General features: G+C 37.7%; 12 protein-coding genes, 1 long non-coding RNA gene and 1 pseudogene across 18 annotated transcripts; 8 read left to right on the top strand and 6 right to left on the bottom strand.

Annotated features, from left to right (window-relative positions):
- Positions 1-5974: 5974 nt before the first annotated feature.
- On the top strand, positions 5975-6469 carry LOC121808767 (probable transcription factor At2g20613). The gene has a single exon (XM_042209348.1). It carries the CDS (start codon positions 5975-5977, stop codon positions 6467-6469), a length of 495 nt encoding a protein of 164 aa, XP_042065282.1.
- Positions 6470-15046: 8577 nt separating this feature from the next.
- LOC121806539 (transcription factor bHLH112-like) lies at positions 15047-16894 on the top strand. 2 transcript variants are annotated; one of them, XM_042206618.1, is made up of 7 exons: positions 15047-15346; positions 15430-15727; positions 15806-15883; positions 16000-16065; positions 16160-16225; positions 16314-16364; positions 16438-16894. In XM_042206618.1, the coding sequence occupies exons 1-7, from the start codon at positions 15135-15137 to the stop codon at positions 16570-16572; spliced, it is 906 nt and encodes a 301-aa protein (XP_042062552.1). In that variant the 5' UTR covers positions 15047-15134; the 3' UTR covers positions 16573-16894. The 2 variants fall into 2 exon arrangements, with proteins under 2 accessions (XP_042062552.1, XP_042062553.1); XM_042206619.1 differs by having other exon boundaries at positions 15048-15346; positions 16441-16894.
- Positions 16895-19206: 2312 nt separating this feature from the next.
- LOC121808766 lies at positions 19207-28328 on the bottom strand. The gene is made up of 15 exons (XM_042209346.1): positions 26630-28328; positions 26413-26511; positions 25691-25842; positions 25304-25514; positions 24998-25235; positions 24767-24920; positions 24407-24695; positions 23448-23458; positions 21680-23015; positions 21462-21560; positions 20766-20917; positions 20354-20564; positions 20015-20255; positions 19774-19927; positions 19207-19702 (listed from the first exon to the last, which is right to left on the bottom strand). The coding sequence occupies exons 1-15, from the start codon at positions 27921-27923 to the stop codon at positions 19394-19396; spliced, it is 4950 nt and encodes a 1649-aa protein (XP_042065280.1). The 5' UTR covers positions 27924-28328; the 3' UTR covers positions 19207-19393.
- A 145-nt stretch (positions 28329-28473) lies between these two features.
- LOC121808389 (calcium-binding protein KRP1-like) lies at positions 28474-29121 on the bottom strand. Its single transcript, XM_042208855.1, has one exon. The coding sequence runs from the start codon at positions 28942-28944 to the stop codon at positions 28576-28578; it is 369 nt and encodes a 122-aa protein (XP_042064789.1). The 5' UTR covers positions 28945-29121; the 3' UTR covers positions 28474-28575.
- An 8724-nt stretch (positions 29122-37845) lies between these two features.
- LOC121808765 (bidirectional sugar transporter N3-like) lies at positions 37846-39497 on the bottom strand. The gene is made up of 7 exons (XM_042209345.1): positions 39487-39497; positions 39256-39320; positions 39114-39150; positions 38806-39016; positions 38540-38701; positions 38259-38378; positions 37846-38115 (listed from the first exon to the last, which is right to left on the bottom strand). The coding sequence occupies exons 1-7, from the start codon at positions 39495-39497 to the stop codon at positions 37846-37848; spliced, it is 876 nt and encodes a 291-aa protein (XP_042065279.1).
- A 9116-nt stretch (positions 39498-48613) lies between these two features.
- On the top strand, positions 48614-51696 carry LOC121809487 (probable protein S-acyltransferase 7). The gene is made up of 6 exons (XM_042210138.1): positions 48614-48853; positions 48959-49132; positions 49640-49822; positions 50374-50664; positions 50829-51062; positions 51189-51696. Exons 2-6 carry the CDS (start codon positions 49058-49060, stop codon positions 51513-51515), a joined length of 1110 nt encoding a protein of 369 aa, XP_042066072.1. The 5' UTR covers positions 48614-48853; positions 48959-49057; the 3' UTR covers positions 51516-51696.
- A 2912-nt stretch (positions 51697-54608) lies between these two features.
- On the top strand, positions 54609-58333 carry LOC121809848 (ubiquitin-conjugating enzyme E2 27-like). Of its 2 annotated transcripts, XM_042210671.1 has the most exons (6): positions 54609-54683; positions 54765-55114; positions 55586-55634; positions 57277-57436; positions 57591-57680; positions 57941-58333. In XM_042210671.1, the coding sequence occupies exons 2-6, from the start codon at positions 54934-54936 to the stop codon at positions 58046-58048; spliced, it is 588 nt and encodes a 195-aa protein (XP_042066605.1). In that variant the 5' UTR covers positions 54609-54683; positions 54765-54933; the 3' UTR covers positions 58049-58333. The 2 variants fall into 2 exon arrangements, with proteins under 2 accessions (XP_042066605.1, XP_042066604.1); XM_042210670.1 differs by lacking the exon at positions 54609-54683 and having other exon boundaries at positions 54704-55114.
- A 6101-nt stretch (positions 58334-64434) lies between these two features.
- Positions 64435-70141, top strand: LOC121807869 (protein FAM214A-like). Of its 3 annotated transcripts, none has more exons than XM_042208213.1 (7): positions 64435-64636; positions 65175-66823; positions 66923-67174; positions 67601-67681; positions 68019-68118; positions 68272-68480; positions 69881-70141. In XM_042208213.1, the coding sequence occupies exons 3-7, from the start codon at positions 67154-67156 to the stop codon at positions 69935-69937; spliced, it is 468 nt and encodes a 155-aa protein (XP_042064147.1). In that variant the 5' UTR covers positions 64435-64636; positions 65175-66823; positions 66923-67153; the 3' UTR covers positions 69938-70141. The 3 variants fall into 3 exon arrangements, with proteins under 3 accessions (XP_042064147.1, XP_042064149.1, XP_042064148.1); XM_042208214.1 differs by lacking the exon at positions 64435-64636 and adding an exon at positions 64668-65041; XM_042208215.1 differs by lacking the exon at positions 67601-67681 and having other exon boundaries at positions 64441-64636.
- A 117-nt stretch (positions 70142-70258) lies between these two features.
- Positions 70259-71721, top strand: LOC121807870 (CASP-like protein 1F2). The gene is made up of 3 exons (XM_042208216.1): positions 70259-71157; positions 71234-71357; positions 71459-71721. Exons 1-3 carry the CDS (start codon positions 70976-70978, stop codon positions 71684-71686), a joined length of 534 nt encoding a protein of 177 aa, XP_042064150.1. The 5' UTR covers positions 70259-70975; the 3' UTR covers positions 71687-71721.
- Positions 71722-72375: 654 nt separating this feature from the next.
- On the bottom strand, positions 72376-74682 carry LOC121807423 (transcription factor bHLH137-like). The gene is made up of 8 exons (XM_042207648.1): positions 74467-74682; positions 74255-74383; positions 74059-74124; positions 73879-73947; positions 73695-73784; positions 73476-73598; positions 72924-73037; positions 72376-72823 (listed from the first exon to the last, which is right to left on the bottom strand). Exons 1-7 carry the CDS (start codon positions 74626-74628, stop codon positions 72939-72941), a joined length of 738 nt encoding a protein of 245 aa, XP_042063582.1. The 5' UTR covers positions 74629-74682; the 3' UTR covers positions 72376-72823; positions 72924-72938.
- Positions 74683-80751: 6069 nt separating this feature from the next.
- Positions 80752-82582, bottom strand: LOC121806508 (mitochondrial phosphate carrier protein 2, mitochondrial-like). The gene is made up of 6 exons (XM_042206566.1): positions 82179-82582; positions 81714-82075; positions 81600-81643; positions 81300-81514; positions 81086-81210; positions 80752-81005 (listed from the first exon to the last, which is right to left on the bottom strand). The coding sequence occupies exons 1-6, from the start codon at positions 82428-82430 to the stop codon at positions 80963-80965; spliced, it is 1041 nt and encodes a 346-aa protein (XP_042062500.1). The 5' UTR covers positions 82431-82582; the 3' UTR covers positions 80752-80962.
- A 19356-nt stretch (positions 82583-101938) lies between these two features.
- Positions 101939-115244, top strand: LOC121808108 (protein transport protein Sec24-like At4g32640). 2 transcript variants are annotated; one of them, XM_042208469.1, is made up of 26 exons: positions 101939-102131; positions 102212-102274; positions 102383-103263; positions 105480-105683; positions 105846-105920; positions 106034-106132; positions 106410-106521; positions 106953-107080; positions 108101-108220; positions 108851-108928; positions 109169-109246; positions 109412-109504; positions 109716-109770; positions 109873-109949; positions 110675-110746; positions 110856-110939; positions 111114-111233; positions 111344-111412; positions 111834-111911; positions 112071-112209; positions 112435-112599; positions 113312-113457; positions 113541-113720; positions 114050-114138; positions 114236-114267; positions 114753-115244. In XM_042208469.1, the coding sequence occupies exons 3-26, from the start codon at positions 102430-102432 to the stop codon at positions 114857-114859; spliced, it is 3234 nt and encodes a 1077-aa protein (XP_042064403.1). In that variant the 5' UTR covers positions 101939-102131; positions 102212-102274; positions 102383-102429; the 3' UTR covers positions 114860-115244. The 2 variants fall into 2 exon arrangements, with proteins under 2 accessions (XP_042064403.1, XP_042064402.1); XM_042208468.1 differs by having other exon boundaries at positions 108848-108928.
- Positions 115245-117236: 1992 nt separating this feature from the next.
- LOC121808109 lies at positions 117237-120263 on the bottom strand. Its single transcript, XR_006052115.1, has 3 exons — positions 120225-120263; positions 119326-119390; positions 117237-117703 (listed from the first exon to the last, which is right to left on the bottom strand). It is a non-coding gene; the product is annotated as an uncharacterized LOC121808109 (long non-coding RNA).
- A 3029-nt stretch (positions 120264-123292) lies between these two features.
- On the top strand, positions 123293-133453 carry LOC121808764 (annotated as a pseudogene).
- The last annotated feature ends 9071 nt before the right edge of the window (positions 133454-142524 follow it).

Below are 142524 nucleotides of genomic sequence, written 5' to 3'. Positions count from 1 at the left end.
AACGCTCCCATATATATATATATATATATATATATATATATATATATATATATATATATATATATGGATGTATTCATTTCCTTTTCCTATATTTCCTCCTTTTTCCTTCTTAATATCAGCCATTAGATTAGAGAAATGGACGGTCAAGATCAACATTGGGTAATTAATCCCGTGTTGCATTATTTGTCCTATTTTGTGCATTATGTGGGTACAATAGTAATCTAATAATGGCTGGAAACCGCTACGAATAATGCACCACATGGTCACGAGTAATGCATATAATTGCCTATATAATGCACAATATGTGAACTGCAATGCATACGAACAAGATGTGCTGTGTTATGATGTTTGACACACGTTTCTTGTTTCCCCTAAGGGTTTAATAAGCTTAGGGGCTAGGGTATAGTACGTAGACATGTATGTAATCTTCACATGGTAACGAGTAAAGGATATAATTGACTATATAATGCACAATTTGTGAACTGCAATGCATACGAACAAGATGTGCTGTGTTATGATGTTTGACACACGTTTTTTGTTTCCCCTAAGGCTTTAATAAGCTTAGGGGCTAGGGTATAGTACGTACGCATTAATAACAAATTATAAAACGATACGAATAATTCACCAAATTGTCACGAGTAATGGATGTTATTAACTATATAATGCACAATATGTGAACTGCAATGCATACGAATAAGATGTACCATGTTATGATGTTTGACACACGTTTCTTGTTTCCCCTAAGGGTTTAATAAGCTTAGGGGCTAGGGTATAGTACGTAGACATTACTAAATGCACCTATGTAATCTTCAATCCGTTGATTAACCCATATACACAATACCTCTAATAATGCATAATATACTGAGATAATGACAATTAACAGCTACATAATGCACTACCTAAACCAAATAATGCACATACGTATATTCCAATAACAACAATTTGTTAGTAATGTCTACGTACTATACCCTAGCCCCTAAGCTTATTAAACCCTTAGGGGAAACAAGAAACGTGTGTCAAACATCATAACATGGTACATCTTATTCGTATGCATTGCAGTTCACATATTGTGCATTATATAGTTAATAACATCCATTACTCGTGACAATTTGGTGAATTATTCGTATCGTTTTATAATTTGTTATTAATGCGTACGTACTATACCCTAGCCCCTAAGCTTATTAAACCCTTAGGGGAAACAAGAAACGTGTGTCAAACATCATAACACAGCACATCTTGTTCGTATGCATTGCAGTTCACAAATTGTGCATTATATAGTCAATTATATCCATTACTCGTTACCATGTGAAGATTACATACGTGTCTACGTACTATACCCTAGCCCCTAAGCTTATTAAACCCTTAGGGGAAACAAGAAACGTGTGTCCAAACATCATAACATGGTACATCTTATTCGTATGCATTGCAGTTCACATATTGTGCATTATATAGTCAATTATATGCATTACTCGTGACCATGTGGTGCATTATTCGCAGATACCAAAATGTGGCAGTTACTTTTCCGTCAAATGTCAATAATAACCCTGTAATGCATACAACCACCTTCTATAATGCAACACGGAACCAGTTTTATAGAATCAATTTGATCCGTTGATGCCTTAGATCTAACGCGTAATATTAAGAAGGAAAAAGGATCTAAGATGTGAAAAGGAGAATAACGCTCCCCTATATATATATATATATATATATATATATAATATTTGGATAAGAATTCTTAAGTTAGTTCCGAATGAGAATGCAAATTACAATTAGTTAACAAATCTTTGAGATGCATACATTGGAGTACCATTTGCGTTGAAAAATGTAAAAAATGAATAATACAAACTAATAGATGTAAGTATCATTTTCCCCATGTTTCTGTCAACACTTTGGATTGTTATAAACATCACTCGTCTAAGAATAGACATGGAAGACGAAAGCGATAAAGACACTAATGATATAAGAGAGTTGGCAATTTACCATAGTTTAATAAACTTTTATTAATCCCCATCCATCACAACATGGAGATACTATCTAGTGTACTTTCAGCATACGTTCAAGTTAGGGTTTGTCAGTGAAACATTTGCTTTTAGGCACATGATTTTATGTATTGTTGTTTTGTGAGTTATTGAAAAGATAATAAAGTAAGATAAAGAAAATAGTAGTGATGATTTTATTTCCATTTTAGGAAATGATTCATTTTTTGTGGGACAACCCCAAAAGGAAAACGTTTCATTTTTTATGGGACGAGGGAATATATATTTCGATCAATACATGGGTCCCCTATACTTGTCACATGTCTGCACAAGGGAACACTAGTTTATAGTAAAATTAATGAATTAAAACGATGTGCAGAAAGATGGGAGCAAGAGCAATGACAGAGTAAGGATAGGTCCCTCACTCTGCAAAATCATAAAACTATTATTCTCAACTAGTAATAGATAAAAAGATAGTGTAGTAAAGTCATGGTGCATGAAAATTCCATGCAATGCTCACAGTAGTGCTTCTTGCTTCTCCAATCTCAAATCCAATAATCAGTCTAAAATATTTAGCAATGAAGATTCAACTGAATGGTTTTGATTATGATTATGATTATGATTATGTAATGAGACAAGGAGGAAACTCAGAAGCGGACAAGTGTGGAGTACAAGCTGGGAGATAGGGAGCGTTAAATGCGTGTGACATATGATTGAACAAGTCATGAAGTAACTATCGATGTTAAAAGGGGCAGCTTGTGATGTTACAATCATATATAAGTTGTCAACCATGTGCAGTTTTAACCTGACCAACAACGACCCTCAACACACACTCAAGCTTCCATTCATCAACTAAATTATATCCACCAACACACTCTTAAATATCTACTCAGAATCATGGCTAAAAGGATTGATTCAATTAATAGATGTGAATATATGAAGTCCACGCAGTTGATGATTATACCACAAAGGCGCTGTCCCAATTTAATCAATTGCAACTGAAACATAATTACTAATCATTTTTCTGAGATGGACCTTGGGCTATAAACACTATTGCAAATGGGCTTTGATTTTCAAGCCCAAATTGCAATCATTTTAGCTCTAGTATTTAAATCCATGTTCCTCCGCTAGTGAAATTAACCGAGCACGAGATATTTGATGTTCTAGCTTAACGATTAATTGAAATGCGTCAATAATCAGACAAAAAATGCAAGAGGCCTTAGGGATAAAAATAGCACTCTATTTGATTTACAATTAGTCGGCTAAACCCGGCCACGAGGCCCAAACCTAGACAACATCCTCCAACTTGAAATCGGCGTGAATTTAACACAAACTCATGCCATGACTATAATTCACAACCCATTTTGTCAAGTAAGCATTGTTATAACAAAAACAACCTTTGTAATTAGAGATACCAATGCAGTCTAAACTCTAAAGTATGCGAGATGACCCGAATAATTCATTAATTTTAGGCAGGCCCATTTGATGTATTTTGAAAGTAGTGAACTCGACGAGCATTCAGTAAGCCCAATTAACATAGGGCCCACTATAGGTACATAAAGCTAGTTGGAAGTGTGAACAATAAATAAAAAGATAATGAGGCCCAAGGCCCACCTGGGGCCACCCACATACTTTTTGTGTACAGTCTCTTTACTGAATACTACTCCCTCCGTCCCGGACTACTTACACTTATTTCCTTTTTGGGCGTCCCAAGTTATTTGCACTCTTTCCATTTTTAGTAAATATTATCACCTACAGCCGCAATTGTTGACTTTGCTATACACTCATTCCTTAATCTCCGTGCCGAAAAGGAAATGTGCGAGTAGTCCGCGACGGAGGGAGTACAACTCAAATGGAACTATTCATACTTGAGGCACTCGATTGTTTTTCACGATATTGTGTCTGCACATAAAATGTGTGAATGATTCAAAAATGACATCATGCTTCGACCATTGTAAACCTTAAAATAATTGATGGTTCAACAACTGAGTACTACTGTTTCTTGAGATGATCTGTTTTAGTGCTTGTATACATTTAAACTATAAATATCGATAAAATAATTGCACAAATCACTTGTATACATTTTGAAATAAATAATCGATGTACTGTTCTCTCTCCTCCATCCCACAAAAATATGTCTTCTTTCTTTTTTTTAATCTGTTCCACAAGAATATACACTTTCTTCACTCAAATGAAGTGAGACTCATTCTCCACTAATAATATAATATTAATTACTTTTTCTCTATCTCTTTTACTTTACTAATTTTACGTTAAAATCCGTATCGAACCCAAAGTGTATATTCTTTGGGGACGGAGGAGGCGTATTATATTACGTTGTTGTAACTCACTTCATGATTTGTTAACAGGTTGAGCATATGAAAGTTTACCAAGCAGATTTGAATATATCTAACGGCCAGGAAAATTTTGTATAAAGGGGCTCAAAAATGGTTTTCACAACAACATTTATGTTAGCTAATTAAACGATAGTAGAATCAAAATCGTAATATTTTTATTCGGTTGATTACAAATGTTGTAAAATTGATATTCTCTCCCTAGTTACTTTGTTTTATGAAGTGAAACGGAAAATTATTTTTGGAGTCGTTTTTATGATGTTTACTACTACTATAAACTCTGATATTGAATTAAAATCGTATATTTACAAGAGAATTAAAATAAATCGTAGTTAAACAAACGCTAACGCCAATATATCAAGGATGACTACAAGCGTACTTTCGCAGTTGTAGATTTGTATTACAACTGTACTATAATAATATTATTATAATTAAAGAAGTTTGCTCCTCAATAGAATTTTTAAGAACCGATCAAATAAACATATCACGAAGCTTCAAATAAGTTTTTCAAAGGAAAAGATCGATGTAATGATGAATCAATTTTATTTGCATGTTCATCATTTAATTATCAATTTTTATTTTCTAAAACTGTGATACGTGCATATCTATATGAATATCCCAATATCTTTATTAATTAGTTTATTAGTGATTTGTCATATCTTTTCCATATATGTTTAGGATATTTTCTTGTTCCTTAAGTTAGGGTATTTAGTATTATAAATAAGTGTCATTGTTATTCCTTTCAAAGAACGAATTTATGAATTTACGTTTCTTTCTGTTTTATTTTACGCATTTTGTTTAAGCTTGAGTTGTCGACGGGATTCCGCCTCCCGGGACTTCTCTTTTATCTCTTTTATCGTCTCTGGCATCTTGATAAGGGAACTACCCTTATCAATTGGTGTTTTTATCTTCGATCTAATGGCAGAAGTCAATCTTCGTTCATTGTGGGAGATATCTCAAGCATATGAAGGCTTGAAATGGAATTCAACAGCAGCAACGTCGGAGAATATTCTTGCTAGGCTCGCCCGGCTCGAGACCCGATTGGTTGAGCATGATCGCAGGGTAGCAGCAACGCACTCTCCGCTCCGGCCCGAACCTGATCCACCCGACAAACCCTGGCTGTACACCGCCGCACAGCCACCTCACGCGCCCTACCAGCCAATGCCGGAGTCATACCACTGCTATCCCTCGCCATCGGTGACGAATTTGCAGACGACACAAGCCAAGCCGTCTCTCACAATTCTCTTACCCTTATCAATTGGTGCTTTCATCTTCGATCTCATGGCAGAAGTCAATCTTCGTTCATTGTGGGAGATATCGCAAGCATATGAAGGCTTGCAATGGAATTCAACAGCACCAACATGGGAGAATATTCTTGCTAGGCTTGCTCGGCTCGAGACCCGATTGGTTGAGCATGAGCGCAGGGTAGCAGCAACGCACTCTCCGCTCCGGCCCGAACCTGATCCACCCGACAAACCCTGGCTGTACACCGCCGCACAGCCACCTCACGCGCCCTACCAGCCAATGCCGGAGTCATACCACTGCTATCCCTCGCCATCGGTGGCGAATTTGCGGACGACACAAGCCAAGCCGTCTCTCACAATTCTCTCACCCCCGCAAACCATACTTTCTCTCTGTGAAACATAAATGGCTAAAAACCGGGAACCCGTGAACCCAGTTGAGGAATCCGAATCAGATTCCAGCAAGGAAGGAAGCTCCTTCGGGGAGGAATCCGACGTCGATCTTGACCCCACCCCTCCCCAAAATAAGCCACAGCCTCAGATTCCCGCCGCCAAACCCTCGCCGTTGTTGCCTCACCCTTCCTCCGACGACGAAGACAACTCCGGATCTGAAACGGAGTCTGAATCCGACGCTCCAGAAGTCAGGCCACTCACCGCGAAGCTAGTCGAAGAGACTCCGAAATCAAACAGGAAGGCCAAATCCAAGCCCGCCGCGGACACGGCCAGTAAGGATGCAAAGAAGCCAAAGAAGAGCCCTGCCGCCGAGTCGGAGAAGGCGGAGAAAAATTCGAATATGTTCCATAGGCTGTGGAGCGAGGAGGACGAGATCGTGATTTTGGAAGGGGTGATAGAGTTCCAGAACAAGTTCAACGTTGATCCGTTGGCGAATCTGGATGATTAAGGGAGACGTTCCGCTGTTCGTTGTGCGTTTGATCCAGGAGGAGACGTCTGTCAACAATTTTTGGCTTTCAACTCTCGTTGTTGCGTCGTGATTTCCACCTTGAGGCCAAGGTGGATTTCAACCGTGAGGGAGTTGATACGTGCATATCTATATGAATATCCCAATATCTTTATTAATTAGTTTATTAGTGATTTGTCATATCTTTTCCATATATGTTTAGGATATTTTCTTGTTCCTTAAGTTAGAGTATTTAGTATTATAAATAAGTGTCATTGTTATTCCTTTCAAAGAACGAATTTATGAATTTACGTTTCTTTATGTTTTATTTTACGCATTTTGTTTAAGCTTCAGTTGTCGACGGGATTCCGCCTCCCGGGACTTCTCTTTTATCTCTTTTATCGTCTCTGGCATCTTGATAAGGAAATTACCCTTATCAAACTGGCCATTTGGAGTACGGTCTCAATGATTGATTTCTTAAAATGCGTGACATTATGTTCGTCGTTTATTTGCAAGAATGATCAATTTTTTGTTTAATTGAGGTGGGGTTGGATATAGTCCCATAGTCCCATACTTATATTTTACATTTGGAGAAGAATGATGAAATGTTTTGCTCGACAGCACGAGCCCAAATACTTTTAGTAAGTGCTCGTTACCGAAATTTAACTCACCAACGTTTTTTTTAAAGTGATGACGCTAATTAAATAAAATTGTACTGTATTAACCTTAAATTGTAAAATATTTTATTAATCTCCCAACATTTCGAACTATAAGGCCATCAACAATGGGGCGGACGATAGCGCGCCCAATTGCATCGGGCGCGCTATCGTCCACCCGTGTGGCACCGCGGACGACGGACGATGCGTCATCCGCGCCCGACGCTTAGTTCGCGGACGATAGGGCATCGTCCGCGTCATCGTCCGCCCACTGTAGGCGACGCAGATGATGCAACGCGTTTTGTTTTTTTTTTTAATTCGAAAATTTTGTTATATATATACCCTAGCTTCACTTTTCATTTGTACCTTTTCGATTAACTTTTAAACTTTCAAATTACGCTATAAAATGGATTCCGGTGGATACTCAAGTCCTAGTAGCCCGTTGTTTGGAGATGGCGCACGGTGGCCGGGTACACAACCTGGCGAATATCGGTCGTTCGACGCCAACACGCAGTACGATCCGGACTTCAGTACGGATTGTACGGTCTCTTTGACATGGAGCCGTCTCAACTCGCCCTACCGCCGCTTCCCGTCGCGCCGTCGCCGCCGCCGCCGCCAGAAAGAAGCGGACCAAGCACCTGGCGCACAAGTTGCCACCTCCGACAACTTGTGAAGAGTACGCCCCCGGTCGTACGAACTACCAGCCGGATGAAACCCTCGTCTTGGCGAGGTGTTGGGTGGATATATCGGAGGACCTGATATTCGCGAACAACCAGAAGCAGCTCGTTTACTGGGAGCGCATCGCCGAGCGCTACAATGAGGCGAAGCCGCCGAGCGCGTACAAGCGCCAACGAGAGCAGTTGCGCAAGCACTGAGATCAGGTGAAGAAGCAAGTCAACCTGTTCGCGGCGGAGTACGAGAAGTGCTCGAGGGATCAGGGAAGCGGCGAGAGCTTGAGCGACGTGCGCGATAGAGCGTTGTTGTCGTACCAGTCCATGTAAGGCGATTTCAAACATTTCAACATCTGGGCGCTCTTGAGGGACAGGCAGAAGTTCCAAGGCGGGATTCTGCTCACCGGTGCGGCGAAGAGGACGAAGACCACCGACACTAGTGGTTACACGATCAGCGAAAGCGGAACTCATCCGGTGGAGCTCAACCAGACGTGCACGGAGGAATAAAGTTCCGGCACACCGATGTCCTCCCAGCGGCGTCCCATAGGCGTCAAGGCTGCGTAGAACAAGGCGAAGGCGACATCCTCCTCGGTCGCCGCCCCCCCCCCGACCCCGACGACGATCCAGGTGACACTTGCCTACGCGGATTTGGCAACTGCCTCGATGGCGCGGACGTTGTTGGATACGCACAACGCCCTTATGAAGTGTACGGATCCGGCCCAAGCCAAGCGCCTCCAGAGGTTGAGCGATGAGTTGAGCCGGAAGTTGAAACTTTTGTAGGATAGTCATTTTTTTTAATTTCTAACTCGTATAACTTTTTTTTTAAAACCAATGAATTTTTTGCCATTCTTTTAGTTAATCGTTGTGTTTTTTTAATAAGTTTGCATTTATATATTTGAAAACATTTAAATTAAATAACAAAACAATTGTAAAATGTTTAGGGCGCCCCACTGCAGGTGGAAGGACAGAAGGATAAAATGCTGACGTGGCGGTACATAGGGAGGGCTTTAGGGCGCGCCTTAGGGCGTCCCATTGTGGATGGCCTAACACGAATTTGGATCCGAGATCTCAGAGCCCATGTAACATCAAACCTTAAAATTGTAGCATGATGACTAATTATGGTACATTGTTTTCCGAGTAATTTCCAAGAAAAGAAACGACATGATTAGCTTATGCATTTTTCTGTGGCGTTAATTTCGCATATTTAATTACGCGCATTGCATTGACTTGGTTAGACCAAAATATCTTAACATCTCATGCGCTTCTATTATTGTGTGTTATTTATTTTTGTTTTTATTAGGGCCAGGTGGGCATTGGGACTCATTAACTAATGAGATTATTTAGTAGGAGAGTATTGACTATGACTAATTATTATATAACTATCGATAAATATAATATAAATTTATGAAATACAATCATGAAAATTGTATATGACTAGTAATTTAAAAATTCATCATGGTTGTTGCCCACTGATAATGTCATTAATTGCATTAAAAATTATCCTTAACGATTTTTTGTTTGTAGTGGTTGCTCATTCATCCTGATTTTTCATTGCACTACTTTAGTGGATTTGGCTCGTGCATTGGTGCGTGTCTATGTTTGTAAGTGTTGCCACCTAATTTGATGTTTGTTGTGGATTGTGTTTGTCCCGTTTATTCATTTTGCTCGCCCTTTATTTATGGGTTTTGAGCATTGTATTTCATCGAAAAAGAAAACGTAAATTATGAGATGGATTTCGTCACATCTGTGTGTATGCTACATTTCATACCGTTATATTATGACTTTTGCAAGATGGAGAACGAATTTTAAAAGATAAATAAAATACAAATGTCAGTTTTAAATCTCATTTCAGAAAATGGCGACAATTAATGAAATGAAGAAATCAAAGGTCTGAAATAGTCCTAAGGCTAGATTATTATAGTAAGTACTTCAAATGATATTATCTTTTAGTTTAAAAACAATACTACCCCATATATTGCTAGTATTTTTTTGAGAGATCATAAACTAAAATACCATACAAAATTTAGGGATCAATAGGATCATGTATTTAATGTGCAAGTGTACGTAACAGCTAATTTTGAACAAAATTAATTTCCTTCAAGCATGAAATTAACCTCATGATCACAGATTAGTAGTCAATCGTTACGCGATTATTAATATTTGACGAGATTGAACATGTGAAAGGGGAAAAGAATGTCAAGGAGATCAATGTGTCACATCGTTGAGTCATAAACACCCATATTGACTAATATCAACAAGAATTATTAGCTTGCATTAGAGCATTCACAACCGCGCTCTTGCCAACGAGCACGGTTGTGGGCTCGGCCCCACTTTTTCTGCCTGCTCTTAGGCAAGAGCACAATATCACAGCCGTGCTCTTTCGCAAGGACGAGCACAAGGGTCCCACCATTCCATTATTTAATTTAAATAAAAATATTTCCACAAAATTAAAATACATTAAACATACCCGGAATAATATTACAAAATACATTAAAAATTAAAAATTACATAATTAAAATCTTAAAAAATAAAAATTACATAATTAAAATCCTAAAAATTAAAAGTTACATAATTAAACTCCTAAAAATTTAAAATTTCATAATTAAATTCATAAAATTAAAAAACCCACTACTCGTGGCCGAATTTCGCCCACATGTGTTTGATTAGGTCTTCTTGTAGCTCAACGTGGGTTCGGGTATCGCGCATTGTGTGTCTTGTTTCGATCCTCTCACCCACCGTCGTATGCACACCTCGGCGTGGGGGAGACCTTCCGGCTTCATCCTCATCGTAAAAGCTAGTCGCCATAGGTCATTCGTCGACTATAATCATGTTGTGTAAGATAATACACGTGTACATGATGTCGGCGATATTTTTCACGTACCACAGCCGAGACGGGGCCTTCACAATGTTGAATCGAGCTTGAAGGACCCCAAAAGCTCTTTCGACATCTTTCCGCGCGGACTCTTGAAGCTGCGCAAAAAGAACCAGTCTCGGGTCTTGCGGGTTGCTGAGCGTCTTCACGAAAGTCGACCACCTTGGTAGGGGTGGCAAATCGTGCGTGTCGGGTCGTTATCGTGTCGACACGATAACGACACGACACGATAACAATAAACACGAACACGACCCGTTAAAAAAAACCCCAAACACAAACACGAACACGACCCGCTACCCCTCAGACACGAACACGACACAAATCCAATAACGACACGAACCACTTCTGGTCAACACGACACGATAACAACACGTACATAAGATGACACAAAAACGACTCGATAACAACACGACCTGATAACAGTTAAACCTATTAAAAACATCCAATTGCTAATTAAAAAATCTGATCTAAACATTAAAACATCAATAATTTCTTAGTAACAAAATCCAACAAAAATCCAACAAAATCAAACAAAAATTCAACAAAAATGAAAATAATAAGAATTAATAATATTATTTCTTAACGGATAACACGAACCCGACAAGAACACGACACGAAATTTTCGTGTCCTTAACGGGTCGACCCGATAAGGACGCGAACCCAATAAGCTCTGACCCAAACCCATTAATTTCGTGCCGGTTAGTGTCGTGTTATCGTGTCATGTCAAAAATTGTCAGCCCTACACCTTGGGTAGATACCATCGGTGAGATAGTAACCCATGTGGTATACATTTCCGTTGACGGTGAAGTCGATCGCCGGTGCTACACCATTCAACACATTATTGAAGAGGGGTGAAGAATAGAGCACGTTCAAGTCGTTGTTGGATTCGGCAACACCGAAATATGCATGCCAAATCCATAGGCGGTAGTCGGCGACCGCTTCAAGGATAAGTGTTGGGCTGCCGCCTTTGTGGCCGCTTAAGTGTTGCCCCCTCCAAGCAGCCGGGCAATTCTTCCACCTCCAATGCATGCAGTCAATGCTGCCAAGCATACCGGGAAAGCCATGGACTGATTCGTGAAGACGAAGCAACTGATGGCAATCATCGGTGGTGGGTGCTCGAAGGAATTCATCACCGAAAGCTGTACGAACGCCCTCGCAAAAAATTTTAAGACAAAGGATTCCAGTGGACTCACCGACATGCAAATACTCATCGAAGAGGTCGGCCGTTTGCCCAGTACCGAGTTGTCAGATGGCACACGTACACTTCTGCAAAGCCGAGAGACTTTGCCGACCGACTGCATCTGGACCTGTTTGGAAGAATTCAACACGGGCGGACAATGTGTTGACAATACGCATAAACAAACATTTTGACATGCGAAAACCGCGCCTAAAGTAATCTTCCGGAAACCTCGGCGGGTCGGCAAAAAATAGTCGGCAACGAGCCTTTCGTGGGCTCCCTCCCGGTCACGATGGATGTAGCGGCGAGTTGATCTAGTTGGTTGAGGAGGAGGGGCGGGGGTATTCGCTGCGACATATGCTTCATAAGCGGCACAATGTTGTTCGTAGTATTCTTATTCTTCGCGCTCCGCTTCCGCAATGAGATGGGTGAAATCCATTTGAGGTTTTGAGTGAGAGATGAAGGTGTAGATAAGTTGTATGAAAAATATGAATGAGAGATAAATGAGAGATGATTTGATGTGACAAATGGATGATGAATGTGTGTATTTATAGATGATTTTGGGGAAAATAAAAAAATACAGAAAAACGGGCGAAAAAAACGGCCATTTTTTGGGATTAGGATTTTTTTTACTTTTTTGGTATTATTTTCGTTTTTTTTTTTAAAAAATAAAAAAATAATTTTCCAACGGATATGCCGTTGGCCAATTACACACTGTCACGTCGCCTGCTAGCTGGCACGGACGTGCTCGATGCATCGAGCAGCGCCGTGCCAGCGGCAAGAGCGCAGCGGCGGACAGCGGTGCTGCGCCGCTGGCACGGACGGACGGACGAGCGCCTGCTCTCCGTTGTGCATGCTCTTATGCTCAATCTTGACTTTTGGTAAAAGTCAGCTTCTGATCTCTTTTTCTAGTTTTTCTTAAATGTGGGATATTTCATATAGATTAGTACAGTCTTACTAATATTTTTTATAATTTCCACATTGAGGGACAGGGTTGGTCATGTAGTAGGAACCATTTATACTTAATGAAATTAGGAACACGCTCACTTTACATATTAATTCTTATTTTTATTTTTATATTATATCTGCTTTGCTTATATATGTATACACGCTTATTTTTACAATAATAATAATCTTAAATTATAAAATTAAGATCAATAGTATTCCAAATTTATTCTTGATTAGTTTCTTTAGGAAAATTGGTAACTATTTGGTCGCTCGAGACTTATATTATTAAAATAGTTAATTGTTAAGTATCAAGAATTATGAAAATCATAAGCTGTTGAGATAATTTATTAAATTGAAGAAAATTCGAATTATTTCTCCTGAATTTGTTCATGCTAAACTCTCGTCTCTAATGTATTTATGGGGATGAAATTAAATCGCAATTGAAAGAGGGGCACTCCGCCCGCACGCGCAGCTTCCGCGTGGATCCCACTCGTTGACTTGTTTTGTTTGTTGAAAATGAGGGTCAAAACAGGATTGACGGCAGGCAACACCCTATGTTTAAAACAGTACATAGAACGTCTGTTTGTACATTACTCCCTCCGTCCCAAGAAAGATGACTAATTCCTTGGGCGGTACGAGATTTTATGCACATTTATTTTATGTGTAAATGGAGAGAGTGAAGTAAGAGGAAATAAAGTAGAAATAGAATTTTCAATTTTAGTAATAGATCATCTTGGTTAGGACAAATCAAGAAAAATGAATCATCTTTAGTGGGACGGAGGAAGTACAACTATTGGAAATTATGAATTCAAAATAATTATGGCAATTTCAATAAGTACTAATGTGAAGAGGCATATTGACTATTGCCACATCCTTTACCATTAACCAAAAAAAAATAAACATTAATAGATTTCTAGCTATATATATTTGCAGAAAATAGCTAGATTGGCAACTGATTTAAAACAAGAAAGAATTGATTATCAAAGACTAATAGTATTAGAAACAAGTAGTCATGGTACATTTTTACTTTAGTCCCTATATATTGGCATTGCAATGATATGAATACAAATAATTAGAAGGGGGGTGAATATATTGTGCTAAGCAGACCAATAAACTGACATACATCCATTACGTCTGGATAATGGAAGCATGGTCCTATATAAAGTAAGTATATTTAATGACAAAATTGAAACTCTTTCCGTTCTCAATTTTATGTCTCCACACAAACACTTGTTGATGACTGTCGTCACCATCTTCAGCCTTCACCTGTGTTTGTGTGTTTGAGAGAGAGAAGAAAATGATGGCTTTTGTGAAATTGAATCTGGTGGTATTATTAGTCACTGATATTGACTCCACCACTAGTACTGTGGAAATTCCCTTTAATTTCTTACTCAATAGTACTAAGGATTACTAAATGACAAGAAATGCTTATATAGTTTGTGTGTGTATAAAATAGTGTGATATGGTAACTATACATGATAACATCATCAGAATGGAAGTAATCCCTTGAAAAAAAGTTTAGAAGGTGGAACTAATACAGAAAAATTATCGAACAATAGATTGAAAATGGAGTAATGAATTAATTGTAGTGAGAATTCTGCTGTGTAATTACCGAGTCTATTTTCCAAAAGAATTTTGAGCACATTAATTTATAGTAGTACTTTTAATTGCCTCAACCTCTGAATTCTAAAAAAATTGTATTATTTTAGTTTACGTACTAAGCATGACCTTAATGTTTACGTATTTTACAAATTTACGGAATCATCATATAATTATTACTTAAAAATGATAATATTATGGGTCATGTTAAAATGCATATACTATCCAATTCACAATTAAGACCTGCACCATTAAATCTTAAAACGAGTGGATGACATTAAAGCTCACGTATTTATCAACAAAAAAGTAAAATAGCCAATCTGTTATAACATAATAATTTTCACAGTTTTTTATATTAACGTAGGGTATTACAAATATCATTACCCTATTATAATCTTAAATATTTGTAGTAATTATAAGTGTATATAAATCTTAGTGATATTTGTGTTTAATGTGTATCATATTAATACGATAATGACTTGATATGCACAAATTCTGTTGAATGACAGTATTAATTAATATTTAAAAAATACAGTACACTGTATGATTGACTAGAAGGGAAATTGTGTTGAAGATGACCTACTTAGATAAAAAGTCAACCACGATATCTACTAGCTATGTAGTATTTATTGAAATTGATACATGTATAAATAGCATGATGCGGTGTGATTTCGGTTTATCATTCAAAAGTGTGTTGAAGCATAAGCGACTTTGGTTGAGAAAAAAAATAGAAAAGTAAAAAGTGATGGCAGATGAGTTCCAGGCAGGAAACGGAAGCTGGTGGGATACCCCAAGAATCAGCAGCACCTCGACCACTTTAAATGCCATCGCAAGCTACGGCTGGCCGTCGGAGATGGCGGACAGGGACTCCGCCACCACCGCAGACGATCAATCTGTCAGAATGGAAAGTAATTTGCAAATGATGGGATTAGGCCTCGATTGGAACCAAGCTCTATTGTAAGCCTTTCACTCTTTTCATTAATTATATTCAATTCACAGGAATATTACTAGTATTTATTTATGGTTTGATTGAAAACTAGAGATGAAAAAGGGGAAAGGTTTCAGCCACACTTTAGTTCCAACGACAGCAGCAGCAGCAGCAGCATCACATCGCAGAGTTTAAGCACCTCTTTTCAGGTGGACTCCAGCGCTGCCTACGCCCTCTTGTTATCTGAAAATCAGCACCACTCTACCTACCAAAACCCAACCATATCCAATTATCCATATCCGCCGCAGCCTGGCAGTGTCGCTCCCTTCCAGAACGCGTCGACCGCCATGACATCGAGCTTTTTCCCGCCCTTACAAAATCAGATTCCAGCCTTGGATGCCAAACCACAGGTATTTCTATATCTTTTCTTAGCAAATTAGGGTTTGTTACCTTTTCTTCGCATCATCAAGTCCGGTTATGTGAATCAGGGCAAGGACCAAACGAAGAAAAACAGCACGAACAAAAGGGCGCGAAGCGAAACACCATCGCCTTTTCCAGCTTTTAAGGTATGCATATAGCTTGAGCTTTTGCTTTTCATTTGGTAAAGATGAATCTCTGAAATTCAGCTTTTCTTTAGTTTTCATTATTGAGATGAGAATGAGATTAATGATTTGTGGATTAGGCGAGGAAAGAGAACATGGGAGACAGAATAACGGCACTTCAACAATTGGTCTCGCCTTTTGGAAAGGTAAAACTCTTCATCTCTAATCTCTTCAACTAAATATCAAACATATAATTTCCTTTTCTCTTCTCTTCTTAATGGAGTATTAAACAATTTTCAGACCGATACCGCTTCCGTGCTCTCTGAAGCGATTGACTACATCAAATTTCTCCACGAACAAGTCACTGTAAGCCTCCTTCACCAATCACACCTTCATTTCAAGTACTAATTTCTAAATAAACTGAAATATTCTTATACGGAGTATGAAATATCAGGCCTTAAGTGCACCCTACATGAAAAATGGTGCTCCCATGCAGAATCATCAGGTACATAAAATCTCGAATAATCTTCATTCATACCATGATTCAAACTTAGAACATTTTATTAAAATTGTTATAGCAGAATAATCCTGAAAAATCGAAAGATCTTAGAAGCCGAGGGCTATGTCTGGTGCCTGTTTCGACCACTTTTCCGGTGACGCACGAAACATCAGTCGACTTTTGGACTCCTACATTTGGTGGTACATTCAGATAAGCAAGCAGCATCTCACTCTAATCAAACTCCATGCTAATATCTAAGTAGCAGCTCACAGGTAGATGAGAGATGACAGAGAAGCAAATGCAGAGACACAAAGACTACATGAAAAAGTATACTTTTTGGCCAAACTGATGCAGCTTTGGCAAAAGATTAGTTTGCTAGCTAGGGAACAAACTGTACGCAGAATATGTTAATTATATATAACCCCTGTAATAATTGAAGAATTATGATTAAAAGTGTTGGTTAGAAATGATAGTTCATGATCATGAATTAGAGTATCAAAGTTTTGTTGGTTGTAGCAAAAAATGAGCAGAAAAGGGAAAGGATAACAATGTTAAGGAGCTAGCTTTTGGAGGTGGTGAGAAAGAGCTGGCAGTGTTAAATTTCTAAACAGGATTGAAAAGGAATAATTGAATTCTAGAAGGGGGATTGGGAGTTCATTTGATCGAAAATATGACTTTTAATAATGTTTATATGTTTGGAATAATATTATGAGTGGGAAGTCAGAAGGGAATGTGGGGCCTATGTGCCAATGGACATTAATTGGCAACCCTCCTTTTTAGGGTTTATTATAAATTAAATGTTTGAAAATTATTTGTTCCTTATATGATGCTCATCATACATATCCACCGCCTATTTAAAAATTAGTTACATAATATATCTAGTAATTATTAGTAATAGATAATGTTGAGGTTAATAATTAGTAAAATAGCGAGTTCCTGTTGATTTGTACATGAGGCGGCCGGCTAATGATCATACATATCAAGAGAATGCATTTCGTGTACTTGTAAAATGTTAATTAAAGTTTGATATACTCCATGATTATGTTCCAATTATAAATATATCCATTTTTGTTCATCCAAAATATAAAAATGGTAATTTTATTCTAGGTTAAGAAAAAAAGATGAATTTAGTGAACACGAGAAAATGGAAAACTATGAGTATTTTCAAAACGAAAAAGAAAGGAACAATGAACCATTTCTACAGTAGTGAAGAAGTAAAATGTCAACATATATAGCACAGTATGTTTTGTATATTAATTTTCGTACTACTCATGTAATAGTGTCTCCCACTAATTTGATTGGTACAAATTAGTGTGCAAGTCAAGTAAAACATATGAATAGGAAACCCAATATCAATGACGGCAACATCACATATCAAATGGAGGTGTTTTATAACTTATAAGTATTTAATTACAAATTCTTTACATTTTTAGAATTTGCAAGATTACAATTGAATTAATTACCTACCTCATTGGTATGTTGTTTTGACGCATCTTAGACACCAATTATTTAGGATGAAACGGATAATTTAAATTATAACCAAAATGCTGGAAAGGGACATGATCATTTTCAGTAGTTATTATAGTTCTCTTCTTTTCTTTTCTGCAATAATAACTCATAAACACACGAACATTATTAGAATAGATGCAGTGATACTGCACATAGCCCTGATTCAAGTATCTGGATTATATTCTGAGGTGTAGAAATAATAGCTTTCCTTAGAAGCATATACGAACCATATTTGCTTTGTTCATTCTCCACAAAAGTTTATCTAAACATGAATAAATTCTTGTCCTACACGTGCGTCATGCTCACGTATCTCCTGTTTCGTCTCTCTAAACCTTTGACATCTTAATGGCATGACTCATCACTAAAATTAATCAAAATTTTTAATGTGTAACTAATAAAGTAATTGAGTGTGTTAAAATTTACTCCCTACGTCCAATAGAAATAGACACTTTAGGATAGACACGAGTTTTAATACAACATAATAATAATAAAGTAAAAGAAAAGAAAAAAATAGTTGAAATACTAGTGTTAGTGGATGGTGGGACTAGATTCTTCGCGGTACTGAGTTATGGAAAAATTTCTATAAATGAATATAGACTATTTATGTGGGACGTATGTAATAGAAAATACTCCCTCCGTCCCACAAAGATTGTCTCACTTTAACCGACCACGGCTTTTAAGAAATGTAATGAAAAGTGAGTTGAAAAAGTTAGTGGAATGTGAGTCTTACTTTTAGTTTTATAATAAAATGTGAGTAGGAATGAGTTAGTGGAATATGAGGTCCACTACAAAAAATGGTAAAAAGTTAAATGAGACAAATTTTGTGGATGGACGGGAATGGAAAAATGGGACAATCTTTGAGGGACAGAGAGAGTAATGTCTATTTCTATAGGACGAATGGAGTATTGTGTTAAGTAAACATGTGGAGTAGAGCAAGAAATACAATGGCATTCTCACCAAATAAAGATGTAGAATCTTTGGAAATCAACGGCAATGGTGGCAATGCATATCTGTTGCTGAAAAGCCTGCTGCAGTTCAAGCTGGGAAGGGCGTCTTGAGCCATCGCCAGCATAAGTTCCAGCTCCTGTAGTAAACTTCATATCCTCCTTATCAACAAATGCTAACATTAACAAGCAAAAGCCAACTATCACTCAGAATGCACCAAAAAGTCATCCACTGAAAACACACAGACACATTGATTTTAAGATATCTGGAATATGTTTACTACATTGAAAAAAAATTCCAAACCTGATATACGAAGACAAGAAATGACTGAAACTGATGTCACTTAATACCATAACAACAGTATGTTTATTTCAGTCATGCATCACACCAAAGGTTTCTGCCATAAACACGCTAAACCTTAACTAAAACTTTTATGGGTCATGTCATGTACATCCAAGAATGAAATATATTCCATTAACAAGAACATAAGGTACTAGGATTAGCAGATTCAAGTTGCCTACAAAACAATGTACCGATCACATCTATGGCCTAAAAGAAATAACCAAGCTCTACGAATAAACTCAACGACCCTCCATCATTGTGATGGTTATATCATTGACCGAATGTGATGCTGACGCATTCGTGGAGGACGACGAGCATGCACTTGGAATTACATCTATGAGAAAAGCAGGCTCCTTCGGCTGGGGTAGCGTACTCTCTCCATTCAACATCAGCACCACCGTCGACATATTTGGTCTATCATCTGGATTCTGCTGGATGCACAGGAGACCTACATGGATGCACCGCATCACCTCATGTTTAACGAGCGCATCATCCAACAGAGGACCAATCACTTCCAGCGCCCTGCCTTCTCTCCACATTTGCCATACCTACCCAGACAAAATGCCTTTAGAAAATGAAGAAGATGAAATAATTCTTCCTTATCCTTCAACTTGCTTACATATCCTATTAGATTGCTGTGCTTATGTGGATTGTCCAATCTCGTAGTGTTCTTTTTTCCACTCACAATCTCCAAGAGCAGAATCCCAAAACTAAAGACATCAGATTTCACCGAGAACAAACCATATAAGGCGTATTCTGGTGCCATATAGCCACTGCAGGAAACCATTCACATTATAAAATGATGATGAAACCATAGAATATAAATCAAATCTTACTATGCTATAAGTTGAATTACATACTATGTACCAACTATTCTTTTGGTTTTGGCTTGATTTAGATCTCCACCAAAAGGTCTAGCCATCCCGAAGTCAGAAATCTTCGGGTTCAGTGCATCATCTAGTAATACATTACTAGCCTTGAGATCTCTATGGATGATTCTCAATCTCGAATCCTGGTGAAGGTAAAGAAGACCCCGAGCAATGCCACATATGATGTTGAAACGCTGGGACCAATCTAATAGTGAGGGCCCTCTTGATTGATCTGATAGTTTAGAATCAAGTCAATGCAATAATCTTTGTATATAACAGACTGTGTGCAAACTAAACTACAAGGCAACGGCAGAAATATATTATACGAACCAAAGATAGATGAGTCCAAACTTCCGTTGCACATGTATTCATAGATCAATATTTTCTCGTCCTCTTCAATGCAGCAAGCAAGAAGCCTCACAAGATTTCTGTGCTGAAGTTTAGCAATCAGTTTTACTTCGTTTTTGAACTCGTTTAGCCCTTGTCCTGAACTCTTAGAAAGCCTTTTTACAGCAATATCTTTCCCATCCATCAGTACACCCTGAAAGTTGGACTAGTAAGTGGGCAAGTGGATTCAATTCCGGTACACATTCACTCCCTTATCCTCCATTATTAGTTTAAGTATCAAAATACAATTTCCGACTGACTACAAATTCCAAATATAAGGACTCTCTTATCTCTTCTCCATATTATTTGAGTTGTATATTTATCAAGAAAACATAAATTATGGTAAGATCATCACCTTGTAAACGGGTCCAAATCCACCTTCACCAAGCTGATTGTCCACTGAGAAATCTCCAGTGGCCTGGGCTACTGTGGCCAAGTCAAGTAAGGGTAGGCCCAGATCTTCTCTTTCAGCAACAGCACCGCGACCAACTTGACCTTCATTTTTCTCTGCGGATGTTGGAAGAATTTATTAAATAATAATCTCTCTGGTACTTGAAGACTCATTTACAGTGCGATCATAACAAATGCATATAACAGTAACAAATGTCAGAACATCAGTAACAAAAATGAACGAATCAGATTTTTTATTTGAAATGATGTTTGTTACTTTCTAAATGTCATGACAGTGCTTTGAAGCCAAAGCTTAAGAAACTATTTATTCTCCAAGTAAATCAGAACCAGTTATGTCTTTACTACTGCTGCTGCTGCTGCTGTGCATCAACTAAAAGTACATTAACTTATATTCTGGATTTCATATTTTCTCAACTTTATTTGAATATCAGAACATTCTAGCATTTGCCAAAAATATGTTAAGCCAACAGAGAATATTGTAGCGATTTCTTGAACAGGTTTAGGAGACTTAGGTTGCTGGTATTGTGATCAATATATAGTCTAGACATGAAGAAAAAAGTCAAGCAAAGTCAGAAAGAGAATATGGCAAATGAATACTTTCTGAGGCTCAGAGAAGACAGAAATTTATCAGTGCATTTACCTTTTCCTTTCATCCTTCCTCTCAAAAGATAGCAAGTAAGAAGAAGCAATACACATATAGGAACCACAACCACAGATATTACCAGCCGCAACCTGTTTGCTGCCAAAAGTATTTGATATTGATCAGCACTACAGAAAATATATACCCTCACGGAGCATGGTTTGTAGACATGGCCAAGTCGTAGCACTATACTACTGTTACTGTTATGAAAAACACACCTTGCTTTGAAGATGGCACCCGCATATGGAGATCCTGCCCACCATCGGAAAGCTTTCTAATATCAATTAGATCTCCAAACCAAAGGACACATCCGTTCCCTCGTCCACTAATATCCGAGTTTGAGTAAGCCATACAAGAGCAATTCTTCAAGCATGTCTCCTTGCATTTTCTCAGATTCATGCTTCCATTTACCCATGTATGTGTAGTATCTGGAAGTTTCACACCCGAAATTCTGATGAAATCATGCTTTCTTGCGCAGTCTAAAGGCTCCTCTCGGATGCATCCTTGTGACCAGTCCATAGAATTCCAGCTACTGCCAAACTTCGGCTTGAAACCATCTAAACATTGGCAAGGAGGTGAGTCGCTAATGACACACAATCCATTAGCACCACATAAACTGTAAGTGTCACAGTGGTCACGTGGTACTGAAGAATACAGCTTCCAAGACATCTCTGTTTCAACCCATACATACCGCTGGCGAGCCATGGCGGTCTCATTCACAACAAGCCTTGTAATCACAGATGTATTCAGGAGTTGAAAGGCATAGTAAACCTCTTCCTTGTTAGATACAAACTTGAACTCGTAAACAGGATTCTTTTTCATTGCAAGAGCACCACTAAATCTCAGGCCATTCCATGGACCCCCTCGGTAAAACACTCTGGTGCCTTTATACATCACTAACTGTGGATACGCATCAAGTTCCACACCACTGCTAAATTCTCCAGGAGCCGGATCATCAGAACTCTTCCACGCAATAATACGCCTGTTAAGACGAGTTCTCAAGTCCCATCCTAACTTCATACCTGGCATCATTGTATCAGATGGATAATCAAAACTCTGCCACAAGTAATTATTTGCACTATCATCTTTCGTATCTCTTACAACAAGATTTCCAAGATCAAGAAGTTGCAACAATGGATCCTGAGCCATCCTTGCCAAACTTGCCGACCAAACCACAACATTAGATCTATTCGAAAGTACAAGACCGCTTGTGTTATTGATTACCAATAAGCCAGACGAATCTTTAATAGGGTTTTGCCTATTCGCAACCCAAAAAACAGTTCTAACAGGAATATTCTTGTACCAAATACCCAAGTACCTGTCCTTGGAACGACCTGGACTGAAAAACCCCAGCTCGAATTTTCCTCCATTCGATACCAGCGTCTCACCATCTCTAAGAGACTGCAATGCTTTCATACCATCAGTGAGAGCATAAACGTTCAACCACAAACAAGCTATACACAAACGAAGATACAAAGTCAAAAGATTATTCATGGATTCTGATATTTCCTTATATCTGCTAAGAATTTGGGGGGGCAAGTATCTTTCGAAGCTCTACAAGGACATATAGAAGATAGAAAGAAACAGTGACTCAAAAAGATTATAAATATATGGTCAGGAAAGATTATAAAGATAGAAAGAAACAGTGACTCAAACAAGCTATAACCATTTAGAAGATGATGCTGACATTTTGAGGCCCTTCCTCTCAGAAGATTCCTGTGTGGTCAGGAATTCCAGTCTGAGTGAAAAAGTGCAATACAAATCAACTTCTGCGTAGTTACCGAAAAGAATAAAATTTTAGCCACTTGTTATTTACATATTCATAAGAACCTTTTATGTTAGTGCAACATGACACCTTTACAAAATTCAGCAATTAATTACAGCTAGTTCTTCACTTTCATCCTTTGGTCTTCACAATAAAAAAAACTCATGGTAACTTCCTAAATGGAGTATTAAACAAGTCTCAGTGTCAAATGTTACATCTACCAAGCTAAGACCTAAGTAAGAAAACTCAAAATCATTCATAATCAGCTGTTCACAAATTATAGTGTAAACTAACAAAAGAAGATAGTGTATGTAGTTATGCAGTGTATAATCTCAAACGTCAAAGAATCTTTTAGTAATTTAATCTGTATGTTTCTCTGTAAATGGGAATAATCTCCACTGCCTACTTGATAAAGAATTGGCAAAACTATAAAGAATTGGAAAACAAAATCACTACAAACAAAAGTTGAAATCTTGGAAACCCCCCTCCTATAGAAGAGAGATTGATCCATCAACTCTGGGCTCAATCTGAACATCAAGACACAAAACTCCATGCGATGCAAAGCGCCATCTCCGTCGAAATCCCCTTCTTTGAGGATGCTGTTAAGATCATCATCCGACAATTCCTGGAGCCACAAAAAAAGCAGAATTCTTCTTGATTTGTCAAATTTCGGTCGGGACTTGCACAATGTAAACTTTGGTCCCTATGACGATGCAAATTCTTGAGATTTTCCTTTTATGAAAAATGGACGAGAATGTGTTCGACAAAAGGAGTGAGTGGAATTAACAAACTTTAGTTTGTTACATACTATATCCAACCTTACAGATAAAAATACGAAACATAGAAAGTAGTACTACTAATATAGAAGACAGGAGATGACTGAAGCTCATGTCACTAAATAGTAAATACCATAACAGAGCAGTATATATGTTTATTTCAGTCACACATCAAAGGTTTCTTACCTAAAAACTCTAAACCTGAACTAACATGTCATGTACATCCAAGAATGAAATATTTATACATGAATGGACTAGAATTAGCAGATTCAAGTACTGTTAAGAATCATCCGATGTGCTGACACAACTTTAAACATATCTCAATTGACAATGCCTATATTTGCCTACAAAACCATCTTACGGCCGAAAAGAGATAACCAAGCTCTACCAATCAGCTCAACGACCCTCCATCATGGTGATGGTAATATCATTGACCGAATGTGATGCATTCGACGAACATGCTTCAGTTTGAATCACATCTATGAGAAAAGCAGGCTCCTTCGGCTGGGGTAGCATACTCTCTCCATTCAACATTAGCACCACTGTCGCAATATTTGGTCTATCATCTGGATTCTGTTGGATGCACAGGAGACCTACATGGATGCACCGCATCACCTCATGTTTAACGAGCGCATCATCCAACAGAGGACCAATCACTTCCAGCGTCCTGCCTTCTCTCCACATTTGCCATACCTAGCCAGAGAAAATGCCTTGAGAAAATGAAGAAGATGAAATAATCTTTGCTTATCCTTCAAGTTGCTTACATATCCGATTAGATTGCTGTGGTTATGTGGATTGTCCAATCTCGTGGTGTTCTTTTTTCCACTCACAATCTCCAAGAGTAGAATGCCAAAACTAAAAACATCAGATTTCACCGAGAACAAACCATATAAGGCGTATTCTGGTGCCATATAGCCACTGCAGGAAACAATTCACATAATAAAATGATGATGAAACCATAGAAAATCTTACATGTTGCAAGTTCAGTTACATACTATGTACCGACTATTCTTCTGGTGTTGGCTTGACTTTGATCACCGCCAAAAGGTCTAGCCATCCCGAAGTCAGAAATCTTCGGGTTCAAAGCATCATCTAGTAATACATTACTAGCCTTGAGATCTCTGTGGATAATTCTCAATCTTGAATCCTGGTGAAGGTAAAGAAGACCCCGAGCAATGCCACATATGATGTTGAAACACTGGGACCAACCTAATCGTGACCCTCTTGATTGATCTGATAATTTAGAATCAAGTTAATGCAATAATCTTTTAAAATAACAGACAAGGCTATATTACACGAACCATATATAGATGAGTCCAAACTTCCGTTGCGCATGTATTCATAAATCAATATTTTCTCATCCTCTTCAATGCAGCAAGCAAGAAGCCTCACAAGATTTCTGTGCTGAAGTTTAGCTATCAGTTTCACTTCATTTTTGAACTCGTTTAGCCCTTGTCCAGAACTCTTAGAAAGCCTTTTAACAGCAATATTTTGCCCATCCATCAGTACACCCTGAAAGTTGGACTAGTAAGTTCAATCCCTTATCCTCCATTATTAGTTAAGTATCAAAACACTGACTAGACACAAATTCTTAGTACAAGGACTTGTATCTCTTACTCCATATTATTTGAATTGTATATGTTACCCTATATTTATCAAGAGAACAGAAATCATTGTAAGATCATCACCTTGTAAACCGGTCCAAACCCACCTTCACCAAGCTGATTGTCCACTGAGAAATCTCTAGTGGCCCGGGCTACTGTGGCCAAGTCAAGTAAGGGTAGGCCCAGATCTTCTCTTTCAGCAACAGCACCGGGACCAACTTGTCCTTCATTTTTGTCTGCAGAAAGTGGAAGAATTTATTAAATAATAATCTCCTTCGTATTTGAAGACTCATTCATTTGCTGGACACGAGAGATGTAAATTGGTTACAGTGCGATCATAACGAATGCATATAACAGTAACAAATGAGAGAACATCATTAACAAAAATGAAAGAATCTGATTTTTTATTTGAAATTATGTTTGATGCTTTCTAAATGTCATGAAATTGTTTGAAAGCCAAAGCTTAAGAAATCATTTATTCTCAGAGTGAATCAGAATCAATTATGTCATTTCCACTGATGCTGTTGTGCAGGAACTAATTGTTATGAAACCAAAAGTGCATTAACTTATATCCAGGATTTCATCTTTCCCAACTTTCTAAGAATATCAGAACATTCTAGCATGTGCCAAAAAATGTAAGCTAGCAGAGAATATTGTAGTGATTTCTTGAACGGGTCTTGTTGATATTATGATCAATATATAGTCTAGACATGAAGAAATAATTAAAGTAAAGTTAGAAAGAGAAAAAGGCAAATGAACTTTTTCTGACGCTCAAAGAATACAGTAACTTATGATCAGTTATTTACCTTTTCCTTTCATCCTTCCTCTGAGAAGATAGCAAATGAGAAGAAGCAATACACATATAGGAACCACAACCACAGATATTACCAGCCGTGACCTGTTTGCTGTCAAAGAATTTTATCTTGATCAGCACTACAACAAAAATATATCTACATGGAGCATGGTTTGGAGACAGGGCCAAGTCGGAGCTCTATACTAGTGATACTGTTATGAAAAACACACCTTGCTTCGAAGATGGCACCCGTATATAGAAATCCTGCCCACCATCGAAAAACATTCTAATATCAATTAGATCTCCAAACCAAAGGACACATCCGTTCCCTCGTCCACTAATATCCGAGTTTGAGTAAGCCATACAAGAGCAATTCTTCAAGCATGTCTCCTTGCATTTTCTCAGATTCATGCTTCCATTTACCCATGTATGTGTAGTATCTGGAAGTTTCACACCCGAAATTCTGATGAAATCATGCTTTCTTGCGCAGTCTAAAGGCTCCTCTCGGATGCATCCTTGTGACCAGTCCATAGAATTCCAGCTACTGTCAAACTTTGGCTTGAAACCTTCTAAACATTGGCAAACAGGTGAGTCACTGATGACGCACAATCCATTAGCACCACATAAACTGTAAGTGTCACAGTAGTCACGTGGTACTGAAGAATATAGCTTCCAAGACATCTCTGTTTCAACCCATACATACCGCTGGCGAGCCATGGCTGTCTGATTCAAAACAAGCCTTGTAATCACTGATGTATTCAGGAGTCGATAGACATAGTAAACCTCCTCCTTGTTAGATACAAAATTGAACTCAAAAACAGGATTCTTTTTCAATTCAGGAGCACCACTAAATCCCAGACCATTCCATGGACCCCCTCGGAAAAACTTTCTGGTGCCTCTATTCATCGTTAACTCTGGATATGCATCAAGTTCCACACCACTGCTTAATTCTCCAGGACCCGGATCATCAGAACTCTTCCATGATATTATACGCCTATTAAGACGAGTTCTCAAGTCCCATCCTAACTTCATACCTGGGAGCAATGTATCAGATGGATAATCAAAACTCTGCCACAAGTAATTATCAGCATTTTCATCTCTCATATCTCTTACAACAAGATTTCCATGATCAAGAAGTTGCAACAATGGATCCTGAGCCATCCTTGCCGAACTTATTGACCAAACCACAGCATTAGATCTATTTGAAAGTACAAGACCGCTTGTGTTATTGATCACCAATAAGCCAGACCAATCTTTAATGGGGTTTTGCCTATTTGCAACCCAAACAACTGTTGTAACAGGAATATTCTTGTACCAAATACCCAAGTACCTGTCCTTGGAACGACCTGGACTGAAAAACCCCAGCTCGAATTTTCCTCCATTCGATACCAGCGTCTCACCATCTCTAAGAGACTGCGATGCTTCCATATCATCAGTGAGAGCATAAACGTTCAACCACAAACAAGCTATACACAAACGAAGATACAAAGACATAAGATTATTCATGGAATCTGATATTTCCATATATCTGCTAAGAATTTGGGGGTGCAAGTATCGTTCGGAGCTCTACCAGGACATATAGATGATAGAAAGAAACAATGACTCAAAAAGATCACAAATACATAACCATTTAAAAGATGATGCTGACATTTGGAGGCCCTTACTATCAGAAGTTTCCTATGTGGTCAAGACTTCCAGTCTAAGAGAAAAAGTCCAATACAAATCAACTTCTGCGTAGTTACAGAAAAGAATAAAATTTTAGCCACCTGTAATTTCCATAAAATGTGCAAATTCATAAGAAAACGACCTTTTTATGTTAGTCTAACATGACACCTTTAAAAAATTCAGCAATTAATTACAGCTAGTTCTTCACTTTCATCCTTTGGTCTTCACAATAAAAAAAAAACTCATGGTAACTTCCTAAATGGTGTATTAAACTAGTCTCAGTGTCAAAAATTACATCCACCAAGCTAAGACCTAAGTAAGAGAACTCAAAATCATTCAGAATTAGTTGTTCACAAATTACAGTGTACACTAACAAAAGAAGATAGTGTATGTAGTTATGCAGTGTATATATCTCAAACGTCAATGAATCTTTAAATTTATTCAGTCTGTTTCTCTATAAACGGGAATAATCACCACTGGCTACTTCACAAAGAATTGGAAAACAAAATGATTACAAAGAAAAGTTGAAATCTTGGAAACCCTCCTCCTGTAGAAGAGCTTCTTCCAACAAAAGCTGAGATGGGTCCATCAGCTCTGGGCTCAATCTGAACATCAAGACACAAAACTCCATCAGATTCAGAGCGCCGTCTCCGTCGAAATCCCCTTCTTTGAGCATACTGTAAAGATCATCATCCGACAATTCCTGGAGCCCCAAAAAAGCAGAATTCTTCTTCAAACTGTCAAATGTGATGACCCCCTTCTCAGAGTCCATCAATAACCGGAAACCGTTACACAATTCGGCAAGCAATCCGTCGCCGCCTAGCTTCTCAGCCATGAGCGGGAAGAAATCTTGGAAATTTGGATGCTGGATCGACGGCATTGAAGTGAAAGTGTTTGTTTGGAATGAAGATTAGTTGGTAAATTGCGATGATGGTTTGAGAAGAGGGGGAGAGCGGAGTTAATATATGAGGAGGGAAAGGGGGTTTCGTAGAAGAAGTAGAAGGGGCGGCCGCGGGAGTAGGACAGCTAGTTGACAGTAGTTTGGCTACAGAATTACGAAGAAAGGGTCAAATGGAGGAGAATTGTAAATTTCTCTGTCGGCCGACCTATTTTGTACACAATTCTAACGCGGTGTAATGTTTTATGTTTCAATTTTCTTTCCCATTTAAATTTGCATAAAACGCCATAAACTATGTCGTTCGTCCTTAAACTTAGGAATTAAAAGCCCCATAATTAAAAAAACAAAAAAAAAAACAAGAGCTTTAGAAGCAAGTGGATATAATCTGGTTTACCTAAGCTTTTTTTTGTTATCGAATATTAGTAGCTACGGAGATGAAATATTACGCTGATACATTGAATTTTGCAATTATGTGTGGCAATTCGTTGACACTACTCAAAAATCTCTATACTCGTCCTTTTCATGTTGTTTGGTGGTGATTTCTTTTTCAGTTTCTAGAAATGCTACATGATGAGGCCGCGAATTTCTGATGCTTGTAAATGCTGGTAGAGAATAAAGATCACGACACAATGAATTTACGTGGTTCGATTTACTAAAGTAAATCTACGTCCACGGGAAGAAAAGAGGGCAGAGTTGTATTGCTTGATCTGGGATTACAGCTTACAATACACACTTGCTATATAATCTATTCTGTCTCTAGAGAACGAAAGAGTGAGAGTGCTTTTCCGTCAGATCTAAGTTCTATTTATATATTGAACTGAGATTGTGGCTTGCATCACCACCCTAAGTCGTGGAGGTCATGGAGGTCATGAGATCCTGCGTGGCCACTAACTAGGCAGTGGCTTACATCATCAGTAATTATGTCGTGGATGTCGTGGAGGTCATGAGATCTTGCGTGGCCACTAACTAGGCAGTGGCTTACATCATCAGTAATTATGTCGTGGATGTCGTGGAGGTCATGAGATCCTGCGTGGCCACTAACTAGGCAGTGGCTTACATCATCAGTAATTATGTCGTGGATGTCGTGGATGTCATGCATGAGTCCGCTATCTCCCAGTTCGGTCGAATACTGAGACCGAACTGCTGAATTATTGCCGAGTAGCTTTTGCCGATCTGAGAGTAGAGCTTGATGCCGACCTGAGAGCAGAGTTTGATTGGTTGGCTTTTACCGAGCTGTAGGCTGGGGCCGAACTCTTTGGTCGTGCCGGACTGATACTCTTTAGTCATGCCGAACTGATACTCTTCCTTGGGCTTTAGGCTGATGGGCTTTACTGTTGTTGGGCTTGTTTAGTACGTACTCCATCACTACCCCCCCCGGAAAGCGAAGTGAATTACTTCGGCGAAGCGAGTCACTTCGGCATTCTGGATAAAGGTACGGGGTAAGTTGATGTTTGTCTTTGGTCTGATGAAACAAACATCTTTGACCGGACTCGTCTTTGGTCTGATGAAATAAACATCTTTGACCGGACTCGTCTTTGGTCTGATGAAATAAACATCTTTGACCGGACTCGTCTTTGGTCTGATGAAATAAACATCTTTGACCGGACTCGTCTTTGGTCGGATGAAATAAACATCTTTGACCGGACTCGTCTTTGGTCGGATGAAATAAACATCTTTGACCGGACTCGTCTTTGGTCGGATGAAATAAACATCTTTGACCGGACTCGTCTTTGGTCGGATGAAATAAACATCTTTGACCGGACTCGTCTTTGGTCTGATGAAATAAACATCTTTGACCGGACTCGTCTTTGGTCTGATGAAATAAACATCTTTGACCGGACTCGTCTTTGGTCGGATGAAATAAACATCTTTGACCGGACTCGTCTTTGGTCGGATGAAATAAACATCTTTGACCGGACTCGTCTTTGGTCTGATGAAATAAACATCTTTGACCGGACTCGTCTTTGGTCTGATGAAATAAACATCTTTGACCGGACTCGTCTTTGGTCTGATGAAATAAACATCTTTGACCGGACTCGGTCGTCCTAATTCGGCGAGGTTTATCGCGGGGATCGGACTTTCCCTTATTGCAGTTCGTTTCAGACGAAGTGCTTATTTCTTAAGCCGAATTGTGGTCTTGTATCTTCCTGAGAAGCTTGGACTCACAATCGTTGGCTTATTGCAGTTCGTTTCAGACGAAGTGCTTGTTAAGCTGAATTGTGGTCTTGTATCCTCCTTGGAAGCTTGGACTCACAGTCGTAGGCTTGTTGCAGTTCGTTTCAGACGGACTGCTTGTTAAGCTGAATTGTGGTCTTGTATCCTCCTTAGAAGCTTGGACTCACAATCGTTGGCTTATTGCAGCTCGTTTCAGACGAACTGCTTGTTTAAGCTGAATTGTGGTCTTGTATCTTCTTTAGAAGCTTTGACTTCACAATCGTTGGCTTATTGCAGCTCGTTTCAGACGAACTGCTTGTTTAAGCTGAATTGTGGTCTTGTATCTTCTGTAGAAGCTTTGACTCACAATCGTTAGCTTGTTGCAGCTCGTTTCAGACGAACTGCTTGTTTAAGCTGAATTGTGGTCTTGTATCTTCTGTAGAAGCTTTGACTCACAATCGTTAGCTTGTTGCAGCTCGTTTCAGACGAACTGCTTGTTTAAGCTGAATTGTGGTCTTGTATCTTCTGTAGAAGCTTTGACTCACAATCATTAGCTTGTTGCAGCTCGTTTCAGACGAACTGACATCTCTTCGGTACGGAGGAGATGGAGTTCTCCTGTGGTTCCGGTACCGAGGAGGAACAGGAACATGTCGGGGTTGAGGATTCTTCTTTCCGGAAGACACGGCACTACTGCGGTAGTGACTTTCATGTCTGGAGGAGGAAGGAGAATCCACCCTTTTCGTCTTCGGCTCTTGGCTCTTTTGCAGGAAGGCTAAGAACTCATCCTGCTTCTCAGCCAAGAACAGCTTGACAGCCTCATTCAAATCAGGCTGCTGGGAAGACTCGGTGTGTGGACCTTTTGAGCGGCTTGTTCCTTCTCCGTGAGAACTGGAAGTAGATTTTTCACGAGGCTGCTTTCCAGGCCTATGGGCTGCTGGATTAGCTTCCTCATGGTTATCACGGACGGAGGCACGGGTGTTATGTGATCTGGTATGCATTTTTTTGGTAGAAGAGGATCAAAAACTCGCTTTATCACAAATTTGGTTCTCTGTTTCCCACAGACGGCGCCAGTGATGAGGCCGCGAATTTCTGATGCTTGTAAATGCTGGTAGAGAATAAAGATCACGACACAATGAATTTACGTGGTTCGATTTACTAAAGTAAATCTACGTCCACGGGAAGAAAAGAGGGCAGAGTTGTATTGCTTGATCTGGGATTACAGCTTACAATACACACTTGCTATATAATCTATTCTGTCTCTAGAGAACGAAAGAGTGAGAGTGCTTTTCCGTCAGATCTAAGTTCTATTTATATATTGAACTGAGATTGTGGCTTGCATCACCACCCTAAGTCGTGGAGGTCATGGAGGTCATGAGATCCTGCGTGGCCACTAACTAGGCAGTGGCTTACATCATCAGTAATTATGTCGTGGATGTCGTGGAGGTCATGAGATCCTGCGTGGCCACTAACTAGGCAGTGGCTTACATCATCAGTAATTATGTCGTGGATGTCGTGGAGGTCATGAGATCCTGCGTGGCCACTAACTAGGCAGTGGCTTACATCATCAGTAATTATGTCGTGGATGTCGTGGATGTCATGCATGAGTCCGCTATCTCCCAGTTCGGTCGAATACTGAGACCGAACTGCTGAATTATTGCCGAGTAGCTTTTGCCGATCTGAGAGTAGAGCTTGATGCCGACCTGAGAGCAGAGTTTGATTGGTTGGCTTTTACCGAGCTGTAGGCTGGGGCCGAACTCTTTGGTCGTGCCGGACTGATACTCTTTAGTCATGCCGAACTGATACTCTTCCTTGGGCTTTAGGCTGATGGGCTTTACTGCTGTTGGGCTTGTTTAGTACGTACTCCATCACTACACGTATTATTTGCTTTAATTAGTCTTTTAAATCATTGTGGCCATTATAAATCCAAAAAATCAGGGATATTTAGAAATTAATCAATCTCTCATCTTTTTATTGAATTACGTACATTAATTATATGCATGTGATGATTTTGATACTGTGCATGACAATAAGAGCATCCTTAACGCCCCGGCCCGCGGCCCCGCGCTATGGAGGTGATGAATTTGCGGCCCAGGCCGGTCCCGGGGACTCAGTCGTGGCCCAGGGACGCGCCCGGGGTCCGGCCTGCATGCGTTAAACTTGCCGTGCCCCACGAGATGAGTCCCGGCCCGGCGTTGGATGTCTTCCGGGCCGGGCAGCAAGTCCCCAACATTTGATTTTTTTTCGTTTTATTGCCTTTATATTAAAATCCAATTCTATTTAGGATTGTATCACATGTCACATATGTGAGACATAAAACTTACGCGGGAAACACCAAGAAGGAGACGATGTTGCCCGCAGATTGAGATTTAGATGCAAGTAAAGAAGTAAATTAAGAAGATATTATAATTAAACATCGACATTAGATTAGGTCATTAAAGTTGTTAATAAATTGACGTCCACCCTCAATCATGGGCCTAAAAAGAGATTAACTTTTTATTTTCAAAAAAAGTACATTGCATTTATGCATCGTTTATGTTACTAATACTACTATAAAACAGAAAAGGGATAAATCTATAATAAATATGCATGAGAACTAAAGCCATGCATGTTGTGTAAAATAAAGTATTATGCTCTAAACAAAGTTATGCTTGATTGAAATTGATGATAGCCAATTTTCCATGCACACACGCGATCAGATTTCGTTCTCTTTTTTTTTCCGAAACACACTATAGAAACTTACGTAAAATTAATAAACAATAAAAACTCGAAAATTTTACCAAGTACACCAAATGCAAGAGACCATTGTCCAGAGAAAACGGCCATATCGCTCTAGTAAATTTAGAGATTGAAATAATTTATACTCTATCTCAGTTGTTGTGACAAAAACTGATTAGGTGTGTGCCTATTTATTCAGAAAAGAAAGGGGCACTTTTGCAATAATGGGAATTAAATGGGCACTTTTGCAGCATATGGTAACCTTTTTTATGTCTAAGATATTATATTTTGCAGATGAGAGCACAGTAGTCATATTTCAACGGATGCAATTTGCAATCTTTAGTTTCTGGAACTGTTTAAGGGGTTTTATTTGGGGTGACTTCCAATCATGCAATAATAGTACTATTAGATAATTGCCTAACAAAATTACACACACGGTCTAATTTTGTAGTATGATTTTTAAGAAAAATAATTAGTTAATTAAGTAAGCGAAAAACTTTAATGATTATGATTTATGAATTAGTAATACGGAGTACTTGTCATGAGAAGTAGGAGAGAGATAAAAGAATCAAGTTAAGCAACAATTTGTTGGCCAAAATTATGTTTAATTTGAGTAAAATATAGTATATCCGAATCTCTAAGAATAATCCTGATAATTGATGTAAATGAGTTTGTACGTTAAGAATAAAATTAATAACACTTTTGTTTATTAATTAAGCATAAATGTATGCATTAAAATGGTATGTTTGCGCCGTGTGGATAATAAATTTAGCTAATTATGTAAACAAGCGGAAAAAACAGTTTTTGGAATGAAAAAGCTTCAACCTTATAACTTTGCAAATTAAAGAGATACATTATTATTGATGCATAGTTTGATAGCTTTAAGGAAAAAAGTTCAATAAGCACATAATTATTGAGGGAGGCAAACAAAAAGGAATTCAAACTTTATGAAATGTTATGTTAACATTTATCTCAATGTATGCATGGAACAAATAGCCTATTATATTTAATGCCACTTGTAATCAATTACAGAATGGGACCAACTATTTCAGCCCTATTTTTGAAGATATGAAGAGATGAAATAAAATGAAGATATGATTTAGTAGCTTATCTTGTCTTGGTGGTTTATGTCATGCTTGGACAGCTCTCTTTCCAAAATGAAAATGCTGTTCTCTTGCGGCTTGATTGATTTATAAATTTCCAATCATCTCTCCTTTTCTAAATTTTGTGGTTATTTTTAATTCCTAATTCATGATTCTACCGTGAAATAATAATTAAAATGAATGTATTATATGTGCAGAGAAAAGGGGCTCTCGACTTTATATTTCTTTTTCTTTTCCTGCTTTATAATATGGGCTGTGTTAAAAGTGTTTGATCAAATTCAATCGTGCCAAACTCTATTCCAAAGATGCCCTTAATTTGTATGGTGGCTTAGAAAAGAATACAACTATGTGCTGGTTACAATTAAATGCTGGTAATAAGTGGAAACTAATATTTTCTCATATCACTACATATACATGATGATTTACGACAAGGGATAACTTCAGTTTCAATAAGTTGACGTATAAGAAAAAATAACTGAAATGGTTATGGATATTTTTTAACACAGCAAACAATACTAATTTGTGTTTCTAAATGTACAGTCAACACTTTTAAAAAATGCCTTTATTTTTTGTGTCACAACTAAAATTAGGGGACGCAAATGAAATCATACTAAAAAGCCAAAAAAAAAAGGATAATTTGTTCTCAATTTAGAGAAGATTTCGTTTGCGAACTAAATAATGGATGATGGAGTAATTTTGAATTTTAGAATTTAACATTAAAAAATGCATAGTAATATTCGTTAGGCTTAAAATAAAAACACCGTATGAAACAAAAGGGGGGAAATAATACCGACGGCGAATCCCTCGGTATGCCGTCGTTAATCACCAAGGGATTCCCTTCCGTCGGTAAATCTCGGTTTTTTTAGTGTTTGTTGGACAATCTGAAATAGCAAAATGTGACTATTTTTCATGGACAATGGATTTTTTTTTTTAAGTAATAGATAGCTACGTGTGATTTATATGATCTATTTGCATAACAAAGGAAATACTAATACAATCGCATGACAGTGAATATAGATTAGGAAGACATAGATAATATAATACATTGATATAATGCATACTACTATAAGATTGGGGATATTCTGGTAAATACATTTGGTTTCATGTCAGTGCATGATTGTGGTATAAAATCCTAAATAAAATTTAGTAATAAATTAATGTTATAACGAATCGTGCATACTGAATCAATATGCGTATCTTAAACTTTTAAAAATGATTGCAAAATATTTTTTCTTATATAGAGATATTTGTCGTGTGACCTGCATGCATGGTTAAGTGCTCTTAACCATGCATACAATTCTAGCGGATAAACATATGGAGTGTAATATGTATTTTACTTATTACTGAAATTAAATTTTTAATTTATCTAAATGATATTAAATTATTTTTTATGTATATGTTTAACTCGATCCTACAATTGAATTCTGAAATTTTATAATGATTAATGATGTATTACTAGATTTTGTGACATGCTTTATCCGTCCCTAATAAATAGACATATACACATTTTAAGATAAAATTGATAAATTATGATAGAAAATGGAAATAGTAATAATGGATCAGTGTTCTGATGGGAAACTTTCTAAGAAGAAAATTTTACCAATCATTTGTTAACCCAGACCGGTCCGGTTGGGCTAGGATTTAGCATTTCGGCCTTCTCCTTTGTTTGGGCTTATTGAATTATGCTAAAGCCCAAGTTCTAGTATAATTGGTCAGCCTTGCTTTAAAACGCTAGTGTACTCAAATAAATTACCTGGGCTAGTATTAAATTAAATGTTAGGCTTAAATTAATTAAGAGTGTTGGACTCGAATATAATGACATCTCCGTAGTTAAATCTCTGGATTTAATTAAATAATTAATTCCAGTATCTCTAGTTTACACATGTATTTTTTTTTCTTTACTAATTTTCATGATTATTTTACAAAAATCATAAAGTACTGATCTTTAAGATCACAAATGTATTGACTGAAGTATTGATTTTCACTCACGTTCCGATAAATATTTACCCATAGATATACGAATCTTTCTAATTCAAAATTATAAGGTGATGATCTTTGAAATCAAAGAACTTTCATAAATGGGTTTAGATGTCTAGAAAATGATCTAAATAAAATGTTAAAATTTTAATGATTGATAGTTATGTCTAGAAAAAGAAATACTACATATTCCCTACGTCCACCAGAAATAGCCTTGCCATCTTAGAATTCCCAAAAAATATTCTCAATTTTAAAAATGAAAAGTTTCCCTCATACTTTAATCACTTTTTCTTCTCTCTTTCATACCTTACCCCTTTTTTCTTCCCCCCCCCCTCTTTTACTTTACCCACATTTTCTCTTTCTTTCTCTTTTTCTACTAGTACCCCTCCGTCTCAGATAGATTGTCTCAGTTCATTTTTTGCACTCGTTTTGCAAAAATAATAATAAATAGGTAAAGTTGAAAGATAGTAAAATAAGAGAAAGAATAATGTAGTTAAGACTATTCTCTATATTATTCTCTCTTTTACTTTACTCTCTCTCTACTTTAACTATTTATTATTATTATTGCAAAACGAGTGTGAAAAATGAAATGAGACAATATTTCTAGGACGGAGGGAGTATTATTTTACTAGTTTCTCATTAAAAGTATCAAGTAAAAATTACTCTAGCTTGCATATCCCATTCTCGTATGTGTAGCATATATAGTTCAATCACATGCAAGTTCTGCCAAAGAGTCCTACTCTTATTTATTAGATTTACAACAAAATTTACAAAACGTCAGATGAAAAAGAAACATGAGATATTTTACATCAGCAAAATTTATCCAACACCTTCAAAGCATTAAGGCCCCATCACTATACCTTGATTTATACTTATTCATGAAAAAGGGCCGTCATCACCTTTAACCATGTGATATTAGCAATTTTAGTTTTTATTAATTAGGTTGATCGTGAGAATCCACAGTGCTTTGTTGGGCATCCACAACGCTTTCACCATCATTTTCGACTGAGACTGTAACAGTAATATCCAAATCTTTAATAGGTGGAGAGCAAACAGGGTGTATCTGCTCACAATTCGACGTCGTTTCAGGCTTTATAGCAGTTGGAAGTTTGTTCTCTTCGGCATGATCTATCTTGCTGTTCTTGTAAATACAATATAGAATTATTTGGAGTAGTCCAAATATAAATCCCACCGTGTTAGGAACCTAGAAAAGAAATCAATCGAGAAGATTAAAATTACAAGTGCAGAAATTTATGACAAAAACTTTAATTTATAAATTAGGCTGTTTAATCAAACTTATAACCTTTTTTTATTAGTATCTTTCTAGATAATAAATCAAGAACTTACCGCAATGTAGATGTCCTTGAGCAGTAAACCATAGAAAAACCACATCACAGCGTTGAGTAGAAGAGCTAATGAGAGTGAGATTGGCATGAACTCTACACTTTTTGTTCGAATAACTTGCTTCTGCATGCCCAAATTAAAATAGATGAGTGAAAAGGAGAATAAAATAACAGATTTTAAAAGACTAATGTTTGCCAAAAAATTATTTAAAAAAAAATCATTTAGCTAGGGACGTTTCGGAAAGGAATGCTTGTACTTATACATCGATGATATTGTTAAGTTACCATGATGGTTAGAGGCGCGATATACACACTTGCTGACAATGTTACGGATATCCATCCGAGAACCTCAACTCGCTGAGGTCCTTCTAGGAAAAAGAGTGTAAACAATAGGATCGAGCCGAACCCAATAATATCAAGAACCAGACTTAGTTTGATGGCCCTTAACTGCAAAAACAACATCGAATTAATATTTATAAATAGTACTAGTACTAGTACTACTTTGAGTTGAACAGAGGGAGTATTGATTAATGACGACTCCTACTACTTACCCGAGCATGTTTGGATGCATAAATGATATAAATGGAGATGTATATAGTCTCGATGAAACAGCCAATGGAATTGATGGTGATGAGAAGAGTCTCATTTGATTTGAGAGTTGCATAATAGATCCATAGCATACTGCTAAGTAATGCAACCACGTATGGCACGCATTCAAACCCTTCGGTTGATTTCTTCTTCACAATTCTATGGAATGTTGGGCTGTCACAACATTAATTAAATTCATTTCAAATAAAACATGGAGTACTACTATATGTAGACTAGATTTCACGTAACACATAGTAGATAATTAACTTACGCTGGGGATAGATACACCAAAAATGAAACTATGTTGCCTGCAAAATCAAGAAATTGTGATCAACATGAAATCATGGGTACTTACTCATCATTTTAAGTTGGTAGATATGCAAATTAGAAATTCAGATTTTAGTTATAGTCACCTAAGATCCCAAAGACGAATATAATTGGAGTTTGCATGGTGAAAAGATCAACCTTCTCTCTCTCCCTTTCTCACTATGTATATATATATGTATATAGTAGCATACAACAATGATTTAGGAGAAAGAAAGTACTTGAGTTACAAAATTTTTATGAAGATTTGATGGTTCGTGAAGGGCTATATAAAGAAAATATAGATGCATGAGTGCAGATTTTAAAGCTAATGTCTCAACCATTGACACATTTACGGATTAAAAGAAATTTAAAATATATGATCTTAACATAAAAAATACCTTAAATTTGCCACCTCAATAAATTTTACTTAAACTTGCCTACGAAGTCCTAGATGATTAACTATTGAGTGGCATGCCACGTTTGAGTTTAAGCTGTTATTGGAAACCCACCATACTTTCCTCCCTAAATTTAGTATAAGAAACAAACATTATAGTGTAGACATATAGTATTATGTCGTGGGACGGTATTAAAATGACAACTATATTTAAAATGACAAATACCACCAATGGTGACATCATAATTAAAATGACAATCTTAGTCTGCCACGTGGCAGGCTTGCTTGTTTATGTATCGCATATTGCTTGATTATCTCTAATTTCGTATCCAGATTGCTTGGAACCATATGTCGAGTTGCTTTCCTATGTTCACATATTACTTGCCTATGTATAGCGGATTGTTTGCCTAGATTGTCATTTTAATTATGATGTCACCATAGTGCTCTGATTTCGTATCGCAGATTGCTTGAAACCATATACCGAGTTACTTGCGATGTATCGCAGATTGCATGCTACTTGTCAAGTTGTCACTAGTCTTAAAACTATTTTCTCTTGCACCAAAAGTGAGATAGATGCTATAAAACCTAAGTAGATAACTTGGAGAAAATTATTATTCCTAGATTTGCAATCACCAATAAAATGGAGTTTATAGATTTTACTTCCATTGCCCATAATTATTCCCTGATTTTTCCTTGTCCATACCAAAATTATATTCCCTCTCTTTGCCAAACTAAACTACGGTTATCCTTAATATACCCTATTTAGTTATCTTGGAATTTATATTTTTTTTTCATCCCATACGAGTATGGGTAATAAAAGAAAAAAGATTATAATTTAATTAAATAAATTAAAATGAAAGTGAGAAAATATATTATTATAAAATATCAAATCATCGAAGTCCGTTCTTTTTCAATCAAACGATTCAGTGGAGTATGCACTTAGCTAACTTCCAATTATTTTATAGGGTTTCCAAACAATAATAAACGCTCTAAAGACGAATCTTTAATATTTTTTATTTAATTAGATTATATGCCAGTATAGAAGTAAAATCTGTGCATAATACTGCTGCCTAATCATAATTAGACCTTAATTACTCAATTGACTGCCATATCATTTCGTATAATGATTTTTTTTGTATATTATTTTAGTAGTATGAGATGTCATCAGCAAATGCTATTGCGCTCTATCGAGTATCATCCCAGCTTTTTTGACTGCGATCTCTCGATATATTGTGGCACAAATGTCTACCTATTTTATCGACAGGTGCCAGTGTGCCACCATGAATCTTACACCAATTATTTTGTACGACATTCCATACCGTATGAGTTATTTTCTCTGTCTTTTACTAACGGAAATGAATAAAATAAAACGTTACAACCAATGTATTTATCCCGGTCTATTTCTGGATTATCAAAACCCTACACTTAAGTATGGATAAGAGCATCCACCGCGTCCCGGAGGGACGGTTCCGCCGCGGGACGCGTTGCAGCGTATCGCCCGTCCCCAGCCCGTCCCGGAGCCCGTCCCGGAGCCCGTCCCGTATCCCGTCGGGACGCGACATCGCGCCACGTGCCCGGCCTACGTGTCGCTTGCCCGACGCATGCATGACGCCCACTTGCTGGCCCGCGAGTGGGCGTCGTCACGGATGACACAATAATTCAAATTTTTTTTACAATTCGAATTTCAATTAAAAAAAAAAATTCAAACTGTAATGTTACCGTTTTGTTTTTTTGTTTTCAATTTTTTTTATTTTTTAAATTTCTTACTCTATAAATACTCCTATTTCATACTCATTTCACACACAAACACACATCTATTCCTCTCAAATCCTCTCTATATCCACTCCAATTTCCATCTCAAATCAACTCAAACTAATGAATCCTTTTGAGCAAATGCGTCAAATAATGGAACAATCACTTGAAGAAGATCGAAGCCGAGAGGCGCAGGAAGCCGCGCCGCCCCCACGACGCTCTCGGACGTACATCCATCGCAACCGGGAGGAAGCCGCCGCAAGGTTAGTACGCGACTACTTCTGCGATAACCCGATTTGGGGAGAAACCTACTTCCGTCGCCGTTTTCGCATGAGTAAACCACTATATCTCCACATCGCGAATACTTTGGCGGCCCGGGAAGAGTTCTTCCGAGAAGGGTTCGACGCGGTCGGTCGTCCCAGCCACACGACGCTGCAGAAATGTACTGCAGTAATCCGTCAGCTTGCGACTGGACAAACGGCCGACATGTTCGACGAATACCTCCACATCGGAGACACCACTGGGGGCATGTGCTTGCTCAAATTCTGCAAAGGCGTCCGGCCAGCCATTACCGACGAATTTCTCCGAAGGGCAAGCACGACCGATTGTCAGTTCCTCTTCGACCTGCACGAACAAGTGCACGGCTTCCCCGGGATGCTTGGCAGTGTCGATTGCATGCACTGGCAATGGAAGAATTGTCTGGTGGCTTGGAGGGGGTCCTACACGAGCGGCCACAAAGACACCCACCCAACCGTTGTACTCGAGGTCGTTGCCGACTACCGGCTTTGGATCTGGCACGCGTACTTCGGGGTCCCCGGGTCGAACAATGACGTAAACGTGCTCCACCAGTCCGACCTCTTTACCGAAGTTTTGGATGGTAAAGCGCCGGCCATCAACTTCGTCGCCACCAACTGACTGTATAAAATGGGGTACTACCTCGCCGACGGCATCTACCCGAAGTGGCCGACCTTCGTGAAGACGTGCAGCAGGCCTGTAAACCCAAAGCAGGCTCTTTTTTGCGCAGAAGCAGAAGGCTGCTCGTAAGGATGTGGAGAGGGCATTCGGGGTTCTCCAAGCGCGCTTCAACATCATCAAAGCCCCGGCTTGTTCGTGGTTCATGGAGAGCATGGTCGACATCATGTATACATGCATAATATTGCACAACATGATTGTCCAAGACGAAGGACCCGAGGCGGGAAATTGGTTCGACCCCGAATCCCCCGGAAGCTCAACAGCAAGTAGTCCGCCGCGAAGTGGAGCGCATCCGTCAATACAAGAACGGTTGTTTATTCGGGCAAGGACACGCGACTCTAGCGCTCACGCCCAACTCCAACAGGATATAATTTAGCACATTTGGGAAAACTTTGGCGGAGAAAATTAAATTATGTCAATTTTATTTTTTTAGGATTTTAATTATGTCTTTTTTCTATTTTTTTGAATTTTAATGTTGTTTTAATTTTAATGAAGTTTGTTTTTTTAATTGAATTTGTTGAAAAAAAATAAAAAAAACTGAAATTGAATGAATAGTAATTAAGGGACGGAGCGTTGCAGGTTCCATCTCTTAGTTAAGGGATGGAGGAATAAAGTACAGTGGGGCCCTCAAATAGTAGTTTAAGGGACGGTGGGGGGACAGCGTAGTGGATGCTCTAACTATAACGCGATACCCATAGTAGATTTCATTTCTTTTCAAGCGATAGTCCTGTCGGGTCATTGGCACCATGTTAATACTTAGAGTTGGGACCCACCTCCTTACTTATTCCTCTGTTCTATAAAAATATGTCCACTTTCTATTTTCGTCCGTTCCACAAAAATATGAGCATTTTCATTTATGAAAAGTTGTTCTCAACTCACCACCTATATACATCAATTTATTTACAACTGATACCACTATTGTCCCCCATTATAACTCATTAAACGCTTATAATAACGTGGGTATCACTATCTTCTAACACTGCTTTGACTACCCTTCTCTTCATCTCTATTACTTTACCAATTGTGCATTAATTTTCGTGTCATTTCAAATGCATATATTTTTTTGGACCGATAGAGTATTAATTAATTAATCATTCTAAATTTCATTTAAATTCATTAATAAAATTTAATTGAAATTAATAAGTTTAGGAGATGTAATTAAAAAGCTTAAATAATTAACTCTAATATTGTGGTCTTTATTGAATATTTGAAATAAGATTGCATTTCAAGACTTTAATCAAAACTATTTTAACGTCTTCGAAATACTAATATAAATTGAAATTTAATGAGTAGTAGTAATTTTTATTAGAGTAACAAAAATCAATTATGAACTGCACGACGGCGATAGTCGAGAGTTGCGCCTGGTTAAAAATAGCACAAAACTTAGAATTTTTTTATAAGCAACAATACCCAGAGACCCTCTAATTAATTCTCCATTTTGTCTATTTATTAACTACGCATGATGTAACTTATGCACCAATTGCTGATAAATTTTATAGAAAGTTACATATTTATATGAGGAGGAAACCTCTTTTTAGGTTCACAAACTTTGCTAAAGTATTATTTTAGGTCCGTGAACTTTGAAAATATCATTTTAAGTCCGTCAACTACAAGTTAATATCATTTGAGGTATTTTGAACTTTTTCTGGATGAAAATGCCCTTAAGGCATTCAAAGGGCAATTTGGACAATTCTTTCGCCACTCATCTTGCGCCAGAGACCTATAGTCCAACACTTTTAACGGCAAATTTTATATTTAAATTTAATTTGGATGGTAATTGATCTCATTTTGATATTCATATATATAATACTCCGAATGACAATCCAAATTAATAGCTATCCAATTTCAAAACAAATAAACTAAATATAATTCACAAATCACCTATAGTAAGTTCTTAAAATGCAGTTTAGATTAAAAAAATAAAATAAGGTATCTTAGTCCCAATTCACTATCCCTATATAATTGGTCATCTAATAATTGAAAAATATACTATTTTTACGGTAATTTTTAATTCAATTTGGATGGTAATTGAATTAAACAGTAGTAAAAAAATTGTTGGACTCTAGGTGTTTGGCGTAAGATGAGTGGCGAAATAATTGTTCAAATTGCCCTTTGAAGGCCTTAAGGGCATTTTCGTCCGAAAAAAGTTCAAAATGCTTCAAATGATATTAACTTATAGTTGACGGACCTAAAATGATATTTTCAAAGATCACAGACCTAAAATGATACTTTAATAAAGTTTGTGGACAAAAAAAAATGTTCCCCTCTTATATGAATATAACATTTGGGAATCAATCTTACCGTGACTTCTGTCGTTCAATAAAGCTATGCTCAAAAGGTAGGCAAAAAGTCGGAAGTAGGAGTACTTAATTAGGAGGATAAGATTTCCTTTGAGAGTAATCTCTTATCACTAAATAATTAATCTTGCAATCAATAATCACTAAACTGTCTTTAATACATAGTTATAGTAATAAATGATATAAGTACATGTCAATTGATCTATACTAGTATTTGTTTGAAATCGGCACACCAATTGCAATGGCTTATGTGAAAAAGAAGTACTATATTAGTATTGATCAATGTTTTAAATAACGTGACATGGTACACGGTTGATTTTTGCTCTATTGAGTAAATTAGAGTTGATGGTTATTTTATTAATATATTTTCGTGACTGTTGGTCTCAGATATTTTTTTGTGATAATGGATTGAAAAGTTAATACTATTGTAATTCTCATTTTTTATGTGGGCAACTAATTATTTAAATATTTTTCTTTGTGCTGATCAATACAGCTTTGCATTATGCTGCGTCGCACAGATAACAGATTTAATATGTTGTTCTGCTATGGTTATATTATAGCAGAATATTTGGTTATCGTCGAATATTGCTTTAGGGAGGCCGACCCTTTAATGCGAATTTTTTATAAAACTTACCAAATTCAACAAAAACTTTCTAAACTTTTTTGTACTAGTATGATAAACTTTCTTAGCGAATTGATAAGGGAAATACTGGCCCCCATTAAATTTCTAAAATTGTACTATGAATCTATATAAATGAGTTGAAGTTTGGGAAGAGTAAATGATTGTAATATATAAAACATTTAGTAAAAATTTGGAATTGTAGTATGGGTAATAGAAATGATGGTGTTAATGGATGTGAAAATGAAAAAACGCCTTCTGATTAAAAAAAAAGTTTAGAAAATGGTAATAAGAGAGGTTTGATTAAAAATGAAAAAGTGATTTACATGGAGCATTATCTTACAGCCGCATGCAATTCAAATTAGTAACCTAAGACGAAAAAATAATTCTTTGAAGCTAAACGAGAAAATATAAAAGAAAATTTGATGTAATTATCTAACAGCCATTTTAGGATATCCACAAAAATTAGTCTCATTTCTTAAAATGGAAAGTTTCTCTCACATACTTCTCTCATACTTTACCTTTTTTTCGCTAACTCTCTTACTTTACCTACTTTTTCTCCTTCTCTATCTTACTTTACCAGTTTCTCATTAAAACTCGTGCCATCCATAAACGAGACTATTTTTTCGTGGACGGAGGGAGTACTACTTTTTTGAATCACCCTCTTTTGGGCTGTAATTTGTTGCATGAAGAATACCAATAAGAAAATTTGGGCCTTTTAGGCTCAATTAGATTATGGGCTCCTCAAAGCAATATGCCTCAAAACAATTAAACTTACTGCTGGAAATATATTTATGTTGCGAATTAATTCAGATTTATCAAACTTTATATGGGTTTACCTGAATTATAACGCTTGTTTATTTACTTAAATAGAACTCGGACAAAAACACCATCAATAATCGATTATATTATTATGTTCACCATCACAACCGTAAAAAAGATGAAACGGTAACAGCGGATATTTACTATGCTAATTTACATCATGCCACAGTTAAATGTACATAATGTTTCGAGAAAATTGTTGAATAGATCAAGATCTTGACATCATTATCTCAGATTTAAATTTATTGCTAGTTGCAATTTTCCTAACAATAACAACATTCTATAATTATTAAAATTTACTTTTTAAATACACACTTGTGATATTGGTGTCTTTAAACGACGCCCAAATTCGCATTCTCTCTGATAAAGCTATCAGAATTCTAGTCAGTTCATTCTTAAATTTTGAAGTTAAAAATATCCAACAAACACGTGAGATTTCAATAATTGGCCACTCTGCCATGTCCATAAATCCACTTGTTACTATTTGCATCACAAATTGTTACAATAATTGGCCACTCTCTTATTGTAAACGGCATTGCTTGTTTCCAAACGATATTTGCAATCACGCTCTCCAAAAGTTAAGTTCGGTATAATTGACCTGCCAGTTAGGCCAAGTTCAATTTTAACTTTTTTTTTTTAAGAAACAACGGTTGATTAATTAAAAATATTCAACGATACAATCCGGAATAAAAGACCAAAAACCTACAAGGAGGATACATAAATGAGTTACGAGCTATAATATATGCTAATATATTGTTTGAACGACGAATCCAAGCTACTACCACGTTAGGTCTCTGTAGTAGTAATTGTTGACATTCCGATATGACGGCTCCGTATTCGGACCAATCGGGTGATGTGTTAACTAAAAATGTTTCATTTGCATAATGTAAAATTCATGTCAATATAAGTTACTCCTATATACATGTCTGGTCAACCATCTTAAATTCGGGACCACCCATTTATTTATGTTCTAACTCCTTACAGCCTAACGGGATTTGTTATATATTAGATGGTTAACGGGACCACCCATAATGTAAAATTCATGTCAATATAAGTTACTCCTATACACCTGATTTATTACGTCAGCGTGACGAAGCCCACTTGCGGGCCGGCGAGTGGGCGTCACGAGTGGCGCCAGCTCGCGCCACGTGGCGCAGGTGCGTGGCGAGACAGCGAGACGTCTCGGTGGGACGGGCGTCTCGGCGAGGCCGGGACGAGACGGGGCGCTGCGACACGTCTCGCCGTCGTCTCGTCTCGGCGGGACGAGATACGAGCCACCCGCAGGATGCGTTGCGGGTGGCCTTAAAGAACTAATTTAGATCGCATATTTACGAAATCTTACAACTGCCAATCTGTCACGTGTCATCCGTTTGTCACCCAAAATAAGAGAAGACTAGTATATATGGGTCTTTTTTTTCACAAATGTAAAATACCTAAAAACATTAAATTTGTCACAACTTTTTTTATTTAAATCATTTTGTCATGTACTATATATCAAATTAAATTCAATTTTTATTAGAATTTAATGAAATCCTAATGGTATAGGTTGGAATTTGAGTTGTCATAAGAACATATTTATTGTATGAAATACAATCTATTTCCGCTTTAAAATCGTACAGATTTATCACTTAATTTGTTGATTGGATTTGTGAGGTTTGAATCTTATGCACACTGAAAATTAAATTCTTATCATAATTTATAAATAGTTAAATGTCGACAAAAATTTCTTTAGGCATTCACGAGTCAGGGAAATATAGGCAATTTTCTCATAAATAAATACAGTTGTCTTAAAATTATAAGAATTTGGTCAAATTGAGTCACTTTGATTATTATAGATCATATATAGTCGCATTCGTATATGGATATAAATTTGACTTGTCCAATATTGTTCATTATCACCTACCAATACAGTGTATTTACTAATTCATAAACTGCAATCATTATTAATAAATAGTCGCAGCACACTGGCCAACATAAAATTATATCCACTAATTTTCAAACTCGGTCAGCTAATAGACATCTGTTCTTTATTTATTTATAAATAAAAGGAGAGAAATAACAGCATAAATAAGATCAGTACCACATGCACCTTACCTATTGTAATTGTCTTGGATCTTTTACAAAAATAATCTAGGCCAACATTTTACCCTGTCTGGTTATTTTCCACTCCCTTCCAAAACAGTCGTTTCTCTTTGCATGGAAATTAAGAAATTAAGTAAATGTTTAATAATATTAAATAAAAATAAAGTGAAATCAATATTGAGATTATAAAAGGGAGAGAAAATTGAAAAGATAGTAAGGTGGGAGAGACAATAAATTAAGAAAAATTGAACGTTTTAAATAGAAAGACTCTATTTATTTTTTTAATTCTATCAATCTAGAATTTTGGAAATCATGACTCATGATTAACCATTACTTTTGTTCTAAAAATATAAAAACTCAAGAACAAACGAGGAAATCACTGAAAATTGAAGATAAAACAATAAAAAAATCGATGAAAATTGGCCAAAAATAGAGCCCTTTGCACTGGAGTCGAAACCATCAATTTCGGTTAAAAAATCAGCCCATTTTTTGAAGCGGTGGCAATGGCATCCCTAAATTATTTAACAATGGGCATCGAAGATGACCAAGGAATAAAGCAAAGTTGTGAACATATAAAACAAGTAGCCGTACCGTATATAAAAGATTAAAAGTGGGGCTGTCGTTTTCTCCGAATCCACCTCGTCCACACGCAGCGTCGGGGCCGGAATTTGTCGTCACATCCTGGCGGCTGACGTTAGCGGTCGTGGTCAAACCCCCGTAGCCAGTGGAACTTCATCTCGCTGCCCATGGAAGACTTTCCAAGCCGTGTTAGACTATTTTATTCATAAAATTTGCGCGGTTCCCTTCATTTACTGACTTCTTCGCAGCTCAATTCATTAATCGCACCCATCGTTTCCACTCTGTTTTTTCAGTTAGAGGGAGAATATTGTTTGAAGAAAGAGGGGGAAAGAAGATAGGGTGTAGTTTGTTACAACTGAAAACCAAGATTCTTTCAGGGAAGAGAGAGATAGATGAATACAGCTGGCGGCGCCGATGTGGGCGCGGCGGAGATGGTCCGGAAATACAAGGCCTGGGAGGGCAGTAATGTAAATTCGATCGCTTTATGCCTTTTTCCATTGAAATCAGGGTTTTATCTGTTTTTGAATGCCTTTTTGGGTCATGAATCTGGATTAGTTTGAAATTATTTCATTAGATTTGAGAATTTTGTTGTAGGGGGGGCTTTGATTTTATATGCTTGTTCTCCCTAAATTGTTTTGAGAAATAGGGAAAGGGAATATTGGTTTGTCACTTTGTTTGAATCTCAAATATGCTTTTCTTTAGCCATTGGAGGAAGATGATTTAGTCTTGCTTGAAGTTTGTGATGGCTAGACTTTCTTCTTATGCATTATAAAGAAACTAAGCTCTCATTTAAATAGATGTTTGTAAACTAAGCTTGTGGTTTACTTGACTTCCCTTCAAGTGTATGATTGTGGATACTGCAAAAATGTTGTTGGTTCTACAGTCAACAAGTCTCAGCTTAATTTCCCTCTCAACTAGAACAGCGTTGGGAACAAGTGTTTTTAATCTAACTGAAGCTGGTTTTTCTCTTGCAGAAATTCTGTCTAGGGGGAAGGTTCATTTTTGGGCCTGATGTAAGATCAGTATCTCTGACGGTGTTCCTTATAGTTGCTCCTGCTGCTGTTTTCTGCGTATTTGTTGCAAGGAAACTGATGGATAATTTTTCTGGTGATTGGGGGATTGCAGTTTTAGTTGTATTTATTGTGTCGACTGTATACGTAAGTTCGCTTCATTTGTCTGGAATCTGTTGAAATACTGGCGAAAATTGATTGATTGAGCACTGGAAAATACTGGTGAAAATTGAAAATCTGTTGAAACTCATTTTTCTTGAACTGCCATGTGTTTCTGACTTGCTGTTAGAGGAATTTAGGATAAACTAGTTGAAGAAGCTTCCCATGTGAGATGTGACTAAAGAACTAAATTTGGGGGAAGAATGTTGTAAACTATGATCCTTTGGGACAGCCTATTAGATAAGTGCAGAGGAGTGATGGAGTTGCTCGATATTCCATATGAAATTCTTGATACATTGTTCTAGAATTATTGTTGTTATATTTGCAAAGTAAGGTATACAAAAAACAGACCTGCATTCAGACTTAAGAAGATGTTTTATGTATAACATAAAAATCACTGTGTTTGGATTATGTATGTCATGTAGAAAGTGAAGTGCATTATGCTTGATTGCATTTTTGAAGTGTGTTTAGTAAGATGATTAAAGTAGGGTTTGCATTCAGAAAAGATAATTATGTGGCAATGTTATGTGCTTATCCAGGTTTTGGTGCTGCTTTTGTTGACTTCTGGAAGGGACCCAGGTATTGTTCCTCGCAATGCTCAACCTCCTGAACCAGAAACGTATAATATTAGTACGGAATTGGGCTCTGGCCATACGCCTCGCTTGCCTCGTACAAAAGATGTTATAATAAATGGAGCCACTGTGAAAGTCAAATACTGCGACACTTGTATGCTGTACAGGCCTCCACGATGTTCACATTGTTCGATATGTGACAACCGTGTGGAGCGATTCGATCATCATTGTCCCTGGGTTGGACAATGTATCGGATTGGTAAGTTTCACCATTTGCTGTTTTATCTTCTTGTTATAGTAGCTCGTTTCATACAGTAGTAGTTTTTTTCTTCTACTACACGTCAATCTATCTGAACCGGTGCACAAAATGGATCGAGAGATGCATTCACATTGTTTTTAAACGATTCTTGATTTTGGGTGCAGAGGAATTATCGGTTCTTTTACATGTTTGTCTTCTCAACGACGCTGCTTTGCTTGTATGTTCATGGGTTTTGCTGGGTGTACATTAAAAAGATAATGGACAGTGAGAATTCCTCCATATGGAAAGCTATGGCCAAAACACCTGCCTCCATCGTGCTCATCGTTTACACTTTCCTGGCGCTATGGTTCGTAGGTGGGCTCTCAATCTTCCATCTCTACCTCATCACTACAAACCAGGTAACTTGCTCATCACTGCTCCCTTTGTCTGGCCGACGTACCTTGATTTTTTTATACTCCCCCAACTAACTGCAATCCTCGTAGATTTCATGGTTGAATTTTAACATGGTTCTCTCTTCTCTACAGACGACATATGAGAACTTCAGATACCAATATAGCAGACGTGCGAACCCCTACAACAGAGGAATAGTTGGAAACATTATGGATATATTCTGTAGCAGTATCCCTAAATCGAAGAATGATTTCCGGGCCAAGGTGCAAAAGAAGCAGCCTATGATTCCTTCTCACTCAGTGGGTGATAGTTTTGACAGTACAACCTTGGCAGTTTCCAAGAGGGTGCAAGGGAAGTTGATTTGGGACGAGACGAACGACAAAGCCCTTGCCATAGGGTCGAACCGGGTAACCCTTTCTAGTAATGGTGAAAGTGTAACAGAATATCAGCAATACTTGTAAAGTCATGAGACTGGGAAGAAAGAACATTGAGCCAAAGAAACTGGCGGCCAGATTTGTGTGCAGATGCAGTTGTTTCAATAGAATTCGGTTTTGCTACTGTGTATGTGTGTTGTGACAGGAAATTTCACAAAACCTGTTCAGAACTGAGCAGTACAACTTCATGTTATTGATATCAGATTCAGAAACATGCATCAAAATCGAAACGAAAACTGGTTCTGTGCTTCATTGTTGGAGGCGTCTCATGACGAGCATTGCCATATCCATGTAGCGTTGAGCGCAGTTGGTGAGACAGGTAGATTCGCTAGAAGTGAAACTGTTCCCGGGGAGTAGCAGTGATGCATTTGTCCCAGCAGCGAGAAGTGAGCTTTCCAATCATCTCATTGACCTCAGCCCTCTGCTTTTCTTGCTGTGGAGATGGGGATGTTAATGTAGATAGATCACTTGTTAGTAGAGCCATACATATAATCAACCCCTGCAGTGTTACTACTCTGACGCCCAAAACCACCAAATTACGACATCGTTTTGCTTGATTGTTTGCAGCTAGAATGTTGTTGATAATACAGCTGCATATCGCTTTAAAAAGTCTCATCAATTTGATTAGGATTGATGAGACTTTTCCATCCCAAAAGGAATAGGAATTGCAAAAGAAAAAACCCAATTACGAATTTCCAACCCAAAATCAAATCGTCAAAACTTATGAGAAAAATACACATGCATTTAGGCATCAGTAAACATAATAAAAAAAAATAGCAAGAAATTATTACTTGAATAAACTGCTGCAACTCAGGGCTGTTAAAGGATGAAGGATCCATTGGTAGAGTAGAGCGGAGAATTTCTTTCGAATTTAGAATCTCACAGAATTCAGGTTGAAGGAACGATTAAAAAGGAAAAAAAAAATTCTCGACTTGTATGCATGGCCAGTTGGACCCGAAAACTTTTTTTTATTTGAAAAATAATAAAAGTGGGCATTTTAAAATATCGAGTCAGAATGGTAAAAACAAGAAATATAAATATATTTATTATTATACCCTTGATTCTAAATTCGAGTTTTAAAGCTATAATCCACAATTACGAGTACTATTTAAAGTGAACACGATTTTCAAATCTCTAATTATATTAAGGAATATTCTTTGTTATTTTGCGACCTCTGAAAACAAATTTCTCAATAATTGGTGGCATCTTCAATTCTTCCATCATCTTCTCCGAGCATCAGCAGTGGCGGACGTCACTGCGGAATTCCCACCGGCATGCGGGAATTCCGTGGCGGACGTCCACCATTGTGTGTATCATGCACGGATACGGAATTCCCGCGAGGAATTCGTAGTTCTGCGGAATTCCGCGGGGAATTCCGTGCGGACGTCCGTCATTGCATTGACTCCCACGGACGTCCGTGCGAAATTCCCGTTTATTGCATTAAATGTTTTTTTTCGATTCCTATAAATACATCCCATTGAACTTCACTTCATTCGCACCACTAGTATTAACAAGTTCTTCTCTCTCTAAATTTCTTTTATATATCTGTAATGGCCGATAATGATAGTGGTAGTGGCGGTGATGGGCATTATGAACACATGATGCGGCTGATTCACGCACGTGTGCGGGATGCCGCGGAGAGGGAGGAACAAGCGGCCTCGGCGCCGGCGGTGCCTCGACCCATCCACCGTCGCACTATAGTACCCTGAGACCACCTCGCTGCCCACCGTAGGTTGTACGCGGATTACTTTGCGCCGGAGCCACGGTTTGAGGAGAACCTATTACGGCGACGGTTTAGGATGCATCGTCCGCTCTTTCTGCGTATCGTGGGCGCTTTGGAGCTTCGATATGGGTATTTCAGGGTGCGGGAGAATGCGGCTGGTAAACCCAGCCACACGCCGATTCAGAAGTGCACTGCCGCAATCAGACAGCTGGCATACGGAGGCGCGACCGACATGTTCGACGAGTACCTCCACATCGGCGAGACGACTGCCCGAGAGTGCCTGAAGTATTTTTGTCAGGGCGTTAGGGAGATATTCGGGGATAGGTATCTTCGGAAGCCTACCCCCGAAGATTGCCAGGCTCTGTTGGATATGCACGGGAATCAGCGCGGGTTCCCGGGGATGTTAGGCAGTATAGATTGTATGCAATGGGAATGAAAGAACTGCCCCGCTGCCTGGAAAGGGATGTACACTACTGGTTTCAAGGCCAAGAATCCCACGATGATCCTTGAGGCGGTAGCTGACTACCGTTTGTGGATTTGGCATGCCTATTTTGGAGTAGCCGGGTCGAACAACGACATCAACGTCCTCCAGTCGTCGCCCCTTTTCAACGACCAGTGCATGAGCGTCGGTCCGGCCGTCAACTTCGTCGCCAACGGCAACCAGCACAACATGAGCTATTATTTGGCGGATGGGATATACCCGATGTGGCCCGTCTTTGTGAAGACGATCAGGTGCCCAGCAGATGAAAAGAAGATATACTTTGCACAACGTCATGAGGCAGCACTCAAGGATGTGGAGCGAGCATTTGGTGTGCTCCAGGCTCGATGGGCGGCAGTGAAGGGTCCAACACGGCTGTGGTATGTTGACAGCATCGCCGACATCATGTACGCATGTATTATCATGCACAACATGATTGTCGAAGATGAAGGTCCGGCACTGACTGACTGGGCCAATGATGATGTTGATGGTGCGGGTCTAAGCCACGGCGTGGCCACCAGCAATGTACTCATGGGGATACCCCATGACGAAGTCGATCGAGTCCGTGCATTTGTCGACATGCGCCAAAAACAAGCCCATGTTCGACTCTAGAACGATATTATTGAAGAAGTATGACAGCGGAGGGGTCGTCGTTGAAATGTTTTTTTTTTTAATTTGGTGAAATGTACTTTTCTTTTTTTAATGAATTTTTTTCCCTATTTGTGTCGAAATTTTATTTTCGTAAATTGTTTAATTCCGGAAATTGTTTAATATGTGAATTTGTGATTTTTTTTTAATGTGAGAATTCCATCGGGAATTTCGCCACTGTGCATTGGGAAGTCCGTACGACGTGGCAGTGCAGTGAGAAGTCCGTATGACATGGCAGAAGGTATTTTTGAGAATTCCGTGGGGAATTCCGCGGCATTGCTAATGCTCTCTTCATGCAAAATATTCAGTTGAAGGGTTCGACCGTTCGAAGATCAAGACTGGGCTGGTAAATGAATTAATAATTCCTCTCACGCTCTCTAATTCTCATCTAATCTCTCGTCTCTCACTTTCTCTGAATTTTCTGCAGGACAATTTTATGCTGTGTAATTCACTGTGTACGCTTCTTCTTCTCTCTAATAGGGAAGAGAGACAAAGAAGCCGCGGCGGAGCATATAAGCTAAACCCCTCTACACAGCTCAATTCCACAATTTTCTCTTTGATTTGGGGAAGTTAGTAGACGGAAAAAAAAATCAGAAATGGTCGATTTTGCTAGGGTTCAGAAGGAATTGCAGGACTGCAACAAAGACTTTGAGGTTTCAGGGATAAAGGTCAGCCCTAAGGGTGACACTAATCTCACCCACTTGTTTGGTACAATTCATGGTCCTGTTGGTACACCTTATGAAGGCGGTACCTTCAAGATCGACATAACCTTGCCTGGTAATATCTAATTTACCTTTTGTTCGAGTTTCTTCTGGTTTATTGAATATAGAATGAATTATTGAAACGAGCATGTTTTTGAATTTGTTGGACAGTGTTTGTGTGCCTGTGTCTGTGTGTGGGCGAGTCAATCATTTTATTAAATCAAGTACATGTGTTGTGAATCTGTTTTTAAAATATTTGGTGCTTTGTTCCTATTACTTTCACGATATGGTGGTATGCATTAAACTAGGCAGGAAAAATGTTTATGTAGATCCAATATCCTCTTTGAACTGTGTTTTCTTTCCAAACCATCACCTGTTTATGGCAATCTTGAGTTTGATTGCCATATTCTATTACTATCCTTCACGATGGCCGCAAACTATACATAAGGAACTTCGTTGTATTCTTAGATTTTCATGAAATGTAACTCTGGATCTTAAGCTCATTACCAAGTATTTGCAATTTTATTATTTTTCCCCCTCCTTGCAGATGGTTACCCTTTTGAGCCTCCCAAAATGCGGTTTGCGACTAAAGTGTGGTATGATGAAACCTGTCTTTCTGTGCTCTTTCTTCCCCTAATGTCTGTATGTAAGAGTATGTATTCTGGACTGCTGTCGTGCTTGTTAGGTAACATCTGATTTTGAATGAACATTTAAAATCTTCCATCTCTACAGTATACCGATTCCATGTCTATAAATAAATGTGAAATGATATGATGCATTCAATTGCCAGGTTTCATTTTATAGAAACGGTTAGGGAAGGAGATACACATTTTAATGGATTTCTGTAGGTTACGGTTCTGTTATGTTTGCTGGATCTTTTCAGTTAAACTTTCTGATCGCATCATAATTTATTCACTTTTTAATTACAAGGATATGTAATCTAATGAATGACAACATACCTGAGGAGCTAAAGTCTGACCTAGAAATATTGGCAGTTATAAAAATACGGTGTGGGCAGGACTCCTACCTTGTGTATGGATTGGTTTGTTTGCCAGATTATTTCGCAGTTTGGTTTCCTTTTAAATCCAATTGTCACCGTGGCTATAATTCATTTTGTATATGTATTTTCTCTGTGTGCAAACATAAATTAAAACCCCCCAAGCTGAACTGTTATAAGCAAATGTAAATTTAAATTGTTTTCTAGTGCCTTGGCATAGAAAAAACAAGTCAAACTAGGCTGACAATATGATTATAAAATGTCTACATAATATTTCAATGAGTCCTGACGTAAGTGAGGCATTTGATTTGGCACAAGAATTAAGAAAAAAGGGGTGTAGTGAGTAATTGAGAGATAATATAGTAGGAGAGAAAAGAGAGAATAAAGTAGGAGATAGAATAAGAGTTAATTTTTGCCAAAGAGAATATGAGTCAATTAATCTGGATGGAGGGAGTATAAACCAAATACAGGCTACAAAAATAATCAAGTAATTACTTTCTCCGGCTCTATGTTCACGGTGAGGTTAGTTAGTGTATGTGATTCCATCATTATAAAAACAGCTGAGAGTGTCATAATAAAAATAGCTGAGAGTGCTAGTTTAGACAGTTTTTTATCTAATAAATTTATATCCTTAGCGAATCATCTATTCTTGAACTAAATTATGTGTTTGATGTTTCTCAACTCTTAATTTCTATCGGTGATATTGTGCTTGTCTTGGTATGTGGTTTAGGAAATACAGAGAATGACTGTATTAGAAAATCTGATCTATTAGGCTATTAAGGGAAAATGTTTTGTGGAAATATATGTTTGGTTCTGTTTTGCAATTTTCGTTTTCAGAAAAAAGGGCTGATTGATGCTCAAAACAGCCATCATCTCTCTCTTCACATTTTTCTGTCTGGATTGTCTCAATTTTTTTTATTAAATTGAGGAATTGAGGATTGAAGTTATTTTACACTGAACAAGTTATCAGCAACTAACGCGTCCCTTCAGAGGTCATGCAAATCACATTTAACTCTCAACCTAATTCTGTTTTCTGCCAAAAATTCACAGCTCATCTTATTACTAATTGAAGGCTCACTTTTAAAGAGTTGAACTTGATATCTAAATGTTCATGAAAATAGTTTTTGTCCAGCTATCAATTTTATTTTCAATTGCTTATCGGTACTATATGAGGCCGTAATATCGTGCTTTGAGAAGTTATTTGCCTTTTTAGTTCTTTAAAGACTTTGTTTATATTAAAGGCACCCAAACATTAGCAGTCAAAGTGGTGCCATATGCCTTGATATCCTGAAAGACCAATGGAGCCCAGCACTTACTTTGAAAACAGGACTCCTTTCTGTTCAAGCATTATTATCTGCTCCCGAACCTGACGATCCCCAGGATGCTGTTGTAGCACAGCAGGTGCTGTCAATGTGCCTTTATCTTGTTTTTCTGATGACCTTATGTTACAAATTTTATCTTTCTCTTGCTCTTTCCGGGTACACATGATTTTTTGATGGTCAATTTTATCTTTTGCTTACTTGTTTATTGGTTGTTATTCTTCTGCACTCTGCAGTATCTAAAAGACTACCAGACTTTTGTCGGTACGGCTCGTTACTGGACAGAGGCATTTGCGAAAACATTGTCTCTTGGTGTCGAGGAGAAGGTATGTTACATTTTAAAGAAATATACTTGTCGTATACTAGCCGCTACTCTTTGTCCATTGATTTTGCCGTGTATGATTAATTCTAGCTGCGTCATTTAAGGCTTGACAGGCTTGTAGAATTGAGTCACGCACATAAATGCGAACTAACCTAAACTTTTAATAAAGACAATATGGTTTGATACACTCAAAGTAAAAGTACCAAGAAAAAGTAGTGTACACGAGCTACAATAACAGTTCCAAATTTGGTGCAACTTGCGCAGGTACAGAAGCTTGTGGAGATGGGATTTGGTGAAGCTTTGGTGAGAAGTGCTCTAGAGGGTGTTGGTGGCGACGAGAACATGGCTCTGGAGAAGCTGTGCTCCAGTTAGTATTAGTAGAAGCTGCAGCCCTAATTTGTTCGAGTATAGCAGCCACATCTATATCTATCTATATATTCTACTACTACTATATTACTAAAAACAGTCATGGAGTGAAAATTTTCCGCCTACAACGAGACTCTTCAATTTCTTTTTTCTCATATTAAAAGTTGCATCTCATGTTATATTGTATGCTTGAGTTTTATTTAGGTTTGTAGTATTTGTAAAGCTTTTAGTATATTATTGGCTTAACGTAGCATGTAATGGATCAAAGTGCTTTTACACCTTTTCATATTTTTCGAAAGACCATGAATGCATGAATGTATAATTTCCAAAGACAACGAATGTGAAATTGCAAAGTTAAGGAACTACTCTATCTATTTTTCTTCCTTGGTAATTGAGTCGTTCATTTATTTTGGAAAATTTTAAGATAATTTAGTTATTTTTATTTTTTGGCAAAAAGTAACACTTTTACTTTTTTTATCTTTTCATATCTCTTATTTTATTCATCATCCACTTAACATATTATTCTTAATCTCAAATTCTCAATGCCCTCGAATAATGAGGAAGTATTTATGTACTATAGTTTATTCTTTTGAAAAATTAACATTTGTAACCGAAAAATGTGGTTTTGCATATCATTTTAACAATATCAAGATATTAAGTCAAACTAATGACAGCTGTGTGTAATTCATGATTATCACTTTGATATTAATTTTCTTAGTGATTATTCTACTTGGTGCTGGTGGGGTGATAAAGAGTAGCTAAAATAAAATGACACGGGAGAAAGGCAGAAAAGAAAAAATAGTTCTACTAATATTAAAAAATTGGAAGGGAATATTTCCAAAAAGAATTTAGATAGATTTTGATGAACTACTCATCCAATAAATTTACAGTAGTCTGCTTGATTAGCATTGATGTTAATCAAATGATCTAATTTTTCTGTACAAACTGCGAATTAAATTAATAGAAATTGTCATTAAACAAACATAAAAACAGTAGGTACATAATAGTGGCCAAAGCCATGACCGACATTCAGAAAACAAGTACTCCTATGATTGAACAAAAGTTACTTATGATATGTAGTTAATCGGAAAGCATATCACAGGTGAGAAGAGCAAAAGCCCACAGAATCCATTAATTCAACATACAGTACAATATAAAATAAAAAAGAGGTAGGTAAATTTAGCATGGATAATGGTAGCAAACTTTGTAGTGTCTTCTAACACGAGGCGGTTGGCACAGAAAAAACAGAGTGATCGCCAGCGCCAGCGCCACCAACAATCCTAGCAGCGCCGATGAGCCACCGTCGCCTTCGTGGGAGCAGCAGCAGCCCTTTCCCATGGTGATGGTTGGGACTATATATTCAAGAACTTGTAAATATTCTAGATTTTAATTTCATATACTCCTATTGACAACCAAGGGAAAAAGGATAATGGGATGCTCATATTATTCTAAGTGTTTGCAAGGATTGAATTAAATGAAAAAGTGAAGAGTGTGGGATAATAATGACAAAGTTGGTACGAGGGGACAAAAATCGTAATATATGCTTAACTAACTCACTTTCCACTGCCAAATGATTAATTAATTTTATTGTTGCTATTTGCTGCATTTTACTTGCTCCATTTTACATTTAAACTAAATCAATCAACTTTAACCCTATATTAACAAAACGAATGGCGTTTTGAGCATTCTCAAAATACGTCATTCTATATATTCACATAATAATTTAGAAAATATGAAATTTTATATTTTAATATCCATTTTATAGTTTTATAGGCTAGAATTAAAATTTGATTGAATTTTGTGATTTCAATAACTATTATCATTAAATAAAAAATTTGATTTTTTAGGAGAACTTAATAGAATGGTGTTGAAAGGCAAATTTTCCCTACTAGCTGAATGTGCAACTTAATTAAATTTGTAGTGTCGAATATATCCAAGTGATCGAGATTTTTGTGTTATTAGAAATTGACTTAGTTGGATCTGAATTCTATATTATACCTTGAACTATGTATAAAAAATCATTTCACTAAATAAACTACTACAAGTTTACAACTATTTAAGAAGAATTAATTAATCAATTGTACTTCCACCTATTTCCTTCAAATTAATGTAACAAGGGCAGGCATGTGGAGGTCTGTGTCCGACAAAATTGACGTCTTAACGTCTACTAATAAATCAGAGTCTCAATTTTGGATCGATTTTAGCAATTTTTGTGGTTCTAATCCCAATTCAGCTTGTTGTGGTCCATACTTGTTTGATCAACTTTTAGGCCAAAGCATTTCGAACAGTTTGGTCGAAATTATGATTTTTACTCTTCAAATTATAAAATAAACGATAATTAATGTAGTAGTATCATTTTATCCCTACAGCTTTCAAAAGTACTAAATATTAGGATGCACTTTAGTTGGAAAGGGTAGGTTTAAATCGAATCTACCAATTAGTTAAGATGGGGTGGACTCATTAAGAGGCCGCCGTAAATTAGATGAAAACCTGAAATTTTGCAAAATTCTCTATAAATAGAAGTTCGTTAATCTATTCTTTTTTACTTTGAAAAATTTCATATAGAAGGATCAGTAGAACGTAGGTGACTTTGATTCTGAAGATAAAATTTTACAAAAATCTCTATAAATAGAAGTTAATGTAAGTGACTTTGATTCTAGAGATGGTAGTGAAATTTAAGGATTTTAAGAATGATTAATATTCCCTCCGTCACAACTAAGTTAATTCATTTTTTTTTGGGATGTCTCCCAACTAAGTTGAGTAATTTTCTTTCTGGACTAAAAACAAAACATCCCATCACTTTTAATTTTTTCCATCTCCTACTTTACACTTTCTTTATCTTTCCTACTTTATTCATCTCTCATACTTTTCAACACAATTTCTTAATTACCATGCCTAGAAGTTTTGTATCAACTTAGTTGGGACGGAGAAAATACTAACATTGGGAGCATCTATAAGATTATTACAAAGATCCTAGTCGAAAGGCTATCAAAAGTGCTATCTTATTGAAAAACTAAGTCGGCTTTTGCAAATGATGTGATGTAGTGGTTGAAGAAGATAAATCTAGAAGCAATTATGCTCAAACTTGAATTGCACAAGCCTCACTGACACATTCAGCAAGGACTTTGTAGATGGACTGAACTACATAAATGGTACCTGATCTTTTACTTTCGCACATAAATGGTACTTGATATTTATTTTATACCATTTTTTATACATATAAATCACATTTTTGGTACCTGATGCAATTTTCACCCCAAAATGCCCTCTAAACAAACACATTTTTCCATTTGTGTCGTAGATGATATTTTGAGCATATACAAAACTAGTACCAAAAGTGATATTATACTATCTTCCCTCATTCTCCTCACTCTTTATACTTAATCAATATTAATATTATTATTTTAATATTATAAATTAATAATCAATTTATTTTTAATATCATTCAAATATACTTAAAAAATTATATTTATAATTATATTTAATTATTATTATTATAATATACATTATTGCTATAATACTAAAATCTAGTATTAATTAATAAATACTTATAGTATAATTATTTAAATTATGAATCATAGTATAATATTATATAATAATAACTATTATTATTGTTGTTATTATTTTATATTAAATAATAACTAATCAATACAGTCTTAATAAAAATTTAAAATTGTGAATTATATTCATAATGATATAAACAATTGGATATTTTTAGTTAGGTGTTTCAACCCTAAAATGAGTATAAAGTAATTTAATTAAAAATATTCAATTAATTTAATTAGTTTAAATAATTAATTTAATTAGGTGTTTTGTTCTTGATTTATATTATGAATGTAATTAGGTAATTAGATGTATGTATAAAACACTAAAAAGAAAGAAGAAAAAGAAGAGAAAAGAAAAAAGAGGATACATAAATTAAGAAGAAAAAGAAAGAAGAAATGAAGATAAAATACTAAAAAAGTAAGAAGACAATGACGAAAAAAGAAAGAAGAAGAAATTAAAGAAGAAAAAAAAAAGAAAGGAAGAAAAAAGAAATCACATGTTTGGAGAGTACTATTTAATTGAAATTTCCAAAAATATCATTCATAATAAAAAAAATCACATGTTTGGTACATAGAGTTATTTTTGTCATATGGTACCGAAAACTATATAAAATAAAGATCAAGTACCATTTATGTGGGAAAATGAAAAATCAGTTACCATTTATGTAGTTCACTCTTCTGGATGTGAGGTTGCATTGAAGTATATGATTTGGAGAGAAATGGAATAGATGGGTGGATAGGAGCATCTCCAATAGTTCACACTAAACTCAAATCATTTTAGTGTAAATATCACATCAAAAAATAATTTTACTTCAACCATTTACACTAAATTCAAACTTAAAAGAATATTCTCTATTCATTCGTATTTTTTTACTCACAAAATTTGAGAAAAGTGATTTTGATTTGTTTAAGTGTAAACCCAAAATGGAGTATATTTTACTCAAAACATAAATTAATGGGATGGGTTTTTGAGTACCATTGGAGTTAACGGTGAACTTCATTTTAGATTTTAGAAAACCCAGGGGCGGATCTACTAGGAGGGGATAAGGGGCATTTGCCCATCCTCATTATATTTCATGTAGTATTATTTCATGGAGTAATTTTTAAAAAATTTTGATTTCCTTTATAAATACTCCACCTCAAACTTTTAAAATTTATTCTTAGATATATTTTTGCCCCCGTCGAATTGAAATCCTGGCTCCACCCCAGAGAATAGCATTGGAGAGATGACGTTATGGAGTCTGAGGTTGAATTCGATGTCCATCTTTGTTGACGCCTCCTCGCCCACCTCACTATTTGAACTGCAGATATGAGTTATGTTAATGCAATATGGTCTATATATCCCTTCATATTTCTTTTGAAAGCTAAAACATTCAACGTGTTTGTTTTTAAAGGAACCATTAATGTCTTTGTCAAATTTCTTCTTTTCCTCTAACACCGTTTATTCTTTCTATTTCTTAATTTTTCATTTTTTTCTTAACTTTTTCGTGGCTATTCTTTTCATCTATTTTTTACTTATCAACTCTTCTCATCTTTGCAATGTCTTTATCCTTTTTTCCTTTTGAATAGCTCAATCACTTTCTCATAAAATTATCCTTTTATCACCTAATGGTATAAAATAGGTATATATTCTTAAGTAGAGAATGTTTTTTCTTTGAAAATTACAAGCCTACTCCAAATTTGTTGTCTTACTTATATTTGATATTTTAATGTTTCATACTAGTTTTATTTGACTGTGTATCCCTCTATCTCAACTAAGTTGAGTCAATTTTTTTTAGGATAAAACATTTAAACTGTTTTTAGTATGTTAGTTAACGATAAAACATTTAATTCACATGAGTTTCTCTGCACCTTCCTTCCCTTTAAACTCTTTTTTTGTTCTTGAACATCTTGATGACATGCGTTTCGCTTGATTAATCATGACCCACACTTGAGGCCTCCTGGAATTTTTTTTTGCCTTCAAAACGCAATGGACTTACATCTAATCTAATGTGATGGTCTTTTCTCTCCCATATTGCATGACAGGGTTTGGATCCCCTGTTGTGGCTCCAAGCATCCCCTGTTGTGGCTCCAAGCGCAACAGGAACTGAACTGCTGTCCCACACAAAAATATTTTTATTATAAAATTACAATCTAAAAATATTATTTTTTTTATAAAATATGTGTTGTATTGAACTGCTATGCTTGTAGCCATCAAACCCAGCATGACATTCTTGAGGTGGTCGTAGGATTTAGGAAATGCATTTAGAAGCAAGATCACCTTGTCCTCCTCAACCTCTAGGCTCACATTTATATTTTTTAGATCGTCACCTTATTAAATTCATCAAGCTGCTCCTCAACTAATTTCAACTACATCTTGAGCTGAACCGTTTTGAGTGAGAGCTGATTCCTTAGAGTTCTCGACTTAGCTTAGGTATCTATCTTGGGTCCTTACTAATCCAACCATACCCCCTAACAATCTCAAATGAAATCAATGTAAATTTACACAAATATCACCTTAAATTCAACTTGGATGAAATTCGATTTTATTAGAAATTAGATGCACATTAATAAATTCATATATTTTGTCCTTAAAGTTGACTACAAAGACAGTGATATAACTATTGTATTTTTTTTATCATTAGCCCATTTCGATGTGATTCTCGTCTTTTAAAAATAGAAATTCTTTCTTTTATATCTTCTAAAATTAGAAATTTTACTTTTTTTTAAATTTAATGAGATGGGACCTATTAACTGTTCTTTTACTAATTTTATATTATAACCCGTGTAATTTTAAATGTTTTAATGTTAGGGGACTGGATGGAATATTATTGTGAACGAAAAAACAAATAAGTAGATTGAAGTGATTGATAGGTTATATACTTACATATATACTCAATTGGATTTCTATCGTTTGGAAAGAAACAGATAAAAACGAGACGCCGCTGGCAGAATTTAGGATTGCAAGATTCACTGCATTCTTTTCGTTTTCAAATCACTTTCCCAAACGTAAACCCCTTTTGTAATCCGATTAAAAATCCGTCATTTCCGATATTTGCAATCTGAACTGGTGGGTCTTTTCAATACATGTGTTTTAATGAATTTTTTTGCACAATTTTGTGGTAAAAAAGCAATATTTGCTGGTTTCTGACATTGATTGAGCTCTTCTTGGTTGCGTTAAAGACCATCTGAGTTTCTGGGTTGTCATTTTCATTTTTGGGATTGTATGCCATTTAAAGGAGCTTGATTACTATTATTGAAAATGAATCACTGATCGTCTACCTCTAACTTTCATGGGTTTGGGATGGTTTATCTAAAGTTCAAGTCTTTGTTTTATTTTGCTACTGTAATTTTTGGCAATGATGCTCAGATGGATTGCTTTCTCTTTCAGTCTAAGATTGAGCTTTGGATTGGTGTGAACATAAATTATTGTAACATCTCTTTTAGCAAATCCGATAAGAATATACTCTTTTTGGTACTTTTCCACTGTAAAACTGAGTTGAAATTACTTTGTAGTGTAACTGCAAACACGTGTTATTTTGCCTCTATTTAGTTGTCATTCAGTAGATGAACTACATGGTTAACCAGCTCTTTTTGCTTCTTTTCAGGATAGATTGTGATTTTTCTGAGTGAATAGATGATTTCGTGGTTTTTCTCCTTGTACGATACAGAAGGCAATGCATATTATGCTACCTGTTCTGCTTCTTATTTTGCTTTACGTCTAAGTTTGGCTGCCGGTATATTTGAAGGGACTCCAACTGGAAAGGCCTTGCGTCGGGTGGATAGATGAAAAGCCATCTAGAGATATAGTTGAAGTTTATGTTGGATTGTGTACAATACTTGGAAACAGAGGAATATTATAAGCATGTTCTTTGGACTCTTGATGATTTCCGGTTATTGGTTTTCTTGTATTCTTTTAAGAGGATAAAGACCGTTATTTGGTTTAATCAGCTGCAACTAGTTAGTGCATCTACTTGTAGGTTGTGGGGGTCAAGTAAAGAGTGAAACGAGTAAGCTGGTCTGTCAGAATGGGTTTGCCTCAAGTTCCATCAGGAAATGTAGCTGATGAAGTGTCTACTTCAGGGAGCTCAATGGTGCAGATACCCACACGGTTTGGTGGTGCAGGAAGCTTTGGTGTGAGCGAGAGGCACATTAGGCAGTCAAACAATTGCATGACTGATTTTCCATGCTCTTCATTTGGGGAACGTACAAAGGATTGTGGTACGGTTAGTTTGCCTCAAGATGGCGTGCCCAATTTGCAAAAATTGAGGATTGAATCTATTGACAGAACTACCTTCTTGCCACGTCCTGGTGAAAAGAACATTCAAACTCCTGCTTCAAGGATTGTGGGTTTTGAGCCTAACGGGCTCATGAACTGTACCAATAAGGATGAAGACAAGCATCTGGGGTACTATAACTTGCAATGCAAATGAGAACTCGAGTTCAATGATTAGGAAAAGGCTATTGTCGCCTTTGAATGGCTTGGCTCTGCCCAATGAATTTGGGGGTGAGCGTCTGGAAATTGGGAACACATCCTACCTCAAGGATTTCCACTTAAGAGGAGGTAGTCATGGCATTACCCTGAAAGAGTATAAAAAAGCTCACATTGGTAATTTGGACCACGGCAGTCCACCAAGTTGGTCTATACCTATCTTTTCAAGGAGTAGTAGTCTATCAGAAGAAGATTGTGACGTCAACTGCAGGATCATCACTGATGGGCCCCCTTGTTAGAAAATCATGGATATATGTATCAAAATCTCATCTCATCATACAACAGTATTACATGTTATAATGGAAAAATAGAGACACCCTCTAAGGATAGAGCAGTGAGTATATCACAGGATGCTCTAGTCTCCACTCTGTTATCTCTATCTCCTCTTGGACCAAGATTTTGTGGGAAAATAAGAAATTCTCAAGGATCTAGGGATCCCAAAAGGGAGTTTGATGAGAGCTGCATAACATTTAAAGATGTCAAACAGTCTCTTAAAGGAACTATTCCGAGCTTTGTGTCGTTTCATAGGGATGAGAATGTCATCATGTCAAGCAGAGAGCTTGAACAAGATGAAGATTTCTTATTGAAGTTGATCAATTAACACCGGAGAGTTTGATATCCATTCACGGACATAATAGAAAGTTTACTACTCAAAATGCAAAAATAGGTAGATCCCTGAGTGGATTATCAGTCAGAAGGTCGTTAGTTGGCTCATTCGAGGAATCACTGTTATCTGGTAGGTTCGCTTCTGGGATTGCCAACCAGGTACCTTTATTCCCTGTTACCACTGATTATCTAAATCTGATCTAATGCAGTCTGTAAGCTGTCTGAATTTCGCATAACTTTGTTATTTGTCTTGTGCAGAAAATTGATGGTTTCCTTGCAGTACTGAATATTACCGGAGGAAAATTCTCACCTCATCCACAGAAACTTCCATTTTCTGTAACTAGTGTTGATGGTGATAACTACTTATTATACTACTCATCTATAGATCTTTCTGTACATTCCTCTTCAAACAAATGTGAATGTCCAGCACTGAAGAGAAGCCTCTGTGCAAATGGCTCCTCTGATGACAAAGCTCGCCTGAAAATACCTATGAAGGGCCGGTTGCAATTGGTATTCTCTCTGTCTGCATTACTACCATTTTATTTTCTTGATTTTTCTTCTAACCATTGGCTTTTCAAGCCTTCAAGAATCAAGATGCACTGACAATTTCTCACCTGATGTATTTTTATTTTGTTAATTTTCTCTGCTAAATATTTTATATCTATTGGCTCTTTTGATATGGTGGGAATTATGGAGGACTATTGATTGTTTGAAAAAGGATAACTTTCCTTCATAGCGGTTTACGATTGGGGTTTGTATGACATAGCTATGTATTCCAGTGTATTGTTTTTTACCTGGTTTCAGTGCTTGACACTTTGAAAACTTGTTGTCTACCTTTTTGCAAGTCTTGGCTTGTTGTTTCTCAACTGAGACGGTTGCTGCAACCTGCAATTTGAGTTTCGCAAATATACCTATAATAAGAAAGCTTCACTGCAGGTCCTTAGCAATCCAGAAAGAACACCAATTCATACATTCTTCTGTAACTATGATTTGAGTGACATGCCTGCTGGCACAAAGGAGAGTTTGAAGCTTCTGAAATCAAACGAAGAGATTATTTTATTCTTTAATCTGCTGCTTACTGCCTTCACCACAGTAACATCTTTTGATTCAATTATTTTTGTGTTACAAAATGATTATGTTTTCCTCATATTATCTTGGATTTCAACTGTTAAGGGTAATGCATGCTTCTGCAACTGTTAAGGGTAATGCATGCTTCTGTTTCCTGTAAGACGAAGCAGTTCACATCAGTTGATATGAAGTTAAAACTTAAGAATTATGTCAGATCATTTTCGATCAGTCCATAACTTTTGACCAGCAATAGTTTGACATCTAATGTGTCCTATTCAACTTATAGACATTTCTCAGACAAAAGGCCACTTTGGCTGTTGATAGAGGTGGACAGAAAGATTCTGGTGCAACGAATGAGGGATCAGTCCCCACGCTTTCTGTATCAGGTGATTCTTTACAGCAGAGGACACTTTGTACTGATGCATGCAGCTTGTTAGAGAATGATTGCAGTCATAAAGATAACATTTCTTTTAGTTTGTCTGGTGGAAATAAAAGTAAATCTGTAAGCTGCCGCTCAAAGATTAATAAGAATGCTACAGGTACCGGTGTTCTGCGTTATGCGGTACATCTCCGTTTCATTTTCCCCCACTCGAAGAAGAGCTTAAAAAATTGTATGAAATCTAAATCCGGCCCATCCTCCCTGCCGTCAAGTAACAACATGGATTGTCAAGGAGAACGCCGGTTTTACTTGTATAATGAGATGAGAGTCGTGTTCCCTCAGCGCCATTCAGATTCTGATGAGGGCAAGGTATGTGCATTTTTTAATTATCACGTCACATGTTTATAATACAGAACAAGTGACCCCCCCCCCCCACACCTGGTGGACAAGGTTTCTTATGCACCCTCCTGGTATCGTAACCTTGTCTTAGCATCACTGTTTGATCTATATTGATGGATGAGGTGTTTGATGATCTCCTGAAACGAGATGTTAGTATCTTAGTAGCTACTTTCTCATAGGATGATAGGAATGGAGATTTCCTGACATTATTTTCTAATAAAATATCGTGTTAGAATGTTAGTGCTCCTCAGGTATCTATGTTGTCATAGCAATCTTATACGCTCCATGATCTTACTTATCGTAGTTAGAAACATTATTCTTCTAATTGAACTAATTTGGTTTCCACATTGATTTATTTATGTTGACTAGTATTGAATTATTTTTGATGCACTTCTCTGATTATTTCTTATATTTGCTATAAACCTGTGCACACAGACCATGCCTACGATAAGATGATGTCCGAATGTTATAATCATCTTACAATTTCAAACTTATATCTATTAGGAACTAGTATCACTCCATATAAACTTCAATACTTAAAATTTTCTGAACAAGTTAGGCAAAAAGTGATCATTTTTTGTAGTCACAGAGTCAATTTCCTGCTTAGAGGTCCTATAGTTCTTTGATGAAAAACGTCTCCCGTATCATTTCCACAAGAGATGGATGTATGGAGTTCTCCTAAAGTTGTCCTTTTTCACCCTGTGCCCAACCTAGTAACTAGTAACTTCAAACTTGAATAACACCTAAAGGTGCATATTTCCTTATAATCGTGTGTAGCTTGAACTTTGCCTGGTTGAATAATGCATATGAGGTTCTGATAATAAGTGACTCAATCTTAAATTTAAGCGATTAAATTATCAAGAACACCAAAGAAGGCTTGTTAAAAGGCCAATGTGGTTAGGGTGGTGACTGGTGATATGTTGAGAACCAGTAGATAAATCACAGGAAATAACATGTTGAACTTTTGGTTGGAAACTAAGAAGAGGAGAGCCTTGCCAATAATGCTATGCGCTTGGGCATTATTTCTGTCATCTTCGATTCTTAGTGTTTAGGAACTAAGTGTCATTGAAACTGGAATCATTGGATTGGAAATTATGCATCTTTCTTGGCTCTGCAGTCTGCACATACTCTAAGTCTCTAATGCCTCGTGATATTGAAAGAGGCGCAGATAAATCGTTCATAAAGTTTTTCCTTTTCCATGATTTGAATTCTGTTTCTGTATGATTTCTTGTTTGACATGAATGCTTTGTGCTGCTTGATTCTCCACAATTTGCATCTGCATTTTCATTCATGCTTTGTTAGCTCGCTTTTATCTCGTTTTCCCTACATGGAGCTCTTCCAGTAACAAGTGATTGAATTTGTTGGTGTAGTTGCAAGTGGAATATGATTATCCATCGAATCCTAAGTATTTCGACATCAGTCAATAACATCCTTGTTTCCATGATTTCCCGATTCCAGTATATATTTCTTTGTACATACATGATAGTTGCCGTAGATGCTGCTAAATGGGTCACCAAAACCCACATCACATGTAAATTCATGCCAATAATATGTTGCTTGTGTTGTACAAACTGCACATTCAACATCTATTTATCCACAAAATAAATTTATGTTGGATTGTGATATTGCCATTCAAATTTCTACTTTTTAAAGTAGATAGTAGTAGTAGTATAATTTTAAAATTTAAGCAATGTAAGTAGATGTGTAATGTTAGTAGAATTGAATGAATAAGACTAAGTTGATGTACCCAGCGAATCATTTTGTTTAGTTAAAGCTGAGCATCCCAGTTTCTATTTTCCACTAATGTTCCATTTTTACGCTTAACATAAATTTAAAAAAAATTCAATCTATTGTTATGGTATTCAAATAAGAATATACTTGGTGTCAATTCGACGAACACTCCAGGGAAATTTGCATTTTCTCTTAGTTTACATTTAGCCTGAAAAATAGACTATAAATTTGTTATATAATTAGGTCAGAAGAGAAACTATATTTTTTGGAGAACTGCATGCTAAACAATACGTTTTGCCATTTTCAGTCCAGCCATTAGAATTAGTTCACTTCTACTTTTAGAAATTGTTCCACCACACTACATACTACTGGCGTGAAACTATTTTTCATATTCTATCTCATATTTTACGAATTTGGTATTAAAACTCGTGTTATTTTTAAAGTCTTTTTAAAGGTAGGATAGGATGGAGTATACTTCATTGATTTATCCCATGATTTGAAGTAAACACTTTTATTATCCGATCACTAAAACTTTATCCATATTTAACATTGATCGCTAATTTCCAACGTGAAGAAACAACAACACTAAAAGTATGCATTAAAATAAAAATCAAAACTAGGGCCTATAAATTGTGGGCTGGTAGGTACTTTTATCTTTTCACAGTTAGTCCATAAAAGTGCTATATATACACCCCAACAATTCCCATTTCTTCATTATCTAATCCATAGTTAGAATGGCAATCTCCAAAGACAACCTCAACACCCCAAAATCTCACTATGCATCACAAATCATGCTCAGAATATTGGCCATTGCAACTACCCTCTCTGCTGCATGCCTAATGATCACCAACAAGCAAGCCACGCTTGTCTTCGGAATCCAAGTCGATGCCCGTTACTCTTATTCCCCCGCTTTCAAGTACTATCATTCAAACCCTAAACAATAATATATACACGCATTTCTTTGTTTTTATAATATCATGTATATATTGCAGGTTTTACGCATTCGCAAATATTGTTGCGTTTGCACTGTCAGTTTTGTCACTGATTGCCGTGTTCTTGATGGAGAGAAAGCCACTCAACTCAACCTACTACTTCTGCTTATTCCTCCATGACTTGGTATACTTTAACCTCAATTCAAAATTTCAAATCACCTCCTTTTAGATATAGTATAGATATATTAACAGCTGTGTTTGTTTTTGTGTTTAATCTTTCAACAGATGATTACTGTTTTGTTAATGGCTGGATTAGGGGCCGCGATGGCGATTGCATATGTGGGCAAATTCGGCAACTCCCACACCGGTTGGATGCAGATTTGTGATCATTTTGGCAAGTTTTGCAACACAGTAATTGCTTCTTCAGTTGTTGGATTCTTGGGACTTTTTGTTTATTTAATCCTCACTATCGTCTCCGCTAACCAATCAAGGAAAATCCCACCTTCAATTTAAAGCTAGATTTCTCTATGTAATATTAATTGTGTTGATTTGTTGGCATATTAATTATATGTATGTATGGGTTTGGCCGAATACGATAGCTTGTCTCTTCAATTACGATCATACTTAATAAAATCATTCCTTTTTATTGCTTGTTTTATTGAACTCAAATACCACCTTACTTGTTATAAATTTGGTTACGTTAAAAACCACATGAAACTAGAATATCTCATTTAATTTTGTTAAATATGGGTAAAATACGAATATTAAGTATGATACACGATAAAAGGTACATGCATGAATGGGGGAAAAATCACATGTGATTGCTAAAAAGTTATATATCCCCTGAAATTTCTTCTCAATTTACTATTTTTTCTTCTCTCTTTATTAAAACATATTTTCGGCTTCAAGTTATATTCCTTTCTCTATCATAGCACTGCCGCTACAGTTTGTTTTCTATATCTATATATCTCTTTTTTCATTTTTGTAACTTCGGAAAAATGAACCTCTGGAGTCTTCTTTTGATTTTTTTTTTGTATGGGATATAAATTTGTCTTTATATACTCCGTGTAAAAATAGAACTAGATAGACATATATACACAAATTTAGTTAAATGATAGTAGTATAATATACAAGATAACAACAAAGTTACGAAAAATAAAATTAAAGCAAAACAGAAATTAAACTTTTACGATTTTGAATTTTCTTTACATACACAAAATAAAAATTAAAGTACAATTTTTTATATCTATACCTAGCTAAATTTGAATATTCTATTGTCCCTAGCTATTACGTACATACAAAATTACAACATTTCCTTAGATGACCATTTAAGGCTATAGTCGAAACAGAATAAGTGCAATAAATAATTAACAGCCAAATGATTGTTAATTACCACATAAAAAAAAACTATTCCTGCTATATTACAATATTCTTGACCACTAGCAACTGCCTAAAATTCTAACAACCACAACCTTGATTATGGGTGCAGAAGTTATGTTGCATACAAAGGATCTCAAAAGTGAAAGATTTGCTGATTACTGGCTCAAGATTCCGAGTTTCTTTTAGCACCACAATTTGATACCGCAGACAAGAGTAACCAGCCTTCAATTTAATTACTTTCTTTGCTCCTTTTTGTTTGACCAAGACCATCTGAAAATTGTAACCACACAAATTGAAATTGTTTATAATAAAATGAAATCTAAGAAAAATAAATAAATTGTTAATACAAATGAATGGTATGAGTTCCTACCAAATGGTTGGGTTTTTACATCAACGGGAAAGAAAACAAGTTGTTGATGATTCCTGACTGATTATTAATTCTCTGTCTTTGCTCATCCACTTCCCACCAAGCCTGTCTATCACCCTGAAAATGTTGTCAATTTTATTCATGTTAGACATACTTATGTAACAAACTAATTAATTATATTTATATAACACTACAAAAAAAACGCATATTATTGAAGGAATTACTGAAATTTCAAGAATTAGTGACGGATAAGTGGCTGGAAATTTTCTGTCACTAATTAGTGACAGAATCGTCCGTCACTCATCCGAATTTTCTATGGTAGCCGCCTTATATTTCCGTCATTGTAATCTTAGTGACGGATTTATCCGTCACTAATATTTTTACTAACATTCTTTTTATTGACGGATCTGTCAATAATTAATCTGTCACGAAATCTGTTAAGTGCTTGAATTTCACTGATTAGTGACGGAATTATCCGTCACTAAATTGTAATTTTTTTGTAGTGTAAAATATACTAACATTAATTTATGAAAAAATATAGATGTGTGTGTGTACCTGGGATAGAGCATTTGGAATCTGGGACAAGAGAGAAGAATTAACAGAATTATCTAAGACTAGATAGGAATTGGCTGTTGTGGGGCTGCCTGCTGGCAATGGTGATGCCAAGCTATTTAAATTCTGCATGCATTTATTGGGCAAAGAAAAAAAAGTTTAAATTTTTTGGTCAAACGCTATCATGATGATATTAATTGAAGGAACATATATTCTACGTACCTGATAATCAGGTCGTACGATGAATGGTTCAAAGTCCATACCAAAATCATAGAAGATGGGATTCACAGATGCAAGCTTCATTGAAAGAAACTGCAAAACAGACAAGAAACTTAATTTCTCCACAAAATGCATGTATATAATACAACTATTAGAATACTCTCTGAATATATTATTAAATAATGACCTCAACTTGATTTTGGAGTGATTGGACATAGTTTATAGTTTCATCCAACATGGGGGCCTTTCCAGTTACCTGTTCATCACTCAAACCACATGACTATGTCAGGAGTTGAAATTTAAAGAGACATATATAAATAAAACAAATAGTAGACAATAATATGAAGACAAATTTAATGAATTTGACCTTGTCACAACCAGGAACAAGAGTTTGTAGTAGCTTCATTCTCTCACTTATTTTCTCCCTCCGCACCTAAAACAAAAACAAAAAGAAAGAAACCCATAAATTTTCATATAAAATAGTTGAATACCTCCACAATAATAAAGATTAATTAAACTATTAAAAAAAGCAAAGATGATTTTTAGTTTTTATATGCATATACCCTCTCAGCAAGACTATGGCTATCAGTTGCTTGGCCCCTCCTTGTTCTTACATGAATATAACCTTTTTCTTCTTCTTTCTTATCCTCACATTTCTCCTGCTTCTTCCCTTTCACTAATTCTCTCAAATCCTGCAAATCCAAACAAATTATTTTATGTAATTAATTTTTCACAGTTCCTGGGAAATTAAATCCAGGAGATATTAAAATTGAACCTTGGAGTGAGCAGAATTGGATTTCCTCTTCTTGTTGAAAGGGGAAATGCATTTGGGGTTTAAAACTGAGGAATGGTTGATATTATCTAAGGGTGAGAGTGTTGTAGCATGATGAGGATTGATGAATACGGCATTGTTTGGATCATGAAAAAGGGCACACATGTTACTAATGGTGGTGGAAGATGAAGAGTTGTTTTGCTTTGCCAAGAAGGCTGAAGAAAGTGGTGATTTTTATGAATAACAAGATATTGTGGCATCTCAGCTTTATATAAGGGAGAAAGATAGAAAAGACCAAGACTTTTGCTAAAATCCTCTTGCCCATGCAGTTACATTTCATATTTGACTGGTCTAGCTTAGTATTATTTAAATAGAGAAAATTAAATATCAATTCTTTCATTTTTCTTTTTGATGTCATCATGAAAACGTAATCAATCAAAGACCATTATACTATATTAATTAAAACGTACTAGTTTAATTAAAGTAGTAGTACAAAAAATGGGAATTATTTTATCATGAATTAACTACCGTTTGTGCAAATCATGGTGGGTGGGGGTAGAACATGTAGTTTCATTTGGAGATGACCTTATCCAAACAATCGTCTAATTTTATGAAGCTTTTAAACATGTAAAACAAATCACATATAGCAAAATTCAAAGTATTGGTGGGGAGGGGCCATGGCCCCCTCCCCTCTTCTTCCGCCATTGCAGCAAGGCTGGTTTGAAGCAATTGAAATAGCCATGCCATGCTCATTGCTGTTAAGCTTTTTTCTATATTAAATTTTGTCAGACTTATTGAATCAAACCATTTCACAAATTACTCGTATGTAGAGTCACTACTAAGCTCGTTGATATTTTTTCTTTTCTTTAATTTTTCAAATGTATTACCTATGAATTGGGGTGATATACAGGAGTATAATATATATAGTACCCCCCCCCCCAACATTAATATCACTTCTCAATTACTATCATCTAGGGTCGGCCCTCAATAGAACCGTCACTGTCTTCAACCCAAGCACATTGATTGGTCTAGACTAAATTAATGCTAGGAATTAAACTACATATATATACTAATAGCATGCCCACATAGAGGCTAACTCTTCCAAATATGGTAACTACAACCAATTAGAGATTATATGATTTTTAGAGATCTAATAGTTTCTAATAGTGTCATCTATAATTTGTTTCTAATAGGGCATAAGATAGTAATATGAATGTAGTATATTAAAAATATCAACACATGCAATGACATGAGTATGTCAACACAGTTTTATGTTGACATTGTACATGAATTATATCGACATATTATGGTTGATATGTTGATATTCAACCGATAATCAATATATATGAAAAATCGCAAAAATTTTATCAAATTTTACCTTCCGAAGATATGCAAATAGGATATCGTTAGAATCTTTATAAAATTATATTTGATTTGATATATGTTGTGTGAAAATAATTCAGATCGAGATAGTTGTACGAATTCGAAGTTTTGAGATATTTTATAAGAAATGGAAAATAATTAGACCATTAATATCCCTTATTGACTATTTTTTTTCATCGTTTTGATACTCAAGGCTGATATTATCTTGAGTGTATATATTTGCATTTTAGTAGTAGTATCTTGTGCATATATTTAAAGAAAGAGATGTAGAGATGGATGGGCATTAAAGAAGTAAGAGTTTTGTGTGAGACAAGTCGATGCCATTGTATAGTGATTAGTTAGTGAGTAAATAATGAACAGTTATAGAGTTGAAAGACAATTGCTTTTATCCATCTAATTCAGTGAGACACAAAAAAAACATGGTGCTATCATTCAGGTAAATCCCTTATTTCTTCCCCCTTATTTTTAGGTTCAGTTTTGTCTATCTAAACCAAATTCAGCTTTCTGCCCTCATTTCTCTTCCCAATGAATCTATATATGGTTATTCAATAAATCCTTCTCTGCGTTTTAGATATCGACAACTTCTTATTTGATTTATCCACAAATTAAATTGCATATAGTAACATCATTTTCATTCATTTTTCCATTTCTAATATTGGTTTCTTTTCTGTCCAATTAACTTGTTCAAGGCCTACATATATGTTGTACACGTGGAAATTAAAGTTTTTATATAATATATGAAGAAGTCCATTGGTCACAACTCACAAGCTGACTTCCATTAGTCTTTAATAGCCATAGGCTTTCAATTGAGATAAAGAAAGCAGAAAAGATAAAAGAGAGGAGAGAGCAACCATGTTTCTCAACAGACTGTTTCTCATAAAGAGAAATCGTAAATGAGATAATGATTAAAATATACTCCCTCCGTCCCCAAAGAATATGCACTTTGGGGACGGCAAGGATTTTAATATAAAATTGGTAAAGAAGAGAGAGTAGAGAGAAAAAGTAATTAAAGTATTGTTAGTAGAGAATGAGTCCCACCTCATTAGAGATAAAAGACTTTCTAAAATTAGAAAGTGCATATTCTTGTGGGACGGACTAAAAAGGAAAGAGTGCATATTCTTGTGGGACGGAGGGAGTATATATTTTATTTATCCATTCTTGATTCTAATAAAATATTCCCCACATATTTATAATATGTTCAGATATAAAAAATATCTTGAAAAATAAAACAAAACCCTAACAACTACAGAAAACAAATCAAATTCTAACCATTATGGAACGAAAATCCAATTCTAACAACTATAACATAAAATAAAGCTAAATAATACTAATATAAAAATTATCAACTTACTTCCGGAATAAAGTAAATGTCTAGATCTCTATTAGTCTTGCTCATTTATATCTATCATTTAGCATTATATTTCATGAACTTACATATATCTCTAATTATAATTGTTTAACGAGTTAGACTCAAGTGACTATTGCATGCAGGATCAATTGAAGCTTGGATGGATTCATCATACTAGCTCAAAACTCAAATGCATGCACAATTTAAACTAATTAATCAAGCTACGTCGTAATTGTTAAATTTAATTTGAAATTGAGCCGAACTCAAATTGCATGCACGAAAAATGATGCATAGAGGCTAGAGCTACACTGCCCATAAATTGCAGTGCATTAAATAATTTAGAAACTAAGGCACAATAAAAGGTTAGCTTTATATTCATCGTGTAATAATTGTTCTACTTTTGAAGCCCCTGAGGTGTAAGATCGATTTCAACGTCTCATTCCATGAAATTCCAACAAGATCGATAACTGTTTTTTTTGTAAAAAGAAAGTTTTATTGATATGTGACATGTCAAATCAAATAAAGTTAGCAAAATCTGGTTGACTCCAAATTTTTATGCATACATTATTATTACAACATGATGAACAACGTACGGCTACATCTCAAAATATTTTTTTAAACAAGAAGATAAGAATAGTAATTTATGGGAAAATATGTCGAGGTTATGGAAACGTACGTATACATTTTTACTAATCATTATCATAAATAAATATGGTGAGGTTATAAAGTTACTATACATTTTTATTAATAATTATCGTAAGTTTTAATTTTAAATATGTCCGTTGAAAAATATGGATCAAAAAAGTTACGCTTCATTTTCAAACACAATTATTTAATCTGACATTTTCTTTACAATTATTATTCTCTCTAATATTTTTGTACTTTTGCAATATTATTCTCCCAAGTATATAGTATTGAACATGGACAAAAATATCCATATTTATAAGAGAGATTAATCTGCCAAAAAATGACACATCAATAATTGTGTTTAATCTGCAAAAAAATGACACATAAAAAATTGTGTTTGAAGATGAGGTGAGAGGAGAGAGAATAATAATTACAAAAGTACAAAAATACCCATTGGATAAAAAAATACCAAAAAAGCAAAAAGATCACGAAATAGTGGAAAAATCATTCCAGGCTTCCAGCTATATAACATTAAAGGTCAGATCTTGTGCAGATGTTGATAAAGAATGAGAACATATTTTGATATTATTGCATAGTTGATGGACTAAATTTGTAGTTCTCTCAATTACAAAAGTACAAAAATGCTCATTGGATTAAAGAAATATCAAAAGGACAAAAAAGTCATAAAATAGTGAAAAAGAACTTCAGGCAATATTACATTAGGTCATCCACTACGTTGTCTCTATATCATCCCATAACCGTCCCTTAAACTACTATTTGAGGGCCCCACTGTATTTTTTACTACATCCCTTAACTAAGGGACAGAACCTGCAACGCTCCGTCCCTTAACTGTCTCTTAACCGTCCTTTAAATTACTATTCATTCAATTTCATTTTTTTTATTTTTTCCCCACAAATTCAATTAAAAAAACACACTTCATTAAAATTAAAACAACATTACAACTTAAAATTCAAAAAAATAGAAAAAAGACATAATTAAAATCCTAAAAAAATAAAAATGACATAATTTAATTTTCTCCGCCAAAGTTTTCCCAAATGTGCTCAATTAGATCCTCTTGGAGTTGGGCGTGGTTGCTAGAGTCGCGTGTCCTTGCCCGAATAGACAACCGTTCTTGTATAGACGGATGCGCTCCACTTCGCGGCGGACTACTTGCGGTTGAGCTTCCGGGGGATTCGGGGTCGAACCAATTTCCCGCCTCGGGTCCTTCGTCTTGGACAATCATGTTGTGCAAGATTATGCACGTATACATGATGTCGACCATGCTCTCCATGAACCACAAACGAGCTGGGGCTTTGATGATGTTGAAGCATGATTGGAAAACCCCGAACGCCCTCTCCACATCCTTGCGGGTAGCCTCCTGCTTCTGCGCAAAAAGAGCCTGCTTTGGGTTCGCAGGCCTGCTGCACGTCTTCACGAAGGTCGGCCACTTCGGGTAGATGCCGTCGGCGAGATAGTACCCCATTTTATACAGCCGGTTGATGGCGACGAAGTTGATGGTCGGCGCTTTACCATCCAAAATTTCGGTAAAGAGGTCGGACTGGTGGAGCACGTTTACGTCGTTGTTCGAGCCAGGGACCCCGAAGTACGCGTGCCAGATCCAAAGCTGGTAGTCGGCAACGGCCTCGAGTACAACGGTTGGGTGGATGCCTTTGTGGCCGCTCGTGTAGGACCCCCTCCACGCCACTGGGCAATTCTTCCATTGCTAGTGCATGCAATCGACACTGCCAAGCATCCCGGGGAATCCGTGCACTTGTTCGTGCAGGTCGAGGAGGAACTGACAATCGGTCGTGCTTGGCCTCCGGAGAAATTCGTCGGTGAAGGCTGCCCGGACGTCTTTGCAGAATTTGAGCAAGCACGTGCGCCCAGTGGTGTCTCCGATGTGGAGGTATTCGTCCAGTCGCAAGCTGAAGGATTGCTGCAGTACATTTCTGCAGCGTCGTGTGGCTGGGAAGGCCGACCGCGTCGAACGCTTCTCGGAAGAACTCTTCCCGGGCGGCCAAAGTATTCGCGATGTGGAGAAATTGCGGTTTCCTCATGCGGAAACGACGACGGAAGTAGGTATCTCCCCAAATCGGGTTATCGAAGAAGTAGTCGCGTACTAACCTTGCGGCAGCTTCCTCCCGGTTACGGTGGATGTACGTCCGGAGCGTCGTGGGGGCGGCGCGGCTTCCTCCGCCTCCCGGTGTCGATCTTCTTCAAGTGATTGTTCCATTATTTGACGCATTTGCTCAAAAGGATTCATTAGTTTGCGTTGATTTGAGATGGAAATTGGAGTGAATATAGAGAGGATTTGAGAGGAATAGATGTGTGTTTGTGTGTGAAATGAGTATGAAATAGGAGTATTTATATAGTAAAGAAATAAAAAATTTTAAAAAAATTTGAAAAACTGTAACATTACCGTTTGAATAATATTTTTTTTACTAAAATTCGAATTTAAAAAAATTGAATTATTGCGTCATCGTGACGACGCCCACTCGCGGGCCAGCGAGTGGGCGCCACGCATGCATCGGGAGCTCGCGACGTCGCCTCGGCGCGTGGCGCGACGTCGCGGGTCGCGGGCTACGGGACGGCATGGAGACGGGCTAGGGACGGAACGCGTCCCGCGGCAGTTCCGTCCCTCCGGAACGAAACGCGCGCCCGTCGCAGGACGCGTAGTGGATGCTCTTAAAGGTTAGAATGCGTGTAGTGATATTTTTAAAGAATGAGACCGCATTCGATATTACCACATAGTTCATAGTATGAATTTGCAGTTTTCTATTTGGCAATCCTATATACTCCTAGTACACAGTTAAGAAATCTCATACTCCATTCGTTTTGAGAAATGATAAGCCCATGTGATTTGCAACATTGCACTGTAGCAGGACTACAAAAACTGGGCTAAACAAATTGGGCTTTGCACAAACCTGGCCTAAATGCAAATGAATACTACTGTATTAAATATGGCAGATATTATTCCGTGAGTATCAGTAGAAAGCTAAAGCTAATACAGATATGCACCAAAAACACCCCCAAAAAGAATTGAGTACATGAGTCAAGCAAAATGACTGATCAAATTATACGTATTGCAATCACACTCAACCATCAAAAATCACCACTTATCTCATCACTTCATATTTGTGTTCATTTTGGTGCAGGATCATGGCTTCCACCGCCAGTAGTAGGCCTGCAAAACACCGATGATTTCATATTTTCGTGCATCTTTGTATCGAAAGAGGGTGAAAAGGAGAAGGAATGAGAACTTACAGCCCAAAATAGACCTTGCAAGCATCATAGATCACCCATTGTGCTCCCGTGAGAGTCCCAATCATCACGATACGAAGAGGGAGGCCCCGAGTGCACAAGCCCCACAACCCTAGCTTGCTCACAGCCTGGTAATTTAACACGGAGACATGCATGATGCATCAATAATAGTAACACAAGCGAAATAGGTAAGTCAAGGCGATTTCAGGTTACTCACATCAGCTACCGTTGCACCCTTGGCATTGTTGAGGAAGGAGACCAAGTTATCCGCAGGGTGTGAGATAGCAGCGCAGAATACCCCGGCTATGTAGCCACCGGAGAAGCTCACACCAAGCTGCAACGCGCTGCTGCACTCCGCTTTTGGGACAGGAATGGCATACTTGTATATGGCCTCCACAGTATTCTCAAAAGTAGCAAACTTCATCATTGTATCTACACAAATTTATAAACATAATCATCAAAGCAAAGGCACATTAATTCCATACACACTCAATTAAATTAAGATGCAATAACATACATGGAATCTGCCTCCCCCATAGTGGAACAATCCCTCTATAAAGCCTGCAATAACAAAGCAAAATCCATTGTAATATATGCTCCCATAAAAAGAGTGTGAAAGCAATGGGCATACCCTGATATTCCCTCAGCCCGGACAAGCTTAGGAAGTCCATCAGCCAGGCCTCTGGCAAAGCCGGGCTGGGTTTGGACGCGGACCTTGACTGCCTCGAGGGGGCAGAGGGCAATGTCCGCGATGAACTCAGCTGACGCGGACCCTGCCAGGTAGATGAGGGTCTTGTACTTGGCCGCGTGCTCGGGTCCAGCCACGTCCGAGTAGTACTTCTTGAAATATTCGTAGAGCCCATATTTGAAAGCCCCTTGAGCACTGTAGCCAAGCAAGGTCGGCACCCAACCTCTATAGAAGCCCTTCAGCCCCTGCTCCTTCGACACGATTCCGAAAGCAGAGCCAATGCTCTTGTACTTTGCAGGATCAATCTGAGATATCATACATACAATTCTTAATAAATACAGTTTATAATCCACAAATCACAAGTATACTAATTAGGGTAGAATTAATTAATAAAATAAAATAAATAACCTGCATGTTGCACTTGACAACATCAATAGGAGTGACGGCGGCGTGAGTGAGGCCGCAACACAACATGCCGCCGGTCGTGCAAGCTGCGTAATACGCCGGCGAGAACATCTCTATTCTGGCCTCCGCTGGGGCCGGAATCATGAACCCTGACGACGACGGATTCCTCTGCTCAAAATACACCGATTTCGACGGCCGAGTGTAGAGGAAGCTCGGGATCAAGGATCTACGTGATGGTTTCTCCCCAAAATCCATTCTTCAAAGTCAGAAATTCTCTGCGTTCAACTAGTGAGGTGAAATGTTTTGATGAAATTTCAATGAAAAAAAGCTATTTTTGGAACTTTAAATAGAATGAAAATCGACGCAAAAGTGAATAAATAGAGAAAGTGGTTAGAAATTTTTTGGGCGGCTGTTGATTTTGCGTTTAACATTTCCATTTTGCTCTCCTTTCTTGTCACGGAACTCCCGTTCCATGGGGGGTCGCGATCAAGATTCCCAAGTTTTAGAGCATCCACAGCGGTGCTCGCTGGCAAGGACGGCGTCCGTGCCGCTGGCGCAGCTGACCCCTGCTCGCCACTGTGCTCTTGCCGCTAGCACGGCACTGCTAGATACATCGAGGCTGAGCAGCTGACGTGGCAGCGCCTGATTGGCCGGTAATTTCATTTTTTTAAATCGGATTTAATTTAAAAAATCCGAATTAAATAAAAAAATATTTTCTCACTTCCCAATAAATTCTATGCGTTTTCTCCCCACTTATAATTTATTTTTCAATTTTTCCCCCAAAATTCACATTTTCATCTATAAATACCCTCACTTATACACCAAAAATTTCACATCACCCTACACAATTCTCATCTAAGTCCTCTCATCTTCTCTTATCAATTCTCAATCTTTCATTCTTACTTACAAAAAAATTGTCCGGCTCCGGCGATCACCCCTCCAACTCATTGTGGAACCTTTTGGCCCAACTCACCGATAGGTCAAATATGACCCCCGAGCAAATTGATTCACATTTGACAATGATACGGGGTCTCCGAAGAACATTGGGGATAGAGCCAGAGGAATAGTCTTCCACTGGGGTATTTTTTAGCCTTTAATTATATTTTTTTTATTTTTTAGGATTTTAATTATGTAATTTTAAATTTTTAGTATTTTAATTATGTAATTTTTATTTTTTAGTATTTTAATTATGTAATTTTTTTTTACTTTGTAATAGTATTCCAGATATTTTTAATGTATTTTAATATTGTGGAAATGTTTTTATTTAAATTGAATAATAGAATGGTGGGACCCTTGAGCATGTCCTTGCGGAAGAGCATGGATGTGGGTGTTGTGCTCTTGCCTAAGAGCAGGGAGTAAAAAAGTAATAAAAGTGGGTCTGGGCTCACATCTGTACTCTTTGGCAAGAGTACGGATGGGGATGCTCTTGAACGTGAGTATATTCTTGGTGATACTGAAAAAAGGAAACCATGATCTCACTTAATTTTCTCAATTTTTTTTTTATATTCCAATTAAATTAATTTAAAAAGTAAACTTGGAGTGCTATGAATTGGTAGAAAATTGCTTGTAGGGAATGCCAAAGAATTTTCAACACCAATCCTTGAGCTGCACCTGCACTGCAAACAATTATTGAAACAAGTTTCCAAGTCCATCTTTTAGTTTGAGAAACGTTGACAATTAAACTTTGACCTGACTATCATGCGCATGTTTTATTGAAGCTAGCACTTAAAATACGGAGTAATATATTTGACTGAAGAACGTTCTTTTAGCACAATTAAAAATAAATTTCATTTCTCCTTCTATGACAATTCTTACCACTACTTCATTTATTGTTAGAGTTACATATATTTTACTCAAATTGTACGGATATTAATTAGGATTTAATACACATCAAAAGAGTTATCCCTCTTCCAAGAAAGAGATCATAAAACGTGAAAAAATAGTTTTATTTTTACTCCATATTGTATCAAATGATCCCCACATGTGTGTATATATATATATATATAAGGTAGTGATAAAATACAAACTCTAACCATTATACAAATTCTAAACTATGATTTGAATCGTTAGAAACTATCAACAGATGACAAAATAACAGCAATAAAAAATGTCAACACAACATCAACCGTTGATACTGTGTTGATATTTTTTGTGGCTATTATTTTGACATCTGTTGACATTTTCTAACGGTTCAGATCATAGTTTTGAGTTTGTAAATATTTAGAGTTTGCATTTTGTTGTTACATCCCCAAATATATAATATAAAAAGATAAAAAAATATTTCTCAAATTAAATCCTAACAATCTATGTAAATAAATAACAGAAATACTCCCTTCGTCCGTGAATAGGAGTCCCGTTTTTACATTTTGGTCCATCCGCGAATAGGAGTCCCGGTTCATTTTTACCATAAATGGTAAATATGCCCCACATTCCACCAACTCATTCCACTCACATATCATTTAAAACTAATATATACAAGTGAAACTCATAGTTCATTAGATTTCTTCCACCCACTTTTCTTAACATTTATTAAAACCCGTGCCGAAAATGAATGAGACTCTTATTTGCGGATGGAGGGAATAAGTCTTAACAAATCAAATCATGACAACTGCAAAAATAAATCATAAAATACAATTAAATAATATTTCATTCGTTCCATAGTAGTTGAGACGTTTCTTTTTGGTACACGATTTAAGAAAAGTTGTGTTAAGTGAGTTAAGTAAAAGTAGAATAAAGTAGGAATTGAAAAGGTAGAGAAAAGAAGAGAGAATAAAGTAAGAGAGAGTCAAATAATTGAAAAGAAATGTGTTGAATGACCCCACTATTATGAAACGTACCAAAATGACTCATTACGATGGAACGGAGGGAGTTTTATGTAGATTATTAGTATCACTTTTCAGGCATAAATTACATGACTATCTTTGTATAAACTCCACATGGTTGACATCAAAACTAAAAAAATCACCAAAAATAGATGAGATGAGAAATGTGTGGAGTTCATTCAACTCATCATCATTTTCATCCCTCAATATTCATCTGAACGAACTTGTTTGTGTTCGTCAGCAACACTACTCCAAACGAATGATTTGTGTGGAGAATCTATGCAACAGAGACATTAAGCTAGATTGTTGTTAAATTTAGTGTGTGGGAGGAAAGTTGTTCTCCACCGTATTGTTCATAAACATTTCGACAACATCGTCGCTGTCATCTCTTTATCATTGGAATCATCCATAAGATCGTCACCATGATGCTCAAAAGCTTCCTTGACGTCTTCCACCACTAGCTCGACCAATGGTTCAATCAGAATGATAGGAATCCTCATGATGTGATCCATTAATGTTCCCAAGACTTGTCACTTATAAGAATTCACAAATATCAAAATATGATAGGTAGATCTAGCTAACAAAAACTAGACCAGAAAGATATATGGAAGGAGATAGTGGTATAAGGTGTATTGAAGTAGGGAGAGAGTTTCTCCCAACCCAGTAAATTTGATATTTTGGTAAGTGGTAATTAATGTCAATGGGTGATAGAATTGTTATTATATATTGAATCATGTCCTAAACGAGTTTGGATTGATTATATCCCCAAGAGGTTTTTTTTTACCATAAATCTATGTGACCAAATTTTGTATAACCAAAAACTGATTTATTTGAGAAAAAACTAGTTTATTTATACATTTAATTAAAATATATGGACACATATTTACTACATGGAACGTGCATAATATTATGGTCATATATTAATGATTTGTGTATATTTTGTTTACTTTTTTGGAACCACAAAATGTAATTAATGCATACTTTAATTCAAATATAAAAATAAAAAATTGAAAATGAGCCGAAGACTAATAAAGTCTTTTTAACTTGTCCACTAACTACATTTATTATTTAATATATAATAATTATATCAAAATTATTAATATAATCTTATTTTGTTTGTACAAAATTTAGTTGTCATCATTTTTTTATTATTATATGTAAATCCAACTGCCTATGCATATTTATTTTTACCTAACAACAAAATTTTTACCACCCTCCAAGAAAGAAACCATCAAGCTTCACGCAATCACCATAGGAAAATGGAAATCCATCTTATCTGCCATGCAAGCTGCGACACTTGTACCGTTGTACGGAAAGAAACTCTAGAATATGTTTAGGCCATCCACAACGCTGTTCCTATACCGTTCCTTAAACCACTATTTGAGGGCCCCACTGTACTTTTTTACTCCATTCCTTAACTAAGGAACGGAACCTGCAACCCTCCGTTCCTTAACCGTTCCTTAACCGTTCCTTAAATTACTATTCATTCAATTTCATTTTTTTTTATTTCCAACCCAATTCAATTTAAATAAACACACTTTATTAAAAAACAAACACACTTTATTAAAAAACACACAACATTAAAAAAAATTACAACTTAAACTTAAAAAAATAAAAAGCACACAATTAAAATCCTAAAAAAATAAAAGTACACAATTTTAATAATTTCATCCCCCAAAATTTGCCCAAATGTGCTCAATTAGATCATGTTGGAGTTGGGTGTGGGCACTAGAGTCGCGTGTCATTGCATTAATTTCATCCTAAATTTTTTTTTTAATAATTTCATCCTAAAAAAAAAATTTTTTTTATTAAATTCGAATTTTAAAAAAAAAATGAATTATTGTGTCACCGGACGAAGCCCACTCGCGGGGCAGCGAGTGGGCTTCACGCGTCGAATGGGAGGCCGCCACGTCGCCTCGGCGTGTGGCGGAACGTTCCGTTCCGCGTTCCTCCGGAACGGAACGCGGCACGGCATAGGAATGGCGACGGCACGGAACGGCGACGGAACGCACCCCGCAACGCGTGCCGCCGCGGAACCGTTCCGCCGGAACGGCATAGGAACCGCAACGGCACAGCGTTGCGGGTGCCCTTATCATCAACCTCGCCATCCGCAACGCTATCACTTATCCGTCCCTTAAATTATTATTCATGGGTCCTACTGTACTTTTTTACTCCATCTTTTAACTAATGGACGGAACCTGCAACCCTCCATCCCTTAAATTACTATTCATTCAATTTCATTTTTTTTATTTTTATTTCCAACCAAATTCAATTAAAAAAACCACACTTCATTAAAAATAAAACAAAATTACAACATAAAATAAAAATACAACTTAAAATTTAAAAAAAAAAAACACTTAATTAAAATCCTAAAAAATAAAAATGACATAATTTAAAATACAATTTTAAAGAAAATAAAAAAAACTACTCCGCCGACGAATCATCCCCCGAAGGCGGTGGAGGTGCACTGAAGCCGTGAGGAGGCGGAATGCCAAGTTGTTCTGCCATAAACGCAATTCCGTTGAGATATGCTTGGTATTGGGGAGGCGTCATGCGGGAAGTGTCCGCCATTGTGGCGGTCATGTACATGGACATAAGGGAGTTCGAGGGTTCCCAGAGCCCGCCTGGTTTGATTCGGCTCGGCCCCTCCTCCCTCTAGCCGCCTTCGCCGCATTTCTCCCTTGGGATCGACGGCGCACACGGGAGGACCCCCGACATCGTCTGTCGGGGCCTCAACCTCCTGCGAGGCAAACTCTTATGGGGCGCTGCCCGAATTGCCCTCACTAGACAAGTATTGGCCACTCGTTTTGTGCTTCATGCGCTTCGAGGTCGAGCTCGAGCTGGACCGGACACCGCCGGCCCACCTTTCCTCGTCTTTGACGACCTCCCAAACATCGACATATTTGAATTGTTTGCCGGTGTCGTCGAAGTAGACTCGCAAAGCCGACCTCAGAATGTTGGCTCCTGTGGCTCCGCTTTGGTAACGAGTGGCTTCATTCTTGTGGATGGCGCAAAATCTTTTGACCTCTCTATCGACTCGGTCAAAGTGAGCGCAGAACATCTTATATGTGCGGCGGCGGGACCCCTTCGGCTTAATCTCGTGGTAGGCCTCGATGACCTTTTCCCAGAAGCACTTGCGGGGTTGTTGATTCCCGACGATGAGATTGTACGAGACGCTGATCCAGGCGTTGTACACCGCCAGTGTTTCTTTGGGGTCGTACGGTTGCCGGCCTAGATCCTCCTCCCCCTCCTCCTCGTTCGCCTCTGCCCTGGAGCTTCCACCGTCTCGGCCTTCTTCCGGAGTGGGATCAACGAAATAATCCTCCCGAATCTGGGATAATCCATGCGAAAACCTCGGGGTGGAGGGACGGGCGTATGCATCCACATTAAAATGGGGTGGTTGGTACCCCCGGCATCGATGAACCCTGGGTGCCCGGCGTCGACGAACAGGAACCACCATCGATGACATTGTACATGCCCCCCAGTCGCCGAACGCGTTGATGTCGAACCCGCCGGAGCCGCCACCGCCAGAGTTTCCGTCGCCGGACATTTTGTGATAAGAGGTTAGATGAAAATTGGAGAGGAAATGGAGATGATTTGGGAAGAATATATGTGTATTTGTGTGTGAAATGAAGATGAATTAGGAGTATTTATAGAGTAGAAAAAATAAAAAAATAAAAAAATTGAAAAAACGGTAATATAACGGTAATATTACCGTTTTAAAATTTTTTTATTTAATTCGATTTTTTTAAAAAAATGAATTATTGCGTCAGCGTGACGATGCCCACTCGCGGGCCGGCGAGTGGGCGTCACGCATGGCGCCGGAGCGAGCCACGTCGCCTCGCCATTCGTCCGGCGAGACGGAACGCAGAACGGGCTGGGGACGGGCTGAGGACGAGATGGGGCACTGCAACGCTTCACACCGTCGTCTCGTCCCTTCATGACGGAACATGGGCCACCCGCATGAAGCGTTGCGGGTGGCCTAACCCAACCCATCATCCATTAATTCTTCATGCGGGTTGCCTAACCCAACCCATCATCCATTAATTACTTATCTAGACTGTGTTTATCATTAACCTCTAACCCAACCCAATCATCCATTAATTTATTATGTATACTTAATCAACAAAATTTCAGTTAGTAAAAAACACCTTCCCTAAGCTGTCCGAGAAACAAAAAATTAAAAACTTGACAGAATAGATACTCCGTATCTTCAGATGAAGATGTATCATCCATTGTTTAATAATGTAATCAAGTAAAAATATCATAAAATTTCTGACAGAATTATCATGCAACTAATTAATCTTGCAAAATTTTTTAATTTTACACAACTGAATTGATTCTATAATTAGGGATGTCAATCGGGCCAACCCGTTCGGGTTCGGGCCAACCCGTTCGGGTTGTCGGGCCATTCGGGTACGGGCTATTCGGGTTATGATTTTTTCGGGTTATAAAAGTTCGACCCTAACCCTAACCCTTCGGGTTTCGGGCTAACCCACCGGGTTATTCGGGCCAATGCGTATTTTTAATTCTTTTAATATTTTTAAAAAAATAATACGTATTTAAATTTTCTTTAATTATATACATATTTTTACTTAATCATTCAACAATGAAATACGTATTTTTAATTTTCTTTAATATTTTTAAAAAAGATTAAGTTATTTAAATTTAAATAACTTATTCATTACATAATTATTTACAAAATATCTATCAAAAGTATGTTTATGTTTATGTATTTAAAACATAATCAACACTTTGTTTCAAAATTCAAACATAAATCAATTCGTAGAAAATTAAATAAAATTTTCATAACGTTAGAGGTGCATCGTAGATGTAACAAAAATATTTTGAATTGTTAAAGAGTGAATTATCAAGATGCTAGCTAATTGAAGTAATTCTAAGTTTTCTTGAATTATGATTGGTCAAATTTAATTTATTCCAGCTGTAAATAAGTCAAATAATAATTTATCTTTGTTTTAAGAATCATCAAAGTACGCATAATTCAATGACGAAGCGACGTCAAAACACTTTGCACTATTATATTGGAAATATACTAAAAGAAAGCTTTTATATACGAGTATTTATGAATCATGAACCACATAGTGATTTTTTTCGTGATCTTATATAGTCGGTTGACGTATTTGGATTTTGCATGGTTTTAGAGGGTTGTCTTGGATGATTTTGATTATATTTCTATATTTTGGTATGTTTACATCTTTCTTGAGAAATGATAGAAAATGGATTAGAAAATGTATACAAAATATGTGGATGTGCAGCAGTCTTGTTTGAGTCAATGTTTCTCGCGATTTTGAAGTCTGATAAACTTCTAATACATATCATTATCTCCGTCTTCGAAAGAGCTTCGCGTGGATATATTGCATGCCTCAATCGGAGCTTTGTAGAGAAAGTTATGACCGTTACAAAAACTGCTCGCTGTGCAGAAGCCTTCAACCCGACGGGCCGACCCGTAACCCGAACGGGTCAGCCCGCCTAACCCGACAACCCGAACGGGTCAGCCCGAATGGCCCGATTTTAAATTCGGGCTGCGAAATTACAACCCTAACCCTGTATTTTTATCGAGTTATTCGGGCCGGCCCGCGGGTTCGGGTTACATTGACATCCCTATCTATAATGACTAATATACGATTGTCAGTTATAATTTAGAAAAAAAACGTGCTAATATGGAAAATTATGATTCGTTTAATAATGATAAGTAGAATTGATCTATATTAAAAGATACGGGTAGATTTAGATTAGATAGATTTAGACCATCCACAGTGGCGGCGAGCGGACCGGCAAGCCGATCTCCGGCGCTCGCCGAACCATTGTAACCGGCAAGCGCCATTTCGGCGAAAAAATCGGCAAGCGCACACCGATTCGCGAGCGCTGGGCGATGCGCTCGCCGTGTCACGACCGCATTTTCTAAGGATAGAAAACACAGTTGATCGCGACTAGGGGAGGATTAAAGAAGCGGGGAGAGAGATAAGGGGAAAATAAAATTAGATATTGGTTGCGAGACATTACTAACCAAGTACTGATACATAGAAGAAAAAAAAAATACTCGATCATGAAAACTCGAGTAATTGTTTGTAAAAATTTCAAAATATCAGAGTTTTGAACAAGATAGACTTGAGTCTTTTAAGATGCACAACGGAAGCAAATGAACGCGGTTTCATGTATGAAGACATGAACCTCCGAGAGTCGAATTCTGACTGAATTAAATGTCTTGTCTCAATAGCACTTCCTCTACCACTTCGCTGCTCAACCTGCACATTTAGAAATATATGCAGGGCTGAGTACAAAAAGTACTCAGTGAACACATTGCCGAAAATTACACATACATTTGAAAATATTGTCAAGCCATCATCACAGTAACACTCGGGGGTGTTATTGAAAAAGACCCGAGCTTACTAAAAATATTCACATTGGGCTGCAGTCCCTTTTTCCTGTACTTAGCCATATCTGATCACATTGTGCCGTCGAGATGGTGTTCTCGCACGGTCACCTTCTCTGTCCATCATGTCAAAGGTATTCTTGTGCCGGGAAGGTGGCCACCTTCCACGGTCACCTGCTTTGCCGTTCACGGTCAGAGGTAGCTTGTGTACACTAGTCCGAGCGGGGACACCACCCTCACTGGGACCCGAATTCGACTTATATCATCATTCATAATTCACTTGGCCTTAGCCTAACAGATAGGCATCATACAAAAACATTTATGGCAGGACAACATCTTTAAACATCAGGAACATGTGTTCGTGTTTCATAATATATGATTTGTATTTTTAGTATAAGAAAGCTCACCTTGATTGCTTAGATTCCTTAACTTGAATCTTTCGTTCCGACTTTACTTGCGAAAGCACCCTTTTTTAAAAAAAAAAATCACAATATAATAATACACTAATTAGACTCAAGGACAAAACTACTTAAATTTGAATGCACGCACTCTCATTAAAGTCTTTTATCTCGTTTCTCGATTTTCGCGTATTTCCGATTATTTGGCGGCCGCCCAAGGCGTCGCTTGAGACTCCGGTTGGCCGCTTACGCCCATAATTCCTCCGTTGGCTCCTCGTATTACCCTCCACGATATCGAATTAAAATCCCAAAAATTATAAAAGTGCACAATTAAATTATCGCAACCATTTCCCCTCGAAAATATATTTATTTTGGACTTAGGATAAAATTATTCATCCTCCGAAATATTCCGGGATTAATTAAATAATTCTCAACAATTAAATTATCGGTCCAAGGATTAATTAATTTGACCCAAGATAATTGTTATCTTAGCCCATCTTATTTCTCCAATTTATTTAGTAATGCCCAACTAAAAAGAATGGCCCAAATCAAATAAATCATCATATTTGCTTCATAAGGCCCGATTTCTTTTTTTTAAACAAACAAAGGCCCAATTCTTAAAAAAAACAAAAGAGGCCAACTTATACTCCCACCTTCCACCACACGTATAATTGCTCTATCTCTCTCTCTCACCTAATTCTCTCTCTCTTTCACTCCCAACAAATCAAAAATTGGGGGAACCCCAATTCGGAGAAGGAGCGGCGGCGCTTGCTTCATTCTTGTCCTCGTGACCTCTCCGTCGAATCGCCATCTCCTTCTTCCCCTAAAACCTCTTCTCTTTACATCACTTAACTCTAAAACAAATCCCTGAATTTCCAAATTTCCAATTGAAATCTCTAATTTAGAATATAAGGAGCTGCGCCTCTTTCTCTGGCGAAATCGCGCCTACCTCGACGGAAATTTTGGAGTCCCGTCAGCGGGTACTCTCTCCTCCATCGTTTTCTCTCCCTTCGTCGAGTTCTGAGGAGTCCTCGGCTGTTCGACGAGCAGGGCTGCCGCCTGCTGCGTCGCTCAGTGCCAGCTCCAGCAACTCGCCGCCTCTCCGGCTGCTGCTCCGCCGTCTCCTTCCTCGCCGAGCTGCTTTTCCTCTTAAGCTAAGTCTCCTTCCCCACTTTCTCTTTACTTGTTCTTATTTGATGGTTCTTAAATTGATCAAGCATGTGGTGTGAATAGGCTCAATCGACGTATTATTTCACTTGAATCAGTCTTTGGCTATGGTATCATTCTATTTGCTATCTTCTGTTATGCTCATTGAGGTGATTGGGGAAATTCTTGATCAAAGGTGTCATTTTCTTGTAATTTGGAAGACTTGAAGATCAAATATACTATTAGACTAGGTGTTGTAAATTCCAAATTTGGGCAGATTCTAACTTTGAAATTGTATATGCATGCTTGTACATAGATGAAAGAAAAGAAAGGCTTGGTGTTTACCTTTTTGATGTAGAATAAAGTGTTGTTGGATGTGGGGGACTTGATCCTAAATTGTCTGCAACTCTCCTTCCTCTATCCTATGTAAATTCTTTGGAAAGCTTGATTGTGATAGGGGTGTAGTGATTGTTATATCTATACATATGTATAAAAAAAAAGCTGCATGAGACGTGGGCATCAAGTTGGTTTAGCAAGTTGCCTACATTCCTATCTCCAAATTAAATGCAGCATTTAATGCTATTGATACATAGGATCGGCCCTCTCTATTTTTTAATTTTATTTGTTTATTAAATTAATTATTTAAATATTTGTTCACTTATTCTTTTAATTTGGTGTAGGTATAATCGGTTCAAGTTCGTGGCTGTCCGCGTTGAAGTACCCGATTTTCTTTAGAACGAAGGATGTATTAAATTTTCGTTGGACTTTTGTTGGATGTATCGGACATTAAAATTTTAAATTTTGGGGTTTTATTTATTTATTCACTTCCCTATCGTCAAACAAACAACAATAACAATCTATCGTAGCTCGGATTTAATCGCCTAAAAGTTACTTATATAGATAATCAAGCTAATAATATAGTTTATAATAATATCGATTTAGTGGGTCGTTACATACCATCCCCCTTAAAAGAAATTTCGTCCCGAAATTTAGGAAATACTTAGACAAAAGGCTCGGGATGTTTCTCCTTTATTTTCTCTTCTAGCTCCCAAGTTGCTTTTTCCTATCCATGGTTTTTCCACAAAACCTTCACTGTAGTAATCGACTTGTTCCGAAACTGCTGCACCTTTCGATCTAGTATTTCTACCGGCTTTTCTTCGTAACTCAGGTCAGGCTTTAGATTGATTTCTTCGTGGCAAATCACATGTTTTCGGTCGAACACGTACCTTCGAAGTTGGGAGACGTGGAATACGTTGTGTGCGTTCCCAAAGTTGGGTGATAATGCCAAGCGATATGCTACTAGGCCCACTTCCTCCAGAATTTCATAGGGTCCAATAAATTGTGGTTTTAGCTTACACTTGAGTCCAAATCTGGTTATTCCCTTGGAAGGGGTTACTTTCAAACAGACCTTCTCTCGAATGATAAATTTCAATTCGGTTCGACGTTCGTCGCGTAGGTTTTTTTTTTGGCGTTTTCTGCAGTGGTCTATGTCTTGCCTCCCATAAGGGTCTCTTGCGAGGAAATATAGAGTTGATCTAACCATTTTAACTTTGATAGGAATTTAAGTTGGGATTCCAAGAGAAATATTCGAATCGTTCTTGCTTTGTGTAGGCACGAAGGTAGCCATTAAAATAAAACGATTATAATTATTTCAATTACGTGAGTGTTTGGTTCACCACAAACTTTCACCAGTAGCTTGCAACAAAGGTTTTCATGAAGTGCAAAGACTAGGCTCAATTGGGCTCATTATACTCACTCCCGGAAAAGAAAAGATGCAACTTCAAAGGGCTTGAGCTATACCCATAGAACTTGGAAATTTTATTGTGGGAAGAGCTTGTCAGATGGAATAAATTTCGAAAATGAGGGTATGAGGAAGAGAATGTAGATGTCAACAATAGGTTGCCAATAATATAATCAAAATGAACAATGAAGTAGAAAAGTTTCAAGTATCCCCAGATGATAACAGGAAGACCTGAGATGGTTGGTTGCAAATGGATTTGAAAAGAATAGGAAAAAAAACAAACAATTGAAATTTGCTCGACAATACTGTGATAGAAGATCATATCAACGAAATTTTTAGAGTTTATAGGAAATTCAGGGAAATTAACTAATAAAGAGGGCAACAAAAGGAAACTAGCCAAGGGAGAACCAATGTGCCAGCTTTAACATGGTGCTTGCAGAAAAGCTCAAATCAAGAGACAACAGTCATATTTGAATTCAGAAGATGAGATTACTCATGTAAAACAAAGAGCTTGTCAATAAGTATGTCTGAAAACACAAAGGGTCAAATTAAAAGGTTTAAGGTCTCACCAGACGGCTGCTCCAATATAGTAAGACTGAAAATGATTGGGCTCAAGTGGATTTGAGAAAGAAGAATAACAAGGAACTACCCCTTTGGGTCAACAACATCGTGATACTATGTCACGTTAACGAATTCACAAAGTTTATAACCAAATCACGGAAATTAACTAATAGAGAAGACAATCGGAGCAAACTAGTTCGGGAAGAGAGCAAATTACTTTAGACTTGGAGTTGCCAAGAGCTCAAAACATGATGGAATAATTATAGTGGGATTAAGAAGAGGGGATTTTTTTTATAAATTAAAGAGCTTGTCAACAAGCACATTTGAAATCACAAAAAGTCTACTAACAATCTTTGAAGAATATATTATCATTGAAGAGACAATAGTTTAGGGGAAACATGTTCATTCTGAAGGCTATAAATAAAGCAACTCCTAGTATAGGAGTTTGGTGGCAAGAATTCAGAGAGTTAAAGTATTGCTTTTATACAGAACGAGTAAAGAAGGACCTCAGTCACTGAAGATTATCAGAAAACATGAGGGAGCAAGCTCAAAACTGAAAGTGATTCACAACCTTGACATAGAAGGAGGAAAATAATGACACATTGCCTTGCAAAAGAAGTCATTTAATACCTTAATTCAACAAAAAGTATTTTGATCAGGGAGATGCGAGGAAATGGAATTCATGGGAATCCAAGTAAGCATTGCTGATGAATCTTCTTGATTAACTACAATGGTGATACTCCCTTGTTTAATTCTTTATAGAGAATGGTAACTGAGTTATGAGAAACTATGGTCACAAGCTATTTTCACTTTACGATCACGTCAGATGACCATATGTGGCGATTACGACTCTCTGGTACTCTCGGTTCGTCATAACGCTCATCCTCGTAACACGTCGTTTCTGTTTACTTATATTGTAGAGCTAGGTTATTTCTTTACATTGTAATCATATTCTCTTGCTATGTACGTGTTCATCGCTTAGTTGGATCAAAGGTATGTTCCTTTGGAGTGATTGGATTGTCAAGAAAGACAATGGTTAACCCAGATTATTCATGTCATTGGGACGTAGAGAATGGCATCTAACCCCTACCATCTTTCTAGAAACATCGTTTTGTTCTATGTTGGATTGTTTTTCTCGTGATGAAGTTTCTTTCTTATCCCGTCCTTTTCTTTTCGTCGCTCAGAAAAGCGAGAAATGTTCATATTGTACTTCTAAGTTCGAGTTCATATTGTGTTCTAGAAGGAACACATAACTAAGTATTCTATGTTTTTTTTTGGAAATTTTGATTTCCCCATACTAGCAACATGATTCAATGACTACTAAAAAAAAGTATCATTTCACAAACTCAAAAAGAGACATCTTTTCAACAATTGGTACCAGACTCATATACTTTATACTTTCATATTTCAGTGCCTTTTTCCATTCAGGAAAGTTACTTCTTTTATTCATATTTTCACAGTCATTAGCCAAGAAAAGACATACTAACTCTTTCTTTAAGCATGCTACCAAATCAAGAAACATGAACTCTTTATTTAAACTTGATATTTTCATCTATTCACTCAAATTAACTGCATGAGTTATTTCTTCATTTCAAACTTTTAAGCATCTTGATTTTCTTTTGAAAAAAAGAACAAGTTACCTTTTTTCCTCATTGAGCGCGATTGGTGGGAGTGCTAAGAGCATTTTCATCGATTTGACAGTCTAGTGGAACAAGGCTAGACCAAAGATTTTCAAAGAAGATTCTCGGGTTCAGAGCGAGAAAGAATGCTCTGATACCACTCTGTCACGACCACATTTTCTAAGGATAGAAAACACAGTTGATCGCGACTAGGGGAGGATTAAAGAAGCGGGGAGAGAGATAAGGGGAAAATAAAATTAGATATTGGTTGCGAGACATTACTAACCAAGTACTGATACATAGAAGAAGAAGAAGAAAAAAATACTCGATCATGAAAACTCGAGTAATTGTTTGTAAAAATTTCAAAATATCAGAGTTTTGAACAAGATAGACTTGAGCCTTTTAAGATGCACAACGGAAGCAAATGAACGCGGTTTCATGTATGAAGACATGAACCTCCGAGAGTCGAATTCTGACTGAATTAAATGTCTTGTCTCAATAGCACTTCCTCCACCACTTCGCTGCTCAACCTGCACATTTAGAAATATATGCAGGGCTGAGTACAAAAAGTACTCAGTGAACACATTGCCGAAAATTACACATATACATTTGAAAATATTGTCAAGCCATCATCACAGTAACACTTAGGGGTGTTATTGAAAAAGACCCGAGCTTACTAAAAATATTCACATTGGGCTGCAGTCCCTTTTTCCTGTACTTAGCCATATCTGATCACATTGTGCCGTCGAGATGGTGTTCTCGCACGGTCACCTTCTCTGCCCATCATGTCAGAGGTATTCTTGTGCCGGGAAGGTGGCCACCTTCCACGGTCACCTGCTCTGCCGTTCACGGTCAGAGGTAGCTTGTGTACACTAGTCCGAGCGGGGACACCACCCTCACTGGGACCCGAATTCGACTTATATCATCATTCATAATTCACTTGGCCTTAGCCAAACAGATAGGCATCATACAAAAATATTTATGGCAGGACATGTGTTCGTGTTTCATAACATATGATTTGTATTTTTAGTATAAGAAAGCTCACCTTGATTGCTTAGATTCCTTAACTTGAATCTTTCGTTCCGACTTTACTTGCGAAAGCACCCTTTTTAAAAAAAAAATCACAATATAATAATACACAAATTAGACTCAAGGACAAAACTACTTAAATTTGAATGCATGCACTCTCATTAAAGTCTTTTATCTCGTTTCTCGATTTTCGCGTATTTTCGATTATTTGGCGGCCGCCCAAGGCGTCGCTTGAGACTCCGGTCGGCCGCTTACGCCCATAATTCCTCCGTTGGCTCCTCGTATTTCCCTCCACGATATCGAATTAAAATCCCAAAAATTATAAAAGTGCACAATTAAATTATCGCAACCATTTCCCCTCGAAAATATATTTATTTCGGACTTAGGATAAAATTATTCATCCTCCGAAATATTCCGGGATTAATTAAATAATTCTCAACAATTAAATTATCGGTCCAAGGATTAATTAATTTGACCCAAGATAATTGTTATCTTAGCCCATCTTATTTCTCCAATTTATTTAGTAATGCCCAACTAAAAAGAATGGCCCAAATCAAATAAATCATCCTATTTGCTTCATAAGGCCCGATTTCTTTTTTTTTTAAACAAACAAAGGCCCAATTCTTAAAAAAAACAAAAGAGGCCCACTTATACTCCCACCTTCCACCACACGTATAATTGCTCTATCTCTCACCTAATTCTCTCTCTCTTTCACTTCCAACAAATCAAAAATTGGGGGAACCACAATTCGGAGAAGGAGCGGCGGCGCTTGCTTCATTCTCGTCCTCGCGACCTCTTCGTCGAATCGCCATCTCCTTCTTCCCCTAAAACCTCTTCTCTTTACATCACTTAACTCTAAAACAAATCCTTGAATTTCCAAATTTCCAATTGAAATCCCTAATTTAGAATATAAGGAGCTGCGCCTCTTTCTCTGGCGAAATCGCGCCTACCTCGACGGAAATTTTGGAGTCCCGTCAGCGGGTACTCTCTCCTCCATCGTTTTCTCTCCCTTCGTCGAGTTCTGAGGAGTCCTCGGCTGTTCGACGAGCAGGGCTGCCGCCTGCTGCGTCGCTCAGTGCCAGCTCCAGCAACTCGCCGCCTCTCCGGCTGCTGCTCCACCGTCTCCTTCCTCGCCGAGCTGCTTTTCCTCTTAAGCTAAGTCTCCTTCCCCACTTTCTCTTTACTTGTTCTTATTTGATGGTTCTTAAATTGATCAAGCATGTGGTGTGAATAGGCTCAATCGTGGTATTATTTCACTGGAATCAGTCTTGGGCTATGGTATCATTCTATTTGCTATCTTCTGTTATGCTCATTGAGGTGATTGGGGAAATTCTTGATCAAAGGTGTCATTTTCTTGTAATTTGGAAGACTTGAAGATGAAATATACTATTAGACTAGGTGTTGTAAATTCCAAATTTGGGCAGATTCTAACTTTGAAATTGTATATGCATGCTTGTACATAGATGAAAGAAAAGAAAGGCTTGGTTTTTACCTTTTTGATGTAGAATAAAGTGTTGTTGGATGTGGGGGACTTGATCCTAAATTGTCTGCAACTCTCCTTCCTCTATCCTATGTAAATTCTTTGGAAAGCTTGATTGTGATAGGGGTGTAGTGATTGTTATATCTATACATATGTATAAAAAAAAGCTGCATGAGACGTGGGCATCAAGTTGGTTTAGCAAGTTGCCTACATTCCTATCTCCAAATTAAATGCAGCATTTAATGCTATTGATACATAGGATCGGCCCTCTTTTTTTTTAATTTTATTTGTTTATTAAATTAATTATTTAAATATTTGTTCACTTATTCTTTTAATTTGGTGTAGGCATAATCGGTTCAAGTTCGTGGCTGTCCGCGTTGAAGTACCCGATTTTCTTTAGAACGAAGGATGTATTAAATTTTCGTTGGACTTTTGTTGGATGTATCGGACATTAAAATTTTAAATTTTGGGGTTTTATTTATTTATTCACTTCCCTATCGTCAAACAAACAACAACAACAATCTATCGTAGCTCGGATTTAATCGCCTAAAAGTCACTTATATAGATAATCAAGCTAATAATATAGTTTATAATAATATCGATTTAGTGGGTCGTTACACGCCGGTCCGCTCGCCGCCATTGCAGGCTCCAGACCAGCGAGCGACCGGCGAGCGAAATTTTCTTTTTTTCTTTTTATTTTCGAAACACTATATATACGCGCTTTGCACGTCATTTTCATTCGCACCACTTGTTTTAACGAGTACTCTCTCTATCTTAATTTCTGTACAAGATCAACGACGTGAAATGAAGAACAACAACGAAGGTACTCCAATGACAAGCGGGTCTCAAACTCCCTCGGTACCCGTGGGAGGTGTATGGGGTCCGATGCCCGGGTACTACAACATGTACCCGTGGCAGCAGATGATGCCCGGGATGGCAGCCGGGGGGAGATTCATCCACTGGTTCACCAAATTATAATATTCCAAATAGATGATGCCGGGGGGTTACCGGCAATGCCGGGGTGGGCACCCGGTATGTAGATGATGCCGGGAAGGGTACCGGCGACGCAGGGGACGCCGGGGACGCCGGGGGGGGACGTCTATCGCCCCAGTTTTGATTTTTCGACTGCTTCTTCGCACACATCGACCTCAACGGAGGCGCAGTTCACGCAATATGAGACTTTCTCCTTAGAGGAGTTGGGTTTGATCTTCTCTGTGTTCCGGAAACTCCCGTTCAAACGGGGGAGTAGGGCGGGGTCGGGGCACCCCAAAGGTGAAGGGCAAGAGGGTCGGCGAGTCGTCGCAGCCGGTTGAGGACGACTGCTCGGTACGGAGGAGGTGGACGGATGCGGAGAACGTCGCGCTGTCCAAGGCGTGAGTGAGTGTTTGCGATGATCCCTTCACTTCGAACAATCAGAGGATCGTCAACATCTGGGCCAAAATAGCAGCAGCCTACAAGGCATTTTGCCCGGAGGGGAGGCCGCGCAACGAGGAGGAGTGCCGGAAGGCGTGGGACCGAATCAGGGCTGGGGTCTCCTGATTTTCGGGCTTGTACGCCAACGCCCTCCGCATGCAGAGCAGTGGCCAAACGGAGGATGACTGCAGGAGGATAGAAAAGAAAGCCTTCCCCCAGCCCAGTTGTATAAGGAGTTCACCTATTGGAACTGCTATGAGGTGCTGAACGACTCCGAGAAGTTCCGGGCAGGTGTCGACGCTGGCTGGCCGAAGAAGCAACGACTGAACTATACCGGTGATTACAGCGACAGCAACGGTGGTTCCCACGACCTCCCCGAGGGTGCTCAGGAGCTCCCGTCCCCTTCATCGTTCGCTCGCCGAACTCACCCGGTTGGTCAAAGGCGGGCGTAACGGGAGGCGAAGGGGGGCGCAGGGGGGTCCCAGGAGGTCCAGTCGGCATCCCCCTTTGGCCAGTCGACAGAGGATCTCAAATTCTTCGCGCGTCAACAAACGCGTGCTCAGATGGTCAAGATCTTAGCCGATTGGAAGACGGTAGAGGACCCCGAGGAGAAGAGCTTTCTTCACATATTGTTCGTGAGCATGCGTGACGATTTGAAGACCGGGGGGCACAGGGGGTACCGGCGGCGACGGAGGCGGCGACAACGGTGGCGACGGGAGCGACGAAGAAGTTTTTTTTAAATTAATGTGTTTTTTTTAATGTACTTTTTTTAAATTAATGTATTTTTTTAATGTAATTTTTTTTAAATTTAAATAATATTATTGAATTTTCGCGTATCTTTGTTGTAAATTTAATTCCGTATTTTGTGTGATTGTTAATTATTTGTTTTATATAATTAGGAGTGATATGACTAGGCTATTGTTGGGCTATTTGCTTGTCCTGATGATGTGACAAGAGGATTTTTGGTACTGATGATATGACAGGAGGAGTTTGTGGCTGAGCTATTGCTGGGCGAAAGCCAGTGTGGATGCTCTAAGCATTATAAATAAGGGTATTGTTCGAAGTCACGTGCCTGCCTTGAATGTGTCACGTGCGAACCATCATCAGTTGGATTAGTAGGATGAGAAATGGAAAAAAAAGGTTGATAAAAGAAAAAATAATTAAAAGCAGCCAATTTCAATAATTTTTTATGACCTTAATACGTGAATTTTGCTTTGATCCCAGACAAATTTATCACTTTTGCGTTTCTTTTCTGTATCTATCAATCTCGATTTCGATCCGTAACTATTACCTGTCGATCCGCGAAATCACTTTCTGCCATAGCTGTAATGCAATTTTACGCGCAAAATTAAGGTACCTCCAGGCTCCAATCTGTTATACTTTGATTTGCATTTTTTTCGTTTTGGCTCAATTTCTGTTTTTTGCGTTGTCAGATCGGAATCTGGTCGGAAAGCGGTCGGTTCTTTCTGTAACGGACCGGAATTTCGGCCTCCAAGGTAGGTTTTTACCTAATTCATTGTTTAATTTTTGAATTTATCTATATGTGTAATTTGGTTGTAAAGATTGTTTCTTGATTCATCTGCCTGTGGATTTGCGATTTGTAGGTTTGAATTGGACTAGATTGTTGAGAGATTTCTGATTAGGTGAAGTGATGGCAGCTCCTGGGGGACCTAGGCCAGGGAACTTCCCCCCGAATTATAACCCGAATTCCCTTTCTAATAATATGCAAAACCTACAAATTAATCAGCATAATCAGCAACAACCGAACAATGCTGGTGCTAGTGCCCCTAGACCTCCTCCGAATGCCACACCATTCGGCCAACGGGCTCCAGCTTTTTCTGGTAGCAGACCAGGCCCGCCTCCCCCTGGTGTATTTCCGAGGGGCCCGGTACCGCCCAATGCTTCTGCTCAAACTACTCTGCCTCCAAATATGGTTTCTTCTAGACCCGCTGGTCCACCACCTGGGTCTCAGCCGCCTCACTTTGCATCAAGACCACCACCACCTGGGGCAATGCCATCATCCATTGGTGGACCTGTTGCTCCCTCGCCTTCTGCACTGGGGCCTCGTCCTGGATCATATCCGTCTTCCCCTCTGACATCAGCTCCCTCCACTCCTTCCCATGCAAGTGGTTCTGGTCCAGTTAGTAATGGACCGCCTACATTTGCACCGGGGATGACACAAAGTGGGCCACCGTTTCCTCCTGCTATAGGTAGTATGCCAAGGCCGTTAGCTGGACCTCCACAAACACCAGCAATGTTATCATCTAGGCCTTCTTCTCAGCCAATGCAAATGCACTCTAGTTTTGGTGGTCCACCTACTGCTGTATCATCTGCCTCTGGGCAACTTGCACCGCCATTTTCTGGCCCACCACAGAATATGGTGCCCCCTCTGGGTTCATCCCCATTTTCAGCACCAAATACAGGCATGCATCAATCTATAAATTCTCCTTATGGGATGCAGACATGGCCTGCACAGCCACAGCAGGTTAATTTTATCATCTTGACCATTATCCTATCATGTATTGATTTTTTGTGCACTATTGATTATAATTAATTATTCTGCTAAAATACATTATGAAATAACCTATAAAGCAAGGCGATATACACGGTTCGACCCACTTGAATCTGGCTAATGATGCTTTTGAGCTTTTGATATAAGTGAAACCCAGCAATGCCATATATATGATGTAAATGCATTACATGCAATGAGATAGAATAAAATTGACAATGTTCGGTAATGAGCTGTGCTAGTTTCTTCTACTAACAAAAGAGAGGGAAAAAGAGCTGGAAAATTTCTACGCAGAAGTCTCATCCAAATTTTATGGAATGAAGTAAACTATTTACGCTATATATGTATTACTGAAGCAGCTCGAGTAGTTTCCAATAGTAGGGAACTAGGGATATTGTGTAGCAAAAGTAATCAGCTTTGACAGCTTCATTTGTAGGTTGAAATATCAAAATCAGCATCTTAACTCTGGAGCTATGATCCATGTCCTTTATATTTTAGTGTGAGATATAAATCAGAAGGTTTGATGACCATAGTTTGAACTTTGAAATTGAAACCATAACGATTTAGTTTTTGTCTTTCTAGGAACTTTGAAATCATGAAGAATTTTAGTTTTTGTCTTTCTCAGAACTTTGTTGAGTGTGTACTTTCTTGCATCCAAGATTCATCCACTGGTTCACCAAACTATGAATGAGGGTTGTGCATATTGCTTAAAAAGCCATGATCATACTTTAACTGATGAGTTGATCATAATTCATATGTTATTATTCATATTGAGAAAATTTTCAGTTCAAAATAGTGTACATTTAGTGCTGGAGTTGATAAAAAACCTGTTTAGATTCTAAATGCCTTTGAGAGGCCTATGTTGTTTCACTGTCACATAAGGGTTTAGAGTTTGTTATCTGTTCTTCCTGCTCGGAAATAGATTAAATTCAATCTGTAGTCGGGATATTTTCTACTGGGCCTCTAGTAATATAAATTTTCAGTATGCTTTGCGTCCAATTATTGTTTTCATTCGTGCCATTGAAATGTTGCATCATTATCATTTACTCCTTCAATCCCAACGAAGATGACTCAATTTCCTTTTGTTGTCTGGCCCAACAAAGATGACTCATTTCTCAAAATAGAAATACTATTATCTGTACTTTATTTTCTCTCCACTTAACACACAAAACAACACTGCATAAAATCTTGTGTCGTCCAATTAAAGGGTCATCTTACTTGGGACAGAGTGAGTGATAATTATTTGCAAGAGTTTACTCTTTTTGTATCCGAGACATAACTTTTCTTGTGCATTTTAATAGTAAATGATTATTCAAATTCTGCCTAACTTCTATTACTGTTATTGATAATTTCTAGGCATACAATCTTATAAGAGTTGTGCAGGAATGCATTGATCTTTATGATGAATTCAATATGAAATGTTAAAATTTTAAAAGTGAAAGGGACTTATAAAAATGTGAGAGAACTCAGAAGCAAGCTAAAGTAAACTACCTAGTATTACAACTACCATAGTAACAGTATGCATAAGGAACTTGAGAAGTGAATCACATAGTAAAAATTACTTTTGTTTAACTGAAGCAGTATTATGTAGAACATATATCACGGAACTAGGACTTGATGCAATATAATTTTGCTTTCTTTTGAAGCATGTAATGTACAGATTAAAGTACCATAATCTAGTTTTACTTTAAGGCTTGTGGTTGCAACCAAGGAATACCGAACCTTATATCTTGCAGTTAAGGTGGTTTGAACTTTACTACTTAATGGAATATGGGTGTTGTATAAACTGCAAAGTCACTTGCTATCTATGTCTTTGCATTAAATTTGGGGCCATTTATTACTCAGAAGCTTGTTTGAAGAAACAAGAAAGGATTACTCTTGGTTCAGGCTCCCTCTAAGTTTTCATATATATATGCCAGGTTTGATGGTTAGAAGAATGTAACGTTTTTGGACTCGAACAAATATTACAATTTAACTTGAACAGCCTTGCCTCAACTGTAGAGTTCACTATTATGGCATAGATGATTTCATATCTGAGCAATTATTAAGGAGGATGTTTAATATGAATGTGGACCCATTCTCGCTTCGACTATGGTCCTTTTTGCTTTTATTAGTGCTGTAGCTCAATAACATCATATGACTGCTTGATAATCTACTTCATTTTACACACTAAATCTAGTGCCAATGTCTAGGTTGCACCACCTCCTCCCGGGTCTATGCAGCAGCCTCCACGGATGTTTGGAATGCCACCAGGACTATCTCTTCCAAATCAATCTATGGCTATGAGTCATTCAGGCCAAGCTAAAATTGATCCCAACCAGATTCCCCGTCTTGCTCCAAGTGCTTCTGCAATTGTTCATGAGACCCGCCAGGGCAATCAGGCAAACCCTCCCCCGGTAATAATTTTCTTTCTTTGGTTTAGTTTAAGTCTTATATATTTACCCAAAGTTGGTATTCCCTGTCCGAACTGTTACCCTAGTAAGATTATCTTTTATCACTTCAAATGTGTAGAGACTTTATTTGTCCTCTTTTTACTCACTTGTCACTTCTTTGTGAAGCCCGCAACAAGTGACTATATAGTTAAAGACACTGGAAATTGCAGTCCACGCTACATGAGGTGTACTATCAATCAGGTTTAAGTATTTAATTGCATCATTGTTTCTAACTACATTTCTACCTTTTATGCATGAATTCCTCCGTAAGTTGAAAGTGCTAATAGCAATGGGGTTTCCATTTGTTTCATTAGGTTCCTTTGACTGTGGACCTTCTGTCTACATCTGGAATGCAGCTGTCTCTATTGGTCCAGCCTTTAGCTCTCGCACATCCATCTGAAGAGCCTATCCATGTAAGTGAAGCGGTCCGTGGCAGAAAAGTTTGAGTCTCTTTGTCCGACATATTATCAAATGAAATATTTGGTGTTACTCTAATCCTTGAGGAAAATCATACTAATACTTTTCTCACGTAAAAGGAAATTCTGAAATTCTGTTATATCTTCCAAGTTCCATCTGTGTTTAAGTTCATCTGCAATACTTTCTATTTTTAGGTTTGGGGGTTACATGACCTTTGTCAGGATAATTTTATTGGAGCTGAGCAACTCTAAATTCTTATTTTATTACTGCTAGGTTGTAGATTTTGGGGAAAGTGGTCCTGTTCGATGTTCTCGTTGCAAAGGTTACATTAATCCTTTCGTGAAGTTTATTGACCAAGGAAGACGTTTCATTTGTAACCTGTGTGGTGAGAAATAGTCCTTTTTCTTGTTCTTTCTTTTGTAGTTAGTGACTTGTCAATTATTTGTGGAGTTATATTATCATAATTCTGTAAATTCAACTCCATGGGGGTGTCCACTGACACATAGCCAGAAAAATATGGAAATAACTGATTAAACTTTGTGTTATCTTATTGTAAATTGAGCTTTTATAAAAGACCTAAACCCTGACCTATTGTTGCTTGGACCTAAGTTTTTCATTACACTGGTGGTGGAAGTATTTTCTGTGTTTATGGGCAGTTGTTTGTTTCATATCTTGAATATTTGCTCAACCTGAATGTTGGGTCACATCACATGTATGCAGGATAATGATATATTATTGCCAAGTATTTATAGCATTCACTGTTCTATTCGTTGTTTTCTGTCTTTTACTTTATCCTTTTTCTTGGTTGTGGTGCAGGATTTACGGATGAAACTCCACGTGACTATCACTGTAACTTAGGTCCAGATGGCCGGCGTAGAGATGCTGACGAAAGGCCTGAACTATGCCGAGGAACAGTTGAATTTGTTGCTACTAAGGAGTACATGGTAAGTTCCTAGATTTGGACCCAGCACGTATTGAATTGGGATGATATTATCTATAGGAAATCATGCCTTGAATTAATATTAAATTATTAAATTATTATAACCAATCATTATGCTAGATGTTATTTAAAAAGCACACCTCTCAATCGAAAAATGTGTATGCATTTTGTAATTTGAGCTATCTAGGGCATGATTTCCTATCCAAGGACTAAGGTATATTATTATATATTATTATTTGATAGAAGAAAAATAAGTAGTTTTTCTGCAAAGGATTGTGAGCATTTTTCTTTTGTTTGTAGCCTGACATTTCTTGAGTCTGTGCCAACAGTCTGATTATTGTAACAAGTACAGAAATACTCCATTCGTCCCATAGAAATAGGCCGAATTTCCTTTTTCGTCCGTCCCATAGAAATTGTCCATATCCATTTATGGAAAGCTTTTTCTCATTTTTTTACTTTATCATTTATGGGCCCCACCACCATTGCATTATTTCAACCACTTTTTCTCCTCTCTTACTTTACCAGTTATGCATTAAAACACGTGCCATCCCCAATTAGCCTCTTTCTATGGGATGGAGGGAGTATGTAAAATCAAGTGCAAAGATCTAATTAGTGTTTAATTAATATTCTACGCAGTCACTTTGATTGTTATCTAGTACTATTAGTTATGGATCAACTAGAATGTGTCATGTATAACACAAGTGGGGAAAGGGGGAGGAGGAGACACACTGGTTTCATAAGATTATATTTACTTAGACATCAATTGGAATACCATAAAAGAATTCTATGTTTACTTTTACAGTTTTACTGCAATGCTGACTTTATTGGCTCATAGCATGTATCTTCAACAACAATGAAGTCTCTAGAGTGTGAGCGCATACTTACAACGTTTTGTTGACTTACTTTCTCCATTCATGTTTGTGGTGTAGGACAACAAAACTTCTGTTGCATTTATTTGTCTATGAAATGTACAACTTTCTTATTTTTTTCATTCTCTCTCATGATTTTGCTTATGCTATTTTAGGTTCGTGACCCAATGCCTGCCATATTTTTCTTCCTTATTGATGTATCCATGAACGCTACACAAACTGGTGCAACTGCAGCGGCTTGCAGCGCCATCAGACAAGTGATAGCCGATCTTCCAGTAAGTTTATGCCTGTACTTCTAATGTGATAACATTTTATAAGTGGACCTTCCATCTGGTCAATGATGAATTAAAGCCTCTAAGGGGACATTTACTTTGAGTTATGGGATAGATTGATGGTAATATAGGATTGATTATTTGATGGATAAGTAGGTCAAGAAGCTTAAATGTAATTTATCCACCAAATTCCATCACAGTAAACAGTGCATTAGCTTGGATTATTTTTATTCATCCATCCTATCACTCAAAAGTAAACGCCCCCTAGTGGTTTCTCTCCTAAAGGGGAAACTTGGAGGTGGGTGTATCTACGAACTCAGGAAAAATGAAATTCAATATTTAGCTTGGAGTTGTAATGAGTTGTTAATTTCCCAAATAAGTTTTGGTAACACCTTTATCTTTAAACTATTTTTGTTCGTTGATAATTGTCATAATATTTTATGAACTTGTAAGAGCTGAAAGGAAAATACGATTAACTTTGCCACTTTATGGTTTTTTTGGGAATTTTAAAAAATGAGTTTTGTGAAGGTGGAGTATAATTTTGAACCAAGTTAAAGAGGACCACCCGCTAGGTTTTTGTTTATTATTAGAGCGAAATATCAATCTGGATTGACTATGTTTTCTGTGCAGAAGGGTCCTCGTACAATGGTGGGTATTGCTACGTTCGATTCCACAATCCAGTTTTACAATCTAAAACGATCTTCACAGCAGGTTGGTAGAAAATTTTCATCTTTCTGGTGAATGAATTCATTTTATATGTTCCTTGAATGTTATTTACTCTTTACTTGTCAATCGTAGTGTCCAATTATTATGTTCTCCGTTAGTCATTTTTCTGTTGGTCTTAAACTTGTACATTCCAGGAGCCACATGTGGTTGATCACAATGGCTTTAGACTTCACTCGATGCAGTGGGTGCATAGGTATAATTATATCTTCTTCTTTCTTGTTTCAGCCATTGATGCTCATTGTTCCTGATGTTCAAGATGTCTATACTCCACTGGAAAGTGATGTCATTGTTCAATTTTCTGAGGTTGGTATCATTATTTTTCTAGTTTATGTTCATTCATAGTATGCAGCATGTAACCTCAAATTGTGAAAACATAAAGGCACCCTATTTATAATCTGGGTACAAACTAATGTTTTCTCCTATTTTTTGAACTTCCCAAGTGATGGAATTTCTTTTTGGTATATGCAGTGCTGTGAGCATTTAGAAATGTTGCTTGACAACATTCCTACAATGTTTGAGAGCAATAGAATTGCTGATTCAGCTCTTGGTGCTGCTGTAAAGGTATGGGCACATATAGTTTTTTTAAGTTTGTACTTTTTTTAACCTATGTTGTTTGCCGTCGTTTAGCTGTTTTCTAGAATTTACAGGTGGATGGAAGTGCTAAGTACATTATGTTCAATAAATATCACCTTGCATATGAAAACTTTTAATTGATCATGAGCAGAGCAGACTACCTGATACTTAAATCTTATTGTTCTGTTTCTTACTTTAGGCTGCTTTTCTGGCAATGAAAAGCACTGGTGGCAAACTTTTAGTTTTCCAGTCAGGTAAGCTGCCAAATATAACTGTATTAGTTTTCTGATTATGCAAACTCACCCCCTTAAACATCTGACTGTCATACTAGTGTACTGAAATTTATGATATTGCAGTTTTACCGTCATGTGGCATCGGGTCCCTTTCTGCTCGAGAGGCTGAAGGCAGAAGCAATATGTCAGCAGGAGAAAAGGTCTTAATGCTGCATAAATCTTGTTAGGACTGATACTAACTATGATAGTTTTCATAATGCCTTTCTTGCCTCCAATTCCCTTTTTGCATGTCCATATATAAATTTCTTTCGCAGTTCACACCATTAATTTGGCCATCTAGGTGTAATATTAGTCTTTGGATCCTTCTCTTCTGCGCAGCTACTTGATCACCAGTTGGTACAGTCTTAAGCAGATATAATCATGATTTCCCTTATATTTCATAAACCCGAATACAAATCAAGTGCAATAACTAGTTTTTAATCCTTTAATTGTGATTACTTAACTTTGTAGTGGTGGCCATCTATTTGCCACTTATCCAAAATGGTAATTGCAACCATTCTTTGGCCGGCGAGTATAGTATATTAGTACTGGTGAAGTCATTATCAGGGTTATGTCATTCGGGAGATTATTGTTAGAGCTAGTGTCTACTTTCTCTGTTGCTCGGACCCCAGAATTTCTTCTACTTTAATAGGTGTTCCTTTTGACTATTATTATTAATGAATTCTCTAATATTTATATACTCTTTCTACGGGCACAAATGCTCCCATACAGTGCAAGATTGGAAGTTAAGATAAATAATAAAACAACTAAATTAAATAAAATAACAACTAATCCCATTCTATTCCTTATGATGGACGATTCACATGATAGTTCAAGACCCTATGAGATGAAATTCCCTTACAGTTGCAATAATGCTTGATTTCAGGAGGCTCACAAATTGCTTCAGCCTTCTGACAAGACTCTAAAAACTATGGCAATGGAATTTGCAGAGTACCAGGTGACATTAAAATTTCTAGTTTTGAGAATCCATGATACTGACACTATCATCATGTTTTTGCATTAGAATCGGAGCCAGCTTATTTCGCCTCTCATTTTCATTCTTTCAGGTCTGTGTTGATTTGTTTATTACATCACAAATGTATGTGGATATTGCTTCTCTCTCTGTTATCCCAAAGACAACTGGAGGCCAGGTAATTGAATAACGTTTGAGTGATCATGGAGTACTATGAGTGGCCACTATATATTTGGCTGTTATATCACTTTCAAGTGATGGATTATCAGTCTTTTTGTTGTCTGATTGTGTTATTCATTAGGATGGCTATTGAGTTATTTTCAAAATCTGAATCCGTGTTTTACTTCTATAGGTATACTACTATTATCCTTTCTCTGCCCGTTCTGATCCTGCTAAGCTGTACAATGATCTTCGGTGGAACATCACAAGGCCCCAAGGGTTTGAGGCAGTGATGCGTGTTAGATGTAGCCAGGTGAGATTGTAGAAGTGCAGTTTTTGAACTTTCGAATTATGTAACAATATTGTTTGGCAAACAACTCTTCAATTAAAGGCTAGGTTATATATTTGTTGTTTCCTGGATAGGGTATTCAAGTTCAAGAATATTCCGGAAACTTCTGTAAGCGCATACCAACTGACGTTGATCTACCTGCGGTATCCCTCTGTCTCTGTCTCTGTCTCTGTCTCTGTCTCTGTCTCTGTCTCTGTCTCTGTCTCTGTCTCTGTCTCTGTCTCTGTCTCTGTCTCTGTCTCTGTCTCTCTCTCTCTCTCTCTCTCACACACACACACACAAGACAAAAAAACCTCCACAGAAAATATTCTGAAGCATTTCCAACCTTTTTTTGTCGAAGCTTCACAGAGTCTCACTTATTGTAATAATGCAATTGCTGAATAAGTGGTTTCTTCATTTAAATTCATGAAAGCGTACTGTTACATGTGGTGTTGCACCTAAATTGTTCTCATCTCTTCTATTGGTTAAAAATTATTATCACGAAACCAGTTTTTTTTTTATTGCTGCTGCACATTTAGTTTCATGATCAGATTTTTTAAAGTTGTTTGATCATCATTTTGCCAGATTGATTGTGACAAAACAATAATGGTCTCCCTGAATCATGATGATAAATTACAGGAGGCCTCTGAGTGTTCTTTTCAGGTACCACTTTATGTTCCTGCTGGAACTCCATCTAACTAAATCATTTATCTCTTGTCTTATGAATTACAAATTCAATGCAAAAGTTTCTGTAGCTATCTCATTTCTCATTCTCTTATATTCAGTATTCATCCAATCACTTTGTATGATAATGTTGTCTAGTGTGCCCTTCTTTACACCACTGTACATGGACAAAGAAGAATCAGAGTTTCAACATTGTCCTTGCCTTGCACCAACATGCTCAGTAATCTATTCCGCTCTGCTGATCTAGACACCCAATTTGCGTGTATCACAAAACAAGGTACTTAGGTGTCATAATTTTTCTGGAAATGCTAGTATTAAGTTTGTTTGTATGTATATCGTATTGTATGGAGGCGTCAATACTATTGAGTCATTCACTTTATCCTATGCTCTTTCTTCTTTCTCCTGCTCCTTCTACATATATTTTCAACTTTGTTATCTACATGCAGACATGTAGCATAGTATTACCGCTGACTCTTTTGCTCCGTTATGTCTCACATCACAGCTGCTATTGGGATTCCGTCAGCTCCTCTTGCACAAGTTAGGGATCAAGCTACTAATGTTTGCATCAACATCTTATACTCGTACCGGAAGTTCTGTGCTACGGTGTCATTGTCCGGACAACTTATTCTGCCCGAGGCACTTAAAATGTTGCCTCTCTATACACTTGGTACATTCTAAGTTTCTTTTAACCGTATGTTTTATTTCAAGTTTTTTTGCTAGAGTCGTATCCCCAGTGTTCCTAGTATATTTGCAAACATCTCAAGTAATTCAAACTTCCCAAGTTCCTGGTTACATAATTTTTTTTCCCATTTAATGGTTGTTACTTAAACTATGTGGAAAGATATTTGAATAAATATATGTTCTCTGTTCATATTTTTGAGTGATGCAAGTATATGGACAAGGCTAAAACTATTCTGGGCATGTAAATCAAAGTAATAAAAGTCTAAACACACTAGTGCTGAACCGTCGAACCAACACGGAGTTCATTTTAAGATCGTTTTAGTTCATTCTTTCTAGAATGAACTAAACGATCTTAAAATTAACTCTAGAGTGAACTAAACCGATCTTAAAATGAACTCCATATAATATGAACTAAAACGAACTAAAAATGAACTCCGTGTTATCTAACAATGTTCTAAAATGAACTAAAACGAACTAAAAATGAGGGGTTCGACGGTTCAGCTCTAGAAATTAGTTCGCCATTGATCATTGAGGAATGTGCTTGAATATACACAACATATATGTCCTGTCCTATGAGTGCTGCCTTGAAAGTGTTTTTGTGTATTATGCACAACCTAAGCATCTTATTTAAGTGGTTAAAGTCTTTGTCATGATAGTTTCATATTTGGTTTTAACTATTTGCTTTATGCCTTTTTCAGCTTTACTCAAATGCGTTGGATTACGTTCTGATGGAAGAATTGATGATAGGTCTGTTTGGATTAATTATGTCTCACCATTACCTACTACTTTGGTGATCCCATTGGTGTACCCTAGAATGATAGCACTTCATGACCTTAATGAGAAGGTACTGAGATTTTCTGACATACATACCTTTAGTTGTTTTATGTATTTCCTTCTCATACACATTTTGTCATACTGATTTCTCAGGAATTAGATGATTCCATTATTCCCGTTCCAATTCCACTTTCCAGCGAGCATATTGCTATTGATGGAATATATCTTCTTGAGAATGGAGTTGATTGTTTGATTTATGTCGGTGAAGATGTTCAGTCAAATATTTTGCAACAGATGTTTGGCATTTCATCAAATGAAGAGATTCCAAATCAGGTACTGCCATAAAGAAATCTGGGTATACAGTGTTTCCAAGTTTGGATTCCATAGAAAGTGTGATCAAGTCATATTACTATATAATTCCCTGTATTCATTTGTTTGAATAGCTTTTGTTTTGTATATCTTACACTTTTTTGGATTCATAATAGCTGTTTCCGTTTTCTCATACTTGTCACTTATTAATGCTTTTAATCACGGAGCTCACCATATCTGCTTAGTGACACTTACACATATTCAGCACAATAGCCATACAGTAACTAGTTATGCATGATTCTTCGATAGGGCAAAAAGAGATACTCCTACTACTTATGGCCTTTTTTCTTCAGTTCATTTTGCAGCAATATGACAATCCCTTGTCAAAGAAGCTGAATGACATTGTAAATGAGATAAGGCGTCAACGATGTTCTTACCTACGGTACAAACAAGTTCTCGTTATTCGTTGTACTAGTTGATATTATATTTTGTTCTCTAACATTTTAAATATTTTTTCTCTCCTCTTTCTTGTTCTGCAGCTTGCGACTATGCAAAAAGGGGGATCCAACAGGTTAGTTCATCAGAAATTCACCGAAACTTGACTCTCTTTTACAACCTGAGCTCCAAGTCATTTAAGTTCCTTCATAGACCCTAAAAATCCATGGGAATGAAAACGAATATGAAATTGTTGGAAAAATAGAGGATTCAAGAAAACATAATTTAAACAACAGCATATGATGTTAGGTTCTGTAGGAATGGCTAGAATGAATACCGGTGTTATTTTCTTTGCATAGTAAGGGCTCGTTTGGTTTGCTTGACTTGATATGACAAGTTAAGATATTGTGTAGATTTTATAACTCTATTTTAAGCTTTCAAGGATCTTATTTTTTTACAAAACTAGGAAACTGAACGAGCCCTTGTTGGCACTAAAAACGCTAGTAGTTTAAAAGTTCCCATGTTCTCGTTGTTATTAGCATGATTTCTTATGTTAGAATAGCGTTGCTGCTCTCAAGACCGCCATTAATTATACATCTGAGTATTCATTTTTCTTTTCAGGGATGATGTTCTTCTCGTACCTGGTCGAAGACAAGATGGCTAATGGTTTCTCATACGTCGAGTATCTAATACATATTCACCGGCAGATTCAAAATAAAATGGCTTGATCAGCCACTGACCAAATTTTTAACACATCGGAGAAGAACACATGAGCTGAAGCTGACAGAATCTTGATGTTTCCTGCGGCTCAGGAGATCTCGAAGATACATCTTTCCCTTTCCAGTGAGGTTTGGAGGTTATAATTTTGTTTAGAACGTCATTACTTTTTAGGTGTTTCTTGATAGATCTAAAAGAAATGGAATAAAACTCAAAGGAGTTGATTTCAGGTTTTGGATATATTCCTCTTTCTATAATCTTTTGCTGCATTGTTTTTGAGGTGTAGAACTCATAATGTTGTATAATTATTTAGATTTAGTGATCTTTGTTGATCCAATTTGTTGTAAGCCACACCATTGACTTTCAATTCATCAAAATTTTCAGTCTTGTCATTTAGTGCTTTGTATGCTGATTCCGGCAATGCAAATGGATACAAGTATTTGATTAGATTATCATTAACCAAAATACAATAATAAATATAGGATATAAACCCAATAAAATTTTGCCGTGCTATATTAAGTCTTAATTAGCTAGGAATATCATTCCAATCACAAAACTTACTCTTATAGATTGACTTGAATAGTCCGACAATTTAATAGGGGCTGTGGTTATTCCTTCCGTCCGCGAATAGGAGTCTCGTTTCATATTATCATAAATGGTAAAGAGACCCCACGGTCCGCTAACTCATTCCACTCACATATCATTTAAAACCAATATATACAAGTGAGACTCATATTCCACTAACTTTCTTCCATCCACTTTTTTTAATATTTCTTAAAACTCGTGCCGGAAGGAAATGAGACTCCTATTCACGGACGGAGGGAGTAATTCGTAGGGTTGACTCAAAATTAAACTGAGTTCAATGAAGTTTGCCCAAAAAGAGTTAGTTATAGTACTCCTATTATTTAGTTTTCAATTTTCATTACTTTTTTCAAATTTTAAAACTAATAAAAACATTTATATATGTATGCGGAAATATATTTTAATTCATAATTTTATTTTTTAATTTTATTTTAACATGTATAATAAAATTATATATATGTAAAAGTTAAAAATAATAATTATGGATTTTAAAAAGTTGCAATAATTTGTAATCTGAATGAGCAATAATTGAATAACCTAAAAATCCGGTAGAGTCTGCCCAAATCCAAGCGAGTTGCCTGATTGACGGAATGCTAACAAAACTGATAAACAAATACTACTCCCTAAGTTTTATTTTATGAAAAACTATGTTTATGATTTTGTAAGTATAATGTTTTTATTTATAACTAGTTTCTGTGCGATCTTTATCTAGAGCGAAAAATAGATTTAATTTTAATACACCTTCACCACTCTCAGTGTAGCATAAAAAATTAAATTATATAGGGTTTTATTAAAAGAAAAGAAATCACATCTCAAATCATAACTAAGAAGCGATAGTTTTCATTGAATTTATTATTGATTTAATGATACTATTAAAATATGTCATATGGTACCAACGGGTTGTAGCGCAGTTGGCAATGTGGAGCTATGGTGACCTTGAGGTCATGAGTTCAAATCCCATCAAGTTGAGAATACATGAGATTAATGAATTCCATGGATTCGAGCTATGGGCAAAAACCCTCGAGGTAGAGAGAGAGGCCTCGAAGCACTTGAAGCAGTTGAGGTGGGACTCGACCAAGGCAGTACAAAGAGTGTGTAATAGAAACACATAATGAGAGAGAGTGTGTAATAGAAATTGAGTTGAAAAAGTTAGTGGAATATGAGTTGGATTGTGAATAAGGTTTTTTGTTTTTTTGTCCTATTTTTACTATGAATTTGTAAATAAGTTAAAAAAAGTTTTGGAAGGGAGTAGTGAATGGCTGATGAAGGCATTGAGCTATTATATCTGTCAGAAGAAGGCAGCGAGAGTGGAGTTGAGTAAGATTTTGGCTCACAACCATTACACTCTTGAAAGATGGTACATTTCATAGGTTTCTTGGAGACTCCAAAATCTTCATTTCCTCTCACTCTCTCACTTCTTTTTAACTATTCTCTTTGGACCCTTCCCTTCTCTTTCTAATTTCATGGCCACCCAAAAAAAATTTATTCAGAGGTTTGTACTGTGCTTCACATGGGCATGCATCATGCATTTCTTGATTAATTACATTCCTCATTTTTAAAACAACATTTGGTAAACTGATATCATTGGTACATCTGGTTATTCACCTTTAACTTTAAAGTCAGTAGTACTATCGTCGTTGCAATGGTGTGTATCTTATCTGTGTGGCTCAAACAGTCACAAAATAGTAAAAAAAAGAGAGTAAAATAATGATGTTTTTAATTGCTAAAGAAAAATAAGATGGTCACAAAACGATTAAGTCACCTAGAGAATTAGTTATGTTTGTCTCTCTCAAAGGAAATAGAGACTTAGTAGATTATACATTTGGAATTTAAACTTAATCGTATCATCTTAATTTAACGTAGAACAGTCAATAGAAAATTCCAACCTTTATACATTGTCCAAGTTCTTGATAACTACTTACTCCCTCGTCCCATTCAAGATGACGACCTTTCCTTTTTTGTTTGTCCCAATCAAGATTACCACTTTCCAATTTTGGAAATAACCTACTCTCTCATCTCTTCTCATCCCAAGGAGATGTCTGAGCGGTCCACTCATCCCAAGGAGATGGTAAAGTGTGGATGAGCTTTTGGATCCCTTCGTGATGGGTAGCTCCCCCGTACGCGTATGCGTTCATCCATTTATTGTAAAACTCGGTGACGTAGGACATGAGGAAGAGCTTCCCGTCCCACTCGAAATCTCGGTAGCGCTCAACTGGGTGGTCCCTTTCGCTGGAGTAGCGATTACGCATCGGGGCATAAAACCGTTGAGCCATCTAAAAAGAAAGAAAAACTCAGCATCAGCACAAGGATCGAAAGAATAATAGTGTATGAGGTTTCGAATGATGCTGAGAATGTGATGGGTGCGTATATGTATAAAAATCTCCAACGATGGAGGTGTGGGGGTAGTATCATATCAAGAATTGAATGGGATTTCGTTTCCAAGGTAAAAAGGTTCGTGCGGTTTCGTGATTCGCTAAATCAAAAAAAAGTTCCCACGCGTCGCTTGCCTTGCGTTAGGCGTTTCGTGCCTCCAAGTTTGGCATTATCTCAAAATTTTCATTCATTCATGATATTCACAATTATACATAGCAGCATGCTCAAGTTCTTTCACATAGATATTGTTTCATAAAGCAATCGCATAACAATCATCACATAATCACATCCAACTCATATGTGTTTAACACGTATTCGAGTAACATATACAAGTTCATTGTCATCAATACATATCTCAAGCAAGATTTTCAACATGACACATGCATAATCCTTGATCCCCATAGAAGTACTTTCACTCACACATGAGCAATATTCCCATCGATATTTCCAACATTTCAAAGTTCATATCAAAATCTATCAAAATACTTGTTACCTCATTCTTCTTGGTTGGGCAGGGACGAGTTGTGGTGTTGAGCTTCCGATGTTTATCATTTTGCCAAATTACACACGCATAGATTTTGACTAAAAAAGACTCTTGGGTCCAGAGCGGAAAGAACTGAGGCTCTGATACCAAACTGTCACGACCGCCCCCCTAGGGTTAATAAAAACGGGCGATCGCGACTTAAAGGGGTTTAAATGAACGGGCTTAGAAGGCTAGGGTTTCGATAAAAGTCTGACCAAAATTTAAGTCTAATAATTAAACGACCAATGATATCTATATTAAAATAAATGAAAAGACCAAAGGTTTGACATTAATAAAAAGGGTAACGAGTTCTCAACATTTAATCAAAAAGATCCATAGTTAAGTAAAAATGTACGTAAAGAAAATATCACAGCGGAAGCATCCAAGAGAAGAGTGAAGTCATGTGTGAAGACACAACGACACTCGAAGTTTCAAAACAACCATATTATTATTTCTGCTTAACACCACCAACCGCTCGTCGCTGCTCAACCTGCACATAGAGAAAACATATGCAGGGCTGAGTACTATAAAAATAATACTCAGTGGCTCATGCCCGAAAACATTTTAAATAAAAGTATATATTATCATGCCATACGTAAGTAACCATCGGGGTTTTACTTTGGAAAGGCCCGAGGCACCAAAATATTTTCCATTGTTCAAAATAGCGACTGCGCAGTCATTTTTCCCCATCGTCGTCAACCATATCTGCCAATACATGACAAGGAATGCGGCCGCAAACCAGGTCACTAGACCGGCCAGCCCGTACGCTAGCACACAGTCTACCATAGGTGTACACTAATCCAAGTAGGGTTTGCGGCCCTACGAGGACCCGAATTCGATTTATATAACAGTGGCAACAGCCACATCAGATAGGCACGTTAAAACAAATCACGGCATGATAATCGCTTAAAACCACCCTTATAGCTCCACAGTCATACGTAAAAGAGTTTTTAGTAAAAGAGAAACCCACACATAGTGTAGGGTAGAAAAGTAACCCACCTCGACCGTTTTGATTTCAACTACTGCCTTTCCTTTGCTATCACGCTTCGAGCACGAGTTATCACCTTTAGATAATATATATGACTTATCAGTCACAACCATTGACTTAATATTATGCATGTCCCTATCGTTTTCCCTTTTCCCATCTTTGAACATCACATCACGTCATCACATATATCAATCATGTAATTCACTTATAGTAACATAGTGTTTTTGTAAGGATAGAAATCTGGCAGCAATGCGCAACCATTTTATAAAATTTACTAAAAATTCACCCGACTTCCGTTGGGGCTAAAATTTTACCACAAGGCAGTATACTCATCAAATAATTTCCAGTTAAAAATTCATATCAAAATAACCATTTTAGGTCGGTCAAATCGAAAATGTAACCTACTGGTCGAGGAAACTCTTTCTGCCAGAAATGTGCAGTAAACTTTAAAAATTCACCAAAAATTCATCTTTCGTCCAAATGAGTTGAAATTCACACACAACATAGAACACATCATAAAGTTTACTCAGGAAAAAGAATCTATCAAATCGGAGTTCATTTGGTCGGTCAAATACATATCGGAACATACTGTCCGAAATTACAGTTTCTCATGCCTTTAGAAATTCGAATTAGGGTTTTCACCCACTTATTCAAAATCAACCTTTTCATGGTTTTAACACACAAACATGCTCAAAAGGGTCCTTATACTCATGCTTTCATAACATCATATATCATTCGTCATAGATTCATTAAATCATCAAACAATTCATTCAAAACGCAATCATATACACAATCACAAATTCCCACCGATTAAATCCCTTAGATTTGAAATCATATACCCACTAGATGCATGAGGGAACAAAAGAAGAGTTGGGATGGAGAGGAATGAAGAATAGAGGCTTGAATGTACCTTTCTTGAACCAAACAATCGGTAGAAACGTTTAAAACTCTTGGTTCTTCAACAAACTCTTGGCGAATCGAAAGGATCTTGAGTAGAGTGGAAGAACAAGTGTGGGAGAGTGAAGAAGAGGGGAGGGGGCGTGTGAGAGGGAGTGTAGGCGTGTGTTTAGTGAGGTTAGGGTTAGGTTCTTATTTATAGAGCTTGAAAATATCCCACAATTAATTAGAGAATATTTGGGAGAATAATTGTAATAAAGATTGAGATTTGATGGAGGGGAAATGGCGTGAATAAGGGGGAAGAATTAAGGAGGATTTTCGAAAATCATGGCTATTTAATTAGCCCATGATTTTATTTGGTATTTTCACGGAGCAGAATAAAATAATACGGAGCAAGAAAATTAATAAAAATCCTCCCAAACAATATGGAAATAGGCGTGTTATTCAATTCCTCCCACAAGGAATAATTTCCAAATCTTTAATAAAATAAGATAGGGAAAGATTTGCTAGAATATTCCAATTAAAACATGGAAAGAAATAATTGAGGGATCAAAATAAATAATGAATAATTTCTTCTCCCACAAGTAAGGAGATTTCGAAATCTCCTTTAGGAAAATTAGTGGGGGCCGATTTTCTCAAGAAGGAAATAGGATAATTAGGCTTTGGATTTAATTGGATAATTATCCTTAAACAATTTATTAAATCCAAGAAAATAGAATTCCTCTCCTTAAAATAATAGTGGTCGAAATTTCCACAATGAAAGGCAAGGAAATTATTTATGATACTAATTAAATCTCACTCCCCGAAGATAATATAATTCACCGCAATATATCTCATTCCCCGACAATTAATTAAAGCCACGTCATAAAATCAACGGTTTTGACTTAGTCAAAACAAATTAGGTCACCAAAGTATGCACAAAATAAATCGTCATTTAATTGCGGCAATCAAAGCAATAAATACAACGTCTTAGGGTTCGAAAATTATGGTTCGAAAAGTGGGGCGTTACAACATACACTACACACTTTCTACACACATTTCATACACTTCACACACTACACACATTTCACACACCACACATTTAACACACTACAAACACTACTCACATTTCACACATTTCAAGCATCCTATTTTTGAAAAAAAAATTCAGCTATTACATTTTTTTTCGATCCAAACCGAACCGAATCGAAAAACTGAAATTTTTCAAAAGTTTAAACTGAATCAAACCGAAAAACTAAACTAAATTTGAAATTATAGATTGTGTGAAGTATGTGTGTAGAGTGTGTATTTCGTGTAAAATTTGTAAGTGTGTGTAATATGTGTACAATGTATATATTTTGTGTAGTGTGTTTATTTTTTGTGCAATGTGTTTATTTTGTGTGCAATGTGTGTATTTTTTGTGTATAGTGTGTGAAGTGTGTGAAATGTGTGCAGTGTGTGAAATGCGTGTAGTGTGTGAACTGTGTGAAATGTGTGTAGTGTGTGAACTGCGTGAAGTGTGTGAAATGTGTGCAGTGTGTGTAGTGTGTGAAATGTGTGAAGTGTGTGTAGTGTGTAGTGTTTGTAGTGTGTGAAGTGTGTGTAGTGCGTGAAATATGTGTAGTGTGTAGTGTGTGAAATGTGTGTAGTGTGTGAAATGTGTGTAGTGTGTGAAATATGTGAAATGTGTGTAGTGTGTGAAGTATGTATGTGTGTGGATTTTTCAATTATTAAAAATTTTATAATTTTAATTTTATTATAAAATTGTGATGATATTAAATTTAAATACAACATAAAATAATATTTATATAATTTTGTTAAATTTTAAAATAAGAAGAATGGAATATGAGATGGAATGGAATGACCATTCCTTAGCTAAATGGACGAAATGACTATTCCCATGTGGAATGAAATGGCCATTCCAAATGGAATGGTGATTCCTATGAAAAAAAATTTACTAAGCAAAGGAATGGAATGGAGGTAGTAATGTCATTCCATTATACCAAGTAGGGCAATGACCAAGCAAAGAATAGGACTCATCCACAATGGTTGCCCTAGTGGGCACCCTAGTGGTTCCACATCAGCATTTCTTAGTCCGCCTCTTCTTTCTGCAATGGTTTCACCCTAGTGTCCGCCCTATCAATTATTCATTTTTCATTTCAATTTTAATATTATTTTTTTATGTTTACACATTATAAATAGCCAAATTAGACACTAAATTAAAGAATTAGCAAAAAAATACATTACTTAAGTAAAAAAAAATACAACGAAAATACTTAAAAGAGGAAACATTTTGGAAAAGTGAGTGAAAGAGAGATGTTTGATTAGAGAGATGTTGTGTGAGGGTTGAGAGATGTGTGAGAGTTGTGTGAGAAATAAGTGAAAATAAGGTATATTTATAGATAAAAATTTAAAAAAATAGAAAAAATGAAAACGCGGAATCGGGCTCGGGCTCGGGCTCAATCGGGCGACGCGTTGCAATGGGCGCTCGACTGGGACGCCCGATCGATCGGGCGCATGCAATGGACGCCCGATCTCGCGCGATCGGGCGCCCGATGGGGCAATCATTATGGATGCTCTAAAATTAACCTTATCCCATATTAATACTAGTACAACATTTTTAAAAAAACCATTGCTTTGCTATCTCCTTTGGTTCACTTCATAACTATATTGGTTAAAATGAGAACTATATCAATTTTGTTGATACATTTATATCAATTGGAATCGTAATACATACTTTTAAAACTTTGGCTTATTTAATTACTAGTAGTATAAAAAATGAAATTAATGGAATGATAAGAATGCATACAGTTAAACCTGTAGCTTAATTTTTTGGGGTCATATAATAAACTATAAAGAAAAGTAAAGAGAACAAAATTTTGAAGTCCAGTGATATTTCACTCACAACTCTTCGTCCCGCCAAAAACCCATCTGAAAATCGGAGGCCGTCTGAATTTGTTTCGCTCTTTTTTGCGTTGCTTTTATTTTCGGTTCTTCTGCGCTCAACATGCAAAATTGCACCGTCGCTCTGTGTTTCTTGTTTCGAAGGGTTTCTCGTTTCATTTGTTGCATTTTGTGTACGAGTTTGTGTATCAGTCCGAAATGGATTTGATTAGTTTTAGATTCGGAAAAAATTAGAACAAAAATAAAACAAATGGCAGGATGGTTGAAGAGAGAGAATGATTCTCTTCAGGGAGCATAGAAACTGGGGGTTTTGTTCGATCTCGGAATAGAAATCAATGGCGGTTCAGATGTTAACTGCTCCTTCACTAAATTTCTCAAGGCTTTTTTTGGAATAAGTTTACTGCATTTCTTGCTTGAGATCGCTGCCGCCGGTTATTGGTGAGGGGCAGGTTGTTGATCTGCTGAAGCTTAAGATTGTTGTGAGGAAGAGAGGTGAGTATTCCAGAGTTTCGGGAAAAGGGCTATGGAGCTCGGTAGCTGCTGATTGTGGGGTTGATTTGAGGTTTTCAGCTGCTTTGAAGTTGATCCATGTGAAGTATTTGGATTCACTGGATAGATGGTTGAGGAAAATTGAGAAATGTAGAGAGGAGGGAGTGAGTGATATTGAGGAAAGGTATCTCGATGTCAGTCTGTTTTTGATGGGGTTGGAAGCGGATCCGAAGGTTTTCGTGTCAAGTAAAATTGAGAGAGATGATGGTTTTGGGGTGTTGAAGAAGAGGGAATTTGAAGGAAATAAGGGGTTTGTGGGTATAGATGTTAAGGGTGCTGATGATAAGTGGAGCAACAAAAATAGCGTTAGTGATGATGTGAATATTATCAGTAAGGGGCAATTTATTGATAAGGTCAGTGATGGTGATGATCTGCAAGTGGATCAGGACTTCGTTAATAAGAAAAGGAAACGAGGTGCTATACAGGCACGCTGAATTGGATACGTAAAGTTGGAAAGGATCCTACCAGGGTTACTGTTGAGCCATTACCAGAAGGGAAGAAGTGGAGATGTTATGGGAGTGAGCTACCGTGGAAGCAAATTCTTGTTATTCGTGAGGCGATGCTTTTGAAAAAGAATGTCTATGCAGGGTCTCAGCAATCTGCTTGGCAGGTCTGCGTTTCATTACTCTCATGGTTGAATCAAGTTGATAAATAACGAATATGCAATTATGACCAGTTTTAAGATGCATGATATGTTGTATTCCAACATCTATGGTTAATGATGAATCCAATCAAATAAGCCATTAAATGCCTTCATCTTTATGTCTTCTTTTTGGTGGGATCAGTTGCCGTATGTGAACATTGGTCAGTTTGCATCTTCATATGCTGAGAACATCACCACTATTTCAACATCTGTCGAGGAACTTTGTGTTTTGAAGATTTGTTAGTTGCTGGTGTTTCCTTCTACAAAGACTAATAATTCTAGCTATATAATGGCCACAAATAAGTAGGGATATGTTATTTTCTTTTAAATAATTAAGTGAGAAATATGATCAAGCTGACATTCTGTCGTATTCAATCTTATTTTTAGTAAATGCAGCAAGTAGTTTTAGTTTTATCTTCTCTGGTTTGCTTATGTCTCTGAAATTGGTATTGTGGCCGGTTTACTCAATAGACAGTTTCGAGTGAGTATAACTTCATCTGTTTATTTGTGTTCTATGTTTAGTGTGCAAACTCCATGAGCCCAGTTGCATATTGTCATGTAGAGGCACTGTGTGTTACCAACGGTAAATTGCATGCATTATAGAGGCCAGACCTTCTATAAACGCGCCTGGTGAGTTAGAGTAGAGTAAATATACTTGGATCTCGTGAAATTCTGACTGATAAATGCAAGCACTAAAGAAAAGTAATACTCCTCCTAGTTGAATTCACAAAACAAAAATCTATGAAAGCATCCATGTTGAGTTGCATTAGTATATTTGTCCATAGCAGATCACATATCATCTCCACTTTCAGAACAAACATGGCTTTGAACAATCGAACATATGAGTTTCTTGATTCAAACAATTTCTCCTTGTCTTGCAGAAGAAGCAAAAGATGCACCCGAGCATGTATGATGATGACCAATGTGTTTCTGAGAGGTTAAGATGCAGTCAGAGGGTCCTCTCCTCCAAGGATCCTTCTCGGAAGTCAAGAGATCGGGGTGGATCTGAATCAACTTCCTCAGATTTTCAGACCGTCGAGGATAATGTTGACAAACAGTCCGACTCCCCAATCTATTTGAGCATCCACAGGAAGAAATGAATCCCCATAGGCTCAAATCATCAAGCAGATTTGCTCGAGTTCCAAGGTGAGGATTATGAAAGCGAAACCAGATGGTTGGGTACCAAAATCTGGCCTTTGGATAAAGCAGAACAAAAGAAGAAAAGCCTAATAGAAAGGGACCGTATTGGAAAGGGTAGGCAAGAATGTTGTGGCTGTCAATTTGCAGGATCTCTTGAATGTGTGAGGTTCCATATTAGAGAAAAGAGGCTAAAAGTGAGGCTTGAACTTGGCTCAGCTTTCAATCTATGGAAACTTGACATGATGAGAGAGGACGTCGCCTTCTCATGGACAATTGAAGACCGGAACAAGTTCCAGCATACAGTGCAGTCCAACCCTCTCTCATCAGGAAAATACTTCTGGAACCAACTTTTTAAGCATTTCCCTGAGAAGATTGTTGGTTCTACTGATTACAAGAGATAAGTCGGGCGTAATACAACCCAAAAGAAGGAATACAAGAAACGAAACTGAACTGAATTACAATGAAACAAATAAACCGTGAATGTTTAGCCGAGTCGAGGAGGCCTCTTCCCGCAAGACGAGATACGCCCCGGTAGTGCTCTTCGGTTTGGCGTGTCGTCCCCAAAGGTAAAACGGCTACGTCTCTATTGATGCAGCACCGCAATCAGTAGAGCTCCGGCGAACTGGATGGAGGAGAGGGCAGAGCTTCGACAGAAGGACAATGCAGAGAGAGGAAGAGAGCTTATGATGATGCAGAAGGCTTGTAATGGTGTGTTCTAATGCAGTGGTATGGCTAGCCTATTTATAGGCCAAGCCACCATGCAGGGTCAACCGAGCCATGAAGGCTCATCATGGCAGATTCGTAACCGACGTCGGTTACGAGCGTGTGGCAGGCGTGTGCCTTTCGCATGTGGAGCGTGTGGATTTCTCACGTGGCAGCCGTGACTGTGCCTCGCTTGACGACGTGTCAAGCCACTTGGATTGCTGACTCGGCGGTGGTCCGGGCCAAGCCCCAAGCCCAAAGACCACCCAAAGACCAATTGCCAAGATCCAAGTCCAAGTCCAAGTCCAAGTCCAATTGCCAAGATCCAAGTCCAAGTCCAAGATCGAGATCGAGATCGGGATCGGGCCCGGGCCCGAGGCCCGCGGCCCGCGGCCCGCGCCCACGCCCACGAGCACGAGCACGGGCTCGGGCTCGGGCGGGGCGGGCGGCGGCGGCGGCGGCGGGGCGGGCGGCGGCGGCGGCGGCGGGGCGGGCGGCGGCGGCGGCGGCGGCGCGCGCGCGCGTGTGCGCGCGTGTGGGCTTTTTCACCCATCTTGATCCACTATAATTATTAAGTAACATAAAGTCACTTAATTTAAACACATTAAAGATGTATTAATCTTCCAATGTGGGATAATTAACACTAGTTAATTATTCCCTAAACACATGCTCCAAGCTTTAATTAAAAGCTAATTATGCCCAACTTTAATCCACTATTTCTCACTCACCGGAAATCGGATTTGAGAAAGTGAATATACTACATTTATCTACGTAAAATGTAGATCGACGCTATATCATTTAATTTCACAAAATTAAATGTCTCGTCACATTTATTCTTTGGTCAAAACCATTGATCGGGCATATTTAATCCATGATTTTTACAATCCCCCACATGAGTGGAAATAGCCAAATGCATATGCATGCAGACATAAGCTCAACCCTCGAGAGATATATAAGCATAAGGATAGGTAGTTGTTGACTTTGAACCCTCCATAGTCGACACCATCGGATACACAGGCGGCTTAGTAACGCGATGCTTTGAACTAATCCCCCACGGCGTGCACCGAGACAATGGTGTTAACGCTTAAACACCTCAACCTCATCCGTTCTCACGTTTTGTGTCCATTGCGGTCTTGGACACCACTTTGGATTCATAAGTACGTTTTATGAAGCGACCACACTTCGCACTTACATAGGTGATTCTTAGTCAAGTACCTTGCCATACTTGGTCTCTTTGAGAACTCCATCTATTTGAGATCTTTAAGAACCATTAAAAGTCATAGACTTAGCCTTTATCACTAGGCAAGTTCTCCAACACTCTATTGCTCTTAGGGAATAGATATAGTTTGAGTGTTTTCCATGAACTCTCATAGCTTAGTTGTCCCTTTGAACCAAGTTCTTGGGATCTCCAGTCATCATGGTTGGGTTACCACTGTGATAGTTCTTTAGTTTGTGGATTTCAAACCCATTCCCTCTAGCAACTTATTCATTTGATCACGGTTTAACCCTTTGGTTAGCGGATCCGCTAGATTATCTATTGACTTCACATAGTCAATTGTAATCACCCCTGTTGTGATCAAATGTCTCACGGTGTTATGTCGTCGACGTATATGTCGAGACTTACCGTTATAGAAGCCATTATTTGCCCTTCCAATAGCTGCTTGGCTATCGCAGTGGATCAGCACTGGTGGCACTGGCTTAGACCAACATGGAATGTCTTCAAGGAAGTTCTTAAGCCACTCGGCTTCCTCACCAGCCTTATCCAAGACAATGAACTCCGATTCCATTGTTGATCGGGCTATACAGGTCTGTTTTGTGGATTTCCACGATACAGCACCACCCCCAATAGTAAAGACATATCCACTTGTTGAAAGTGAGTCTCTATTATCGGATATCCAATTGGCATCACAGTACCCTTCAAGTACCGGGGGGTATCTCGAGAAGCGTAGCCCATAATTTTGAGTATGTTTTAAATATCTCAAAACCCTTACAAGAGCTCTCCAATGCTCTTTGCTTGGATTTCTCGTGTAACGACTCAACTTGTTCACGGCACAAGCGATGTCAGGTCGAGTGCAATTAGTCAAGTACATAATGCACCCGATGACCCGTGCATACTCTTCTTGAGCAACAGGCTCGCCTTTGTTCTTGCTCAAGTGAACGTCGAGTTCAATTGGAGTCTTAACCGGCGCGCCATCATAGGCTTTGAATTTATTCAATATCTTCTCAACATAATGTGATTGTGTTAAGATGATTCCATCATTCGTTCTTAGAATCTTCATTCCAAGAATTACATCGGCTAGACCCATGTCTTTCATGTCAAAGTTTCTCTTTAACATGGCCTTTGTATCGTTAATTATTTGAGTGTTGCTACCCAAGATTAACATATCATCAACGTAGAGACACACTATAACATGACCGTTATTAGTGCTCTTGATGTAGACACATTTGTCGCACTCGTTGATTTTAAACCCATTTGATAACATCACATTATCAAACTTCAAGTGCCATTGCAATGGCGCTTGTTTCAATCCATATAGGGACTTTACGAGTTTGCATACCTTTTTCTCTTGTCCAGGTACTACAAACCCTTCGAGTTGTTCCATATAGATTTCATCTTCTAGTTCACCATTTAGAAACGCGATCTTTACATCCATTTGATGAATCTCAAGATTGTGCAATGCAGCAATAGCGAGAAGCACTCGTATAGATGTAATCCTTGTTACATGTGAATAGGTATCGAAGAAGTCATGTCCTTCCTTTTGTTTAAAACCCTTTACTACTAATCGGGCTTTATACTTATCAACTATTCCATCGGCCTTAAACTTTCTTTTAAGAACCCATTTGCATCCTAAAGGTTTAGCACCTTCGGGCAAATCAACCAACACCCATGTGTGGTTTAGCAAAATTGAATCAATTTCGCTTTGAACAGCTTCTCTCCAATGCAGCCCGTCTGGGCCAGCAAAGGCTACTTTTATCGATGTTGGTTCTTCATCCAACATGAAAGCAATGTAGTCAGGACCAAAAGTTTTTGGTGTTCTGACTCTATTACCACGTCTTAGTATTGTATCTTTTGGATCGGGCCTTGCACGCTTGCGCGATTCAGGTTCCGCATCTGCTGATTTAGAACTAGTGGCTTCTTCTTCCACTTGTTTAGAACTAGTGGCTTCTTCAATTCTTGTCTCAGAATTGGTTGAGACTTTTTCCTTGTCTTTGCAAGGAAATGTATTTTCGAGAAATACAGCATTCCTCGACTCAATTGTTGTTCCTACTGTGATAGTCGATATTTCAGACTTGTGAACAACAAATCGATATGCACTACTGTTAAGTGCATATCCAATGAAGATGCAATCAACCATCTTAGGTCTGATTGTAACTTCTTTGGGCGGAGGAACCATCACCTTTGCCAAACACCCCCACACTTTGAGGTATTTGTAGGATGGCTTCCTTCCCTTCCACAACTCATAAGGAGTGACATCTTTTCCTTTGAGAGGGATCTTATTCAAGATATAGTTGGCTGTCAAAACAGCTTCCCCCCACATGTTATGTGGTAATCCTGAAGTTAGAAGCAGTGCATTCATTATCTCTTTTAGAGTTCGATTTTTGCGTTCTGCAACACCATTAGATTGTGGTGAATATGGAGCAGTTGTTTGATGAATTATACCACTTGCGTTGCATAACTCCTCAAACGGGGCTACATATTCGCCTCCTCTATCGCTTCGAATCATTTTGATTTTACAACCAAGTTGATTCTCAACTTCGTTCTTATAATTTTTGAACGCTTCTATTGCTTCATCTTTACTTCTTAAAAGATAAATGTAGCAATACCTTGTGCAATCATCTATGAAAGTGATAAAGTACTTTTTACCACCTTTTGTTTGCACCATCTTTAAATCACATACGTCCGTGTGAATTAATTCAAGGGGTTTTGTGCTTCGTTCAACCGAGTGAAACGACAACTTAGTCATTTTTGCTTCAAGACAAATTTCACATTTATCTTGGGTATCCAATTCATTAGCCTTTAGTAAATCTAAATTCACTAATCTTTTAATAGCTTTTGAATTCACATGTCCCAATCTACAATGCCACAAATTTGAAGACTCAATCAAATAAGAGGAAGTAGATGCTTTATTCTTATTAGCCAGTGGCTTTGGAACACGCAGTGTTGCTACACTAAGCTTGAAAAGTCCGTCGGTTACATAACCTTTTCCGAGGGACTTCCCAAACTTATACAATGCAAACCTATCGGATTCAAATACAAGTTTAAAACCCTTATTCACTAGTATTGATCCTGAAACTAGGTTCTTCCGGATGTCCGGAACGTGCAGCGCATCCTTCAAGGTGATTGAGACGCCAGACGTCATCTTTAGGATTACATCACCAACTCCGAGGATTTCAGACGAGGCTTGATTCCCCATGTTTATCTTTCTCCCTTCACAAACATGTGCAGTAGCGCCGGTATCAATATACCAGCCACCCTTGTTGTTGTTGACAAGGTTGACCTCTTCAGTGACCACAGCAATGAGGTCGTTCTCATCCCAGTCCTTGAATTCCTTCTCAATGACGTGGGCAGCCGGCTTCTTCTTCTTGCTGCGGCAGTCTTTAGCAAAGTGGCCTGGTTTGCCACACTTGTAGCAGTCGCCTTCAAACTTCTTTGAAGGCTGCTTTCCCTTCCCTTTGTCGTTTGGACGGTTTGGGCGAGGGCGTTTGTTGGAGGGACCGCCCCGCTCCAACAGATTGGCCTTGGCTTCATTTGGGGCGAATCCCTTAGCCTTTTGATCACTTTTGCGCACGTCGGCCTCGATGCGCAACTTCACGATCAAGTCTTCAAGGGTCATCTGCTTTCGCTTGTGCTTGAGATAACTCTTGAAGTCCTTCCAACTTGGAGGGAGCTTGTCAATGATCGTGCACTTTAGGAATTTATCGGGCAAGGTCATCCCTTCAGCCACTAAGGAGTGGATGATCATTTGGAGCTCTTGGACTTGCTCCATGATGGGTCGAGAGTCGACCATCTTGTAGTCCATAAACTTGGATGCTACAACCTGTTCAGTCCCTGCAGCATTGTCTATGCTATATTTCTTCTCTAGGCTTTCCCACATTTGTTTAGATGTGGTTACATTGGAGTATACATTATAGAGGATATCATCTAATGCACTTACAATAAAGTTTTTACATAGATAATCCCCTTTTCTCCAAGCTTCATAGTCCGCCATGACTTCGAGCCTAGTCTCTTGGTCGCTTGGCGCGGGCGGCTCGTTCTCCGTGAGGAAGTTGGTAACGCCCAATGTTGTCAAGTAGAACAACATCTTCTGGTACCACCGCTTGAAGTTAGATCCTCCAAACTTTGGTGGCTTCTCGGCAGGTGGCATCATTCTTGGTGCCATAGGTGTCGCACTTGGTCCTTGGAATGAACCAATTCCGTTGCCCCCGAAGGAGCCAACAACATGGTTGGGCATAGAGCTCCCACCATTCATGTTGGGCATAGAGCCCGCCATGGTCGTACCAGCCCCGAAGGGACTAGCACCCGCATGAGACCCGAAGGCCCCAGCATTCGTGTGAGACCCGAAGGCCCCAACACCCGTGTGAGACCCGAAGGCCCCAACACTCGATCCATTAAAGGACTCGAAGGAACCACTAAAAGTGGAACCAACCGACCCACTCGAAGTGGATCCACCAGTGAGCCCAAGGGGGTTAACGAACTCCCAAGGGGTTGTTGAGGAAGAAGGATAGCGCCCGGGAGTGGGCATCATCGTCGGAATCGACGACGTGTTGACAGGTCCAGTGGTCGCCATGGTTGAAGGAATGGCGGCGGTGGTGGCGGCAGCGGTGGTGTTGGATTCCGTCGACATCTCCAGCAAAGGTGTATTAAGTTTCGAAATTTTAAGTTCAGTTTAGAGGTCAAAAATCCCTTCAAAAGCAAGTTATCTCGTCTTGCGATTGTTGGTTCTACTGATTACAAGAGATAAAAGTCGGGCGTAATACAACCCAAAAGAAGGAATACAAGAAACGAAACTGAACTGAATTACAATGAAACAAATAAACCGTGAATGTTTAGCCGAGTCGAGGAGGCCTCTTCCCGCAAGACGAGATACGCCCCGGTAGTGCTCTTCGGTTTGGCTTGTCGTCCCCAAAGGTAAAACGGCTACGTCTCTATTGATGCAGCACCGCAATCAGTAGAGCTCCAGCGAACTGGATGGAGGAGAGGGCAGAGCTTCGACAGAAGGACAATGCAGAGAGAGGGAGAGAGCTTATGATGATGCAGAAGGCTTGTAATGGTGTGTTCTAATGCAGTGGTATGGCTAGCCTATTTATAGGCCAAGCCACCATGCAGGGTCAACCGAGCCATGAAGGCTCATCATGGCAGATTCGTAACCGACGTCGGTTACGAGCGTGTGGCAGGCGTGTGCCTTTCGCATGTGGAGCGTGTGGATTTCTCACGTGGCAGCCGTGACTGTGCCTCACTTGACGACGTGTCAAGCCACTTGGATTGCTGACTCGGCGGTGGTCCAAAAAGAATAGTTTGGGCCAAGCCCCAAGCCCAAAGACCACCCAAAGACCAATTGCCAAGATCCAAGTCCAAGAGCGGGCCTCGCGGCCCGCGCCCACGCCCACGCCCACGGGCACGGGCACGGGCTCGGGCGGGGCGGGCGGCGGCGGCGCGCGCGTGTGCCCGCGTGTGGGCTTTTTCACCCATCTTGATCCACTATAATTATTAAGTAACATAAATTCACTTAATTTAAACACATTAAAGATGTATTAATCTTCCAATGTGGGATAATTAACACTAGTTAATTATTCCCTAAGTACATGCTCCAAGCTTTAATTAAAAGCTAATTATGCCCAACTTTAATCCACTATTTCTCACTCACCGGAAATCGGATTTGAGAAAGTGAATATACTACATTTATCTACGTAAAATGTAGATCGACGCTATATCATTTAATTTCACAAAATTAAATGTCTCGTCACATTTATTCTTTGGTCAAAACCATTGACCGGGCATATTTAATCCATGATTTTTACAAAGGAAAGGGAAGCCTTGGTGAGCTACTACTTCAACGTCTTCCTTCTCCGACATAGAGCCAACCAGAACAGAACCAGCCCGATCAACAGTGATGACGAGACTGGTTTGGTGGCTGGTTTGAGTTTTTGCTCCCCAAAGAAACCTCATTCGAGTAGCAGATATGTTGCTGAGTGAGGCATGAAAAGTGCAGTTGTTTTTGATCGATAGAAGCTCGTTTTGATTTCGTAGAGTCAGCCATGCCCGGTTTGAGGTTCACATTTGGTTGAATATGATACGTGAAGCACAATCAGAAGCAGTGGAAACATAGAGTTAGTTATAATGTTACTGCAAAACTTTGCAAGCGGTGACTTCTTTTTTTGTTATGTCCAAATTTATACTCTTATCATAGAAAATTTGTCACTTACTAATTTTTTTTGTCTATTTCACAAAACTTGTCATATTTAACTTTTACTACCATTTTTGATATAGGATCTCACATTCTATTTATTGATCACATTTTATTATAAAATTAATACATATAAAAATAGGATTCGCATTCCGCTAGACTTTTTCAATCCAAATAACTGATATTTTGAAAAATAATATTTATTCAATTTTGATGCATTCTAATAAATGTCAACAAAATACAAATTTGAATCCAAAATTACTTCAATACGGTGACTGTTGAAAAAAATTGTGGGGCTAAGAGCATCTCCAGTGGTCGGCGAGCGAGCGGCTCGCCGATTTTTGGCGCTCGCCGAGCGGTTCGCCGAACTATTGCAGCCGGCGAGCGCCAAATCGGTGAGAATTTCGGCGAGGGCACGCCGATTCCCGGGCGCTCGCCGATCGGTTCGCCGCTATTGCAGCCTCCCGATCGGCGATGAACCGGCGAGCCAAATTTTTTTTTTTCGAAACACTATATATACGCGATTTGCACGACATTTTCATTCGAGAATTTTTTAAATTAATGTATTTTTTTTACTTTTTTTAATTAATGTATTTTTAAAATTTTAATATTATTAGAGAATTTTCCCGTATATGTGTCGTAAATTTAATTCCGTATTTTGTATGATTGTTTAATTATTTGTTTTTAGTGCTGATGATGTGGCAAGACTATGGCTGGGCTATTGCTTGTCTAGTTGCTTGTCCAGGTGCTTGTCCAGCTGATGTGGCAGGAGGAATTTAGTGCTGCTGATGTGGCATGGCTGGACTATGGCTGAGCTATTGCTTGTCCGCCGACCACTGGAGATGCTTTAAGAGCAACTGACATTCTAAATCAAATTTATAATTATTTTGGAATGTTAAAATTATGTTAGCAATCTTTTTTATATATAAAGATTCTATAATAATTTTGACCAATACTACAAAGCTCTTTTTATTGCCTTTACTGATCTCCAATCAATTCCCCCTTGACTATATACAAGAATAAATAGTATACGAACTTCATCTTCTTTGCTCTGATTCAAAATGTGTATTTCTCAATCTGTTACGAAATGCATTGCATGAATATATCGGAAAGATAACGTCATGTGAAATTCTGAATTCCAGAATGTAATGTTTGCGAATTTGATTCCAGATTTTTGTGAAGTAAAGGCTTACAATAGTTGGAAAGGTTAAGTGAAGGGAAGTTGTCGATCGACCTGGGTCGATTTTATATATTTTTAATTGTTAATGGAAAGTGGCAAATCTTATCTTCATCTATTCAAAGTGACATCAACGTATAAAAATATACTAAATTGATTCTATACTTTTGTGTAATTATCTTATTCTTGATATTGTGAAAATAAAAAATTCAAACAATTGTGAGAATTGAATCTTAGGAGAGAGGGCTGGTCGGCCGGAATAGGAAAAGACGCTATAGAAATTTATGGTATAATTTACAACATTATTAGCCTACCTGAATGACAGATAAAGTGGAAGGAACAAATAGACAATTTTTATGTTAGGTACTACTCGTCTACTCCTATTTGAGAAAAAGAAAGAGGTAAAGAAATGGGTAAGTTTTCTACGATCGTTTCTCATGTATGTAATTCACTTTGAATGACAAAAACATAAAATAACTCATGAAGGTTTAAACAAGAAGGATGGCAATGAATCAATATAGCCATTTTTGTAAGTTATTTTCTCACCTAATACTGAAATGAATTAGAAAATAAAAGTGTAATTAAGTACTTTTTCTTGGCTGTCTTGCAACACCCTTCATCTTGACCCTTGCCTTGACCAACTTCGGATCCAGGTCCAATTGTGTCACAATTAATTTTTTTTTTCAGATTTTATATATTACTAAGGGTATTCTGTTCGAAATTACCTTGGCTAAATTATATACTACTGTACTAGTATTCCTTCTATTCCAATGTACTAGTATTCCTTCTATTCCAATGTAGTTGAGTCGTTTACTTTTAAAATAAAAACAACACATTTAATCTATCTTGCTTAACTCTCTTTTCAGTTACTATTAATTTAAATACTCCCTTTGTCCCTATCAATTTGTCACCATTTGATCCGTCACGAGTTTTAAGAAACGTAATAGAAAGTTGGTTAAAAATGTTAGTAGAATGTGAGTCCTACTTTTATATAGTTTTATAATAAAATGTGAGTGAGAATGAGTTAGTGGAATGTGAGGTCCATTATCAAAAATGGTAAACATGAAAGATGACAAAGTTTTTGGGACGGATAAAAATGGAAATAAGTCACAAATTTTCAAGGACGGAGGAGTATTTCATTATTTCTCTTCTACTATATTTTCATTTCACTTAACTAATTAACTAAATTCTCTTTCTTTAATCTATGTGCCCAATAAAAACGCTTGGTAGTAGTATAACTTTAGGTCTTGGCTACGTACTATTTATATGGAGTCTTACTTAACTAAACAAAATGATTGTTATGGGGAGTATATTAGTTGCTTCGTGATAAAAGGCAGATAGGAAAACGATTAGGGTTTGTACTTGATTTCAAAATATTTTTTTTGTTTGACGATATGTCACAGATTCACAATGATCACCACCATAATATATCTGAGTAGCCAAGAATCAGTATCTGGAGAGGCGTGAGATGGCCGTCGTGAAACAAAAGGAGACAGTCGGCGCTATGGAGCATCATCAAACATGTGAGTGGTATTTATGCTGTGGCTCGCAGGTTGCAGTTGGAGATGGAATCTTTGTCGGAAGCGGGTGACGATGCGGCGGTGAAGAAGGGCTTTCAAGAATTGCGAGGGAAAGCGTTGGTGTACAGCCAAGATTCAGACTATTATCAAGCTCGCCTAATTAATTAATTGCGTACGTTTTATATATAGTGCTTTTTATTAGTAGTAAATTAAAGAAACTCATCTTGTCAGTATGAATGAACATACATTTCCTTCTTTCGATAGTTGGCTCTTGTATTAGGCCGACCTGAGCTCCACAATTTTGGTTATGCATAAATTGGGATTTTCACGATGTTATTTTTGAGTTTGTCTGAATCTAGAAGTTTTAAGAATAGTTTTCTCAATTTAAAATTATATTCTAAATTTTTTTCTGTTTTTCTATTTTGGCATGCCACCAAAATTAATTTTTCTTTTTAATGTGACGAGTCTCATTTTTTATTAATAATATTTTAATTTATACGTATACTTTTTTCTCTATCTCACTTTAATAATCTCTGTGATAAATCAAAACTATAGACTACATTTTTTATGGAAGAAAATACTTAATATCTTGGGTAGAATGATAAATCTCACATTCATTTAGAATTTATGATTCCTTATTTTAAACTTTTGCCAACCATATAATTATAAATTAATACTCCCTTCCTCCGGGATTATATGTCTAGCTGATTCAACAAAAGTTGTAAGAAAAAAAAGTGTGGAAAAAGTAAATGAGTCTTATTCTTATATGTTACTCCAAGCACTAAGTTTTATAAAGAAATGTGAGTAGAATATGTCAAGTAAAGTGTTAAAGTTATAACCAAAAATTGTGAAAATAAAATGTGACATGTAATATATTGGACATCCCAAAATGATATTTCTTCGGTCCCAATTAAGTTAAATCATATTCCTTTTTAGGATATCCCAACTAAGTTGAGTCATTATTTTTTTGACAAAAAACAACTTCTAATCACTCTTACACTTTATTCTCTCTTTTGCTTTACTCTTTCTTACCTCTGCTATTTTATTTATCTTCATTTAATCCATTTAAATCTATTTATTAATCTCCGTACTCAAAAGAAATGTATCAATTTAATTGAGACGAAGGGAATAATCTCCGTACTCAAAAGAAATGTATTAATCTTCTGCTTTACTCTTTCTTACCTCTTCTATTTTATTTATGGCAATCTAGATCCATTCATACATTCCAACAAAGCCTTTTAGTTCCCTTGAAAAGTAAATACATAAATAGGTAAAAGTAATTTTACTCTAGCTAATATCAAAATGATATTCTTCTGTGTATATTTTTAATACTGGTATTTTTTTTAAGATCAAGAAACCGTTGATAGAAATCGTAACTCCACCACACAACAACAATTGGTAAATACACTTCCAATCAACATCATTTTCTTTCATAATTTTAATTCTATATACCTTTGTCTGTAAAAATAAATCTTAGAAATAGACTGCATAGTGATTACAAAATTAGTAAATGTTGGTTTCTGGGGATTACAAGAGATAACAGAACCGGGCGTAATACAACTCAAAAGAAAGGAAAAGGAGGAACTGAACTTAAAAATTACAACGTAGAATCGAAACTACTAAACCAGTATGATTAGCCGAGTCGAGGAGGCCTCTTCCCGCAAGACGAGATACGCCCCGGTAGTGCTCTTCGGTTTGGCGTGTCGTCCCCAACGGTAAAACGGCTACGTCTCTATTGATGCAGCACCGCAATCAGTAGAGCTCCGGCTAACGGGATGGAGGAGAGGGCAGAGCTTCAACAGAAAACAATGCAGAGAGAGGGAGAGAGCTTATGATGCAGAATGCTTGTATGTGTGTATGCTAATGCAGTGGTATGGCTAGCCTATTTATAGGCCAAGCCACCATGCAAGGTCAACCAGCCATTGAAGGCTCATCATGGCAAATTCGTAACCGACGTCGGTTACAGGCGTGTGGCTGGAGTGTGCCACCCGTGTGTGGAGCGTGTGGATTTCTCACGTGGCAGCCGTGACTGTGCCTCGCTTGACGACGTGTCAAGCCACTTGGATTGCTGACTCGGCGGTGGTCCAAAAAGAATAGTTTGGGCCAAGCCCCAAGCCCAAAGACCACCCAAAGACCAATTGCCAAGATCCAAGTCCAAGATCAAGATCAAGATCGGGATCGGGATCGGGATCGGGATCGGGCCCGAGGCCCGCGGCCCGCGAGCGCGAGCGCGAGCACGGGCTCGGGCGGGCGGGCGGGCGGCGGCGGCGGCGGCGCGCGCGTGTGCGCCCGTGTGGGCTCTTTCACCCATCTTGGTCCACTATAATTATTAAGTAACATAAAGTCACTTAATTTATACACATTAAAAGATGTGTTAATCCTCTAATGTGGGATAATTAACACTAGTTAATTATTCCCTAAGCTCCAACTCCAAGCTTTAATTAAAAGCTAATTATGCCCATCTTTAATCCACTATTTCTCACTCACCGGAAATCGGATTTGAGAAAGTGAATATACTACATTTATCTACGTAAAATGTAGATCGACGCTATGTCATTTAATTTCACAAAATTAAATGTCTCGTCACATTTATTATTTGGTCAAAATCCATTGACCGGACATATTTAATACCATGATTTCTACAATCCCCCACATGAGTGGAAATAGCCGAATGCATATGCATACAGACACAAGCTCAACCCTCGAGAGGTATATAAGCATAAGGATAGGTAGTTGTTGACTTTGAACCCTCCATAGTCGACACCATCGGATACACAGGCGGCTTAGTAGCGCGATGCTTTGAACTAATCCCCCACGGCGTGCACCGAGACAATGGTGTTAACGCTTAAACACCTCAACCTCATCCGTTCTCACGTTTTGTGTCCATTGCGGTCTTGGACACCACTTTGGATTCATAAGTGCATTTTTTATGAAGCGACCACACTTCGCACTTACATAGGTGATTCTTAGTCAAGTACCTTGCCATACTTGGTCTCTTTGAGAATTCCATCTCTTTGAGATCCTTAAGAACCATTAAAAGTCATAGACTTAGCCTTTACCACTAGGCAAGCTCTCCAACACTCTATTGCTCTCTAGGGAATAGATATAGTTTGAGTGTTTTTCCATGAACTCTCATAGCTTAGTTGTCCATTTGAACCAAGTTCTTGGGATCTCCAGTCATCATGGTTGGGTTACCACTATGACAATTCTTTAGTTTGTGGATTTCAAACCCATTCCCTCTAGCAACTTATTCATTTGATCACGGTTTAACCCTTTGGTTAGCGGATCCGCTAGATTATCTATTGACTTCACATAGTCAATTGTAATCACCCATGTTGTGATCAAATGTCTCACGGTGTTATGTCGTCGACTTATATGTCGAGACTTACCGTTATAGAAGCCACTGTTTGCCCTTCCAATAGCTGCTTGGCTATCGCAGTGGATCAGCACTGGTGGCACTGGCTTAGACCAACATGGAATGTCTTCAAGGAAGTTCTTAAGCCACTCGGCTTCCTCACCAGCCTTATCCAAGGCAATGAACTCCGATTCCATTGTTGATCGGGCTATACAGGTCTGTTTTGTGGATTTCCACGATACAGCACCACCCCCAATAGTAAAGACATATCCACTTGTTGAAAGTGAGTCTCTATTATCGGATATCCAATTGGCATCACAGTACCCTTCAAGTACTGGGGGGTATCTCGAGAAGTGTAGCCCAAGATTTTGAGTATGTTTTAAATATCTCAAAACCCTCACAATTGCTCGTGTAACGACTCAACTTGTTCACGGCACAAGCAATGTCAGGTCGAGTGCAATTAGTCAAGTACATAATGCACCCAATGACCCGTGCATACTCTTCTTGTGCAACGGGCTCGCCTTTGTTTTTGCTCAAGTGAACGTCGAGTTCAATTGGAGTCTTAACCGGCGCGCCATCATAGGCTTTGAATTTATTTAATATCTTCTCAACATAATGTGATTGTGTTAAGATGATTCCATCATTCGTTCTTAGAATCTTCATTCCAAGAATTACATCGGCTAGACCCATGTCTTTCATGTCAAAGTTTCTCTTTAACATGGCCTTTGTATCGTTAATTACTTGAGTGTTGCTACCCAAGATTAACATATCATCAACATAGAGACACACTATAACATGACCGTTATTAGTGCTCTTGATGTAGACACATTTGTCGCACTCGTTGATTTTAAACCCATTTGATAACATCACATTATCAAACTTCAAGTGCCATTGCAATGTCGCTTGTTTCAATCCATATAGGGACTTTACGAGCTTGCATACCTTTTTCTCTTGTCCAGGTACTACAAACCCTTCGGGTTGTTCCATATAGATTTCATCTTCTAGTTCACCACTTAGAAACGCAGTCTTTACATCCATTTGATGAATCTCAAGATTGTGCAATGCAGCAATAGCGAGAAGCACTCGTATAGATGTAATCCTTGTTACAGGTGAATAGGTATCGAAGAAGTCATGTCCTTCCTTTTGTTTAAAACCCTTTACTACTAATCGGGCTTTATACTTATCAACTGTTCCATCGGCCTTAAACTTTCTTTTAAGAACCCATTTGCATCCTAAAGGTTTAGCACCTTCGGGCAAATCAACCAACACCCATGTGTGGTTTAGCAAAATTGAATCAATTTCGCTTTGAACAGCTTCTCTCCAATGCAGCCCGTCTGGGCCAGCAAAGGCTACTTTTATCGATGTTGGTTCTTCATCCAACATGAAAGCAATATAGTCAGGACCAAAACTTTTTGGTGTTCTGACTCTATTACCACGTCTTAGTACTGTATCTTTTGGATCGGGCCTTGCACGCTTGCGCGATTCAGGTTCCGCATCTGCTGATTTAGAACTAGTGGCTTCTTCTTCCACTTGTTTAGAACTAGTGGCTTCTTCAATTCTTGTCTCAGAATTGGTTGAGACTTTTTCCTTGTCTTTGCAAGGAAATGTATTTTCGAGAAATACAGCATTCCTCGACTCAATTGTTGTTCCTACTGTGATAGTCGATATTTCAGACTTGTGAACAACAAATCGATATGCACTACTGTTAAGTGCATATCCAATGAAGATGCAATCAACCGTCTTAGGTCCGATTGTAACTTCTTTGGGCGGAGGAACCATCACCTTTGCCAAACACCCCCACACTTTGAGGTATTTGTAGGATGGCTTCCTTCCCTTCCACAACTCATAAGGAGTGACATCTTTTTCTTTGAGAGGGATCTTATTCAGGATATAGTTGGCTGTCAAGACAGCTTCCCCCCACATGTTATGTGGTAATCCTGAAGTTAGAAGCAGTGCATTCATCATCTCTTTTAGAGTTCGATTTTTGCGTTCTGCAACACCATTAGATTGTGGTGAATATGGTGCAGTCGTTTGATGGATTATACCACTTTCGTTGCATAATTCCTCAAACGGGGCTACATATTCACCTCCTCTATCACTTCGAATCGATTTGATTTTACAACCAAGTTGATTCTCAACTTCGTTCTTATAATTTTTGAACGCTTCTATTGCTTTATCTTTACTTCTTAAAAGATAAATATAGCAATACCTTGTGCAATCATCTATGAAAGTGATAAAGTACTTTTTACCACCTCTAGTTTGCACCATCTTTAAATCACATACGTCCGTGTGAATTAATTCAAGGGGTTTTGTGCTTCGTTCAACCGAGTGAAACGACAACTTAGTCATTTTTGCTTCAAGACAAATTTCACATTTATCTTGGATATCCAATTCATTAGCCTTTAGTAAATCTAAATTTACTAGTCTTTTAATGGCTTTTGAATTTACATGTCCCAATCTACAATGCCACAAATTTGAAGACTCGGTCAAATAAGAGGAAGTAGATGCTTTATTTTTATTAGCCAAAGGCTTTGCAACACTGCGAGTTGCCACACTAAGCTTGAAAACCCATCGGTTACATAACCTTTTCCGAGGGATTTTCCAAACTTATACAAAGTAAACCTATCAGACTCAAATACAAGTTTAAACCCCTTATTAACTAGTATTGATCCTGACACTAGGTTCTTGCGGATGTCCGGGACATGCAACACATCCTTCAAAGTGATTGTGATGCCAGACGTCATCATGAGAATCACGTTGCCAACGCCGAGGATTTCGGACGATGCTTGATTCCCCATGTTGATTTTCCTTCCTTCAACAGCCGTGTAGGAGGCAAACTTGCTCCTGTCGGAGCAAACATGAGCAGTAGCGCCGGTGTCGATGTACCAGCCTCCCTTGTTATCAACAAGGTTAACCTCTTCAGTGACCACTGCAATGA

Source organism: Salvia splendens, chromosome 6 (assembly GCF_004379255.2).
Source record: "Salvia splendens isolate huo1 chromosome 6, SspV2, whole genome shotgun sequence".
NCBI lineage: Eukaryota > Viridiplantae > Streptophyta > Magnoliopsida > Lamiales > Lamiaceae > Salvia > Salvia splendens.
Note: the sequence above shows the minus strand (reverse complement) of the source record. Positions and strands in the feature narration are given on the sequence as shown.

Bases quoted from the DNA above. Each gene is read 5' to 3' on its own strand.
- LOC121808767 (XM_042209348.1), top strand. From the start codon at position 5,975: ATGGCTAAAAACCGGGAACCCGTGAACCCAGTTGAGGAATCCGAATCA.
- LOC121806539 (XM_042206618.1), top strand. From the start codon at position 15,135: ATGGCAGATGAGTTCCAGGCAGGAAACGGAAGCTGGTGGGATACCCCA. The intron at 16,226-16,313 runs GTAAGCCTCCTT...ATGAAATATCAG, and splicing joins TTCTCCACGAACAAGTCACT to GCCTTAAGTGCACCCTACAT. The intron at 16,365-16,437 runs GTACATAAAATC...AAATTGTTATAG, and splicing joins CTCCCATGCAGAATCATCAG to CAGAATAATCCTGAAAAATC.
- LOC121808766 (XM_042209346.1), bottom strand. From the start codon at position 27,923: ATGGAAATATCAGATTCCATGAATAATCTTATGTCTTTGTATCTTCGT. The intron at 20,565-20,765 runs GTGATGATCTTA...TCCAACTTTCAG, and splicing joins GATTTGGACCCGTTTACAAG to GGTGTACTGATGGATGGGAA. The intron at 19,703-19,773 runs GTAAGCAAGTTG...TTGTCTGGGTAG, and splicing joins ACAGCAATCTAATAGGATAT to GTATGGCAAATGTGGAGAGA.
- LOC121808389 (XM_042208855.1), bottom strand. From the start codon at position 28,944: ATGCCGTCGATCCAGCATCCAAATTTCCAAGATTTCTTCCCGCTCATG.
- LOC121808765 (XM_042209345.1), bottom strand. The intron at 39,151-39,255 runs GTGACTATAACT...TTGATTTTGCAG, and splicing joins ATTCGTCTTTGGGATCTTAG to GCAACATAGTTTCATTTTTG. The intron at 39,017-39,113 runs GTAAGTTAATTA...ATGTTGTGACAG, and splicing joins TTGGTGTATCTATCCCCAGC to CCCAACATTCCATAGAATTG.
- LOC121809487 (XM_042210138.1), top strand. From the start codon at position 49,058: ATGAATACAGCTGGCGGCGCCGATGTGGGCGCGGCGGAGATGGTCCGG. The intron at 49,823-50,373 runs GTAAGTTCGCTT...GTGCTTATCCAG, and splicing joins TTATTGTGTCGACTGTATAC to GTTTTGGTGCTGCTTTTGTT. The intron at 50,665-50,828 runs GTAAGTTTCACC...TTTTGGGTGCAG, and splicing joins TTGGACAATGTATCGGATTG to AGGAATTATCGGTTCTTTTA.
- LOC121809848 (XM_042210671.1), top strand. From the start codon at position 54,934: ATGGTCGATTTTGCTAGGGTTCAGAAGGAATTGCAGGACTGCAACAAA. The intron at 55,115-55,585 runs GTAATATCTAAT...CCCTCCTTGCAG, and splicing joins GATCGACATAACCTTGCCTG to ATGGTTACCCTTTTGAGCCT. The intron at 57,437-57,590 runs GTGCTGTCAATG...TGCACTCTGCAG, and splicing joins ATGCTGTTGTAGCACAGCAG to TATCTAAAAGACTACCAGAC.
- LOC121807869 (XM_042208213.1), top strand. From the start codon at position 67,154: ATGAAGGGCCGGTTGCAATTG. The intron at 67,175-67,600 runs GTATTCTCTCTG...GCTTCACTGCAG, and splicing joins TGAAGGGCCGGTTGCAATTG to GTCCTTAGCAATCCAGAAAG. The intron at 67,682-68,018 runs GAGAGTTTGAAG...TTCAACTTATAG, and splicing joins ACATGCCTGCTGGCACAAAG to ACATTTCTCAGACAAAAGGC.
- LOC121807870 (XM_042208216.1), top strand. From the start codon at position 70,976: ATGGCAATCTCCAAAGACAACCTCAACACCCCAAAATCTCACTATGCA. The intron at 71,158-71,233 runs GTACTATCATTC...TATATATTGCAG, and splicing joins TCTTATTCCCCCGCTTTCAA to GTTTTACGCATTCGCAAATA. The intron at 71,358-71,458 runs GTATACTTTAAC...ATCTTTCAACAG, and splicing joins GCTTATTCCTCCATGACTTG to ATGATTACTGTTTTGTTAAT.
- LOC121807423 (XM_042207648.1), bottom strand. From the start codon at position 74,628: ATGTGTGCCCTTTTTCATGATCCAAACAATGCCGTATTCATCAATCCT. The intron at 73,599-73,694 runs GTACGTAGAATA...AAATGCATGCAG, and splicing joins TCGTACGACCTGATTATCAG to AATTTAAATAGCTTGGCATC. The intron at 73,038-73,475 runs GTACACACACAC...CAACATTTTCAG, and splicing joins TTCCAAATGCTCTATCCCAG to GGTGATAGACAGGCTTGGTG.
- LOC121806508 (XM_042206566.1), bottom strand. From the start codon at position 82,430: ATGGATTTTGGGGAGAAACCATCACGTAGATCCTTGATCCCGAGCTTC. The intron at 81,515-81,599 runs GTATGTTATTGC...AAATTTGTGTAG, and splicing joins ATGGGGGAGGCAGATTCCAT to ATACAATGATGAAGTTTGCT. The intron at 81,006-81,085 runs GTAAGTTCTCAT...GGTGTTTTGCAG, and splicing joins TGCAAGGTCTATTTTGGGCT to GCCTACTACTGGCGGTGGAA.
- LOC121808108 (XM_042208468.1), top strand. From the start codon at position 102,430: ATGGCAGCTCCTGGGGGACCTAGGCCAGGGAACTTCCCCCCGAATTAT. The intron at 106,133-106,409 runs GTAAGTGAAGCG...TATTACTGCTAG, and splicing joins CATCTGAAGAGCCTATCCAT to GTTGTAGATTTTGGGGAAAG. The intron at 109,950-110,674 runs GTCTTAATGCTG...GCTTGATTTCAG, and splicing joins ATATGTCAGCAGGAGAAAAG to GAGGCTCACAAATTGCTTCA.